Below are 144,179 nucleotides of genomic sequence, written 5' to 3'. Positions count from 1 at the left end.
TTCCACACGTGAAGTCTCTGGACACAGTCTGAGGTGAAGCATGTTGAGGTGGCAATTGTTGCGTTGGTTAGGTTGTGATCGGCGGATGCAATATTATTTGGTTTGGATTGGGAGATGCATACGGGAAAGTGGGCCCTATCAAAGGGTTCCAGGACTGGGGGAAGTAGGGGCTCTATAGTGGAGATGTGAGGTTCCTGCTGTCTTAGGGTTCAAAAAGACAATCGATAGTTAATATTATCATCACATTATTTGTTAATTGGGTTAACTTTGAAAAGTCCCTTTGTTATGGTTTGCTGTACAGTATCCAGTATCTTGTACATAGCTGTGCTATTGGATGCTTCTAATCTACTTGGTTTAGGCTTTTGAGAGAGTCTGCATATCAAATACATAGCCTATATATTAAAAAGATTCAGTTTGTCTTTTGAGAAACTTTGAGACATACAATTGATTTCCCCCCTCTCATATTAATTAACTACTGATTTATATGTCTACATTTTGCTAGGAGTGTACATAAACACCATTCCCACCACCAAAGGACTGTGACCCATCCCTCCCACCCACTCCCACCCCCCACTGGCCCAGGAAGCTGCATGTCTACCCCTCACCACTGGGTTTTTACTTTGGTGCCCTACTTACAATTTGATCAGGTCCTGCTTTTAGTTTCCCTTTCAGATCTTCTTAGTCAGCTTCTGTTGATGAGTGGGATCATCCCATACTCATCTTTATCTTTCTGACTTAGTTCACTTAACATAATTCCTTCTAGCTCTGTCCAAGATGGGTCAGAGAAGGTGGGTTCATTGTTTCTGATAGCTGCATAGTATTCCATTGTGTATATATACCATAGCTTTCTCAGCCACTCATCTGTTGTTGGGCACCTGGGTTGCTTCCAGGTTTTAGCTATTATGCTGCTCTAGGTCACTGATTGTCAGAGAAATGCAAATTAAGACAACACTAAGATACCACCTCACTCCTGTAAGAATGGCATACATCAAAAAGGACAGCAGCAACAAATGCTGGAGAGGATGTGGGGACAGAGGAACCCTTTTACATTGCGGGTGGGAATGTAAATTGGTACAGCTTCTGTGGAGAGCAGTCTGGAAAACTCTCAGAAGACTAGACATGGACCTTCCATATGATCCGGTAATTCCTCTCCTGGGGTTATACCCCAAGGACTCCATAACACCCAACCAAAAAGAGGTGGGTACTCCTATGTTCATAGCAGCACAATTCATAATTATTTACTATTTCTATAACTATCTATAAGGCAGGTCCCAAGGATAAAAGAGTTATTTTTTAACCCAATTGTCATGCCATTCCAGTGCTCCTCTTACTTGATTTCATTGTACTCTTTGTTTATCTTTAGTATTCTTCATGTTTCAGGAGGAGTGGCCTGGATCCAAGAGGAGGCCTTCAAGCCAGTTCTCTTTTGGGAGAAGGTATGTCTGTTCATAGACCATTGCTTCAAAAGAATCACAAATGACTCCGTAATCAGGTGTGAAAATTGTAATCTTTTGTTTCAAAGAAGTGAGGTAGAAGATGTGCAGAAACAGAATCAACATGAGAGGGTAGATAGCACAATGGTTGGGCAAACAGACTCCCATGCCTGTGGCTCCAAAGTCCCAGGTTAAATCCCCTGTACCACCAAAACCCAGAGATAAGCAGTGCTCTGGTTAAAAAAAAAAAAAGAAAGAAAGAAAGAAAAAAAGAAAAAGAAAGAAAGAAAGAAAGAAAGAGAATTAAGGTGCAGCGATAGCTCATGTGATTGTTACATAAGGGCCATAAAGACAAATGGCCTCCATGTGCTTTTCCCTCTCCAATAATCCTAATTATGATCCCACCTGGAACCAAATTCCTATTGCACCACTGAGCTTACCTGTCTATTCTATTGGGCTTGTCTTCCAGTTGTGGTTAAGCTTTCCAAAGTTTCCCCCACAGGGTAAAGTGCTTCACATTGTGCTCTTAAAAAAAATCCTTCCTACTATTTCTTCAATGTTACTTTAAAGTTATTTTCCACTCATAGGGAAGACAGGTGACAAAAAACAAAACAAAACTGTCATAGACTCAGACAGCCCTGGATAACTTGGATTCTAGGCCTACTATCCCCTAACAGTTAGTTTAAATAAACCCCTATTATACTCAATCCATGCTGGACACTATTCTTTCTCTCATTTCCTATGTTGATCATATTCAAATATTAGGTAGGACATGAAGGAGAAGGAGGAGGAGAAGGAGAAGGAGGAGAAGAAGAGGAGGAAGAGGAAGGGCAATCATCACCATCATCACCAGGAGTGGTGAATTTGTCATGCATGCACAGAACCCTGGCAATAACCCTAAGGAAATTTAATTAAAAAAAAAAAACTTGAGTAAGAAAATCAACAGTGTTTACCAAAGAGACATGTTGCCACAACCCCTATTAAGTCAATACAGAAAAAGGACAAAGAAGTTTCAAGTGATAACTTGAATGGTGAGCTAGAAAACTGAATATTAGGAAAAAGAATGAGTAAATTACATGATTACTAAATCCTTGTCTTGTCCTATAGGAAAATGGAAAAAATAAGAGTAAACAAAAAAATTATGTTGTATAAGTGTTTAGCAAATAGATAACTCATGGACCAATTATTTATTTATTTATTTCTTATTTCTAAGCACGTGCATATGCTTGAATAGTTTTTTGAAAATAATTTAATTTATTTTTTTTAAGTTAAGGGTAAAGTAACACAAAGAAATCAATATTATAGAACATGTACACAGAATAACTGACTAACTGAAACTCTTGAAAGATCTACAATATTTTGCAAAGAAAATGGTTGTCCTTCCTTATTTGATGTAAGGAAATATAGGAAGAAAATTAGTTATATTTTTCTTTTTTTAATTTATTTTCCCTTTTGTTGCCCTTGTTGTTTTCATTGTTATTGTAGTTAGTATTGTTGTTGTTGATGTTGTCATCATTGTTAGATAGGACAGAGAGAAATGGAGAGAGGAGGGGAAGACTGAGAAGGGGAGAGAAAGATAGACACCTGCAGACCTGCTTCACCACTTGTGAAGAGACTCCCCTGAAGGTGAGGAGCCGGGGGCTTGAACTAGGATCCTTATGCCAGTCCTTGTGCTTTGTGCCACGTGCGTTTAACCCACTGTGCTAACTGCCCAATTCCCTTCTTTTGTTCTTTAAAAATTAATAAATTAATTTTTAAAATTAATTTTTAAAAGTTAATTTATTTTTATTAGTGATTTACAAAATTGTAAGACAATAGTAGTATAATTCCATACAGTTCCCACCACCAGAGTTCTGTGTACCATCCCCTCCACTGGAAACTGCAGTAATTCTCCCAAGGTCACTTATAAAGACTGAGTCTATAATGATATATATGTATATATATATTCCCATTTTTTCAACATGGGAAAATTTAAATTTCACCATTTATTTTGTACCACTTCTTATGAATGATTATATATCTTTAAAACATTACTCCAATAATTGTCTGTGGTCTTTATCTTTTTACTAATGCTGATATAACCCTCAGTGCATCACCCTGAAGACCAGGAGACAAATCAAACTTATGTTTCCATTTTCGTTTACTAAGTGCCTATTTGTTAAACCCTGAAGAGAAAATACAGTCTCTTATTCCAAAGTAAACCTATGCACTCGTGTGGTAGTTCAGGGGGAATTGTAGTCAGGACTACAAATTAGTTTAAACATAAGTGATGTGGTAATCTAAAATCTTAAAGCTATGTTCTACAGTTAAAAATAGAGAGAAAATGCATGAACTGGAAGATAAAGATAAACTACTCGAAATGTAGCACAGGAGCTCTGTAATATTGAACATATGAGATGGAATATGAATAATGAAGGCAAAATGAACCCCCTAAGGTATGTTTTATAGACTTGCAGAATAAGAAATGAGAGAAAATTGGTCAACAGTAATATCTCAAGAGATAATGTTTGAGAAATTTCCAGTATTGATGAGGGCTTAAATGTTCAGATTTAATAAACACATGGATCTCTAAAAAGATGAACAAAAGAAAATCACTGTGGTAAGATTATAGAGGACCAAATTTTAGATAAGATATGGAGACACAAATTCCAGAGAAGCCTAAACTTTGTTTCTTTGAAAAACAGTAAAGAGGCCACGGGAAGGGTAGGTAACATAATGATGCACTGTTTCTAGTACCTGCAAGTATGCTGTGAAGCAAATACAGAACTTCTCAAATAGAGAGCTAGTTTGCATTCTGTGGGATATCTGGTCAAATCCAGAGACACTTTTTTGGTTGTCATAAACTTAGAGAAGGAGTGGTGAAGGTAAAATAGAAACAAACTATTTGCATCTCCAGGTTCACCTGACCCTGGCCCAAAAGAGCTCCATAGCTGTATTTATGCTAGGGAATATGTTCTAATAATAATAGTAATAGTAATAATAATAATAATAATAATAATGTAGATAGCATGATGGTTAGGCAAAAGACTCATGCCTAAGGCTCCAAAGTCCCAGGTTCAATCTCCTGCATCACCAGAGCTGAGCCCCCATAGGTTTGTGGGTCCCCAAAAGACCTTGCCCTCAACTTGGATCAACAACAGTAGAGAACGGGTTCACACCTGAATGCTACACCTGAGGAAGATGGGTCCTGATATTGGGACAGCTTGGAATGTTCCTACTCATGACCACAGAATGTGAGCTCAAATCTACAGGGATACAAAGGTCACATAGGCTCCTAAGCTGAATGTGGGCCCCAGATCACATCAAATTGATGAGGTTTATAGTCAACAATATTTATACACCTTTCCCATATTTGGGAGCTATTCTCTTCCCTGATCCAGCTTTCTGCTTCTTTTCCCAGCCATGACATCATCTCCCCAGACAATAACTTGGATCCACCTGCATATCAGAATTCAGGCTCAGGAGAAAAAATAAAACAAAACTAGTATAGTCATGGGCCCTTTGGAATATAACTAAAATAGGCCTACTAAGCTATCTGCAAAACGGAGACCCCGCCCAACTGTTCATCTGCAGTATTCCAGCCTTTAGGTTCATGATTAGTCAACGACTTGTTTGGCTTTATACATCAACTCTCTTTTCAGCCATCAGATTCCAGATGCTACCTTGATGCCAACCAGACTTCCCTGGATAGACAACCCCACCAGTGTGTCCTGGAGCTCCACTTCCCCAGAGTCCTTCCCCACTAGTGAAATGAGAGACAGGATGTATTGACTTGTCAACACCCATGTTCAGTGGTGAAGCAATTACAGAAGCCACACCTTCCACTTTCTGCATCCCACAATGACCTTGGGTCCATACTCCCAGAGGGTTAAAGAATAGGAAAGCTATCAGTGGAGGGATGGGATATGGAGTTCTGATGGTGGGAATTGTGTGGGGTCGTACCCCTCTTATCCGATAGTTTTGTCAATGTTTCCTTTTTATAAATAGTAATATTAAAATAAATAAATAATAAAAATAAAAACATTAAAAATAATAATAAATAAAATAAATAAATAATTAAAATAATGACACTAATAGACGCTGCACAGTGTGGAGGCAGGTTTATCCCAAGTTTATTTCCCTCAGTGTCCTCTTTCACTCCACTCCCACAAGGCTTTGAGGATTCCACTTGTCTGCAGGCAAGTTCATTTGTTCATATGCAAATGAGTAATCCTTGTTTTCAGGTGTGGAGGTTGGGGTTTGCAAATGTCTGCATCTAAGCCTGCAGGTGCTTTTAATTCTTTCTCGTTAAGAGTCCATTTCCATTCATTTTCACTGGTGCCTACTTCTTGAGGCATTGCTAGACCAGGCTCTCCTCTTCTCCTATAAGTTACCTATTTATATTGATTTGTATACTATTTATATTGCTTTCCAAGTGGGATTGGAAGCACCAGTTGTCAGGCCAGCAGGCTGGCTCTTCGTATATAAATCAGTTTTCACTGCTTTTCAGGTGCTGAATTTGGAAATGTTAGTTTCCAGGCCTGCAGGCTGATGTGCTTGGTTACAAAAGTGCAAACTTTCTGCAAACACATTATTTTAGATACATTATAAATGCAAAACAAAGAATTCTTTCCAGTATTAAGTACTAATATGTTACGATTGAGAAACCCTGTTCAGGACTAGTGAAATAGTTCATTACCACAGTGCACTACTCTGCCATGTGCAAGATCCAGTCTTAATTTAGGCCCTCACCACATTGATGGAAGCTTCAGGGTTTCTCTCTCACTTTCTCTTTTAATACTCCATTTATGTGTTTGATAATTCTAGTAAAGGTTGTCATAGGGGCAATAACTCTCCTTTAGTTGATATAAGTTTTGCCAGAATATCTCTTAGCCAACTGTATACAGTGTTTCTTCTTAAAATTATCAAGGAGCTAAAAAGTAACAGAGCTGATGCTGGCAGAAGAGATTGAGAGACATCTCTTACTTTTGTGTAGGTTGAGTAGATAGAGTGAGTGAAGTGAAGTAGGTTGTATGAGTAGACAGAGTCTAGGTCTAAGTAGTAAATATTTGATAAGACAGTCTATGATATCTTCTATAGGCTCTTTTACTTGCTTGTTGGGCTTACTAGGTCTAAATCTAAATCTAATCACAGAGGACTATTAAGCGCTTTTATTTTGGGGTATATAGTTGCACCTAACTTATGAATAAATGTATGCATGTATCCAGTCCCCTAGGTCCTAGCCTATATCTTGATCTATAATTCTGTTAGAAAGTGCGCCATCTGAGATGTAACTATGTAGTCCTATGTGTTAGGAAAGGTCTCACTAGATTATCAGAGTTGGAAGTTTGACATCGCAGGCTTGGTGTCTCTGGATACAATCCAAAGCATGGAGGTAGTGGCAGCATGGTGACACTGGTTGCACTGATTTAGTTCATGTCATTAGAGACAGGGTAGGGGATGAAGAGGAGAGGCTTCAAGAAATATAAGGAATGGCCCAGAGGCTCCTGGACTGGGAAAAATATGGATTTTGAGGAGAATGGGGAAGATTCCATGCAGTCTTAAAGTTTAAGAAGGCAATAGATAATTAATTATTATAACTAAGATACCTGGGAGCTTGGTTTTCTTTGAAAATCTTATGCTTATGATTTACCATACCATATTTGAGCTTACCATGATTTATGTCATTTCATGTAATCTACAAATAACTATATATTAGACCCTGATAGGACCAATTGACTCTGGCCTAATGTTGTAGGTAACTTAGTAACCATTTAATGTTTAAAATTTGTAAATTGATATTGAATTTTCCCATTGTATTACTATTAAAATACATTTCACCACATTTAAATCCTTACCATCTAAGTAAAGTTCTAGGGAGTTCATGTAGGTTTTCATTAGCAGTAACTTCCTCTTAGAAGCTGTATCAAAGTAGTTCAAAATTGATCCTCTTAAAAAAATATAAAGGAAACTTAATAGAGAAATATAATTTTAGTCTTGCTTTGATAACAGTAACAATACCTACATGACGTTTTATGTCATGGTTCTCAACAAAGTACTGGTCTTTCCACTAGCTATTTTACTGTAGAGATTATTTCATTAATTCAATTCTGATTAGTTACAGTGGCTGTGTTCTTCACCCTAACATTTTCAGTGAATAATAAGAAAATCATTAAGAAGTTATGACCCATAGGCAAAGGTTCTCATCTGTATTAAAACTAAAAGAAATGAAAAGTGTTGACTCATTGGAAGTGGTCATCAAATATCTATGTTAGTTGTCTAACACTATTTAAAGAGATGTAGAGAAAACTGTGTGTAAGACTCACCAAGTCTTGTAAGGGAAGACAAGTGATATGTCACACACAGACATAATCATTTAAGATGCTAGTAAGTCTAGTGAAGTAAGTATTAGGGAAGAGTTTATGGCTATATGAAAAAGAGGCAGGGGGCAGGTGGTGGGGCACTTGATTAAGTGCACACGTTATGGTGCATAAGAACCTGGGTTCAAGTCCCTGGTCCCCACCTGCAGGGGGGAAGCTTCACAAGGCTGCAGGTATCTCTCTGTTTCTTTCCATCTCTATCTCCATCTCCCCTTCTCAATTTCTCTGTAGCTATACAATAATAAATAAATAAAGACCAACATTTAAAAAAACATTAAAATAAATAAAAGAAAAAGAGGCAGGAAGATAAATAAAATGACACCCATTGATGTTTTAAACTCACAAAATAGCAACACATTGTAATTTCTGGCTCAGTGATTAGGGATCATAAGTCCTTCATGCTTTTCATTCTCTTATCCACTCTCAAGGTGTTCTCTTTGAATTCATGGTTTGAGATGACTAGAGAGTTTAACATGCCATTATTCTCAGGTTCCAAACTTCCAGGTAGGTGAGAGTGAAGACAAGGAAAGATCTCCTCCCTTTAGAAGACTTGCCAGTATTTATTTTTTAAAGCATTTTATTGGTGGTGGTTGTGGTGGAGTTAATGGTTTCTGGCACAGTGGTTGATACATGGGTGTCATTTCTTATCTCCCCATCATAAATGTATGAAAAACACTCATCCACAACTTAGGTCCTTTTTACAATCACGTGGCAGAACCCCAAAATCATTTCTACCCCTTCCTTCCCTTTCTTTTCCTAGAGTCCTTTGCTTTGGTGCAATACACAACTCACTCAGTCAAGGTTTGCTTGTGTTTTCTTTTTCTTTTTTTATATAATATATATTAATATATATATATTCCCTTTTGTTGCCCTTATTGTTTTATCGTTGTTTTGTTTTATTGTTGCTGTTATTAATGTCGTTGTTGTTGGCTAGGACACAGAGAAATGGAGAGAGGAGGGGAAGATGGGGGGGGGGCAGAGAGAAAGATGCCTGCAGACCTGCTTCACTGCCTGTGTAGCGAATCCCCTGCAGGTAGGGAGCTGGGGACTCCAACCAGGATCCTGCTAGTCCTTTGTGCCACAGGTGCTTAACCAGCTGACCTACTGCCTGACTCCCTGTCTTTTCTTTTTCTATCCTTGTTTCTTTTTATATTTGATTTATAGCTGTTTGCAAGATTGTAAGATTACAGGGTATAGTTCTTTACCACACCCATCACCAAAATTCTGTGTACCCATGCTCTCTAGTTATCTCAAATTCAAGTTCCATCCAAGATGACAAAAAGGAAATGACTCTATCATTTTCAACAGCTGAATAGCATTCCACTGTGAATATATATCACAAGTTTCTTAGACATTCATATGATAGGAGACAATATTATTCCATATCACTAGTTTGAACTAAGTAGTATCCAAGAAGATTCTACATGTAGACTTTGTTATCATAATATGTTAAATAAAAAATAATGTTAATTTGAAAAAGAATGGAAGACTAGATATTTGGTAGAAAATCAAGTGTCAACTATACAGGTAGACTACTATCATGCTACTTTAGAATGATTAGTTACATTTGGTTTCTACACAGAGATAATATTTGGATAGCAGCTAAGGAAGAGGAGGAACAGACATCTGATTACCTCAAGGAAAAACTTGTATGATACACAGTGAACAGAGACCCTGATGTGGGTACAATTATGGCTTTCAATAAGAAAAAGAAAAAATGTGAGATGTGAATTGATGACCAGAATTCTGGAAGGAGATTGGTCCAGGTAAGCATAGAAAGTTTTGATCCAGGGGCAGGTGGTGGTGCACCTGGTTAAGCACACATTACTATGCTCATTGACCTGGATCTGAACCTTCAGCCCCCATCTGCAGGAAGAAGGCTTTGAGAGTGGTGAAGCAGGGCTGCAGGTGTCTCTCTTTCCCCTCTCTATTTTCCCTTTCCCTCTTGGTTTCTGGCTGTCTCTATCCAATAAATAAAGATAATTTTTAAAAATTTTAAAAAAGAAGACAGCTTTGATCCAGACAGACAAAAGGAGGACTTCTCTAGGACAATAGTAAATCATTGAAGGTTTTCAGCAGAGAAGTGGTATGCTCAGATTTACACGATTCTAAAATGAATTAAATGCTCTGTGGTGAATGACAAAAAAAAACTTAAGAGTGGATATTTAGCAAAAGTATGTAAGCACATGTACCCCAGTCCTCTGAGTGGAAGGCATGAAAAGAAGAAAAAAGGACCATTAATTGCTACTCTGGACAGGCATCTTTTCATTGCTCCTCTAGATTGGTCACTAACCCATTTTCTGTCCTATCCTTCACTGAGGAGTTTATTATAACCTTCTTTATTTTTACTGTTGTAGTAATTATTATTGTTGTTATTGATGTCATTACTGTTGGATAGGACAGAGAGAAATGGAGAGAAGAGAGGAAGACAGAGAGGGGGTGAGAAAGACAGACATCTGCAGACCTGCTTCACCGCCTGTGAAGTGACTCCCCTCCAAGTGGGGAGCCGGGGGCTCAAATCAGGATCCTTACGCCAGTTCTTGTGCTTTATGCCACGTGCGCTTAACCTGCTGCACTACTGCCCGACTCCCTATATCCTTCTTATATCCAAACTTTATTATATCCAAACTTCTTATCCCACTGAATTGGAATAAGAAGGGTCAGAGAATAGGCAGGACATTATGGAACAAGAGAGTAAATTGGGGACATTCTCGGCCTCTCTTCCTGCTAGGTTGCAATGGGTCAACTGGATACACAATTAACTACTACACCTAGTTCCTGTCTAGAGAGCCTCTATTCTACTGCACCTATTTAATGCTAAGACTTCTATAGTTTCCCACTGTTGTTAGCATCATAATGCTACCCATTACCTCACTTCTGACATTTTAACTTCACTTTTGTAAACAAGAGTCCAGTGGTTATGTATTTCCAATGATGATACAGTTAGAATGTGCTGTTTACCAGCAGGTCACAGTGAAAAGAATGGGTAGGTCCTGTAACACAGTGCAAGGAGACATGAGAAAATTGTAACCATGTGTCAAGAACTGCACTGTAAGCAATATAAATGAAATAGAAAAGATAAAAAAGAAATAGGTACTTCCAAAGTACCAGACACATATTCCGACTTAGTCTTTAAACCGAAGTTGAAGATTAGAAATTATAATCCTTGCTTTAAACATGATAAATATTCATATCTTCAATATATATTAATTCAGAAAACATCAAGGAATTCAGGCACCCAATACTCAAGTTCTCTAACTTTCTTTTGCTTCTGACTATTGATCTGGGCATTTTTTCCCCCTTTCTTTACAATTTAGTGTTCAAACTCTATTCATTATTTTTTCTTCCAGGACTGTTCCCCTACATTACATACACTACATATGTACATTTGAGAAACTTCTCTGTCATTTTTATAGATAGTCTCTGAAAATAAAAGCAGAGAGAGTGTCATTTCTCACCTAGCACAGATATGTAAGAGCTACAAAGAAAATAAAGTCCCATTTTTGTAAGTGACAACCAAAGATAATAGATGCTATCAAACCAGGACTCTGAGAGCAAGTTCTAAATCAAAACAACACAATATGCAATAGAATAAATAAGGAATCAAGATGATCAAGGCTCTTCTCCCTTTGTTTATTCACACTCAGTAGAAGACTCAAGAGTCTGAGAGAATGTGAGCTCCTAGAAATGTACTTCTCATTGTAAAGCAAGGTTGGATATTGACATGTTATTTCACATACCAGGTATCAAGCTGTCCATGTGGTCTCCATGGTAGAATTAACCACATATTATAAAAGACTGTGATGGAGGGTGTGTAGAATTTTAATAACTGTTAAAAAAATATTAAAACCCCTAAGTGAAAGTATTTGTGAGGGTCTAGACTGATAGATGTCATTGACAGAATAGCAGTCAAATGCTGTCTCATTATATCTTAAGAAGCTAGATTTTGCATTTTGATGCCACGATGGTGATAAATTTATTAATTTTTTTCTCTATTGAGGGCTCATATATTACAGTACAGTTATTGACATATGGGTACAATTTCTCTTCAGCTTGTGAAATGTGTCTGAAAAATACTCTCATGCTCATCCTGGGTCCTTTTCCACCATCTTGCACCAGAAAGCCCTTTTCATCCTGAGGAATACAGAGAGCAGGAAAACCACACACAAAAAAAATTATGAATTACTCCAATTTACAACACAGTTTATGACTTGGAGAATATAGCAAGGTTGTGAAAGGTATTTATCCTAGTTTTGGACCAACACATTCCTGGCTTGTGAAATATGGTTATTAGTGAACATATGCTGTTGGTATCCCACTACCAGTATTCATGCATGTGAAATATTGCTTCATCTTCTCAAATCAAATTCAATCTGCTTCTTATTTACATTGAGTCACAATGGAATAACCAGTATCTGTCATTACTGAGGGGTGTTGTTCTTTCATCTTGGTTTTTCTGGGTTCCAAATGACTGATATAATCTGGGAAATTGGATCAAATGAATTTGAGTTGTATATACACATGCAACTATTATTATACTTAAGATAGAATTTTTTTTTAAATCACTCCAAAGAGTTGCCTGATCCACATTTTGAGAGAATTTTATTTTCTGTACTTTTCACTCAAGGCAACCAGTGATCAAGTTTACGCTTAAGGTGGATAAGAGATAAATGATAAAAAAAATCATTTAACACACAGCTATTACATAAAAAAGAATTAGAGCTACCAGTTTCCAGATGCTACTATGATGCCAACCAGACTTCCCTGGGCAGACAACCCCACCAATGTGTCCTGGAGCCTGATTCCTCAGAGCCCTGCCCCACTAGGGAAAGAGAGAGACAGGCTGGGATGTCAGCCTGTCTCTTCCCCATGTTCAGTGGGGAAGCAATTACAGAAGCCAGATCTTTCACCTTCTACACCCCATAATGACCCTGGGTCCATACTCCCAGAGAGATAAAGAATAGGAAAGCTATCAGGGGAGGGGATGGGATACAGAGTTCTGGTGGTGGGAATTGTGTGGAGTTGTACCCCTCTTATCCTATGTTTTTTGTCAGTGTTTTTTTTTAAATATTTATTTATTCCCATTTTGTTGCCCTTGTTTTTTTATTGTTGTGGTTATTATTGTTGTCATCATTGTTGGATAGGACAGAGAGAAATGGAGAGAAGAGGGGAAGACAGAGGGGGGAGAGAAAGATAGACACCTGCTGACCTGCTTCACCACCTGTGAAGCGACTTCCCTGCAGCTGGGGAGCCAGGGCTTGAACCCGGATCCTTACACCGGTCCTGGAGCTTTGAGCCACCTGTGCTTAACCCATTGCACTACAGACCGACTCCCCAGTGTTTTCTTTTTATAAATAAAAATAAAAAAATAGAATTATAAGATTTAGAGAAGATAAAGTTTTGAAAGTAAAAAAATAAAAGTACTATCACTGAGCCTAGAAATTTAATAAGTCTGTTTGACATCAGATAAACACTACCAAAATAGAATTAATGTTTCTGAGAAATGAAAGCATGATTCTGAGGGAAAAAAAATCAATAGTGACCCACAATGACCTTGGGTCCATACTCCCAGAGGGCTAAAGAATAGGAAATTTATCAAGGGAGGGGAGGGGATACAGAATTCTGGTGGTGGGAATTGTGTGGAGTTGTACCCCTGTTATCCCATGATTTTCTCAGTGTTTCCTTTTTATAAATAAATTAAAAAATCAATAGTGTACAATAAGAGATAGGAGATAGGAATGGGAAAACAATGTTTAAAAACACAAGTGATAAAATAAGAAGACCCAGCAGGGATTTCTTTCTTTCTTTCTTTCTTTCTTTCTTTCTTTCTTTCTTTCTTTCTTTCTTTCTTTCTTTCTTTCTTTCTTTCTTTCAGAGTTTATTTATTTATGAGAAAGACAGGAGAAGAAAGAAAGAACCAGACATCACTCTGGCACATGTGCTGCCAGGGATCAAACTCGGGACCTCATACCTAAGAGTCCAAAGCTTTATCACTGCGCCATCTCTTGGACCACCCCAGTAGGGATTTCAAAAACACTAGAAAGAATAGGACAATGGCAATATTCATAAACAGAAATAGTTATTAATTTTCTAAAATTAATACAATATAGAATTCATACATTCCAAAGTTCTACTTAAAGTTCTTCTAGTAGGAAAAAGTAATTACAATTAAATAAAAAGTCTCAACAGCAGTAACAGAGGTCAAAGACTTGGAAGTTGAGAAAAAAATGACTGATGATTCAGCTATCTTAAACTATATGATTTTAAACCCTTACATCTGCAAAATGGCACATAACATTTAACCAAATAGTAGAAAACATTTGGACAACTAATTATTTAATTGTAAAATAAAATCACAACATTTTAATAAGAACTGATCTTTAAAGATTTTTAAATAATTAAATATTTAATGGCAATTTCAGGAGATGAGAAATCAAAGAAGGGAGGGTTGAAGATGTACAGTATTATGCTATCATGTGAAATTGGCTATATTTTACTCCTTGAAAATAAATTGTTATGTACTGTAAAGATGTAAAGAAACTACTCTAATAGTAAAATGATGAATTACAGCTGTAAAGTAAACCAAGGAGAAAAAGAGATAAAGCATCAACTAATCCAAAAAGTAATTTGAAAGAAGAAAGAAGTAAAGGAGGTCAATGAAAGAGAACAATAACAGAATAGATGAAAATCTACTTATATCAATGTGTGGTGGAAATCTAAAATGGCACAATCATTTTGGAAAAGTTTGTTGGGTTTAAAAAAAAAATTAAATCTATCCATACATGCAAATTGCAGTCTTACTTATTTATGTATACTAAGTATAATCCGTCAATTGCAGTCTTACTTATTTATATATACTAAGTAAAAGTGTAGAAACTTGTTCACAAGTATTTCTAGCAGCTTTCTTTGTAATTGTCCCAAATGAGAAACACAAAACTTTTTGAGAGATAAAGAAGTATGTAACCTAATGATAGAGGTATGTCACCGAATGATAGAAGGCTCACTTTAGCAATGAGATTTAATAATCTTTAGTAACTATGCACCAAACAACAATGCTTTAAGTACTGATGTCAAATCTAAATTAAGACAAAACTAGAAAGAGAAATAGACAAGTCTAAACAGACTTGAAAATTTCAGTGTTCTCGCATAACAACGGAACTATTAACAATAACAACAAAAAATACTTTCTTGAAATATTAGACAAATTATTCCAATAGTGTTTGTTATAAATAGGTTTCTTTTTACATTGTGTCCTTACATCAAGACCATATTTTGAATATGCCTTAGTGACAGAAAACCTTAACTTCTTTTTATTTTTAGATGCTTATGCATTACTTTGTTTTAACTGGCTGTTATATCTCTAGTAAAGTTCTTGTTGAAATACCTGCCTTGAGTATGTGGTAAAGCACAAAGTCAAAAAATCCTCCTCTAACAGAAGGTCTATAGTTACTCAGACGTCTATAAGAACTTTAACATACATAATTTAGTCCACAATAATAGAAGGAACATCTTAAGGAATTACCAATAGGAGGATTAAATCTCGACAGCTGCACTTGACATTAGAGTCAGGGAAAGATCTAGTTTCAAGTGGACAGTGTCCAACAATCTTGCATGGACAGGAGCTACTGCCTTTAAACTTTCCTGAAGCAGTGGGATGGTTTTGGGCTGCAAAATGCTCATCATGTTGAAAGGATAGAGAAGGACTAATTTATTTCCCATAGAGCAGGTCTCTCATGAAACTGATAACCACAAGCACTTGAGTTCTGACATTATACTACAAGCATTTTTAAAAAGACAAGCAAGTGAAAATTAACAGACATCACAGATTAGTATCTTGAAGCACCTGTTGGAAGCAATTGTCAGTTTATTCTAGGGTTTTCACAAATGAGTTTCCTAAAGAAATGCTCACAATCCAAAATTATGAAGCTCAAATTAAAATTTAAAAAATAGTAGATATATAAAATATGCATTGGTTAGTCTCCTCAGTACCTAAGATTCTTATACGATATTTTAACCCTAATTATATAGGATTGTTAAATCTTGGTGAAGTGAGACATATCACAAGGTAATGTCTCTTCATCATGTTTTATATCAGATAAAGCTTCTAAAAACTACTGTAAATGACAAAAATTTCACAGTTCATAGTTAAGCTAATATAATCATGATCTATTTATTTTTATTTATAATGTCTTGCTTCATAAAAGTCACTGCAATTTTGTCATAAAATAGTTCTGAATTTACCAAGATATATGTGAACTTTACAATCACAAGACTCAATAATCTCACATGTTGCTCACTATTTTGTAATATCATTTATAGTCTTTGTTTTATAATATCATTTTTAGAAAGGTCTGTGTGTTTTTGTTATTAAGGTGAGATGAACATAATGTCATATCTATCTTGAAAACAAACTTTCATGAAGTTTGAAGTCAGTATTAGCCTGTGCTAATACAGGAATTGAAATGAAAATTTTGATGAGTTCTTTATTCCATTTAGGTATTAGTGATTTTTTAACACAAAATGTGTATTTGTGTGGGTGTCTAGTGACTAATAGTGTCTATTTAATTAATGTTTGTTTTGAAAGGAGTATCTGTTAGTACTTGAGAATAAACAAATGATTAAAGAATGTTAATAATCTGATAGAGGAATTTAATCAGCAATCGAAATCAGACACTTTAGCTTGTCTGATGGTCATTTTCTTTTGAAAGTCCATTTTTACAATGTATTATTTAATTAGAATAATTTATTTTCTGCATGAATCATGAAAGACTGATGTAACTCGGCAATGACCTTGCCTATTTTTTATTAATCACTGGCTACTAGGTGCAAGCTAAATGGATTTAGTATTATTTTATATCTGATTTCTTTTTAAAAATTTTTATTTTATTAGTGATTTATTATTTATAAAATTGTAAGATAATAGATATATAATTCCATACAGTCCCCACCACCAGAATTCTGTGTCCCATGCTCTGCCTTGGAAACTACAGTAGTTTTCCCAAGGTCACTAATATGTGCTGATTCTATAGCTTTCTATCTATATCTATATCTATGTATATGTATGTGTATATTTATATATATATATAATATGGGGAGAAATGTATGTATGTATATACATACATACACATTTCTCCCCATATTTTTCAACAGTCCTGCTTTCACTCCCTTTTAGTTCACCCCTACACCTATTACTACTTCCATGTTATGACTCTTTATTTATTGTTTCCACTATTACAGTCTTTGGGCTAAGTATACTAAAGTCATAACAAAAAGAGGATTATGCAACTCATCAAGAATCTATAAGGAAGAGAAGACTTAGTGTTGATAAGAAGAACTTGTTTTTGTGTTTTGAGAACATCTAGGAAGGGCTCCTCGTATATTCTGGGGGGAATCAAGGGGAAAAGTGTGTGAATTGACATCAAGCTAAAATTCAGAGTAGAAACTAATCAGGTGAAATGGTGGGATGAAGATTCCAGGTAAGTGAATGCCCCAAGGGAGAGAGCATAGTACTTTAAGGGAAAGAAAGTGGCTCTTGTTGGCTTTCATCAAAACATCCTGGACACCCCTTTCAGAAATGCTTGGCAGCTGCTGTTCAAAAAAAATGTTTGTTTTATAACTCTGACAGTGACGAATCACAGTGGAAGCCTTTGATGCCTGGTATTTTTTAGGCATGTTTAAGAATAATTTCTTTCTAGAAGGTTTTGATAACATCAGTAGGAAGAAGTAATTCTGAAGGGTAATTTTTATATTCCCTTTGTGCCATTTCTAGAGTTCATTTGGTCTTCTCTCAGCAAACACTTGTTAAGTTTCTCCTCAGTGCCAGACATTGTGCCAGATACCAAGGCTAACCAGAATGGGCTATGGGCTAGGAAAAGGTCGTTCTGCAGAGACCATTCAGGATTCCCTGTTTTTTGAATCAATTTCTGGACAAATGCTCTTATCTCCAGAAGTCTTTTGAAGCAAGAATGTCTCTAGAAGATGTCTTCTGTCTCTAGAAGTCTTATATCTGTTATATAAAACATACGTTCATTTGTTTACTTACTCATTTAACAAATATTGTTTAGCTACTTATGAAATGGTACAATAACATAGGGCTTATCATCCATGAAAATAAAAATAAATAAAATAAATACTGTAAATTTTTAAAATGCAGTAAAATTAAGTCACTGTATTAACTAATAACAAATATGACAGAGATTGTCATTATAACTCCAGACAGGTCTTGTAGTCTGTTTGAAGAAGGAAGTCTCTTATCTCTGCTTAAGAAGATTCTAGAGGGCTGCCTGGAGGAGGAAATATTTACTTTGTTTTAAGCAAATGGTACGACTGTTTTTTTTTTTTTTTTGTTCCTGAATATTATGAGGAAAAGAACTGAATATTATTCATTTAATTTTGAATGTTAAGAAATAGACAAAATGAAGGAGATGAGTAGTCAAGGAGTGATCTTCCTCGGACAGGAAACTATAAAGACATGGAGATGAGCAGGAGTGTAAAACATCTTGACATGACTGCATCCTGTGTGGTTAAAAAGATGAGGTGGCAGTTATGAAAAGTGGGCAGAAAGAAATGGTAAGATCAATTTACTTCTCAGAACCCTCACACGTATTAAGGACTACCATCAGGGAACTGTCAACTCAAGATTTCTATTTGAAAGTCACTTTGGCTTTTCAAATAACATATTCAAATTCAAAATCCTGACCCCCTCTGTCACAAGCTTGCTACTTGTGCAGATTTCTCTGACTCAGTAAATGACATCACCATATTCCCTGTTTCTTTAGCTGCAAGCATTCTCCTCATCTTTGTTTCCTTAGAGTGAATACTAAATTAGAAAAGTCTGTTAATTCTACACTCAAACTATCCCCAGAATGCACCAATGTTTTTTAATTGCCTGGTGCTAGCAACCATCATTTATTACTATTTTAAAATTTTTTATTTAATTTTTTATTTATAAAAAGGAAACATTGAGTAAACCATAGGATAAGAGGGATACAACTTCACACAATTCCCACCACCAGAACTCTGTATCCCATCCCCTCCCCTGATAGCTTTCCTATTTTTTAACCCTCTGGGAGTATAGACCCAAGATCATTGTGGGATGCAGAAGGTTGAAGGTCTGGCTTCTGTAATTGCTTCCCTGCTGAACATGGGCATTGACAGGTCGATCTATACTCCCAGCCTGTTTTTCTCTTTCCCTAGTGGGGAAGGACTCTGGGGAAGCAGAGCTCTAGGACACATTGGTAGGATTGTCTGTCCAGGAAGTCTGGTCAGCATCATGCTAGCATCTGGAACCTGGTGACTGAAAAGAGAGTTAACATACAAAGCCAAACAAATTGTTTATCAGTCATGGACCAAAAGGCTGGAATAGTGCAGATGAAGAGTTGGGGGACCCTCCATTTTGTAGATAGCTAGTAGGCATATTTTAGTTATATTCCAAAGGGCCTGTGGCTATACTAGTGGTTTTTTTTTTTTTTTTTTTTTTTTTTGTCCTGAGCCTGAAATCTGATATGCAGGTGGATCTTAATTATTGTCTGGGGAGGTGATGTCATGGCTTGGAAAGAGACAGCCAGAGATTGAGAGGGTAGAGGAGATAGGGAGATAGTCACCTACAGTTCTGCTTCACCACTTGTAAAGCTTTCCTCCTGCAGGTGGGGACTGGGTCCTTGTGCATTGTAACATGTGTGCTCAACCAGGTGCGTCATCACCCAGCCTCCATCACTTTTTTTAATTTACTCAATTTATATTATTTTAACGAGAGAGAGAGATACAGAGACAGAGACATAGAAATAGAGGCCAGAGTACTCAGCTCTCGCTTGTGGACATACCGGGGACTAAACCTGAGACCTCGAGCCTCAAGCATGAGAGTCTTTTGCAGAACCATTATGCGATTTCCCCAGTCCACCACCATCATTTCTGGCTAATGACTATAGTTTATTAAGGTATCCTCCCCAACCCTGCCTTGTGTCTTGCTCTATTTTTCTGTTCCTCTCTGTTCTCAAACCAATAGTCAGAGTGATCCTTCTAAATTCATATTCCTCTCACATCATATTGCTTTGCTCAACACTTTGAAAAAGCCTTCCATTTCACTCAAAAGTAGAAACCAATAGAGTACAATGAACAAGCTCTAGAAAAGCTATTCGGGAGTCAGCTCTTCAACTTCACTTTTTATTATGTTATACTAATCACACACTTTCCCCCTACCACATCAGACTCCTTCCTTTGCCTGGAACTCAAGCATCCCTCTTATCCTTGCCAGACCCGTAGCTGTCTCTGTGACTCACTCTCTCAGTTCTTTCTAGTCTTTGCTGAAATGCCACAATCCCAGAAAACTTCCACTGCCCCCACACTTCTTCACCCTCCCCCCACTTAAAACTGCCACTCTTACCTATGCACCTGCTTACTGTCTCTGATTAACTCTTCCTTACAATTTTTTTTTTTTTTTGCCCTCGCAGGTACCTGCCAGCACTACGAATCCACTGCTCCTGGCTGACATTTTTTCCATTTTTTGTTGGATAGGACGGAGAGAAATCGAGAGAGGAGGAAGGGAAGACAGAGAGGGAGAGAGAAAGATAACCACCTGCAGACCTGCTTTACTGCTTTTAAAGTGGTCCTTGAACCAGGATCCTTGAGCCCATCCTTGTGCTTTGCATTATGTGTACTTAACGGAGTGTACCACCTCCTGGCCCCCATACTTTATTCTTTTAACTTTTTTAAATCATCCAGCTCCTTTAGTTCCATGTAAACTGATTTGAGGTAGTTTTTATTTTTTTCTCATTGGTATAGTGTCAGCACTGAAAACATGTTTTGACTCATAATAAACACTCAAATTTTTTTCATAAAAGAGCATCACAGATAGGCTAAGAAACTTGTTCAAGACTCCACAGTCAAGTTTGTGCCCCATGTTCATCTTGGCTGGCTATTTAACAAGAAAGAGACAAAGCTTATAGACCTTAAGCAATCTGGGTCATATATTTGTAGAAATATTTGAGTCTGAATAGGTCAATTAAGGTCAGTGGGGGCCCTCTGGGCCCTGAAAGCACTGACTCCTTTTGTGGGAGTGGCAGGAAGGTGACCCTATAAAAGTGCTTAAGTGGCCTGCAGATTCTGTTATCTTCCACCAACCAGTCTGGTGCTCCTCCTGCCTTTCTTATGCAGTGATGCAGTGACTATGCCTGTCTCCTCTTCCTCTGGGTCAGGATTTCCCTTTGAAGCTTCAATAGTTTGTGCAGGATATGAGGGGCTCTAGGATCTCTTTTATAAGATGGGCCTCACTGGGCTGTAAGAATGCTTTGAAGACTTATCTCTGAAAATGTCCCCTGATGATTCCATGGGGTTTGCCTTTTAAAAGCTTTATGGGAACGGGGGGGGGGGGGGGGGGAATAAAAAACCCATATGATAAAAATTACCTGTTCTGCTTTGACTATTTCTTGATAAATATGTGTGAAATTTAAACCCTCATTTCAACAACAACAACAAAAAAGTTGTCCTCCTTCAACGAAATTCTATGGGAAAAAAGTCAAGTTGAAGAGAAAGGGGATTTATCTACTGTCAGTGCATCTCTGTGCAGGGAGACAGGCTTTGATGTAACTGATAACTTGGTTATATAATAGCCCAAGAATACAGACTCTGCATGTGATGTATTATGCAGCACTTGAGACTCAAAAGTTTGTGTCTCTTAGACTAGAATGAAAGTTCAGCCTGAAAGCCTTTGCTGAAAGAGACTCTTTGTAATAAATCAGGAAGACCTGATTTCACTAGGCACCTCATACACACTTTATGGGGGAAAATGTTAACTCATTAAGCTTAATGGCCTCCAAAGCCTCCCAGAATGCTACAGAAGTTAAATCTTTATCAATGAACCTCACTTCTAAAGGAAGTAAGTATTGAACCTACAAAAGGGAAATTCTTTCAAGTGGAGATTAGAAAGCTGAGGTAATAGGAAAAAGCCAGAACAGAAAGGAAGTCATTTTTTACTGAGAGCAGTTAACAATTCCAGGGATGGCTACTACAGATGGTGTATGTTGAGAAAATCACTTTATGATGGTCATTTGGCAAAACATGAACCTTACAAGGCAAAGATCCCTGAGAAGGGTCAGGAAGAAATGCTACTGAAACTGTGAAGCTTTTAAAGAACATCTGTGGGGAAAATGGCTACAGTGCATGCAAAATCTTCATCTTGAAAGTAGTATGAGTGGACAGAAAAAGCAAAGGAGCACAATATAACAAAATGTGTACAAAGAGCATTTCTTAAATGAGTGCTGTGCTAAGAAAACACTACGTTTCTAGAGCAACAGTCATGAATTCATTACAAAAAATCTAAAACTGCGGGTAGCATTGAGGCCTGATGATACATCACACTTTCTGAACTCCACATTATATGTACTAACTAGAATGTTTAGCTAAGTACCTGACTTACAATAAGAACGCAAAACCACCTTAGCTGTTTTATTATTATAATATAGCTCAAAATTTTTTCCCTTTCTTTCTGTTTTTTTGTTGTTATTTGTTTATTTTGTTGTTACCATCACTGAGACTTTTCTGCTCCAGTGTGACTTTTTTAGATAAACAGCCAGACAGAGGCAGAAAAATGACACAGAACTGAAGCTTCCTCCAGTGTGGTGGGGACCAGGTTTGAACCTGGGTCATCCGTGTGACAAAACAGGAACGATATCCAAGAGCAATTTCTCTGGAGAATAAGCTTTAATTAGGAGATTTGTGTGCATTATTTGGTTTAACTCATTAATAAAAGGTTAAATAGACTGAAAAAATTTAAATTGATGTTGGACTTCAATAAATTAAAAGTTGGATAAATCTAGATATGAATGGAAAGGAACCAGTTCTCTATTTGCCTAAAGATAATGCTTTTTGCCAGACCATCTGAAACCACCAAACTGAAGTAGGCTTTGGACAAATATATGACATGGCTTACACTGAACGACTTTTCTAATAGTTTAGATGTTTGTCTTTCTGATTTATTATGACCAAACACATACCTTCAGTTCTTTGCCCATCTTTTCTTCTGGCATTGAAGCACAATCTTCCATTTGTCATTCAGAGAGATATACTACTTGTCACAGTTTTGTCCAAATTATTTGCAAAGACACTGTAATTTAGTGTGGACGAGTGTTGCAGTTAAAATTATTGCTTGCCTAAGGTTTCATTTTTGGAATCCTGATAAGTCATTTTGAATGTGAGCTGCTTTGAGTATATTTCAATTTATTACTTTTTCTAAGTGAACTAATCTAAATTAAAATCTCACAGAATCAATACCTCATTTTTATCATAGAGCATTCTGATTCTACCTCACATTCATCTCTATCGTTCACAGTGGCTTGGAAATCTTTAACAATGAGGAATTACTTTATATCACATTATGAAAATGACACATCGGTAGCCTGTAGTTTCATATATATATATATGATAATCTTTATCAATGAACCTCACTTCTAAAGGAAGTAAGTATTGAACCTACAAAAGGGAAATTCTTTCAAGTGGAGATTAGAAAGCTGAGGTAATAGGAAAAAGCCTATTATATGAACTATATATATGAACTCAAATTCTACAGTAAAGTTTGTCTTCAAATTTTATTTTTCTACAGACTTTCCTCATAACTTCTTCTCATGAGAATCATCTGACGCTTATGTGTTCACAGTGTACATGATTACAGTCTGAAAACTGTCACGAAAAGCCAATTCATTTGTTTGAGTTTTTATTACAGTAATAGCCACGAGTCTAAAAAAATGGTTAGATATTTTCAGGCTTTCCAAACACTAATAAATTTCCACCCATTGATTCACTGATTTTTTTTTTTTACATTTCCTTTGGGTTTTTTTTTTTTGTTGTTGTTTATTTGCTTGTTTGTTTTTTAGTCTTGAATTGGAGACAATGAAAAGATGTTTAATGCACACGCTATTTTCATAAAATATGTTCATTTCTGGTGACCTAGAGAAGAACAGAAGCAAGGGGAATTTATTCTCATGAAAATGCATTTTTTTAAAGCCTTCAAATTTTTAGATTTATTTAGTCAGGTCTCATCTTTTCCATTACTCTTGTATGTCCCACTTATAGCATTAATCCATAAAAGAATATCCAAAAAGGTCTCATTTATAGGCAGTCACACACTAGCATATCTACATAAGTAGGTGAGGCATGTTGCTTATGTCCAGAATGTCAGTGGTCATTCATATTTCTTTTTTCTCTCAGCTTTCAAAGTTGGGTTCATAGATGTTCAAGAGTAAAAGATCTTCAATGTATGAGTTTCATGAGAGCAGAGACTGTGTTTATCCTACTCACTGCTTGTTTCTAAAACCTGTCACAAAGCAGGATTTCAGAAAATATTTGAAAATGATCTGTTTTCCCCATCACTCTCATGGACTAAGATTCTGAGGAAGATTTTCAATGAGACAGCCTAATACTCTGCATGTATAAACACATAGTTTTAAAGTACCTTGTCATCTTTGGAAAAGTGAAGAAAAAGTCTAAGCAATGCAGTCTAGTAAGAGTATGCAAATATGTGATTTGACAAATCCAACTACTGATGCAGAGATCACAGAAAATGGTGAAAGCTACTTAGTAGATTCTGTGCCAATGTGCACACACATTAGTCATGCCTTTCTCTTTGAGTCTCTAAAAAGTGAGGATGTATGCTTTTTAAATTAAAAATAAAAGGAAGTAACAAACTTCAAGGTAATTATAATAAAGCTGAACATAAAACACACAGATATTCCTTTTTAAAAAAAACAATGAAGTGTGGTTCGGGAGTTGGCACAGTGGATAAAGCATTAGACTCTCAAGCATGAGGTCCCTGGCAGCACATGTACCAGAGTGATGTCTGGTTCTTTCTCTCTCCTCCTATCTTTCTCATAAATAAATAAAATCTTTAAAAAAAAAACACAATGAAAATAGTATTCCAATTATGGTGAATGTCTAATAACATGAGAGAAGAAAAATATGGTGAAGAGACTTTCAAGAGGTTTTGGATAGCCTATAAACAATGAAAAATAGATAAAATGTTTAAAACTTAAGAAAAGCATATAACAGTAAGGAAAATAGTGAAAGGGTGGATATACACACTCCCATGTTCATAGTGGCTTTATTCAGTAGAATGTGAGCCCCAGTATAAACAATGGACTTGGGTTGATGGTGATGTGTCCATGTAGATTCAGCTATTAGAACAAATGCACCACCCTACTAGATGAGACCAGTAATTGGAGAGGCTATGTAAGGGTTAGGAGGTGTGTGAGAAATCTCTGTACCTACTCTTCCATATTGCTGTGAACATAAAACTGCTCCAAAATAGAAAGTCTATTTTTAAAAAAGAAATCAGCATAATGCAAGAGGCATTTGGGGGAATAGCCTAAAGAACATGTGTATGTCTTACATTAAAAAAAAAAAAAAGTGAACCTATATCTAAGGCTGTTGGAGAACTATAGTGGTTATCTATGGGGATGGGGATACAGACCTTTGGAGATGGGAGTGTTGAAAAAAAAGGTTATACTGTAAACCATTACTCAATAAGGCTCTAAAGTTAAACAATAAATAATTAAATAAATAAATAGAAAAAAGGCAGAAAGAAAAATAAAGAGGGAAGAAAGCAAGACCGAGTGATTGACTACAATCTTAACTATGATGTTTGGGTAGAACAGATTAAAGGGGATTATTTCTGGGAGACCTTCAGTAGCAGAGTGAGGTCAGGGTTTGTGGAACAAAAATGAGCTCAAAGTTTTCCAAAATTTATGGAGAATAATGCCAGTATCTGATTCCCAACTACAAAGTAATCATTTAGTCAAATGCTGACTGAAAAATTATGTTCATCAGTGGAAACAGAAGCTGAAAACTAAACAAAGATGAATCTCACTAGTGAACTCAGAAGCAGATGGATTTTGGAGAGTTGTGCCCCCCTAGCAGCAGAACACCAATGAGAAAGGGATAAAAAGCATTGAGAAGAGAATAGTGCAGAGGAGTATGTGCTTTGGTGACACGTACTGTTAACAGCCATTTGAACTGACAGAGAATTTGAGTCCAGTTCAGGAAAACCATCCACTTAATCCCAAGAGCTCCCAAGAGCAATCAGTACTAACCGGATGCCTCTGTGATTAACTTTACACCAGATGAACAAGTATATATTCAGATCCAGAATGGAAGCAGAGTCAAGTAGAGAGCTGGCTTCCCTAGGAATTTAGCAGATTGAGTTTTGTCTGTCCCTAAATTTCAGAATCTCCTATGTTCACTGTTACTAGAAAGAAACCGTAAGATTTCCTATACAAAGAAGAGATGGTCTCATTAATATCTCTATGGAGAAATTTTAGGGGTCTGGGTGGTAGCACACCCAACTAAGAGCACATAGTACTAGGTGGAAGGACCTGTGTAGGGACCCTGGTTCAAGTCCCTGCCCTGCCTAAGCTCACCTCCCCCTCACACTGCAGGAGGGACACTTCACAAGAGCTGAAGCAGGTCTGCAGGTGTCTTTCTCTCTTCCTGTCTATCACCTCCTCCCCTCTCAATTTCTCTCTGTCCTAACTAATAAACTAGGGAGGAAAAACGGGTGGGGGGGGGGCTTCCAGTAGCAGTAGATTCGTAGTGCTAGCACCACGCCCCAGAAATAACAGTGGAGGGGAAAAAATAATAAATTTTAGTGGTATTCAGGAAGTTGATTTGTAAGTTATGTATCAACCAGCGCAAGACAATGCATCCATGTGTATACATCTATCTAGAGAAGATAACCATGAATACTTGCTACAATTAACAATGGTGTTTGAAAATAAACATTTTAAAATAGCCAAAACTTACTAACTACTCAAACACTCACTAGTGAGGGAGCTTGGTTAAATAAAATGGTATTATTAATGCATACATTGGAATAGTGATGAACGTCATTAAAATTACAGTTCTTAGAGAGAGAAAAAAAAACAACAAGAAAATGAATCCCATGTCCAAATAAGCCTGAGAAATAAACCAAGGTACATGGATTTGGTTATTTGATTTCTGAAGTTTTAATATGTAAATGTATCTAGTGATTCTCCTAGAGGGAAAGCAAGTAGGTATGCTTCCCTGTGGATCTCATGTGTGTTTGAGCATGGATGGTTGACACCCCCCCCCCAAGCTCATCTATCAAATTCCTTTTTGGCATGCCAGCCTGTGATCAAGCGAGTCGTGGCCAGAGTAAGTGGGGGAATCCCAACCTTCCTATCAGCCTCTCCGCATCACCACACCCCTCCTCCCTTGGTGGGCTTCGCCTTCCTTAAATTTCTATTTCCTTGTTCTTGCATCACCATCCATACTTTCTCATTGCCTTGCTCTCTTTTCCCTTATAAGGAGATATTGGCATCATTGGCCAGTTTGGCCACTTTGCTGCACAGCTACCCCTTTATAAACTTGTAACTTCTGTCATAAAAGGTCCTGCCCCCCGCCAAGGTACCCTATGGTACCTATCCACAGTAAACTAGAAGACCCCTTAGCGAACTTACTCCTGCCTCTTCTAGCCCATGGTTCCCCACTCTTTGCCTGTCTTCTGGTGGCCAACAGACAAAGCAGGAAATTGGGAGTTGGGCTGACTCATTCCCCTGAGGGGCCCCAACACTTCCCTTAGTTAATGTTATTAATTTCCCTGGAGACTAAAGGTGCCTTTGCACAGAGATTTGAACATTAGAAAACACATGAAGTGATGAAAGTCTGAGAGAAGTCCTTATATTTTAATTTGCTTTGTTTCTTAGTCTTTTTAAAAATTAATTAATTTATTTATTGTGGATAAAGAGAGAAATTGATAGGAAAGGGGGAGATAGAGTGGGACAAAGAGACATCTGCAGTACTGCTTCACCACTCATGAAGCTTTCCCCCTAGAGATGGAGACCAGGAGCTTAAACCCAGGTCCTTGCCCATTATAACATGTGCTCTCAACCCAGTGCTCCACTACCTGGCCTCCTATCTCCTAGTCTTGGTGGAGAGAATGAGCAGCCCTTTCTTCAAAATCAAGGGAAAGCAAACTTTTTGTTTGTCAAATTTCTAGTAGCTCTGGTGTTCAATTCTGGAACATTCAGCCTTTTTTTCTTTTTTTAAGGACATTGTATAGAATTTTTAAAAATAATGGGAAAATATATGTATTCTGTGCTAGAACAACAAATTTTATTTAATCAGCATCCCATCCATCATTGTATAATGTATGCAGTCTCTATAAATGCACAGAAAGTGTGAAAAGTGGAGCTGATGAATTATGGAAACCGTATACCTGTGCATAGTACATTAAACACTTTCTGCTAACCTTTGCTCTCAGTTTCCCAACAGATGTGCTCCAAATAATTCTAGGTAAGCAAAGTTCTTTAATCACCTTTATTATTCAAGAATAGACATCACCACTAGTCAATATACATACAATTAAGAGAGGATCATATTTTTCTGTGTGCAAAGCTCAGCTATATTGTTGCTTATAACACATCTGCTAACCAAGAAGACAAAACTGCCTCCCAAATGAGGCCCTTATTAATGTCACATAAAGTATATCCAATCAAGCTGAATAATTAAAAAGTGATTCATAAGTTCAGTGCTCTCATCATCAATAATATGGATCATGTTTATTACCCAAAAATAAATAAGGGAAACTAAACCAGAAGATTTAACTTTCCAGGAGGCATTTTTTAAAAGGCTTCTATTTACACTTAAGCTCTATGAATAATACATATCTGAATTACATATGAAGAACCAAAAGTTTCAATCCTTTATTTACCATGGTGAGTAAAATCTCCAATGCCCTATTATAAATAACTATATTGCTAGACTTTGGGTTAAACAAGTTTGCCTTGATAATTTAAAATGTTTTTGTCATTACTGTAGCTTTACTGTTTCAGGTCAAATTTTTAAGACAGAAAAACAGAGACAGAGATAGAGACAGATAGGTGGAGAGAATGATACCCCAGCACTGGAGCTTCCTTTAGTACAGGGGCCTGGACTGCATTTGAACTGTCAGATGCATGACAAAAACAAGCAAGCACACTGTCCAAATGAACTATCTGGATCACCTAGTGATTTAAATTTTGGATTTGAAAATTTATTACTAGTTATGTATTTGATGTTTCTCTCACCATTTACTCATATCTAAAGTGAACTTGCAAAAACAAAAAATAATATATACTTGCTATTTACTGAACATTTTCTGTGTGTGCTAGTCACTCAACAAGTCTGAGAAATCTCATTAGAACTTATGAAAATTATTTTGCATGGTAGTTAACAAATGAGGCAACAGAATTTTTGAGAAGTTTAATTGCCTTTACCAGTTTTACTCAGAGAATAAGCTTTAGAGTCTGAATTTGAATATCAGAATATGTCAAATAGATTAGATTCTTCCTTATAAAAATGCTTTGAAGAAAGATAAAAAAGTTTGTCCTTACCCTATGACGCTGCAATTCCTCTCTTGGGGATATATCCTAAGGAACCCAACACACCAATTCAAAAAAAATTGTGTATACCTATGCTCATAGCAGCACAATTTGTAATAGCCAAAACCCCGAAGCAACCCAGGTGTCCAACAACAGATGAGTGGCTGAGCGATACCGAGGAATACTACTCAGTATACCGAGGAATACTACTCAGCTATTAAAAATGGTGATTTCACCATTTTCAGTCCATCTTAGATGGAGCTTGAAGAACTCATGTTAAGTAAGATAAGTCAGAAACAGAAGGATGAATATAGGATGATCTCACTCATAAGCAGAAGTTGAAAAAAAAGATCAGAAGGGAAAACAATAAGCAGAACTTGGACTGGAGCTAGTATATTGCACCAAAGTAAAAGACTCTGGGATGGGGTGTGGGGGGGGCGGTTCAGGTCCTGGAACCTGATGGCAGAGGACCTAGTGGGGGTTGAATTGTTATGTGGAAAACTGATAAATGTTATGCATGTATAAACTATTGTATTTTGTTGGTATGAATGAGTCCCCTTCTGTTTCATTTGGTTTAAATCCCCCTGCTTAACACTATTCTATTTACATAACCACTTCATTCTATTTATATAACCGCTGTTAACAAGTACCTCCCTCCAGGGCATTGGTTCAATCCCCACTGTTTCATGATAATGTTTTTGCTCCACCCCCCCTCCTTGTCACACCCTGATCCTCTCCTTGTCACACTCTGATTGTCACCAGTCACTTTTCTCTCCACCCTCTCTATGTCACACCCTGTTTCCACCCTACTTGGCAAGTATATATAAAGACAGCATTGTGAGTTTTAGAGTACTTTACCTTGAGTTTAGCTTAACTCGGCTTAGATTGTGCTGAGTTCTGCATGAATAAAGAGATACTGCCTACAGCTCAACTATGAGTCCCTGGTCGTCTGTTACCCGCCCGTGAAGCCAGCCCGGTGAAAACAACCTAACCCATCGAAAACAACATATGGCGCCTACAACGTGGGACCAGACCTGTGCAACTCCCAGATAAGTGAAGACTTTGCCTACCTATGCACTATGGTCTTCTCTTCTACTTATGAAGAGGTTTGCCAAAGCCTCTACTGTTTCATCATGAGACAGTTACTCTGTCTCTGGAACATTTTGCTCTGGGCCAAACTTTGTTTCCCTGACCGGGAACTTTGGTTTCTTATGACCGGGATCATAGAGCTTGGGAGATGCATGGAGATTTCTCCTTGGACTTTCTGGATTCCCTCTCCCATGTTTCCTGAGGAAAAGGACTACATTTTGCTCCGGGCCACAGTTTGGTTCTTTATGACCGTGATCATAGACCTTGGGATATGCATGGGGATTTCCCCTGGAACTTTCTGGACTTCTTCTCGAATGTTTCCCATGGAGAAGGACTACTCTAATTTGAAGAACATTCTCCAGTACCCTGGCAGTTCCCAAGTATGGAGACATGTGGTTAGTTCTACTCTCCTGATTGGATTCTTTCTTCAATGGGAAGACGCTTTTAAAAATGGATGCCTGAAGCAATCCAGCAGGAACAGTCAGAAATACCCTAAATGGAATTTCGAGGACCTTTTTGGACTAGGTCGCCCTCCGGGGATTCTTAATCCTACATGGTGAGATCTTGATAATCTGGTTCAAGTTGCGTTTAATAAGAGAATGATTTGAATGACTGAATTTTTGTTTGACATTGACTTAAAAAAAAAAAATGCTGGACGCAGCCATGATTTCTAGAGACATCCAGAAACAATCCAAAAAGTTGTTTTTTCCCTCCTTTGATTTCTCTTTTACGTCTTGACATGAATCTGAAACGTTTAATCCTGAAAACTGTATGAGTTATGGGTGGGGCAGATAGTGCAATGATAATGTTAATTATTCTCATGCCTGAGGCTTTTAACCGTGGTTCTTCTGTTTACCTTTCTACATTTTATTGAGTTTAAACTGTTTAAACAACCTTAAAATCATACTAGAAAGGACTTCCAATTATAATGGAGTTATCAATTATAGTAAACTTCTAATCTGCTACAAGTTTTGTTTGACAAGTAAGTGAATTTCAGCTGTCAAAGTCTTCACATGAAAAAGCATCTACTCAAATAGAATTCCTGGAAATCCATTTGGATCCTGTTCTCTGACATCGCCCCCGGAAACCAATGATGAGACCTGGCACGACCTGAAGAAACAGATTCACAGACTCCAAAGATCACTCTCTACAGAAAAGCAGAATTCAGGTGGCCGACATTCCCCATCGAGACAGACGTACAGCATTTCATCCTCTGACATTTTCTTCTGTGGCCAGCTACTTTGGACTGACACCTCCATCGGACTTACTGGTACACGCTGTTGTGTTTCTCAAAGACTAACTTCAGCCAATTGCCTTGAGACTTTATAGACCATGTTCCCTCGCCTGCAGGCTCTGTCCCAGAGGCAGAAAAATCCCCCTCCTTATTAGGTTATGCCCACAGAGGCATGAAGCGCCCCAAGAGGCAAGAGATGCCCACAGAGGCAGGAAACGCCCTTTGAGGCAAGAGATGCCCCCAGAGGCATGAAGCGTTCCCAGAGGCAAGAAATGCCCTTTCGCCTGCTAGGCCTTGCCCTTTGAGGCAAGAAAAGCTCCCCTTGGCATCATACTGGTTACTGCTGTTCGCCTATTTTGTTTTCCATGTCTTATGCCAGTTCTTTTGAAAACGCCTGTATGATATACGTTTCTGTTCACCCCACAATGGCCATTAGTTAAAAAGAAAGGGGGAATTGTTGGTATGAATGAGACCCCTTCTGTTTCATTTGGTTTAAATCCCCCTGCTTAACACTATTCTATTTACATAACCACTTCATTCTATTTATATAACCGCTGTTAACAAGCACCTCCCTCCAGGGCATTGGTTCAATCCCCACTGTTTCATGATAATGTTTTTGCTCCACCCCCCCTCCTTGTCACACCCTGATCCTCTCCTTGTCACACTCTGATTGTCACCAGTCACTTTTCTCTCCACCCTCTCTATGTCACACCCTGTTTCCACCCTACTTGGCAAGTATATATAAAGACAGCATTGTGAGTTTTAGAGTACTTTACCTTGAGTTTAGCTTAGCTCGGCTTAGATTGTGCTGAGTTCTGCATGAATAAAGAGATACTGCCTACAGCTCAACTATGAGTCCCTGGTCGTCTGTTACCCGCCCGTGAAGCCAGCCCGGTGAAAACAACCTAACCCATCGAAAACAACAGTATTTTACTGTCAACTGTAAACCATTAATCCTCCAATAAAGAAATAAAAAGACATGTCCTACCATCTCCAATGTTTGTATAAGATATTTGCCATATTGTCTTTTCCAGAGATAGTTATAGCAATACATTTATCACATTGCTTGTTCTTTTGACCATGAAAGTTTTATAATCCTCTATTGAGAAATGAGACTTTTTTTTTCCTTGCCTTGAATCTGAACTGACTTGTAACTTCCTAGACAATAGTATGTATGGATATTGACATTGTTGACTTCCTACTCTAGGCTGCAGACTGTAAAATGGCTTTGACTGTCTCACTCTTTTCTTTTTCTGGTAGTTTGATGTCATGCTGTGAGGATACTCAATCAGTCTAGGAGAGTATCCCACATGAATAAAAAACAGGCTCCTTACCAAATAATCTACAATGTTGTCACCTTGGAAGTCAATTCTTCAGTCTTAAATTTAAGCCTGGAGATGACTAAAACCCCAACAGACATCAAACTGCAATCACAGGAAAGAGCCAAAGCCAGAAGCACTTCTCAAGATCACTGCCAAAATTATTAATTTACAGAGAACAGGGCAAGCATATCTAGTTATTTTTATCAGAAGCTACTAAGTTTAGAGATGACTTGTGACATAAAAGACAAAGCAAGAGAGGAGAAAATGGGGGGGGGGGAGTAAAGAGGGCCCTGGGGTCTTGATGTATGGTGATGGAAAAGGTCTTAAATTGAGAGTGAGAGTGAGAGTGTCCTGAAAACACCTACTTAGGGGAGATGAGGCCTGCATCTACATGTCAACAACTGTTCTATAAACCATTAACTTTCTGGTACAACAGGGAAAAAAGTCCAAACAAGATTCAAATTAAAGTGTCTTAAACATTGTACAGACTATGTGAATCACCTATAAACTCAAAGCCTGTTTTATTCGTTCTACTAGGTGTATTATATATAGCCTCTAATAGAAATCATAAGTAAATATGTGGGTCAGCAAAGTAGCTCATTTGGATAGTGTGATGCTTGGACATATATGCACCCCTGGTTCAAGTCCACCCACCACCACACTGAAGGAAGTTTTAGAGCTGTAGTCTCTTGTGTTACATTCTTTTGCATCCCGGTCTCTTCTGTGATCAATATGGTAATGTTATTTGACATCAATTAACTACAAAGAGCTGGGAAAATCATTATTCTGATTATTACTAAAATCTGCTGCACAGTCATAGTCCAAGAAATGACTGGTATAGAGCTTAGTCATAAAACCAAGCATATACAGGTTAAATTTCAATAAGAATTTAATTTTTTATTATCTTTATTTATTTATTGGATAGAGATAGCCAGAGACAGATAGTGAAGGGGGTGATAGAGAGGGAGAGAGACAGAGAGACATACCTGAAGCCCTGCTTTCCCCCTGCAGGGGGCCACGGGAGGCTGGAACTAGGATCCTTGTCTGGTATTATATCTTACCACCTTTCAGCCACCAAATTGCAGGTGCTACCATGATGCCATCTGACCTCCCTGAGCAGACAACCTCACTAGTGTGTCCCGAAGTTTCACCTTCCCAGAGCCCTACCCCACTAGGTAAAGATAGAAACAGGCTGAGATAAGGATCTGACAATGCCCATGTCCAGTGGAGAAGTAATTACAGAAACCAGAACTCCTGTCTTCTGCACCCCATAAAGAATTTTGGTCCATATTCCCAGAGGGGTAAAGAACAGGGAAACTTCCAATGAAGGGGAATTGATACAAAATTCTGGTGGTGGGTATTATATGGAATTGGATCCCTCTTATCCTTCAATCTTGTTAATCATTACTAAAGCACCAGTTTTAAAAAAAGCTATATTCATTTATATTTTAGGGGTGTGCCCCAAGACAGACATGAACAATGGGGTTGTAAACAACACATCACTCCATTTAAGGTTAAACAAAAGAGAGGTTTGTTCATAAAAATCACTGTGAATGTGAGGGGAGAAGTCTAGCTAAGAAAATAGGCAAAAGTCCAAAGTCCATAACTAAGCTACCACAACGGAAGAAATCAGGATCAGTCTGGACTTACACCAACAAACAGAAGAGTGCCATGATGATAGTAATCCAATCAAGAAAGCAAGTTGTTGCAAATCCTTGCTTATACAGTCCCTGCACCCACATTCCATTGTGAGTGTGTTCTGTCTCATTCGTATGCTAATTGTCCCAAATTCTTGTTGGGGTCACAACAAATAGGACCTGAGTGCTGGAAACAGATACAAACCAGCAAGGTAGTAGCCCATGCTGGAGCCCTGTGAGAAAGTACATAAGAGAGGACAGAAGAGACACCGAGGAGATGATCCAGTGGTGCCTATGTGAACTAGGAATACAGGCAAAATAACCCAGAATAAGAGATTTATGAGATTAATTTTAAGAGATTAATCCCTTTGAAGATTTCAGGAAATTGGAGACTAGAAATTTTAGTGTTTTCTGTGGTCTGAAATATTCATGGTAGTCAATTACAGAGTAGCCTAGTAGGTAGTGTGTGTGTATGTGTGTGTTAAAAAGGTGAGCAGATCTCTCCCCATATCTGTTTCTTTTCATGACACTGACCCCATTTCTGCCTCCCAAATTGTCCTATTAATGAGAAAAGATCCCACAGGATTTGAAATGACTTTGTGTTCCATTGCCACTAAAAGTTTTCTATAGAGACATGGTACTGATGATGCAGTGACTGCTATATACAGTAAGATTTTATTGGTTATGATTTATGGCAGCAAGCAAGATTTTGTTGCTATGCTAAGGAAATTGTATACAACATTTAGCAAAGAATTAGTATACCAAGCTGCCCTGTGTAGTTATGATACTTAAAGTTTCACACCGACTCTCATGAATTCTCCTTATCCATCATAGCAAAAGGACCATAAACCCTGTCAGCTATGCATCCTAGCACAGACATCAACTTGGCACTTCTGTTTCCAGAACAAAGCTATGGCTTTTCTCTTGATCAGTTTTCATGAACACAGTAAACAGAAAAAATAGTTATACTTGTGTTTCTTAGTATTTTCTTGAGTGTATATCACTACATTTTCGTATCACGGGGAAAAAAGTTGTAGAGAAAGACCCTTGGTTGGCAGGGGGCGGAGGTGCACCTGGTTAGGTGCACATTTTACCAAACTCCAGGACCTGGCTTCAAGGACCTGGGTTGGAGCCTTCACTCCCCACCTGCAGGGGGTCTGCCTCACAAGTGGTGCAACAGGTCTGCAGATGTCTATCTCCTCCCCTCTCACTTTCTTTCTGTCCTATCTAAAACAAAAAATAGAAAGGAAGAAAAAAATAAGGAAAAAGTAGCCGCCCGGAGCAATGTAATTGTAGTGTCATCACCAACCCCCAGCAATAACCCTGGTAGAAAAAAAAAAAAAAGAAAGAAAGAAAGAAAGAAAGAAAGGAGAATAAAGGGAGAGAAAGATCCCTGGCTACCTACAATCACAATGCCAATTTTTCAATCAGAAATAAAGAATGTTAATGTTAGAAGCAGTAGTTTTAAGGAATGTTAGAAGTAGTTTTAAAAGTTCTCTTTCATACAGTTGTTTGTTGAGTGCTTTTAGTATAAGTTGTTTGTGGTGTGAGGTGGAAAATTCCTTGCCCTTTCCCCCTTGGGAAACAGGACCTAATCAGTAAAGGCCATCAGTTGTTTTGCAGGTTGCTTGAAGGACCCTGCATAGGGCAAACCACATCAGGGCCTTTGCACAGAGTTTGAGGAATGCTGTTTTCCCAGATGGGTGCAGCAGAAGGCGGGATGGTTACAGCAGATGGCGGGAAGATGTGGTGACCCTACCTAGCTAGATTCTATTGGTTGTGTGACTTTGCAATGTTTGAAACTAGCCCGCGCTTTGCTTTGAATGGATCATGCTTTCGTTAAGTTTGAAATGATTGGGTTTTTGTGTTCTCTATAGCCTGTTATTGGATGTAGGTTGATAAGGTGATGTGTTCCCCCTCATGAATGTATTCAGAAATTTTATAAATTGTATGGTTTGAGCCCTGTTCGGGGTCAAGCTTGGTGGACTGCTGCCAGTCACCATCTCGGCCTGGATTGCAATTCGTGAATAAACATCTTTTGCTTCCTTGCAGTGGATGGTGGTTTGATTTCTCTCTTTAACAGTTAAGTGTTCTGTTGACTTAAAGAGCAAGAAGAATTTCGTCAATGTTTGATTAATGATATTAAGATGTTTATAGCCACTAAGCTCTTTCAATCAGATAAAATCTTAATGCAGATTTTATTACTGATGTAGGTTGAACTTGGTCAATTGTTCTGATGCCTTTCAGCTTTTTCTTCATTTCCCTTCATTACAACATTTTGTGTCCTTGTGCAAGTTGCTGAATATCTACCGAAGAGGGAAGATCATAGGATGTAGCATGGAACTGATACAAGAAAAGCAGAAGAGAGTCTGTATGAAACCTTCAGTCCCATCCCTGGAAGAGAGCAAGATAAAAGGACGTAACATGCTGTTGATATAAAGATTGAAAGAAAAAAAAAAAAGGTCTGTGTGAGATCTTCAACATCATGCCTGGGAAGCAGCAATTCCTAATAAATATTCCTGATAAACTTAATTGTTTTATTTTTTAATATTTATTTGTTTATTTATTTTCCCTTTTGTTGCCCTTGTTTTTTATTGTTGTAGTTATTATTGCTGTTGTTGTTGTTGTCATTGTTGTTGGATAGGACAGAGAGAAATGGAGAGAGGAGGGGAAGACAGAGAGGGGGAGAGTTAGACACCTGCAGACCTGCTTCACCACTTGTGAAGTGACTCCCCTGCAGGTGGGGAGCCGGGGGGTTCAAACCGGGATCCTTAATGCGCTTTGCGCCATGTGCGCTTAACCCATTTGCGCTACCACCTGACTCCCAACTTCAGTGTTTTTTATTATCCATGGAGGTGGTATTCCCTCTCCAGGAGTACTGTTCTGTCTCTCAGTCTCAACTTCTGCCTCTTCTTCTTATCTTAGACAACTGTTTTAATTTGTTCTCTCACCTCGCCCCTCTTATACTCTTACCCTGTCTTTTCTTTGCCTCTTCTTTAAGTTTCTCTTTCCTCTCTCCCATTCCTGTTTCTTGTTTGTTTTCTGACAGGTACAATTCCTTAGCTACATGCTTGGTTCTATTCAACTATACCCAGAGACTTTCCATGTTCTCTTTCTCATTCTGAAGAGTCCATTTACTATTATTATTATTTTCATTTATGGAATTATCCTTGCACTGTAGCAGTTTATAAGTTTCTGGTGTGTATCACTTAAATCAACCTGTGCATCTCTATTTTTTAAAATATTTTATTTATTTATTTATGAGAGGGATAGGAGAAAGAGAAAGAACAAGACATCACTCTGGTACATGTGCTGCCAGAGATTGAACTCGGGACCTCATAGCTTGAGAGTCCAACACTTTAGCCACTGTGCCACCTCCTGTACCACTACGCATCTCCATTTTTTCTGATTTAGGCCCATCCAGTCCCCTCTTCACTAACTGGTGATACAGTTAAAAGTTTGTTGTTATTTTATTTAGTTTGTGTGTCTGTTTGCTGTTGCCATGTGCCATAAATAAGTGAAATCATGAAATGTTTGTCTTTGTTTGTCTGACTTATTTCACTAAGTATAATATCGTTGGTCTATTCATATTGTTTCAGATGACAAAATTTTCTTTTTCTTCTTTTAATTTTTTTATTTTATTTATTTATTGGATAGAACAGACAGAAATTAAGAAGAAGGGGTAGACGGAGAAGAAGAGAAGGGGATCGGGTGGTGGCACACTGGTTGAAGTGCACATAGTATGAAGCACAAAGACCCAAGCAAGGATCCCAGTTCAAGGCCCTGGCTCCCAACCTGCAGGGGGGTTGCTTCACAAGTGGTAAAAGAGGTCTGCAGGTGTCTGTCTTTCTCTCTCCCTATTTTCCCCCTCCCCTCTCATTTTCTCTCTGTTCCATCAAAAAAAAAAAATTGAGAAAATGACCACCAGGAGCAGTAGATTCATAGTGAAGATACCAAGCCCCAGCAATAACCCTGGAAGTTAGAGAGAGAGAGAGAGAGAGAGAAAGAGGGATCTGCAGCACTGTTTCACCACTTGTAAAGCTTTCCCCCTGCAGGTGAGGGCTGGGGGCTTAAACCCAGGTCCTTGCACATTGTAACATGTGCACTCAACCAAGTGCAATACCACCCAACCCCCAAATGTCCTCTTTCTTTATAGCTGAATAGTATTCTATCATGCATATAAACCATAACTTCTGAATGGATTCATCTGTGGATAGGATACGTAAGTTATTTTCAGTTCTCGACAGTGTATATGATGTTATGGCAAACACAGGAAGGCCACCTATCTCTTTGACTTAGTGTTTTTCTATTTTTCAGGTAAATACCCAGAAGTGTGATAACAGGATCATAGGAAATTCTGCTTTGAAGATTCTAGCGTTTTAGTAGAGGGATTGAAGATCAACTGATGCTTGCAGTGTTTTCTTTATTTCATATTAGAGGGGTAATAGTTACTTCAGGGGTAGTGTTGGGTAACTATGAGGGCCAGGTGACAAGACACTGAACCCCAGTCAACAATCCATAAAGACCCTCTATGACACATGACCAGGCAGTTAAATGCTGCCTGGATGCTCGATCTGGACAGGAGGGCAGTAAAATAATTGTGCCAGCATTTAATTTCAATTTCCTCTGAATAACTCAGAGGGAATTTTGTGATTTGCAACATTGTAAATTTTGTCAACATGTGAGGAACTAAAACACTGTTTATTCAGTGCACTTTGGCTAATCATACCCTGGCTGTCTCTCTGATTGCTGATTTATTTTGCTTATACTTAAAAAGAAAGAAATGTATTACAGAGAAGGCACTAGCCTGGTGATCTCTGAAACCAAAACAAAGACTGAATTACTGAGTGTAATTGGGTTTGGAGCTACCATATGCTAATCCCAGGAAAAGTAAATCTATGGACACTAAAGGAGTTGAGTTCTCAGGTCTAGCTAAGATCAGAAATAGACCTTCAATAGGACAGAGTGAAATTGAGAGGGGAGGAGGAGAGGGCGGAGAAGACAGAGACACACCTGCAGATGTGCTTCACCACTTGTAAGGTGTTCCCCACTTCAGGTGGGGAGCCTGGGGCTCAAACCTGGAATCCCAGTGTAGGTCTTTTTTCTTCATTCTTTGTGCACTTAATCTGTTGCACTGCTGCCCAACCCCTTTCCAAGGCCATTCTATAAATTTATACCCTAACTTACTTTGTTAGAGTGTAAAACAATATTTATTATTAAGTTACATACCTAACTTAATTACACCCTATCTCAAAGAACTTCCGAAGCCTGAAATAATTTTAGTGATTCTGGAACAGAAGTGAGCATTTTTGTAATATTTCCATCCAGACCAAAGAGGTGTGTGTGGGGGGGCTTCTCAGTATATGCATTTAACCTAGTGTGCTACTGCCTGCCTCCCCTGGGGAAACTTCTCAGTGTCTATTGTACTATATCAATAATGTAGGCTTGTAATAAATAACAACTTTTTAAAAAAATATTTATTTAATTTATTTATTCCCTTTTGTTGCCCTTGTTGTTTTATTGTTGTAGTTATTATTGTTGTCATTGTTGGATAGGACAGAGAGAAATGGAGAGATGAGAGGAAGACAGAGAGAAAGATAGACACCTGCAGGCCTGCTTCACCGCCTGTGAAGGGACTCCCCTACAGGTGGGGAGCCAGGGCTCGAACTGGGATCCTTGCGCCGTGCGCTTTGCACCATGTGTGCTTAGCCCGCTGCACTACAGCCCGACTCCCAATAAATAAAAACTTTATGTAACTTCCTTAGTAAAAATGGTTTGGAATCTGACTCCCTGCATTTAAATTTGGACTCTGCCACTTGCTTATTGTACGTTCTTTGGCTCTGACCTGGTTTTCTATAAAATGAATATGAATCATGATGGTAGCAATATGAGAGAGTGATTGTGAAGACTAAATGAGGCAATCTGTGAATGTGCTTACCTGCTGTTACACCTAGTGCACTTAATTAATTTCAGGGAATAAATTGTTCTAGGAGAGACCTCCGTAACTGGCTTCACCTCACTGAATGTTATCTGCACTAGATATCTACTACTCAGGTTTTTTGTTATTCTGGGTTACAGTAATGAATAAAATTCTCAGGGAGAAAGCAGGCAGTCTAATAGACTGTATAAACTATACAGCCTACAGTATAGAGATATTCATAACCATTAGCAGCTATTGAGTCCTTAATACTATGTTAACTATTACAAGGATTCCTTTAATAGTTTCAGAAATGTAAGCATAAGTTGTTACCACTGCTCATTATTCAGTGAAATTAAGGTTTAGAATTATGAAGACTGAGAAGCTGTGCTTTACAACATTTTAATATACTGAATACTAAAAAATATATATCTCCCAAGGGCTAATGGTGCTAAATCTATTTTTTATAATTTTTATTTTTAAAAAGAAAACACTGACAAAAACTATGGGATACTAGGGATACAACTCCACACAGTTACCACCACCAGAACTCCATATCCAGCCCCCTCCCCTGATAGCTTTCCTATTCTTTATCCCTCTGGGAGCATGGACCAAGGGACATTATGGGGGTGCAGAAGGTGGAAGGTTTGGCTTCTGTAATTGCTTCCCCGCTGAACATTGGTATTGGCAGGTCGATCCATACTTCCAGCCTGTCTCTCTCTTTCCCTGGTAGGGCAGGGCTCTGGGGAAGCTAAATCTATTTTAAGAAGTTATAAAGCGGAGGTAACATCAACCTGGGCCTTGATAAAGGAGAATTTTGAGATTAAAAAAAAAAAAAAAAAAAAAAAGAACAAGATGGTAGAGGAAGCCTCTAAACCATGCAAGGGTAGTCCTAACATGATAAGAATTTGGGCGTGAGGGAAGGATGACAGAAGTGGGCCAGTGCACTGGAAATGGCTTGTGACTTAGTAGTAAGGAGCTTGGAAACTGCTCATGTGTTCAAAAAAAGGTTTTAAAATATATAATATTATTAAAAAATATACAAAAACAAAGCTTTTTGCCAATATCAAGCCTAAGACAGAGCCCAGTGCAAAAAAAAAAAAAAAATCAAGAAAACAATAGCAACAAAGTTTAGACCTCTGATGTGGCGAGAAGGTGAATACACTATATTGAATCCAACACCTGTATTTGTGGAACTATTTGGCAGTTTACTAATTCCCCCAGAAGATTATTGGTTTTTATTTATTTTTTTTCTACTAGAGCACTGCTAAACTCTGGCTTAGAGTGGTAGTGAGAATTAAACCTGGGAGTTCTGAGACTGAAACTTATGTATAAGTTGCTTTTGCATAACCATTGTCTCCTTAGCCCCTGGTTGTGGGTTTTGTTAGTGCTCAGTCTTTTAATTCCATAACTAAATATAGATACTCTCTAAATATATATTACTTAAAATTTGGGAGGACTAGAGGCTTAGAATAAGCTTAAGACACAGCATTCTGGTTCAATAAATCAATATAAGCAGACTTTTGAGCAGGGCATGGAATAAGTAGTAAGAAAGAAAGATGTATTGAAGAAAGAAAGTCTTATGTCAAATATTCAGAAGCAGAAGAGCACACAATGCATTTCAGTGTGTATGGCCAGTCTAATTCTCAGCCCCTTTGTTGTTGTCATTTTGGTTAGTGATTCCAGGCCATGTATAACTGTCATATCCATCCTAGATTACCCAGAATCATCAGCCTTGACCCCAACCCAGTAGATGCAAGTAGCATTTATATTTTCCCCACTTTTGAAAAACTAAAGAGGTCTCCAGACATTGCCAAATATCTTCTGCTTTCCCATTTAGAATCACTTCTGGGAGTTTCTTAAGTGAAGAGAACAAACACCAGGGCAGAAAAGCAAGACCGGGGATGGGATTCAAAAGATATTTGTATTCTGAGCAAAATAAAAGATTGAAGCTGAGCCCAGTGGAAAATTCCTAGGGGATTTAAGTAGAGAAATACCACTGATATGGTTTTGTGTTGCAAGAAAATCACTTGGTAGCTGTGGTTTGCAAGGTCATGTTTGTCTCAGTCCTCCAGGCAAGAAAAGGTAACTTGAAATGCAACCATGTAGGATAACAGGAGGGTAGTTGTGAGCTATTTAAGAGGCTAAGCCAACAGAATTTTATTCCGAAAAAAGAGATGGTATCAGCCTAAATAAGTTGAAAAGAACCCTTTCAAGAATGAAGCAAAAGAGCATTTGCTGGAAGTGAAACGGTTAAGTCACCAGAGAAGGATACTAATCAAATGAACAAGCATGAAGTGAAAATGCCAACTCCAGCAAAGAGACACTGCCAAAGCCAGCACAAACAAACAGTGGAAAATGCAGGCAGCATTAGGGAGATGCTCCTGGAAATGGAGTCTAACTACATTAAAAGATTCAGACAGAGGGAAACAGATGGTCGCCGCAATGTCCTCAGTCACTTGACAAGCTAGATAAATAATTGTTGCCAGGGAAGAAATAATAAAAGCGGGATTTTGCCAGCATGAACTGCTGCCATGGCTTTTGGTTCAGAGTGTGTTTCTGGTGAGGAAAAAGAAAATAAATATGGAGTGATGGAGGGAAATCAATTAGCCCCTCACAGATGGACCTTCAACATCCCAGAGACTGTTATTGTCACTTTAATGAAAGGTTAAGTAAGGTGGAAAGAGAAATAACACAGTGAGGGCTGTATCCAGGGCTTTGTGAGATAACCCCACAGCAGCAGAAGTGACTAAAGAGATCTTGGAACAACTGGGAAGGATGGGACTAGGAACAAGCAGCCAGGACTGAGTCTGGGAGTTCAAGCCAAGCTCCCTCGAGGGTGTGGAAAGTCAGGTTTTTCAGGACCCTAAGGCAGTTCTGGGTCCCTCAAGTTCCTTGGACACCACAGTATGTATGTGAGGTTTGGGTGGAGGGAAGAGAGGAATGAATTATACAAAACAGCCTGTTTCCTTGCCATGAAACATCATTTCCATAGGTTTACATTACAAAGACTTACTTATATTTTAAAATAAATATTCTACACAACAGACTGGAACAGAGAACAGTGTATGTACAGAGAAGAGAATAAGGCATACTTCAATGAAAGAGTTACATACGGTATTTAAGCTAGATGCAGAATTTATATAATGTTCAATAAATTCATATGGAGAGAAGGAAATGAGGAAAGAGAAGTGAGGTACTGAAGGAAAATAGAAAATATGAGGAAGGGAAGAAGGAGGAGGGGGAGGAGTGAATGACCTTGGGTTCATACTCCCAGAGGGTTAAAGAATAGGAAAGCTATCAGGGGAGGGGATGGCATACAGAGTTCTGGTGGTGGGAATTGTGTGGAGTTGTACCCCTCTTATCCTATGGTTTTGTCAATGTTTCCTTTTTATAAATAAATTAAAATTAAAAAAGAAAGAAAATTAAAAGAAATAAATTGAAAGAAAAGCATCATTATCTTTTTTCTTCACCAGAAAGAAATATTTCTCAAGCCAGAACCTGGGGTACCAATATAAATTTTGGTTAATGACTCTCTTGTCATTCATAATTGAAATGCTATTGACATTTCTTCGCCATCTGAAGATGAGTTTAACTTATTTTAATCTTTTCTGAATTTGTTATCAATAATATACATGAAGCCACAGAATGCTTAAATGAGACTTCAAAAGCACTTGGCATAAATAAGCTACATGCATGTTTATAGCTCTTTATGTGGTCTTAGTTGATCATAACAACAGCCTTATGAGAGAGATAGAGGAGGTTTTATTAGCTTGATTTTTTTTTCAATACGTATGACAATATAGATTTCCAAAGCCCTTTGTGTCTTCTAAGTTTTCCCAACTAGTTATTGAAGATTAGGGTTAAATATTTTGCCTTTTGATTCTGTCTAGTGCTTCTTTCACTGCAGTGTGGTGTTTGCTAAAAAGACACGGGTTTAAATAAAATCACCCACCAGGTTCCACATGCTACCACTATGCCAACCAGACTTCCCTGGGCAGATGACCCCATGAATGTGTCCTGGAGCCCTACTTCCCCAGAGGCCTGCCTCACTAGGGAAAGAAAGAGACAGGCTGGGACTATGGATCGACCTGTCAATGCCCATGTTCAGTGGGGAAGCAATTACAGAAGCCAGACCTTCCACCTTCTGTACCCCATGTCCCTTGGTCCATACTCTCAAAGGAATAAAAAATAGGAAAGCTATCAGGGGATGGGATGGGATAGAGTTCTGGTGGTGGGAATTGTGTGGAGTTGTGCCCCAGTCCCCACCTGCAGGAGGAAAACTTTGCAAGTGGTGGAGCAGGTCTGAATTTTAGAAAAAAATCCTAGATCATTCAAGGGAAAGTCAGCTTAAGGAACAGATAGATGTTTTGAGCAAACTTGAGCGAGAACTTTCTGTTTTCTTGGCTAGGAGAAAAAACCCAAATCATATTGCTAGGGAGAAGGAGGGAGAGGGAACGTAGCCAAAAGGGATACCCACATTTCTTTTGCACATTTATACCATGTGATGTAAGTAAGCACAGGTCATAGATGAAGATCTAGGTGTGCTGGTCACCCAGGCTCCATTGGAGACAGCACTGCACATCACCAATAGGTAAAACTCAGCTGAGGCAGCACCTGAAGTTAGGGGTGGTGACGACTGAATAGCAACTTCTTCTATGCTATAGTCTCTATCCTTTAATAGTCATTAGCATGTTGTTCTTTGATAACCCCAAAATAAATGTGTCCACTCAGGGGCCAGTTGGTGGAGCATTCAGTTGAGTACACATTATTATGAGCAAGGATCCAGGTTCAAGACCCTAGTTCCCACCCACAGTGGGGAGGGGGATAAGCTTCAGGAGCAGTGAAGCAGTGCTGTAGGTGTCTCTTTCATTCTTGTTCGCTATCTTCTCTTTCCCCCTCTCCCATCCAAGCACTGACCAGGCCTGACCCGGCTTAGCTTCTGAGATCAGAAGAGATCAGAAGTGTTTAGAGTGCTATGACTGTTGATCTTTGAGAGGCTTCCCTCTCAATTTCTCTCTGTCTTATCAAATAAAAGAAAAACAAGATGACTAACGAGAGTGGTAAGTTTGTCATACAGGCAACTAATCCCAGTGATAATCCTGGTAGTAGTTAAAAATAAATAAGTAAATAAATAAATAAATAGAATGTGTCCATTCTGGAACTCAAGGCTTTGCATGAAGTCTATATACTTCCTGCTTAATAGATAGGCTCTCTCCATTGCAGCCAACGTGGCAACCAGAAGCACCGCCTACTTAATTCTTTCTTAGTGTATTTGGTTAATTCACCTACAGCGTAAATGGCTTTCCATTACAGGCTGGCATGTGAAGCTATAAAACTCAAAACATGTTTTGATCAGTCTTTCCTTAGATAGTTTTTTCTTTTTTTGTTTTAGTTTTAGTTTTTTATTATCTTTATTTATTGGCTAGAGACAGCCAAAAATCAATAGGGAAGGGGGTAATAGAGAGGGAGCCCCTGGATTTGAGCCCCCAGTTCCCTCCTGCAGACCTGCTTCACCACTTGCAAAGTTTTCCTCCTGCAGGTGGGGACTGGGGGCTCAAACCCAGGTCCTTGTGTGTTGTAATGTGTGCTCAACCAGGTGATCCACCACCCAGCCCATATATATATATATATGTATGTATGTATAGATAGATAGATAGATAGATAGATAGATAGACAGATTTTTAAAGTGTTGACACCAAAGACAGACTGCCTCAGGATGTGCCTAAGTAGGAAATTGAGAGAAAGAAGACCCAAGAGTGATTATTTTTTTACTTAATAATCAATCTCTCCCAATTAATCTCTGGTAGTATGAGAGGCATGAGAAGTCCTATAGTTTTATAATCTCAAGCTAGGACTGCTAAATCTATTTATAATGCAGTGAATGAAACCTGAAAGTGTCTTTCTTTTTTCTTTGTGAAAACTTTGTTCTATTTTCTACTCTTTTATTGTTCCCTTTCTATAAGAGACTATAAACATTACTGGAATATTCCAAAATTATTCCTTACTAGTAGTATTATCAGTGAATAGTAACTGTTCATTGAAATAACCACATTCTATATGCCCTGGAAGGTACCTAATTAAAGTTTGTCTTTTACTAGTCTTTTTCATGTCAATCTACAGTCTTGGATGGCAGAGGAAATACATTTCCTTCCCAACATAACTAAAAAAGTGCTAAGAACTGCATTTTCTCTTTTTATTTGAGTCTTAATTGGGAATACTTCCCACCTAGTAGGATATACCCCATTTTAGTGTTGTATTTGGAAAAATAGGTGTGATACAATTACTCAGATATTGAGTCGTTTGTCTTCTAGGCATTTCTAGAAGATTAATTTGACACTGGAGTCCAAGATATATATATGTTTGGCAAGATGTCAAGTCTTGGGGTACTTTTGTTGTTCTGAGGTCTATTACTATATTGGGCTTTAGAAATAATCATTACTTCAATGTCTTGTTGTTTAAAATCTAATTTAAAAAATAATTTTTATGTGTATCCCATTCTTTGGTGCCCTAAAGTGACTGGGTTAGAATATATATATATGTGACATATTTCAAAGTCCAAGGAAAGACTGTCAAAAGAGGAAAGATCAATTGCATGAAGACTGTTTCCTTGTATTGTTCAGTTTCTTTCCTTTAAGCCTTACCTCATGACATCTCAACAGCAGGTCAGAACTCTCATCTCAACAGGCTTTGTAAAGGATTCATAGGTGTTTGTTGACCCAGTGAAAATTGGCTTCCAATAAAAGTGAGTGTAGGAGAAATCAGATGGAGAAGATTGTGTAAAACCTCCAACTTTTTTCATGGGCTTTGAAGGCAAATTGCTACCAGAGACTTCTCAAGATCTAACTGTTTTCTGCCCATGTATCCATGGGCTGTAATCATAACTCCACTTGTAAATTGCATGCTTGTCATTTATCTTGAATTGTACTTTCCTCTTTATTGCCTACTTGTTCAAGCCAGAACGAGAACATTATCCTCATTTTCCATTCTCTTCTTCAACCTACACATAAATTCAACCACAAATTTCCATATCTCAGTGGTTCTCAAATTTAAGCATGTATGAAAAATCACCCAGTGGACTTATAAAAACACTGATTATTGGACCTCCAGTACAATGGGGTAAATACCCAAGAATTTTCACTTATAACAAATCCTCAGGTGATGTTTGTCAATTTGGAGGTGATACTGTGAAAACCACATCTCTTGATTGATTCTGGAGTATCTTTCACATTTATTCGCTTCTGTGTATTTCTCTGCTGACTATTTTAATCCAGGTCACCATATATCAACACCATTATGGCAGTGATCTCCTTTAAATGACAACTCTGATGATTTCCCTTCATGGGGTTATTTTGTTATCTCTATGTTTTAAAATAATGTACTTTAACTTGATGTTTCTTTATACATTGTGTCTTACCATCATCTTGAATGATGTTAAAGTAACACCATAGCAAGTGAAAACTGCTCTCTCCAGGATTTTACTCCTTCATGAAACCCAATTCTATTCGCTATTAGAAATTAACCATCCTTTTGATTAGCACTGATATTCAGTGTATATATAATATGAGAAATCTATATACAGCTTAGCCATTTATGATATAACTTTGATTCCTCAATAATTTTCTGCTTTCCCTATAGTTAATAGTGTTTATTATTATTTGATTCACTCCTTATACACTTGTCATAATTCAACCTCAAATATGTTTTCAAATTTAAAATTTCTTTTAAGATATCGAGGTACATTAATAATACTATTATGGGAGTCGGGCAGTCACGCAGCCAGTTAAGTGAGCACAAGGACCAGCGGAGTAAGGATGCCGGTTTGAGCACCACCACCCCCCACCTCCTGGGGAGTCACTTCACAAGCGGTGAAACAGGTCTGCAGGTGTCTTTCCTCCTCTCTAGCTTCCCCTCCTCTTCCCATTTTTCTCTGTCCTATCCAACAATGACAACCCCAATAACAACAAGAATAATAACTACAACAACAATGAAAAACAACCAAGGCAACAAAAGGGAAAATAAATAAATATAAAAAATTTGAAAAATAACACTATTATATTTTTCTGAGGAACTTTATCTAAGAACTTACTGATTTTTTCTGATCTGGATCATTTGTATTCTGTTGTTTGTTTGTTTGTTTGTTTGTTTTTCCAGAGTACTCCTCAGCTATGACTTATAGTGGTGCTGGGGATTGAACTGGAGCATTTGGCGCCCCAGGCATGAAAGCCTTTTAACATAACCATTATGTTTTTCTCTCCAGCACTGGTCCATTTGCATTTTGTACAACTGTCACTCTGGCTTTTATCCAGTCATCTTCTTAATCTGTTTATTTCTTCCCTTACGCTTAATCTTCTGTTTTCTTTGTCTGGTTTATTATTTTTTAATGATTTGCTTTGTTTATTAATATGAGAGTAGGAGGAGAGAGAGAGAGAGAGAGAGAGAGAACCAGAGTTCTTTGCCACATGTGATGCAGAGCATCAAACTCAAACATCATATATTTAAATCTAACACACTAGCTATCGCACCACCTCCTGGGTCCCTGGGTATGTTCTTTCTTTCTGATTGCCTCTATAGCTTCTTAAAATCATATTCTCAGGAGTCGGGCGGTGGCGCAGTGGGTTAAGCGCACGCGCAGTGGGTTAAGCGCACGTGGCACAAAGCCCAAGGACCAGTGCAAAGATCCCAGTTCGAGCCCCCGGGTCCCCACCTGCAGGGGAGTCCCTTCACAGGTGGTGAAGCAGGTCTGCAGGTGTCTATCTTTCTCTCCCCCTCTCTGTCTTCCCCTCCTCTCTCCATTTCTCTCTGTCCTATCCAACAACAATGACATCAATAACAACAATAACTACAACAACAAGGGCAACAAAAGGGAAAATAAATAAACAAACAAATGAAAAATTAAAAAAAAAGAATATATTCTCCAGTAGTGTTCAGAGCATTTTTAAAAGGAAAATAAATATGATATTATTGAGGTCATTTTATTTAGTTTTGATCAACTTTGTTTTTGAAGAGATCAGTTTCTCCAAATTTTGCAATGTACTGGAAAAATGGTATTTACAATAAGGCATTGTTTTTGTTTCTACTGCATTTCAAGTTAGGTTATTCTAATTACTCAAACTGCTATTGAAATCTACTGTATTTTCTGTATAAATATTGTGTAATATGTATTAACTTTTTATTCCAATAAACAAATTTTCTCTTGTTAATCCCTTAGTATGTCTTTCCTAATGTTGTGATAAATACTATATTAGTGGTTATGCAAAGAAACTGTCATGCCTGAGGCTCCAAAGTCCCAGGTTCAATCCCTGCACCACCATAAACCAGAGCTGAACAGTACTCTGGTAAAGGAAAAAAAAAAAGTGAGTATTCAATAAATATACCCTATCAATAGGGTTTATAGTTAAAGCTATTTATACACCTTTCCCATATTTTGGAGCTACTCTCTGCCTTGATCCAGCTTTCTAGTCCTATTCCCAACTGTGACACCATCTTCCCAGACAATACCTTTAGCCCACTTATATGTTAGCTGTTGGGCTCCGGCAAAAATTATTAAAGTCATGGGCCCCTTAGAATATACCTAAAATAGACCTCCTAGCTTCTTCCAACATGAAAACCTCAAATCTCATCTGTTCTATCCTTACCTTTACGTTCCTGATTATTAAACAATTTGCACTGCTTTATAACTTAATGCTTATCAGTTACCTAGTTGCAGATGCTACCATGATGCCAACCTGACTTCCCTGGAGAGATGACCTCACCAATGAGTCCTGAAACTTCATCTCCCCAGAGCCCTGCCCCACTAGGGAAAGACAGAAACAGGCTGGGGGTATGAATTGGCCCGTCAATACCCATGTCCAGAAAAGAAGCAATTACAGAAGCCAGAACTTCCACGTTCTGCAACCCATAAGATCTTTTGTCCATATTCAAGGAGGGATAAAGAATAGAGAAACTTCCAATGAAGGGGATGAGACATGGAACTCTGGTAGTGGGGTTGTATGGAATTGTACTCCTCTTACCCCTCAATCTTGTCAATCATTATAAACTAACTCACTAATAAAAAATACTATATTAGATATTCCTACCAAAATTATAGAATGAAATAGGATACTATGTCACTATGTGTGCTTAACTGGCTGTGCTACTGCCTGACTCCCAGGATACTACGTCAAACATATTTATACACTTAGCATACTATACAACGTGTAGTAAACTTCCATGAAAATTTGATTGTGATTAATATTATAATTAATATTTTGAATATTTGCTATGGAAATGAGAAAGCCTTTTCAAATACTTCACTGACTGAGCTATTTCTGGGAGGCACGATTGTGTATTCTGGTGCAACAATGTACTTTACTGGTGTGCAGGGAGCTTGATTATGTGCCTTAATGTTCAACCCTTTATTGGGAAGTTGGAATATCAGCACTGTGGGATATTGATTGATTCGCTCAATCAACATCATCCTCAAAGCTGACTCTAAAAATATCTGACAACTTCTTGTTGAGGCAATCAATCAGCATTTGAAAGTAGGAGGAGTTCATGCAGAGTGATCATTTTCGCTGAATTATTAGTTCATATAGGGAGGATGTTATATGATAACCCCATATGGAGATTCCTTCCTGCTACTTGCTGAGTTCTGAAAATACCTCTTCTAGATTTACTCCAAGAGGATTTTTGAAATGATTGACTTGTTTATTTTCTTAATTAAGAGACACAAGAGCACTCATCAGCTCTATCATATGTGGGTACATATGGCATTGGTCCTGGGACATTGGGGATCTCACACATGCAAGCTCGGTGCACTTTTTTTTTTCGTTTGTTTCATTCTGTGGACTTGGAAGTATTTATTCAACCTTCAATATGTGTGTGTGTGTGTGTGTGTGTGTGTGTGTGTATTGCTTTTCAAAATCAGTTTTTTGGAGGAAACAGTAATTTACAAGAGAGTTGTCAAAACAAGTATAGTTTTGTTTTTTTTACTCCCCTATGATAGGTGTTCATGCACCACTCCCATCAAACCAAAAAAATGAATGTTAACCTTTATAAAAATAAACCCTAGAGAAGCCATATTAGGCAACAGTTCTGGTATAGAGAATGGTCTTTTCAAATCATTAGGTAGTGACAACACAAATCAAATGCCCATATTTTCCAGCCCTCCGTGAACAACACATATATTTAAATCAGCGTTGGGAAACTAATATGGTTAATTATCTTTCTTCTCCTTTTGACTTGACTAAATGACTATGTTTAATGAAGTTAACAAGGAAGTGAAAGGAAACTACCAGATGATTTAGCTTATGTGTAGCACTTACAGAACCGAGGTACATGAATTTGCAAAGAAAAAAAAAAGTAAGCAAACTGTCTCTAAGACTTTTCAAGAAAATGGTAGTTATTACTGGGAGGTGGGGAAATGGGGTTCAGAATTTTGGTGATGGCTAAAGTGTGGAATTATACATATACATTATATGTAATATTTATTACTGATTTAATATTGATTACACATTTATAAGATAATAGGGGTGTAATTCTACACATTTTCCACCACCAGAATTTTATGTCCTCCTTCTCTCCATTAGAAACTGCATTAGTTTTCCCAGGATCACAGATATGAGTTGAATATATATAAATATATCCAATTTTCTTTTTTTAAATTTTTTAATATTTTATTCCCTTTTATTGCCCTTATTGTTTTATTGTTGTAGTTATTATTGTTGTTGTCATCATTGTTTGATAGGACAGAAAGAAATGGAGAAAGGAGGGGAAGACAGAGAAGGGGAGAGAAAGACAGACACCTGCAGACCTGCTTCACCGCTTGTGAAGCGACTCCCTTGCAGGTGAGGAGCCAGGGCTTGAACCGGGATCCGTATGCTGGTCCTTCCTCTTTGAGCCATCTGCGCTTAACCCACTGCACTACAGCCCGACTCCCTATATCCAATTTTCTATGGTCCTGCCTTCTCTTCCTTTCTAAGTCACCCCTATACTTTGAGTGCCTTTCCTTTTTTTTTTTTTTTAATTTCTTTATTGAGGGATTCATGGTTTACAGTCAACAGGAAAAATACAATAGTTTGTACACATGTAACATTTCTCAGTTTTCCACATTTCCATTCAACTCCCACTAGGTCCTCCTCCACCATCATGTTCCAGGATCTGAACACTCCCCATCCCGCCCCACCCAGAGTCTTTTACTTTGGTGCAATACACTAGCTCCAGTCCAAGTTCTGCTTAGTGTTTTCCCTTCTGATCTTGTTTTTCAACTTCCATCCAGGTAAGATCATCCCATAGTCATCATTCTATTTCTGACTTATTTCACTGAACATGATTCCTTTAAGCTCCATCCAAGATGAGGTGAAGAAGGTTAATTCTCCATTTTAAATAGCTGAGTAGTATTCCATGTGTTTATATACCACAACTTTCTCAGCCCCTCATCTGTTATTGGACACCAGAGTTGCTTCTGGGTTTTGGCTATTACAAATTATGCTGCTATGAAACATAGGTATACATAGGTCTTTCTGGATGAGTGTAGTGGGTTCCTTAAGATAGATCTCCAGGAGAGGAATTGCAGGGTCATAGGGTAAGTCTATTTCTAGCCTTCTGAGAGTTCTCCAGACTGAGCTCCACAGGGGTCGGACAAATTAACATTCCCACCAGCAGTGCTGGAAAGTTCCTTTGCCCTCACAACTTCTCCAGCATTTGTTGTTGCTATCCTTTCTCATGTATGACATTCTCACAATAGTTAAGTGGTGTCTCATTATTGTCTTTATTTGAAGTTTTCTGACCATCAATGACTTGGAGCATTTTTTCACATGTCTGTTGACCTCTTGGATATCTTCTTTGGTAAATATTCTGTTCATAACTTTGCCCCATTTTTAGATGGGGTCATTTGGTGTTTTTTTTTTTTTTTTTTTTACATTTAAAAAATTTTTTTTCACATTTTTTTCTTTTTTTAAACTTTTCTTCTTTTTTTTTACTTATAAAAAGGAAGCATTGACAAAGCCATAGATAAGAGGGGTACAACTCCACACAATTCCCACCATCAGAACTCCGTATCCCATCCCCTCCCCTATAGCTTTCCTATTCTTTAACCCTCTGGGAGTATGGACCCAAGGTCATTGTGGGATGCAGAAGGTTTAAGGTCTGGCTTCTGTAATTGCTTCCCTGCTGAACATGGGTGTTGACAGTTCAGTGTTGATGAATTTGGTGAGTTCTTTGTATATTTTAGTTATTAGCCTTTTGTCTGATGTATAGCATCTAAAGATATTCTCCCACTATGTAAGGAGTTTCTTTGTTTGGATGGTGTTTTTTTTTTTTGTTTGTTTGTTTGTTTTGCTGTATAGAAGGTTTTCAATTTGATGTAGTCCCATATGTTTATTTTTTATCTTGTCTTCCTTGCAATTGGATTTGTAGCATTAAAGATGTCTTTAATATTTAAATGGAAAAGAGTGCTGCCAATATTTCCTTGTAAGTATTTGATAGTTTCTGGTCTAACATCCAAGTCTTTTATTCATTTGGAGTATACTTTTATATGTGGTGATAAGTAGTGGTTCAGTTTCATTCTTCTCTGTGTTTCAACCCAATTTTTCCAACACCATTTGTTGAAGAGACTCCTTTCTTCGTTTAATAGTTTGGGACCATTTGTCAAAATCTAGTGGTCTATAGCTTATTTCTGGGCTCTCAGTTGTTTTTCACTGGTAAGTGTGTCTATTGTTGTTTCAGTACCATGTATTTTTTACTACAGTGGCCCTATAATATAGTTTGAGAATTGTGATGCCTCCACATGCCTCCAGTTTTGTTCTTTTTTTCTCAAGATTGCTTTGGAAATTCTGTTTTCTGCTTCCAGTTAAACATTTATAGCTTTTGTCTTATTCTCTTTAAAGAACTGGGTGGGAACTTGATGAGGATTGCATTAAATTAGTCTATGGCTTTGGGTAAGATATTCATTTTGATGATGTTAATTCTTCCATGAACATGGAATATCTCCACTTTTTTGTATCTTTCTTTATTTCCTTAAACAGTGACGCATAGGTATTTCACTCTTATTGTTGCTAGAGTGCATGGTACTAATTTCTGGACTTCTTCTTCTGACTTAGTGTTTGTATAAAAGAGTGCCACTGACTTTTGTATGTTAATTTTGTAGACTTACACCTTACTATATTATAAAATAATTTCCAGGAGATTCCTGATGGATTTTTTTAGGTTTTTCTATTTATACTACCAAATCATCTACAAACAGTAATGATTTGATCTCTTGTCTTCCAATCTGTATCACTTTAATTCTTGGTTCTTGCCTGATTACTATGGCAAGAATTTCCAACACTACGTTAATTAGTAACGGTGATAGTAGTCAGTCCTTTCTAGTACCTGATCTATGTGGGATGCTTCCAGTTTATCATCACCGAGTATGCTATTCACTATAGGTTTGTTGTATATGGACTCCACTATGTTAAATAATATTATGTATATTCCCATTTTTGTAGTGTTTTGATCATGAAAGGATACTGGATTTTGTCAAAGGCTTTCTCTGAATATATTCAGATAATCATGTGTTGTTTTATTTTTTCTGTATTGATGTGGTGGATTACATTTATTGATTTACATACATTAAACTAGCCTTGAATTACTGAGCTAAATTTCACTTAGTCATGATGTACAATCTTTTTAATATACTGCTGTAACTGGATAGGTAGAATTTTGTTCAATATTTTAGCAGCTATGTTTATCAGAGATAATGGGTCTTTAGTTTTCTTTTTTCTTGTTATATCCTTGTCTGCTTTTGGTATCAGGGTGATGTTAGCTTCATAGAAGGTGGAAGGGAGTATTTCTGTGTCGTCAATGTTTTGGAAAAGCTTAAAAAGAACAGCTATTAACTCTTCCTTGAATGTTCTGTAAAGTTCGTTTGTAAAACCATCTGGTCTAGGACTTGTATTGTTTAATTGTTTCAATTTCTTTGTCTGTGATTGTCCTGTTCTTGTTTCCTAGTTCCTCTTGGTTCAATTCTGGAAAATTGTTTATTTCTAGAAACTTTTCCACTTCTTCCTGGTTCTCTAACTTGGCAGAATCATATCATCCTTGTTTGATACTTTGTATTTCTGTGATGATTGCTGTGGTATCTCCTCTTTAATTTACAGTCCTATTCATTTGAGTCTTCAGTCTTTTTTATTATTTATTTATTTTTGTAAGTCTAGCCAAAGGTTTGTCAATTTTGTTACCCTTTCAAAGAACCAACATTTAGCTTTATTAATCTTCTGTATGGTTCTCTTATTTTCGATAGTATTTATTTCTGCCCCAATTTTAGCTATTTTAATTCTTTTGATTGTTTTAAGGCTCCTTTGTTCTTCATCTTCTAAGTTCTTAAGGTATGTAGACAGGTTGTTTATTTGCAAATTTTCTTGTTTCTTGTGTGCCTGTATGGTTATGAATTTCCTTCCTAGTACCGTCCCAAATATTTTGATAGCACATGTAATCTCATAATTTTGTAAACCACTATTAAATTACCAATAACATAAGAAAAAATAAAACATATCAATGGCTTACCAAAACAGGATGGCCACAAATAGAGACAAAAGGAGACCAAATTTGTTTGATAGGCATTCCAGTCTCTACCTCTAGAAAACAAGAGACTCAGACACAAGCATATGTGCACAGGCCAGTGCCCCTACCATGCCTTTCATATTTTCACTGTACTGCCAAATTCCTACTCACTGGTCAAATTCAATGTTTTCACATGATTTGAGGTCTTTACCTAAATGGGACAATTGTAGAACTTAAATCATTAAATAAAAAGGGCTTTATGGGCAGAGGATTCACTCAGAAACCTTGAACTAGACTTCAAACAGTGCTCTTCCTTTTTATATTTCTTTCATCTCTGTCATTCACTTGGTCTTACTTTCTTTCACAGTACACAGACTTGTTTATATAGCAGAAGGCATTGTCAACCCAACTTAATAAGGTGGGAGAAAAAGGATATATCACTTTGATTTCAGAATAAAATGATCCCAAGGAAAATTATTATTGCCCTCAATGTTCTTTTTCATCATTCTAGAATATAATAACAAATGTGCCTCTCTTGTACTCTTTCAGACCACACTTTGCCCTTTTTAACTGCAAGGAAAGAATTTAAAGTATTTTTCCTTCATGTGCAAGATTTTCAGATTTCCACTACTTGTAGTACTGAAGTAAAAGATACAATCTTTCCTGCATCTAGGCCTTTTTCACACTGTGACATACCCTTTTTCCAACAGTTAAGGAGTGAGACTTTAAGGACTTCTTAAACTGAGGTATTGCCTCTTTCTTCTATGGTCTTTATTTAAAAACTACACATTGAAAATATTTTTACTTCATATACTTTTATTGTTTTGTTCTTTTTACTGATCTTATAATACCTTATTTTTCAAATATTTATTTATTTTCCTTTTTTTACTATCTTTGTAATTATTGTTGTTATTGATGTCATCGTTGTTAGATAGGACAGAGAGAAAGGGAAGACAGAGAGGGACAGAGGAAGGAAGAGAGACACCTACACAACTGCTTCACCACTTGTGAAGCGACCCCACCTACAGGTGGGAAGCCGGGGGCTTGAACCTGGATCCTTTACACTAGTCCTTGTGCTTTGCACCACGTGCCCTTAACTCGCTGCACCACTGCCCGACGACTCTGGATACCTTGTTATAATAACATGTCTTTCTTTTCTAATACATTTTCTGCTAAGCTCTAGAAGTTTATCCTCATTGTCTAATATAAGGTTTGGTACACAATTGCTGTCCAATTTGGTGTTTACGGAAACAAATTATAGCACTGATCCTCTTGTGTTACAGAAGTAGGTTTATATAACTTACTTCCACACTAAAATTTGATCTCCTTGAATGTGGAAAGTTCACTGTTCTATTTTCAGAGTGCAGCATCATGCTTAGTATATAGTAAAGAATAAATGGTAAGAATAAATAAATCTGTGGATGAATACATGGGAAACATTTTCAACATCTCTACTGAAGCCTTGTTAGCAAGAATTAGCTGATACTATGATGTTACATGAGTTTCTTGTTTATTTTTTAGATTTCTTTCCTTATAAGTAATCACGTAACTGGTTGGGTACAAAAAAGTGAGTCAGAGCTGCTTAACTTTCATGGACAGAATTGATTGCTGAATACCAGGCAAATGTTGAGGCTGATGGCTACACTCTAGTTCTGCTCAGTGTTTGTCAAATAAACACTCAAATCAACTTCTTTTCGTTTGACCACTTTAACTCTAAAAGTCAAGGATCTACTACTCTGTATTCCTAGACAACTACAAAGGAACATCCATCACTAAAAGATCCTTTCATATAAATTCTCATGGAGCACAAGCATCCAGCTAATGATCTGATTTTTACAGTTAAGTTCATTGTGGGAACTAGACATTACAGCCTGCATATGGCTTAAGATAGATGATAAGGAAGGGAGGGAATGACTATGGCTCATCATTGTGAAGAATAACAAAGTCAGATCATGATAACCACTACCAAGGAGACAAGTCATTTCTGTCTCTCTAGCATGCATTATCATTAGTCATCATCACCACAATGTCAGACTGACACAACCTGAGGAATTATTAATCTCTCAAAACTCTAGGCACAGGAGAGTTATACCTTAACTATTTATTTCTGCTATGCAGTAGCCAAGAACAATTTCTCAGGTATTTGTTTGTAGGGATTCTATTCCACACTGGGAAGTCGGAAAGCAGACATACTAACATATTGCCTTATGGCCTTGGTGTGTCTTATTTGGGAGAAAAAAAAAAAGCCACAGTCTAATTAGAAGTAACTTTGGTGTCAGAGCTGAGAATAGGCCTAGAAAGTTGGATTAAGGCAGAGAATAGATCCCAAATATGAGGAAAGCATATATCTATCTATCTATCTATCTATCTATCTATCTATCTATCTATCTATCTATCTATCTATCTGCCATTAACTGTAAACCCCATTGATCTGACCTAGGTCCCACATATATTCATATCTAGAACAGGAGTCTGTGTAACTTCTGACTCCCTTTCAGTATGAACTCATACTCCTGGTCATAGTTAGGAACATTCTAGGCTGCATTCATTTCAGGACCAGTCTTTCTTGAGTGGCAGGGCAGATGACCCAGCATCTCTTAGGAAAGCAGGGCAGTCTTTAACTCTAACACTATCTTCCCAGACAATGCTTTTAATCCACCTGCATATTACCTAGTAGGTTAAGGCAAAAATCATTAAAGTCATGGGCTTTTTGGAACGTTCCTAAAATTGACTTCTTAGCTTCTTCCCATATGGAGACCTCCTAGTTTCATCTGCTGTATTCCTACCTTTGGGTTCCTGTTTACTAAACAATTTGTCCTGCTTTATATCTTACCACCTTTCAGCCACCAACTTGCAAATACTACCATAAGGCCATTCTGAATTCCCTGGGCAGACAACCTCACCAATATGTCCCAGAATCTCCCTTTCCCAGAGTCCTACTCCACTAGGGAAAGATAGAAAGAGGCTGAGAGTATAGACCAACCTATCAATGTCTATGTCCAGTGGAGAAGGAATTACAGAAGCCAGGCCTTCAACTTTCTGAACCCCATAGAGAATTTTGGTCTGTACTCCCAGAGGGATAAATAATAGGGAAGCTTCTAATGGAGGGAATATGATATGGAATGCTGGTGGTGGGAACTAAATGGAATTATACCCTGTTATCTTGTTAATCATTATTAAATCACTAATAAAAAATTTAAAAAATTCTGATTGCATAATAGAATGCAGTTTTTCTAATTAAGTTTTTTATTAAGCATTCTAACCCTTACCAAAATTCCTGATCTTTAATTTGTTAGTCTTCTGTAAAATCTTCTGTTATCATTATCTTTATCATTTATTTATTTTGTCTTGGGAGGTGATGCAGTGGATAAAACATTGTATTCTCTTAATTTTTTTTAAACAAGCACTACTCAGCCCTGGTTTATGGTGGTATAGGGGATTGAACCTGGAACTTTGATGCCTCAGGCATACAAATCTGTTTGCATAACCATAATGCTATTTTCCCCCCACCCAAAACCTTTTGGTTTTTAAATTCACTCTTTAACCAATACATGCAAAAGCAAAGAGGTATTTCAAGAACAACGTGCTATGCTACAATGATTTTCAACTCCAAAATTAGAGTCACACAGATAGAAATATTATATAAACTTGTATGTTACAGAACTTTGGTGGTGGATGTGGTAAGCTCTGTAACCTTATATTCTTGAAAACTATTAATAAATAATAAATAGGATAGAGACCTAATTTTACTACTATAGAATTCTATTAATAAGCATTGAGTTAATATGACTATTAGGAAATTTGACTACACTATATACTAGTGCTATCAAACTTACTTCATTGTCTATTACATAGTAGATACTTAAAAAGTATTTGTTGACATAGATAGACCTAGAGGGCATGATGTAAATTTGTCAGACTAAGAAAGACAAATATCTTATTATTTCACTCATTATACAGTTTGTAGAAATAATAAGCCAACTGTTTAGCTAAATAAAATAATAAAAGGGAATTGAATTATGAATTATTACCTTATAGTTACAGCAAGGAGAAAAAGAAAACCAGGGGCCTTGGAGGTAGTATAAATTAAGACAGGAGGGATGCACATGTTGAATGTTGATTTTTTTTGTTGTTATTTATTTAACCAGAGCACTACTCAGCTCTGACATATGGTGTTATGTGGATTGAACCCTGGACTTTGGAGGAGCCTAAGGCATGAGAGTCTCTTTGCATAACCATTATACTATCTACACCTGCCCTGAATGTTGTTGTTTTATGGGTTGTCTTTCTTTTTCTTTCTTTCTTTCTTTTTTTTTTTTTTTTTGCATTTGCTGGGCTTCATTACCCTGAGATGATTTTTTTTTTTCCCCAGGTGAAGAGAAACAGAGACAGGGAGACTGAGAAAAAGTAGGACTGATGCAACAGAACCAAAACTTTCTCCAGAGCAGTGGAAGCTGGGCTCATATGCATGACAAAGGAAATACATAATATTATATTTCAGTGATGCTTTAATAGACTAAACATTTAAAATACTTACAAAACAAACAAATTGAAAACAGCAGGCATATCAGTATATGATTGATCATACATATAGGGAATTGAGTAATCTCCTAAGAAATATAAGAGAGGAGAGCAGATAGTATATCCAACCTCAACTGTTTGCTATTCTCCAAATGTATTTGGCTACTCAACCTCCAATATATTTCTTCACTTTTTTACCTTGTCTTGAATGTCCTTTACTTTACCCATTATATAAGCTCATGCAACTCTAACCAAATCTCACCCCTTCTTAATCCTTTCCAATGACCCTAAGTTAGTCATTCCCCACTAGGCGCCATGTTGTCAGTTGTAAATTCTTGTCAGTGCTGATTCCTCTAACCTAACTGCATTATTATTTCTGCATTCAAAACTTCACCTTCCTCATTCAGGGCCTCAGATGTGCCTGATTCAGCTTTATTTTTCCAGTGATTAGTAAAGTAAGGATTGAATTAAAATTTATTTAAAGAGTTTCCCAAAGTCCTTGGAGATAGCCTAGAACTAGAGCTCTGGAATTGGATGTCTGAGTTCCCATAGCCCCAGGGTTCAATCCTTGGCACTGCTATGTACCAGAGCTCAGCAGTGTGCTGCTCTGTTTCCTCTCGTGAATTATAGATATATATTTTAAATATTTATTTATTTATTGGATAAAGACAGCCAGAAATCTAAAGGGAAGGAGCATATAGAGAGTGAGAGAGACACAGAGAGACAGCTTCAGCTCTGCTTCACCACTCACAAAGCTTTTCCTCTGCAGGCAGAGATTGAAGGCTTGAATCTGGGTCCTTGTGCATTGTAACATGTGCACTCAACCAGGTGTGCCACCATCTGGCCCCTAAATTTTTTTTAAATTTTTTTAATTTATAAAATGGAAATATTGACAAGACTATAAGATAAGAAGTTTTCTTTTTGTTTTGTTTTTTTAAATACAATAAGTATTTCTGTATACACACCGTCAAGATGAAGTTCGAATTTACTTACTGGAATAGTGGAGTTTTAACCCAAGTCTAAATTATTCAAATTTTTATTGCATGTATGTGGCAGCCTCCGAAATCCTTCCAGAGTCTAAAACTGAACCTATAACCTCAGTGCCACATCATTTCCACCATGTTCTGAGCTATATCTTGCGTCTCTGGGAATACACTGGAATGAGAAGTGAAAGTTCCTAAGGAGGCTCACCAAATTTGACATCTATCTACAATTGTCTGGGAAGAGATTGGTCCAGAGAAGCAGAAAAAGCAAGAAGAAACAGAAATAAAATGCCATTCATATAGCTTTCACTGGTCATTAATGTGCCAGGAAAGGATTTCTAGGCTATTTCATCAAATCCTTTATTGCTAGGAAAAGAAGGTGAAGACACAGTGAAATACTACTCAGCTATTAAAAATAGTGAATTCACTTTCTTTACTCCATCTTAGATGGAGCTTGAAGATATCATGTTAAGTATCTCACGTCAGAAAGAAAAGGGTGAATATGGGATGACTTCATTCATAGACATAAATTGACAACCAAGATCAGAAGGGAAAACAGTAAACAGAACTTGGACTGGAGTTGGTCTATTGCACCAAAGTAAAAGATTCTGGGGTGGGAGGGAAAGTTCATGTCCTGGACCATGATGGCAGAGAAGGGTCTAGTGGGAGCTGTATTGTTATGTGGAAATGTTATACATGTACAAAGTATTGCATTTTACTGTCGACTATAAATCACTGATCCCCAATAAAGAAATTTTAAGTGGTCCGGGAGGTGGTGCAGTGGTGAAGCTTTGGACTCTCAAGCATGAGGTCCTGGGTTTGATCCCCAGCAACACATGTGCCAGAGTGATGTCTGGTTCTTTCTCTCTCCTCCTATATTTCTCATAAATAAATAAAATCTTAAAAAAAAACATTTTTAAAAAAAGAAATTTTAAAAGGTGAAGACACATTCACCATTATGAAACTAGATTATAGACTTTATGAGAGAAATTCAATTTTTTCTTTCTACCACATGTGAACATATGACAAATACTTAATGAACAAAAGAATATGAAACCAAAGCAATCCTGTTGCTAGACCGATGGATGTTTTCAACACTGCTCACGAAGCTGTGGGATCTCACACTTCAGTTGGGTTTATTTTTACTTCAGAGTCCTCAGGGGTGTTGTGGAAATACGAAACAGAATTTCTTGGAAGGAATAATTCTTGAGCTGAGATACCATTCCTTACTAGTCTGTGTGGTGAGAGTCCCAGGAAGTCTCTTAAATACTTCAGATCCCCAGGCAGAAGTACTTCAATGTCTTTTCAAATGTAAAAAAGCCTTCCTCTCCCACAATTTTCTGCCTGGTTCTTCCTCCAGGGTGACTCCTTGAACTGCACAGCATCTCAACTGCACCTTTGTTTGATCTTGCACACACTGAACTACAATTCTTGGGTCTTGGACTAAAGACAACTTCCAGCACTTACATAAAGGCTACTTTGAGCACTCTGCCAAGGACTTGGATGAGACTTTACATTTTTTTTCAAAGAAACAAATACATTTCATTTCTACTGTGAAAAGGAAGGCCAGGTTTCTTTTATGCCCCCTACCTTTTCTTTTTCTGTCTTCAACTGAACTGAAGCTAATTATAGACAGGAGACTTAAGAAAGCAGACACCAGGATCATATCCTTACGTTAGAAAGAAATCTAGGGCAGGGCTGTCTTCTAGAAATGCAAATTAAAACAATAGCCTCTATCTGTGTGTCAGAGCGAACAAAGCATGGCCTCAAGAGGAAAATTAGTTCACAGACGTACAATTGGTAGAAAGATATTCTTTCATCTCTAGCAATACAAATTGATTTTCTGAGCTTTTGTACATGGCCCCCAAATGCTTCCAATGTTAAGTCCCTGAAGCATCACCCCCCCCCCCCCAAAAAAAAAAGGGAGATGAAGAAGAAGGAAGAGAAGGAAGAGGAGGAGGCGTTATTATAGTGGTACCATGATTTCAACTTTCTTTGGCCTTGAAAATAATTTGTGTCTGTTTCCTACCAGTGGTATTGTTACGGAAATATCCACGGAACAACTCTTGAGTGTTACAGCTCCAGTGTGCAGCAGATGCAAACGGTGAGACTGGGGCTGAAACCACATGGAGGGCAGGGAGATACTTTATTACATTAAGGAGTTACAGGCCATTCCTACCAGACCTGAACAGTTTGTCCCACAGCACACAGCTTTTATCAGTTTCAAACTGGGCATGGCACAAGCTGATTGGTTAGACACAATGTCCATCAAGGAGCTGACAATAAAGGTGAGAGTAGGTTGGCTACCATCAGAGCCTGCCACTGGGATGCTGGAATGTATAAGTGGGCTTCTACCAGGAGCCTATGGATTTTTCATTTCAGCATAAATCAATTCTAGCACCACAATTATTATCTTGCTACTTCCTGGATGTGTATGAATAGACTCTATTATTAGTTTTTAATAACTAAAAAAAAAGTGCTCTCGGATTCCTGGATTTCTCTGGAAGCTGAGGAGTAGAGTATTGTTTATGTCTCAAGGTTGAGAAATAAATGTCATCTCACTATTAGAAGTGACATAAAAGATATTTTATTGGCTGTCTCCCATGTGGACACCATGAAGCTCTAGTGAAATGTCTCCTGCATATATGGATAATCTCTCCATCTCCAGTCTCTCTAATGTCTTGCATGGGATCGCTCTCAATTATATATATTGGGTATGTGTGCATACAAGTATGTCAAGTATAAATGTTTTATGGGTTATACATAAATATAAACATCTTTAAGGCAAAATTAGATGATCTCAAATTCTAATGATTATGTCAGTTTCTATGTTCACTCTGCAAATCCTGACCTTGCCCTAAGGATGTAGATAAGGATTTAAGGATTTCAGATAAGATAGGCTTTGTGTTGCCCTAAAGGTACTTACCTGCATATGACCAAAACATTCCTGGAGGATGGGGACAGAACAATGATCACAGAGAATTGCCTACATGTTTTGTAGAATGGATATGTTAGTAATTAAGAAAAATGGTTCATCAGAGAAGTAATAGGCATTATAACCAGAGCTTTCTAACACATTTTAACCCATGTTCAAATCTAAGAATACAGTAAATAGCCTTTATGTAAAATACAATTTGTATACAAATTCGTCTAGGTCAGCGAACCTTGGGATTCCCACAAAAATATGACAGGCCTAGACCTTTAACAGATCCCTCTCTCCACTATCACTGGTCATCTCTATCAGGAACATCATAAACTCTCTTGTAAACCTCTACAGGACCTTGCCCTCTGTAGAATTAACAGTGGTAGAAATTGCCCCACTCTCTGGAGGGATGCTGGGTCAATATACTCTGCCACTCAAGGAAGACCGGCCCTGAACTGAGTACAATGTAGAATGTTCTTAGCTCTAAACATGTAATGTGAACTCAGACAGACAGGATGCAGACGTTACACAGGCTCCTGTGTTTAATACAAATGGACATGGGCCTTAGGTTGGACCAATGGAGCTTACAGTTAACCGTACTTATATACTTTTCCTATATTTGGGAGCTACTTTCTGTCCTGATTCAGCTTTCTAGTCCTATTCCCAGCTCTGACACCATCTTTCTGGACAATACTCTTAGCTCACCTGCATGTTAGATGTCAGATGCCGGGCCCAGGCAAAAAATCAGTAAGGTCACAGACCCATCAGAATATACCTGAAATAGACTTCTTGACTTCTTCCGTCATGAACACTCCAAATCTCATCTGCTATATTCTTACCTATGAGTTCCTGATTATTAAACGTTTTTTACTGTTTTATATCTTAATGCTTATCAGCCACCTAGTTTCAGATGCTTTCATGAAGCCAACTTGACTTCTCTGGTTGTCTGACCTCACCAGAGTCTCCTGGAACCTCACCTCCCCAGAGCCCTGCCCCACTAGGTTAAGATAGAAACAGGTTGGGGGTATGGATTGACCTATCAACACTCATGTCCAGCAGAGAAGCAATTATAGAAGCCAGACCTTCTACCTTCTGCATCCCACAAGATTTTTTGTCCATATTCCTAGAGGGATAAGGAATAGGGAACCTTCTAGTGGAAGGGATTGGATAGAGAACTCTAGTGGTGGGAATTGCATGGAATCAGATCCCTCCTTATCCCACAATCTTGTCAATCATTACTAAATCAGTAATAAAACAAAATAAAATAAGAATTCATCTAGAGAAATCACATGTTACTTCTGTTCTGGAAACTCATCTCTCCAGAGCCCTACCCAACTACGGAAAGATAAAGACAGGCTGAAGGTATGGATCAACTGGGCAATGCCCATTTCAAGTGGAGAAACGATTATGGAAGCCAGAACTCTCTCCTGTACCCTCCAAAGAATTTTGGTCTGTACACCCAGAGTGGGGGAATATTAGGGGAATGTGACCAGAGGGCTCTGAATTCCAATTCCACCAGAACTCAGAACATTTGTCACCAGGAATCTTTGTTTAAATCTACAATTGAAAGGGAAAAGAATCTAGAAAACATCAGAGGAAATCAGGCAGACATTGTTTATCTTGTCTGAGAGAGAAGTAAAAGAAAGGACACTTGGAAGTAGTAATAGCCATAGATATGACTTAGAAAGGAAGTGAAGGCAGGGCTGTAGAAGTGAATAAAAATGAAGATATATATATATTCAACCCTATCTATGACCTTGGGAGAACTATGAGAGATTTTGCTGGAGGGGATGAGGGCATAGAACTCCTGCGGTAGAAATGATATTGATTACACTTTTATTATCTTATAATTTTGTATATCACTAGTAAATCGCTAATGAAAGAGAACAGATAAGAAATCTGTTGCCTTCTTTTTACTTGCTGACATCCAGAGATTTCATTTTTCATTCAAGGTCATCCTACCTTCACAAAACTTGTCTACATTTTTTCTAGATCTGTCATTACATTTCAAATATTATAACTTTTAAAATAAGTGATTGCTTTTCATGTATATTGTATGGCCAACTCGCTAATAACTTACAAATATTTCCATGTTTGTAAATTTGCATATATTATTTTACAAAGTTATAAAAATACTAGAAATGTAATGAGGGGACTGGGTTATTACACACCAGACTGAGCACACACATTACAATGCTCAAAGATACAGGTTCAAGTCCCTGGTCCCCACTTGCAAGGGGGGAGTTTCACAAGTAGTGGAACAGTGCTACAGACATCTCTCTTTTTCTTGCTATTTCTTTCTCCCATCTTAATTTCTCTCTGTCCTATCAAATAAGTAAATAAGTTTTAAAAAGAAATTTTATTTTGTTTTAAAAAATATTTTATCTTCTATTTTAACGAACGAGAAATACCAGAGCACTTCTCAGCTCTGATTTATAGTGGTGCTGGGGATTGAACCTAGGGCCTAAGAGTCTCAGGCATGAGATTCTTTTGCAGAATCTTTATGGTGTGGTCCCAGTCCCAAGTAGAATTTTTTTTAAAAAAAAGAAATGAGACTGTGAAATATTTGATGTCATAGCCAATAGGAATTCATAATCATTTGATACTATGATGATTCTCTGAAGTGAAAATGAGATGGTAGTGAGGAGTTCTAATATAAGTGAGAGTGAATAAAATAAGAGTTAAGCTTTTAATAATTAAGAGAGGTGAAAATTTGAGTTGAAAGGAAAGTCAAACTCAACTACAAAATCAAAAGTAGAATTAGATAATTAGATGATTTGCGGTGAAATAGCCCACAGCCACTTTGGGGAGGGGGACAAAACCCTGCTAAGCGGATATACTTAAGAAAAAATTTTATTTTGGATTTCTTGTGAGAAAGCATCTTTCACTTTAAGTATTTGCATACCAAAAAGACAGAGAAAAGCCAGTGTTTACTTCTTATTTATTTCAGTTATTCTCATTTTCATTTGAAGTTTACTTCTCTTCTATCACTGCTGCTGAATCCTCAGAAGAAAAACCATTATTCCACACTTCCTTAGCTGCCTTTGTTGCTCTGTGTTTACAAGAAGGAGAATGCTCTTGGCAAAATCTGATGCAGCTGGCTGTTTGTTTTCCTGGAGAACCCAAAGGTGAATGTAAATAATTTACAATGGCTTTTATGATCTATCTGTCTGTTTCTGGGTGACAAAATTAAAGAAATAAAGCTCATATTGAAAAGAGAAAGAAGCATAAAAGATTGAAGGAATACATAAAATGTGATTTGGCTTAACAAGTATTTATTGTATATTCACTGTGCAAGGAAACAAACAAGCAGAAAAGAACTAAAAGCTGGTGCTCACTGAATGCTACATGGCTGTGTATATTCAAATTCTGAAAAGACACAATGCAATGAATGTGATTGTCATTCTGTAGAGGAGCAAATGGACAGATTTAGAGAGCTGAGGAACATTGCTCGCATTTTCCAATCTAGAAAATGACAAAGTTGAGTCTCACCTGCCCTGGCCTGCTTCTGAAAAGTCTCAATGGTCACATGCATGATTACTCAGTTAAGGGTTCATTGGATTCTCACTGTTTGTTGACGTGGTATGAGGGAAGGCTGTTAAAAGTCAGAATTGATCCATAGGCTACTTAAAAGTGTTTTTATTAATGCAGGGATTAGAAGAAAATAGTACATGACTTAAACAGGAAGACAACCTTGTCTCAGATCTAATTACTGAAGGAAAAAAAAAAACAAAAACAAAGTGAAGAATCCAAACTGTGTAATGGAGGTTTCTCAGGGTTGACAAGAAACCCTTTTTACACACTTCTTTTTTTTTTTTGCCTCCAAGGTTATCACTGGGTCTCAGTACCTGCACTATGAATCCACTGCTCCTGTGGCCATATTTTATTTTTCGGATAGGACAGAGATAAATAGAGAGGGGAGGGTAAGATAGAGAGGAAGAGAGACAGAGAGACACCTGCAGACCTGCTTTGCCACTTGTGAAGCAATGCCCCTGTAGGTGGGGAGCCGGGGGGCTCGAACCTGGATCCTTAAGCCCAACCTTGCACTTTCTACTATGTGTGCTTAACCAGATGTGCCACTGCCTGGTCCTCTACTGGTTCACTATTTAAATAACATTTACATATAATATATTTAAATTCAAATGAGAATGGTTTACATTGTAGATCACAATATATAATTTACAGCATATTTAAATCATATATATGTTATACATAATTTGATAGAAATATAAAAACAACTTTACACTTAAATCTATATTAGACTCATAGCAATTACATATTTGTTATTGTTCATCAAAACAGTGCTCAGATCTGGCTTCTGTAGGTCTGAAAGTCGTTTATATAAAGAGTATGCTATCTCGCAGTCCTCATGTATTTGTCATACATGTTTATGATATTTTAATACATACGGTACATGTATTATATGCATTTCTTTTGCAAGCTTGACTGACTGACTTTCATCAGTCAAGGAAAGAACCAAACTGAGACTTTGGAGATGTGAGATGCCACACTTTGTGTCTAGTCCTTTGATTCTCAGGGTTTCATGCACTTGATGTATATTAAATATTTCTAGAATCTCTTCCAGCTTTAAAAATGGTTTAAGGGAGTCGGGCTGTAGTGCAGTGGGTTAAGCGCAGGTGGCGCAAAGCACAAGGACCGGAGTAAGGATCCCGGTTCAAGCCCCGGCTCCCCACCTGCAGGAGAGTTGCTTCACAAGCGGTGAAGCAGGTCTACAGGTGTCTTTCTCTTCCCCTCTTTGTCTTCCCCTCCTCTCTCTGTTTCTCTCTGTCCTATCCAACAACAACAACAACAATAATAACTACAACAATAAAACAACAAGGGCAACAAAAGGGAATAAATAAATAAATAAATAATTTTAAAAAATGGTTTAACTTGGATTTGAAAACTCAGTTATCATACTCTGACAATTGAAGATTGTGTCCTCCATGTTGGTGTTAAGGGCATATAGGTTCACATCATCCTTCTTTGCTTTTATGCCTGCCATGACATCAAAACTGGGAGTTCTCTGACATTAGAGATGGTGTGTTATCAGTTATGATTCTAGCAATGATCCTACAATGAACATCCAATGGCTAAATACAGGTTCTTTTCATACATCACTACTTTAAATGGTTCCACACCACTTTTAGTGGAAAATATCATTACAAATATGCTCTGTTTCTCATTAGACCAAACATTTACCTACAGCTTGATGAAAATAAACAATTCTTATCAAAGGAGGTTTAGGTTGAAATCCCTTGTCGGAATGTTGCTTGGAAGGCTTCATAATTACTATATATTTATCCTTTCCGCAAGAAATCTCAATTTACAAACAAAGCTATTACTTCATAATTTGGAATGAGGCACCAAGAGTTCAGCAACTTATTAAAGGTTAATAAATTATTCACCAACTGGGACTTGAGCTCCAGAATCATAACTTTCTATATAAACCCAAAAGAGCAAGTGAAGGAAATAGTATTCACAGATTCTGTGTACCCTGTCTACTTAGCATAATCAGTTTACCTGTGTCAATTTCATTACCATTCATAAAAAGAGATGCTTCCTCATGGGAAAAGAAAAGCTTCCCCATTCTTTTTTTTTTTTTTTTTTTTTCATCTTCAAGGAGGATAATTCACCATTCAAATCTATTCTGAAAGGGGCACAGAATTTATTTCAGCAGGCTTTGAGAAATAGCCCTTCTGGCATTTGATTAGGGTTGAAAAGTGTCCTAGGTTAGGTGTCATCTGTTCCCCAACCATTCACTCTGGCTGGCATCTTCATCAGAACCCTGTTTGAAAAATCCCTTTATCTTCTTTTGACCCTGCTAGGCTGATACCCTAGGAGAATACACTAATCCTCCTCAGCCTGTCTGGAGAGATTTAGCTCTCAGTCAAAGAGTTTTCAAAGAGAAAATTTTCAACAGTTTTAGAAGGGAAATGTATTGTTTTCTGCTAAGAAAGAATAAAGGGTAGGGGGGAAGTTTGTTTTTAGGAAATACATGTAGAAATTTCAGGAAACTGAGGAACACCCATGTATGGTTGTTTTTATCATTTCAGTATTTCAATGACAATCATTAATTTACATAAATTTAAATAAGGCTACCTGAACATTCCCAAAGATTTTTAATTGTGGGATAACCAGCACCAAAGAAATGTTCTTTTGTTACTTTTCAGTACAAAACTAACTCAGATTAAGAACATGGTGCCTAAGGAAAGTCCTAAGGGAATATGCCTCTGTGAGTGAAAACAAGAACTGTTTAAAATTAGAATAACTACTGGTAAGAGAGAATAAATTTTCTTGGGTGTAATTTAAAATTTGACTCAGACTCTATTTCACCATCATTTAAATTACTCCTCTTGCAAGCTTATATATGTATTAATTTTCTCTTCTTTCCTTCCTCTCTCTTTTTGCTTCTTTTTTTCCCTTTTCTCTTTCTTCCTCCCTTCCTTCCTTCCTTCCTTCCTTCCTTCTTTCTTTTTTTTTTTTTTTTTGATAGAAACAGAGAATGAAATGCACCACAGCACTGAAGCTTCCTTCCCTGCTGTGGGGACCAAGCTCAAGCCTCAGTTGTGTGTAGGGCAAAGCAGCAAGCTATCCAAGTGAGCTACTGAGCCACTTGACCAACCCAATACAACCTTGTACTTTCCAACCGCACAAATTTGTGCCTATGAAAATAGTATCAAAAGAAGCAAATTGTATCCTAGAAATAATTCTCACCCTGTAATCACAATTGATCCCAGTACCAACTTTACTACTTGTTGCTAATTAGGTAGATGTACAGATGTTTCCGAACGTCTCCGAAACTCTCAGATTCTGCTTTTGAAAGAGTGAGAGCAAAATAGTTCCTTTGAAGGACTATTGTGTGAATAAGATAACATATTCACAAAATCAAGCTTGGTTGATTTTTTTTTTTTAAAGGTCTATTTTCTTAATATCTATTTATTCCCTTTTGTTACCCTTGTTGTTTTATTGTTGTAGTTATTATTGTTGTCGTCATTGTTGGATAGGACAGAAAGAAATGGAGAGAAGAAGGGAAGACAGAGAGGGGGAGAGGAAGATAGACACCTGCAGACCTGCTTCACCGCCTGCAAAGCGACTCCCCTGCAGGTGGAGAGCCAGGGGCTCGAACCAGGATTCTTACTCTGGTCCTTGCGCTTTGCGCCATGTGCGCTTAACCTGCTGCGCTACCAACAGACTCCCGCTTGGTTGAATTATTAGAAGTTACTTTCTGTTTTAAAGCCAGATCTTGTCCCAGATTTTCTAAACATCAAAATAATTGAAATTAATTTGTGAATATTTTTGTCTCTTTCTCCATTGGTTAGACATGTCATATATCTCCCATTATGTTTCTATAATAATTTTTATTGTGACCATTGGTCAATTAAAAATGATACTTTTATTATTAAATTAAATTTTTATTGTGACTATTGGTCAATTAAAAATGATACTTTTATTATTAAATTATGAAAGACTTATTATTTTCCCTTGGGAAAGGAAATGCCAAATGATAATTACTGGAAAGCTGTCACTTTCTCTTAATTCCAAATTTATTGCTAATTTACAGATATCCGGCTCACTGTTATATAGATCAAAAGCTAGATACACTTATGAATTTGGGGATTAATATGATGGGATTCAGTAAATTATATTTTTCTCACTTAAAAAGATTGCTTGATTAGTTATCCATGAGTTATGTGACTTGGAAGAAAATACCCAAGTTCTCTTAGAGTCTAGTTCCTCAACAACAAAATAAAAAGGCATTATTACAAGGCTTGAAGCTAGTAATAATAGTCAAGCTAATTGAAAGGACTAGTTAAGTGTTAATGAGGAACATGGTCCAGCTGGATTAATTGTTAATTAACATTGATAGTGAACAACAAATAAATATATTCCAATAGGTTATCCAAACAACAACTTCCATTTTTTTGTGATCTAGCCGGTTTCCTCATCCTAGGATTTTCTTTTTCTTTATTCCTTACTACTCCTCCTTCTCTTCCTCCTTTTCTTTTTTACCCTCAGCTCTGGCTGATGGTGGCTGGGGACTGAACCTGAAACTTTGGAGCCTCAGAGTCTTTCTGCATAACCATTATGCTATCTACCCCACCCAGAATTCATTTGAGAGAGACATTCTCTGTAGTAACTGACTTCAGTAGATTCCCATTCACAGCACTCAATTTGTCTAGTACTATTGGAGTTTTGAGAGAATTAATACCATGGCTTTTCTCAACAGTGGAGATCATCAGACATACTGTATCTATCCTAAAGCATAATGAAGAAGGTGATGAAGAGACTCTCTCTAAAAGGACAACTTAGACCATCAAATACATTTTATTGTTTTCAAATAGGAAACTACACTTTCTAGATATTGATGATTACTCAGAATTTTACTTGGACTTGAGAAACTTACCAGTGAATGCACATACAACTAATTTATCTTGTTCCCCTGTTTTTGTTACTTATTCATTTATTTAAAACTATTTATTTATTTATTCCCTTTTGTTGTCCTTGTTTTATTGTTGTAGTTATTGTTGTTGTTATTGATGTCGTTGTTGCATAGGACAGAGAGAAATGGAGAGAGGAGGGGAAGACAGAGAGAGAGAGAGAGAAAGACACCTGCGGACCTGCTTCACTGCTTGTGAAGAGACGCCCCTGCAGGTGGGGAGCTGGGGGCTCCAACCAGGATCTTTGTGCAGATCCTTGCGCTTTGTGCCATGTAACCCCCTGCACTACCGCCCAGCGCCATTTTTGTTTTTTAATGAAAGTGTCTGAAGTATACTTTTACATGAGAAAACACACACACACACACACACACACACACACACGTTTGAACACATAATTGCATTGTTTCCTCTGCCAGGGAAAGGAAAGAACATATATATGTATATATTGTCTTTACTTATCTATTGGCTAGATACAGCTAGAAATTGAGAGGGAAGGCGGTGGTAGAGAGGAAGAGAGACAGACACCTGCAGCACTACTTCACTACTTGAAAAGCTTTCCCCCTACAGGTAGAGACTGGGGGCTCAAACCCAGGTCCTTGCTCATTGTAACATGTGCTCAACCAGGTTTACCACCACCCAGTCCCTAGAACTTGTTTTCTTTGTTGGCTTTATCGCTCTAAGCGATAATGTATTTTAAGTGTTTATTTAGTAAATGCTTGGTTTTTGTAATTAATTTAGAACCTTCGAAACTTTGCAATAATTTTTTTCTATATGTGTGTAATTAATTACTCATATTGAATAAAGAGTGAATAAAGAGCTTACAGGAAGTAAAATGCATCACTCCATTCAAACTCTATAATTTTAAGCAAATCATCAATTTGGAACAGCTGTCTTAACTAGACAACATGTAATATGACTTCTGAAAGTAATCCGTTCAGTAAGACGAGATAGGAGAACACACTTAAAGGATGTTTATCACTGGCAAATAAGCAAGTGTCTAAGAAACTAATACAGTACAGTATAGCTACAATAACTTTATTATTAGATGCTAAAGAACATCAAGGAAGATTTATATCTTTGTTTAATATCACCCTGAGACAGTCTCGAATTCAACTGCAGGGTTGTTTTAGAGTAAACCAAAAGTTCAAGAGGAGAATGTCTTTCAACAGATTTAGATGTAGATGTAGAGTAGGTTTAATCATCTTCTGCTCTTTCTAGAATGATTGCTAACATGGCTTAAGAAGCAGAATGTATGCTGATTTCATCCTCAGAGGGGCAACAGTATGCTAAAAGCTCATTATGAACAAAAGCATTTGCATGCAGCCTATTTCACATTCAGCGGTTAAGCACAGACTCCTGGCAACATGGAATCTGAGAGCATTTAGAATGTAAAGCACAGCATGGCTTCTAATGTAATAAAAAGAATTCTTAGAGCCACAAGGCTGTTAGCATTAATGAGCTATTCTCAAACAGCAAACTTAATACCAAACTTAAATAAATTCATATTTTGCATATGTATATGAATGAGTAGCTTCTGAGTGAAAAACAGTGGATCTTCTGTACACTTTGGGATTATGTAAAATGTCTTTGTTTTCTGATCATAGTCCAGTACACTCATTCCTTTTTCACATCCTAATTTCTAGGCAGGCAGAATTATCCCAGTTTTCTAAATTCTGAACTCACCTTACTTTAAAAAAATTTTTTTAAATATTTTTTTATTTTCCCTTTAGTTACCCTTGTTTTTTTATCGCTGTAGTAATTATTGTTGTTGTTATTGATGTCATCATTGTTAGATAGACAGAGATAAATGGAAAGAGGAGGGGAAGACAGAGGGGGGGGAGAGAAAGAGACACCTGCAGACCTGTTTCACTGCCTGTGAAGCGACTCCCCTACAGGTGGGGAGCTGGAGGCTTGAACCCGGATCCTTACTGCACTACCACCCGATTCCCACTCGCCTTATTTCTATGTTGAGTCATTGATAACTCTTGCTGTAAACTGTTATTTCCACTCATTATGCATGCATAAGTCCTAATTATTCTTTAAGAGCTAATTCAAATGTTATCTCTTTCAGAAAAACTCCCTTTCTCTTCCCAAATGGAAGTAGCATGTCCTTCTTTTAACTCTGTAGTTTTTATATGTGCTTAATGACAGCACTTTCTATTTCACACTATGACTATGTACTTATTATGGTTCTTATTTCTCATACCAGTTCCTCCAAGGTATATCTGACTTCTAATGCAACATTGTATCTCACACAGTACTACAGTCTTTCATCCTTAATAAATTTCATCTAATATTAATTAAAATAACTTAACATTTCAATCACTGAAATTACTAGGTACAATATCTATATATGATATTAAAAGTTTTTGTTTTTTGTTCATTTATGGATAGAGACAGAGAGAAATTGAAAAGGGGAGGTTGAAAAGGATAGAGAGTGACACCTGTAGCCCTACTTCCCAACTAATGATGCATCCTTCTCTGCAGGTAGAGACTGGGGGTTTGATGATGGATACTTGTTCCTAGTAACATGTGCATTCAAATCACTGAGCCACTGCTCAACTCCATTATGATTTTTCTTTTTAATTAATGTACTTTACAGACATGTATTAAGTGATTACTGCATGCTAACACCCTCCTAGATACTGAGAGGACAGAGATAAACAAGATTACTCATTTTCTACTGAACAAATAAGCAGGACAGGATGTATAGTTGTAAGTAGAAAATCACAAATTTAATCAAAATTATGTGATCATTAATGGTCTGATAAAAGGTACTACTTAAGCTACAATACAAGTGAAAAAATGGGACCAACCACCAATGAAAAGATCAGAGGAGCAATCTAACATTCTGAGAAGGCAGGTGGGTAAAATTGTATGGCGATGAAATTTGGCATATGTGTCAGTTAGCATTTGAAAATAAAAGTTGAAATTGTTCCAGATATTTTCAACAGAAAGTGTTTTAGGGGAATTAGAGGCTTTAGAAACCTTTGAATGTTTTTGGGATCAAAAATCGGGATAGCTCCATGCAACATTTGGAAAAATCACACATAGAGGAATGAATCAAAGGAAATTGCCAGCTAAATATGTAATTCTCAGATGGCTGTCCAAAAGTAAATATAAGTGACATTGCAACAGGTTTGCATGATGCAGGAAATGATTCAAAAGTCAGGAGTCAATTGAGATTGCAGGGGGGACAGTATCAAATTTCAGTTATATTGTTCATTCTAAGTCTACAGGAAAATGATGTCCTTCAGTGTGGTGGAGGGATTGAATTTTGATGAAAATGGTGACATCTCAGTCTTAGCAAGAAAAGGGGGGAAATAAAGCTTGTTAAGCACATATAAAGGTGACATATTAGCTTTTAAAGTATGATGGGAAAATTTTCCTCTCTAGCTTATTTTATCTATTATTTCAGTATATAATAACATGAAGTCACAATATAATCTTGAAAAAAGATTCAGAGATTTGAAGTGAGAAAAGAAACTAAACAGTCATGCTAAGGATAGAAAAGTTAGAGAAGTGGTCAGACAACCTTAATTTGACCTGGGACTTCACTTCCCCAGAGTCCTACCCTGCAAGGGAAAGATAGTAACAGGCTGGGGATATAGATTGACCTGCCAATGCCTAAATTCAGTGGAGAACTAATTATAGAAGCCAGACCTCCCACCTTCTGCACCCCCCAAAAAACTTTGATCTATACTCCCAGTGGGGGAGAAGTGATAGGAGGAGGAGGGTAAGAAGGCTCTGAACTCCAGCCCTATCAGGTCCCAGAGAGAGAGGAGGAAAAGGGAAGAGATATTTGGATATAGTAGTACAGCTATGTGTGGCTTGTAGGGGAAGAGAAGATTGGACCTGGAAGGAAAAAGGGACAATTATGTACAAATGTAGACAGATAGTTGTAGAGATGACAGAATCCCCATGTCTCATGTCTACAACCTTGGGAGAACCCCCCGGTGGTTTCTAATGGAGGAACTTAGAAATTATAACTCTAGTCTTGGGAATAGTATGGAATTTTTCCCTTCTTGACATGTAACTTTGTAAATCCATATTGATTCACTAATAAAAAAAAAGAAAAGCTAGAGAAGTGATGGGAGCCTACACACCAATGTTGAATTATTTGAAGTCATGCTTCAAAGATTCATTTTGAAATGAAAGTAATCACCAGCAAGCTTATTTATATTTTCACCACAAATGTTCAGCTCCTGGAATACAGGTAAAATTAGGTTGATAGTTTGACTTCATTAGATTTGCGGTTTCCAAGTCACAACAAAGTAGAGAGAAAGCAATAAGATATAAAGAAGGTATGAAGTAGGCCAGCCACATAGTCCACATGTAGAGAGTGCTGCTTTGTCAGGTGTGTGACCCAGATTTGATCCTGGCACCTACCACAATGAAGGGAGTGTAGGTGCTGTGGTCTCTTTCACTTCCACTCTCTCCGCTTTTACACACACACACACACACACACACACACACACACACACACACACACACACACACACACACACACACTGTGAAGAGTTTGCAAAATCATGATGAACAATAGAAGCCAGAAATAAGAGATGGGAGATAATGTCAAGGTTGATAGAAAAGAAAAAACAAAAATGCCTGAGGATAAGAGCATTTCTCCAGATAACTAACTATAGGGAGAAGAGAAATTGTACCTATGTCAACAACTATACGGCTACCCACTTTTAAAAAGGCCAATGTGCATGAATTAGAGACTTGCAAAAGAATGAAAGTGGCCGCATACTTGTCTAAATCAAGTGGCTCAGAAAGTGGATCAGAGGTGAGGAAGGAGACAGTGTGTGCCCCTGAACAAGTTCCAGGTTGCAAATATTTTACCACACAGGGTCTCAGTACTACTACTGTAATAGCAGTTTTCCATAGTCATCATAATTATACTCACAGTTACAAGTTCACAGGTTTGTGATGAATCAGTCCTCTAGGTACTCAGAATTTTCAGATGGGAATACTGAGATTCCAAGTGGGTGGTGTGTGCAAAAACCACAGTCAACTCATATTTATTTTACAGAAGATGTGACTTCATGTCATCAGATTCTAAACATTTGTCTGTGCTCTTTTGGTGGGATCCTACTGCCTAGATCACTTTCTAACCTTAGTTTTCTTTACTGTTCTACACACACTCTTGGCACTGGGTATTCTGGTGTCCATGCTGTCGCAACAAATCTAATGTTTGTACGTTCCCCCAGCCTTTTACTGTAAGTCCCCACTCTTGTTTAGAGACTCAAATACCACCTATCTTCTGTCTTCATTGACCTCTCTCTCCTTTCAATTTTGACAGCAGTCCTAATATTAGCTCCTATCATATTTAGTTAATAGATGTTAATCATTCCTACCAAAACAAATCATGAATTGCTTTAGGGAAAGCACCTATTAAGCTATATATATATATATATCCAGTCTCTTTGGAAACACACAAATTCATTATAAGCAACAACAAATGCTGTCCATTTGACTGTTGTGTTTACTATCTCCATGAGAATAAAAAGAATTTGTTTAAAGAGTATAAAGAGTTCCAGATTGTTTAGGGTCTTTCTATATCCTTACACTGAGGTTAAGTAATCCTAACTCTTTCTTGCTTGTGACACAAACTTTCTGTGTTTTCCTATATTAGTATTTCCTATTTATCTAATTAACAGAATAAAGATTTAAAGGAATTATAAGTCAACAAAATATATGAAAGTCAGTATGAGGTAAAGTAGATAAGATAGGATTGATAGAAATTTGGTTCTGGGGAGCCAGGTGATGACACACCAGGCTAAGTACACATAGTATGAGGGACTTGGTACAAGGATTGTGGTTCCAGCTCCCCACCTGCAGGAGGGTCACTTCACAGGCAGTGAAGGAGGCCTGTAAATGTCTACTTTTCTCTCACATTATCTCCCCATCCTCTTTCAATTTCTCTCTGTCCTCTCCAACAACAACAAACAAAAAAAAAAAAAGGAAAAAAATGGCCACCAGGAGCAGTGGATTGGCAGTGAAGGCACTGAGCCTCAGCAATAACCCTGGCGGCAAAAGAAAAAAAAAAAGAGAGAGAGAGAATTAGTTCTGACATCTAGTTTTAAATGCTTTTACAGACAAATAGTAACTCTTTACATTAACATGTGGACTTGAAATAAACTAAGAGTGTCCTGTGTAATGACAATTGAGTCTTGGTTCTAGAGGGGAAACGCAAAAGAAATTGGGTCACAATAAGCAGAGGGCACTTTATTTTACACTTTAAGCAGATGTTGGAATCATAATGGTGGTGATTATTCAAAGGACGGTGATAATAACGACTCTGATGACAGGAACTGAATACTCAGTACACACAGAATAGTTTATATAGAATTATTTTTGTCATTGGTTTCACAGACTAAAAACTGAAATTCAATTTCAAAATAAACTAGTAAACAAAGCTTGCAAGTTTAAATAAAGCTAGTAAGTTTAAAATTATGGCCATTTTGAATTGGTAAGTTATGTTTTTAGTGATATTGGATGCTATTAGATGGAAGGAACATGGAATATTTTGTTCAGCTAATCACTCCCTTAAGCTTAAGGATCCAGTCTGAGGACACCTCATGAGTGGTAAAGCATGTCTGCAGGTTCTCTTTCCCTCTCTTATCTCCCCCTCCCTTCTCATTTTCTCTCTGTCCTGTCAAATAAAAATAGAAAAAAAAAAGCCAGGTGGGAATAGAGACCATCCCGATTATGCAATGAGACTGTCTTGGCTTGACTTGTCTGAGGCTCTAAAGTTCCAGGTTCAATACCCCACACCATTATAATCCAGAGCTGAGTAGTGCTCTGGTAAAAAAAAAAAAAATCACTGGAGCTGTGATTCATAATGCTAACACTGAGCCCCAACAATAACCCTGGTGGCAAAAAACAAGCAAACATAGTACTCACACAGACCAGGGTAGATGTTATAGAGCCAAATATTAACAGTGTTGTCTTGAAAAAATTACTTATTTATTTAAGTCTCAACTCTTTATCTGTAAAGTTGGATAACATAACATTATCTTTCATTATTAATGGGGTCACATGAGCAAACATCTGTGTAGGTCAAGAAATCTTTCTTCCTCTAGCTTAGTGAGGGGAATGGATTCCATTTGATATAAGATACGTAGTACATACCTTGCAGGTAAGTAGTGTTTAACAAATATAAGACAGTGCATGTATTGATAGATAATGAATGACCAGCATGAGTTAATGATAACATGATTTTTTAAAAGAAGGTATCAAATTGATGAGATATTTATTCACTAACAACCTACCTGCCTCTAGTACCACATTTTTCAGATCTAGTGATTGATGCATGCCGTACTTCTGGTGGGGAGGCCTCTTTTCTGGTGCAGACTCCTGGCATGCCCACCCTGTTGTGCACCAGATGTGGGGGTCTAGGAGAATGTCACCCGAGGCAGCAGGGGCTGAGTCTTTATGGGACTCACTCTGTGTCTGTTGCTCATGATATGACAAGAGATGACCAGGAGACAAAGCTAGTAGCAATGGTCTGTTTATTGATGAGAGAGTCAAGGCTTTTTAGGGGTTGCAGAGGGAGGTAGCTTATTCATACCATATATGGTTAAAACAGAAAAGGGATGGAGAGAGGTAATGGGTTGGGAAAACTATCAGGTGAGTGATCTAAGGAATGAGGAAGTTAGGCTTTGATGTGCATGAGTGTAGGGGTCCTTACCTGTCAGGAGGGTGAGGTTTGGTTATAGTTTTATTCAGAAGGGCAAGAACAAAGAAGTGAGAAAAGGGGCTTCTGATAACATCTGTGTAAGCAGGAGAGCCATTTTGGGAATGAGGAAGTAGGGTTATCAATGGCTAGCAGACAAAGAGGTGTCCTGAGGGCGGAGAGAAGATGGGTCAGGTATGATAACTTTTGGTAGCTTTTGAATAAGCAGACTATTTGGTTTAAAGGCAAGGAAGTAAGATATTGTATTGGGAATGCAGAGTCTCCGTGAGGCAGAGAGTCTGACAGGATAAGTTGAATCTGAAGGCTGTTCTCTCCCATGCTCAATCTCTGGTAGAGAGAGGCTCACCAGAAGACCATGTTCTTCAGGTAACCATCTTTCAATGGGAGGTTCCACCACACTCAACCATATCCTCACAGTCTCCCTACAGATGCAGTTGAGCAGCATCCTCTAACTAGATTTGGCTAGAAAGCTATGAGCCAAAGAGATGTGTGTGAATTCTGGCCATAGGCATTTAAGAACCAGCAACATGGAATGATTTTCTTGTCAGAAGTTATCCTGCTTAAATTGACATAAAGCACTAACACTGAGACAAAAGAATACCAGGATATTCTGGCACAAGGATGTTGTTGTGTGCCAGCCGCGGAGAAGACAGAGAGGGGGTCCGGAGTGAAGAGGAAACACAAATCTTTATTTGTGCTGGCACCTCAGAGTTGGGTGCTAGAGAGGCAGGTTGGGCCACGTGGAGGTAGTGAAAATGGCTGCCTCACGCAGTAAACTTTCCTGCATCTGAACACCAGAGTGAAGCACTGGCAAGAGAGCGAGGTACGGAAGAAGAAGGGCTTTTATAGGAGTAGCTTTCACGAGAATGGGAAGGGGGAGAAGTAACCATAGCACTCCAGGATAGGATAATAACTCTCGTGAGAATGGGAGGGGGGAGGAGTAACCAAAGCACTCCAAATATCGCGGGAATATAGACAATGCCCTGAGGGGACAACATGGCTGAACAGGCACTCTGAGAATGTCCCAACTCTTGCGGGAACTGGCAGTAGCCTGAGGGGACAACATGGCAGATGTGACTGCATCTGCACAATTTCCCAGCATTGCCCCCTTTACTTTTATCTAATGCCCAGGGCAACAGTGTGTAAAGTCTATGAACTACTCAGGGTCAGTCTATGAAAAACCAGCAACGTGAAGGGAAGGAAGCTGCTGTAAAATTGTCTAAAGTGTCCAAAGGGTATACCAGCAAGTCCGATAGAAGTCTCAGTCCAAAGCAGGCAAATAAGGGGAGAAATGGCAGGGGATGAAATGCTGCATGAGGAAGGTCAGCCTCTGGAATTCTGCTTTTCTGTAGATTGTGAGCTGGAACCACCAAAACATGACAGGCAAAGCAGAAACAGGAAAGGCAGACAGACAGTAAAAAAGTTCTGTCCTTGGAGTCTGTGAATCAGGTTCTTCAGATCGCGTAAGGTGACATCTAGGTTTTCGGGGGGGTGTGCCACTGTAGTCGTGCCATCTAGTGGGTGATGTCAGGGTGTGCAGGGGTCCAGATGTTTTTTTCAGGGATTCCTGTGGAAGAAACACAAACAATCTGCTTCTTGTGGTTAGCAGGGCATCTGATTTGAATGCTTTATAGAAAAAGAGGTTTGGTGCCTTAGCCAACTGAGTATTGGGGGGTGTATCTTTTCTATTCATTTATTATTATATAGTCATGAGGAAAAAGAACTTATCTTTTAACAAAGATTCTAAGGTGTAGGGAAGCGGGAACCATCTTATCCTTTATTATTATTTTTTTTGGTATCTTGCCTTTTGTTGCCCTAGTTGTTTTATTGTTGTAATTATATTGTTGTTATTGCTGACATTGTGGTTGTTGGATAGAACAGAGAGAAATGGAGAGAGGAGGGGAAGACAGGGGGAGAGAAAGACACCTGTAGACCTGCTTCACCACCCGTAAAGTGATTCCCCTGCAGGTGAGGAGCTGGGGGCTCAAACTGGGAATCACTAGCCAGCCCTCTACATGGTGGATGTTCTGAAGGAGGGGGGCAAATCCTCTACAGCAACTCAATATTCTGCCATGTCCAGCCTATGATAGTGAGTTTGTATAGGTTTCATCTTTATGGCATCAATCTGTTGCCGCAAAAAGGCCATGAGCTTGTTAAGAATTATAGGAACGTGGTCTAGGAGGAATCACAGTGGATAAGGCATTAGACTCTCAAGCGTGAGGTCCCAAATTCGATCCCTGGCAGCACATGTACCAAAAGATATCTGGCTCTTGCTCTTTCTCCTCTCTTTCTCATTAATAAATAAATTAAAATGTTGGAAAAAAAGAATTATAAGACCTATTGTGAGCAGAAGAAGTAAAACAAGCTAGGGTCCCATAACTAAGGGTAGACAGGTAAGGAAGGGGGAATGTATACATTGGTATGAAGATGTGGGATCATATCTTAAGTCTAAGGGAAGCAGTCAGTGGATGTGATGTCCAGGGGAACAGCCATTTGTCTTTGGGGGTAGTAAAGGATGTCCGTGGCATGGGTGATGTTATAAAAGGAAACATCTTTAAATTGTTGGCTGACAAAGGCAGGCCTATGGTGGCAAGACAAGATACACCAGTTAAGCGTACAAGAATATGTGAATGTTGTTAATTCACATAGGTTGTATATGGAGGAACTTCTTACAGTTTAATACCTTACCACATGAACAAATGATTCCTCATATGAAGGCTTGATAGCTTTAATCACTTACTTGTGAAAAAAAAAAAACTTGTAATAAGTTAGAGGTTTACTTTAATTGACTTTGGACTATAAGCAGACTCAGGTTACTTAGAGAGTTAACGCATGTTAGTGACAATGGTTTTAACATTTAGAGTACTCTGAGCAGATGGGTCATATAAAAATTTTTGGTCATTCAACACACTCACTCACAAAACACAACTGGCCAGTCATAACATAAGACATTCAGGGAGGGGTAGGAGAGAGGTCTCTGTGAGCCAACTTTTGTAGGGTCTGCCATGTCATATTATGGATCCTGGGATGTATCCTGTGGCTAGTCCTCTTGTATTTCTTGTTCATCAGGGATAACAGTGTCATCATGAGGGTATTTTCGGACATGGCAGCCAGGAACCCAGACAGGTTTAGTATGTGGGAAAATGCATGCAAAACCTCTTCCCATGGTCAATAGAGGGTCAGGCCCTTTCCAAATTTTATCAAGTGGGTCTTTCCATTTGACCTTAATGGATGGGAGAGTAGATGGTGTTTGCCAGTGAAGAATAATAGGAGGTAAGTCCGAGTTATTGTAAATATTAAAGAGATTTAACGTAGTTAAGGCTTTTGCTAGCTGGATATTAGGGGGGTACATTCCTCCTTTATCTTTATTTAATTGAGCCTTAAGGGTTTGATGGGCCCTCTCGACAATGCCTTGTCCCTGTGGATTATAGGGAATGTCTGTGGTATGAGTAATGTTCCAGAGGGAACAAAAATCTTTAAATTGTTTGCTGGTAAACGCTGGTCCATGGTCAGTTTTCACTTGAAGAGGTAAGCCCATCACAGCAAAACAGGAGAGCATATGGCTTATAAGCTTTTTGGAGCTTTCCCTGTCTGAGCTGTTGCCCACATAAATTTAGAAAAGGTATCAATTGAGACAAACACATATTTTTGTTTGCCAAAGTTTGGTATGTGGGTGACATCAATTTGCCAAATAGCATTAGCTTTTAAGCCTTGGGGGTTAACACCAAGAGTCTGAATAGCAGGTGTTTTTATGAGACTTGCACAGGACGAGCATGTAGCTAGGATATGTTTTAATTGTGGTAAAGGAACATCAGGAAATCGAGCTCAAAGGCCTTTAAGATTAACATGGGTTAGAGAACGGAAATCAGCAGGATCAGAGACAGAGACTAGGAGAGCTCCTGTGGAGGCAAGATGGTCAGCTGCAGCATTCCCTTCAGACAGGGAACCAGGAAGAGGGCTGTGGGAATGAAAGTGCTGAATATATAGTGGTTGGGTTCGAGAAGAGAGCATAGAGGTGATTTGAATCAAGAGAGGGGAAAGTGGGTTGTCATCAATTTTCACATAAGAACGAGCAAGCCATGGAAGTAAGTTAACAGTATACACACTGTCAGAAAAAAGGTTGAAGGATTCTGGTACAGCTTTTAATGCAAGGAAAACAGCATAAAGTTCTTTGTACTGAGGGGAATTCTCAGGAAGCTCAGTAAAGAGAGGTTTAGGGGGTTGTTTGTCCGGGTAATATATGAGGGCAGCAGCTACCTTTTTTCCACCATCAGTGAAGACTGTAGGAGCAGAAGGAATGGGATCTCGAGAGAAAAGTTTAGGTGCTAGTAGAGGCAAAAGAGGTAAAGAAGCTATCAATTTATTAGAAGTAAAATGGTTATCTATTTGTCCTGGAAACCCCATGAAGCTTATGGCAAAGCGGGAATGATGGTGTATGAGCCACTCTGTATCTGTGAGAGAAAAGGGCAGAATAATTAAATCCGGTTCTTTCCCTAAGACCTGCACATACCTATTTCTCACTTGACGAACCATGAATGCTAACGAGTCTATCTAAGTGAGGAGTCTTGGAGCTCCTCCTACTGGTGTGTGAAGCCACTCAAGAACCCCATGGTCTTGCCACAATGCCCCTACAACTGTGGGGGTGGAGTTGAAGATTAGAAGGTTTACTGGAGAGGAGGGGGAGAATCGAACAAGGTGCATGTCCTGGAGGGCCTGGTTAACCCTTTCCAGTGCCGAGGAGCCCTCAGGAGTTAACTTACGTTTTGAGGATGGCTGTTTGTTTCCTTTCAACAGGTCAAACAGCTTGTAGGCAGATAGAGATACTGCCTAAGCCAATTTAAATTTCCTAGAAAACTTTGTAAAGAAGCAAGAGTAAGGTTAGAAGAAAAGGTGACATTAGGTTTTATGGGACGAATTTGCGTTAAAGAAATCTCTGAACCTAAAAAAGATATTGGAGGAATTAGCTGTATCTTCTCAGGAGCCACATTAAGGCCGATTTTCTTTAATCAGGAATGAGAAAATCATGTAAGGCATAGAGATCTGTATCTGATTTTCCCCATATTAATACATCATCCATGTAATGAAAAACATTAAGGCCCTTATGGATATATGGAAAAAGGGCAGATTTAACAGCCTCTTGACAAATTGTAGGACTATTGGCCATGTCCTGGGGCAGCACCACCCATTAAAATCTGTCATCAGGGCTGGAATTATTAATAGAAGGAACAGAGAAGGCAAAACGTTTACAATCTTGCGGATGAAAGGGAATAGAGAAAAAACAATCTTGTATATCAATAGCTATGATTGGAATTCCCATGGGAATTGCAGAAGCAAGAGGCAAACCCCTTTGGGGGGAGCCCAAGACCTGCATGGTTTTATTTACCACACGGCGATCTTGAAGGAGGCGTCATTTTCCTGAGCGCTTTTTAATAACAAAGACAGGAGTATTCCATGGGCTTCGAGAATGACGAATGTGTCCCAAGAACAACTGCTCTTGTACGAGCTCTTTTAAAATTTCTAGTTTATCCCTAGGTAAAGGCCACTGTTCCACCCAGACAGGCTCATTAGAAAGCCAGCTTAAGCAGGGTGTTTGGCTATGAACAGCGGCATTTGGTATTGGGGGTGCTGATTAGATCTAGTCTCGCAGGAGTGGGTGTTATGCTCTGCAGAGGCATCTGTGGATATCCTAACATCAAGACATTCTAGAAGATCCCTGCCCAATAGGTTGGTGCTAATATCAGCTACCAATGGGTGGAAGTGTCCAGTAGAACCTCCCAGGTCTTCCCACATGAGCGAATCTCGTGTGAGAAAGGATTGGGTCACCCCTCCAATGACATGTATACGAGGTCCTGGAAGGAGTTCCCAATTTTGGGGAACCTCTGCTTGCCTTAAAATTGTCTTTTCTGCCCCCGTGTCAATCAAAAATTTAAAAGGAATATTGTCAATCTTTACTGTTATAGTAGGGTGACCACGTTCTAAAACAGGGGTGGTCCACAAAATCTCAGGCCCCAAATTTGTACCATTCAGGGGCGTGCCATCTTTCTGAAATTGGACCAACAATATCTCTTCCAGTGAAACCCTTTACGGCATCTGGGACACACCGTATGTGGCTTCTGGCTCCCTAACTGAAAGCGGAGTTGCCCTGACTGGAGGCGGGGTTGCCCTGACTGGAGGTGTGGTAGCTCTAACTGGAAGCGGGGTTGCCCTGACTGGAGGCATGGTAGCAGCTTATCAGGACATTGGTTACGCCAATGTCCTTGGCGACCACACTGAAAGCAGGCCCCGTTTTGATTACGTGGGGTAACTGCATAAACCTGTGTCATAGTGGGTGCCCCATAATTGCCTTATGTAAGTTTCTGTGTCGCTAAAATCCAATTATCTGGGTGTAGGTGTTTAAGACTAAAGCATGCCTGACGGAATTGTGGTATCGTGCCATCCCAGACAATAGAACGCAGGAGGAAAGGGAGGATTTCAGGATTATAAACCTTTCTCTCTAAGGTTTGCCTCACTGTTGAGATGAAATTTGCTAAGGTTTCATCAGTGTTTTGGTGAAGAGAGTTGATAGGGACTGAGGAATCTACATTGGTTGAGTTCACCCTTTCCCATGCTTGTGTTGCGCAGATGCGTACCTGTTCAAAATAACCAGTTGGAAACTTAGCTTCTGCCTGCTGAGTTCCAGATTCAAACACTCCTGCTCCAAACAAAGCATCAAAATTCCATTCTACCTGTTTATTACTATTTTCCTGCGATTGTCTAGAGCATTCATCACGGAAGCATGCCTTCCATTGTAGGTAGAGGGGGTTTGGGAGTGCAGCACAAACCAGGTCTTTCCAGTCCTGGGGGAGTGTTAAGGTGCTGGTAAAAACTCCTTAAAATGGACTTGGTCCATGGTGCATATAATCCGTCCTCCTTCACGGCTTGGCTGAGTTCCCTAAGTATTTTGTAGGAGTATGGATGCCACACCTGAGGATTTTGTCTAGTTGGGCCACATTTACCAGGAAGGTGTGGATTTGGTTCCATGACACTGGGAAGAGATCTACGGAAGTGAAAGGTGCTGTAGTGGCAGGGAAAACTGAATACTTATCTATGGGGATGGAACTCTTGGGGTGGACTGCACATGGTTTAAAGTCCTTAAATGCTGAAAAAATATCCTTTAACTCTCATATCTCAGCCACAAGTTTTCTTAATGATGACGTATCAGCAGGGGGCGGGGTGAGAGAGCCGGAAGCCTCAGAGGAAGCAGGGGGCGGGGCCAGAGAAGCAGAAGCCTCAGGAGAAGCTGAACCCCGGGCGGCAGGGGGCGGGGTCAGAGGAGGAGCTTCCAAACATGTGTACGTGTCTGTGGGAATGGAATTTTTGGGTGTAGCCGCTAATCGCTTAGGGCATCTAAGTCTTAAGCACATGTGCTTTAACTCTCGTATCTCAGCCTCAAGGTCACTTATCCTTATGGTAGACCACGTTGTACATATCTTGTAAGTGGCAATTATAGCTATGAGAACCCATGGTGTAGCGAATATTAAAGTGTCTCTGAGAGCGAGAACCTGTCCCAGGAGAGAAGGAAATAATGTCTGGGACACCTCCTCATAAAACGAAAAAAATCCCATGGTGTGGGGAAACGCAGGGCCACAGAGTCAGGCGGCTGCCACTTACCTGTGTCTGGGTGGCTTTTCTGGACCTCAGGTCGGGAGTGAGTGCGGGACACGTCGGGCTTCAGATGTTGTTGTGCGCGGGCCGCGGAGAAGAGAGAGAGGGGGTCCGGAGTGAAGAGGAAACACAAATCTTTATTTGCACTGGCACCTCAGAGTTGGTTGCTAGAGAGGCAGGTTTGGTCACGTGGAGGTAGCAGAAATGGCTGCCTCATGCAGTAACCTTTCCTGCGTCTGAACACTGAAGTGGAGCACTGGCAAGAGAGCAAGGTGTGGAAGAAGAAGGGCTTTTATAGGAGTAGCTTTCGCGAGAATGGGAAGGGGGAGGAGTAACCATAGCACTCCAGGATAGGATAATAACTCTCGTGAGAATTGGAGGGGGGAGGAGTAACCAAAGCATTCCAAATATCACGGGGATACAGACAATGCCCTGAGGGGACAACATGGCTGAACAGGCACTCCGAGAATGTCCCAACTCTCGCGGGAACTAGCAGTAGCCTGAGGGGACAACATGGAAGATATGACTGCATCGGCACAATTTCCCAGCACAAGAACACAACTAAAAGAAATGTTATGAGAGTCATATTTATGGGTACTAGAATATTTTATTAAAGACTGTTTTCTTTCAGGCTTCAGAATTTCAGATATTAAGAGATATCAGAGGTCATCTAATATGGCTTCTTCTTACTGATGAGAATGTTTTCAGTTCATAGAAGTTAGCTGAGCTTCTTATGCCACCACAAAAACTCAAGAGCAAAACTTATCTTAAATACCCTGTCATCCCTCAATTTATAGTTTCTCTAATATTACATTCAGGCGGTTTTCCCCACCATTATGACTGTTTAATGAAACCTTTTTGCTCTGAAAGAATTAATGTATCATCCACAGTGTTCTAAAGAAAACTAATCTGGATAAAAGCCATCAGAGTATTTGATAATTCTTTAGTCTGCTCATCCAGAAAATGGAAGTTATCCAGGGAACATCTGAGTAAAATACTTACAGAGTAAAATAATGAATACTAGTTACCCACTTGAGAATTTACATAAATCTTTAGAGGATTGGCAACAATCAAGTCAGCAGTTTTCCCAGGAGAATAATGGGATCATGACTTAATTCTTTTCATTTATTTTTATTTTTATTTTTGAAGTTCTACCACTAGGTATATCTGAATGAATCAGCAGAAAGTGAATCTTGTTAAAGAACTGGTCTGTGAAATGCAGTGTTTATCACATAGTGATTACTTATCTATTTGGAGCAATTTCCAAAGTTTTCTGCAGTGTTCAACTTTTTCTCTTTCCTTTTATTTTCACTGATTCCTCAAAAATAGTTCTAAGGTCCCTAAGTTCTGAGAAATTTTTACTACTCTTATTAAAAAAAAACTTTATGAATGACAGTCAATTCTGTTCTTTTTTCACATCTTGGCTTTTCAGAAAATTTGGATTAATTTAGATCTTTAGAATAGAAAATGTCTTGTGTACAGGATAAAACACAGAAAAAAATATTAATAATGGGCTGTGGTTACAAATGCTCTCTTCATAGCTGTAGATGATAGAACCATTCCACTAACTAATAAGATTATGTTCTCTCAAGGGAGTAGGGAGCAAGCATCCTAAATATATTTAAATTTTTGTAATTTGTTTCAGTTTTCTTGTATACATTGCTTGTATGGGTTATCGTGAGTTTTATCAATAAAGAAATGCTAATTAAGTGGAAAGAGAAAAATTAGCATTGATATTTCAGTCATTAACTGTCAAGTTCCAAACCACATTACAGTAAATTCAACTTGAGATGGTTATGTTAAGCAAAGTCAGAAAGAAAAAGATAAGTACCAGATGATTTCACTTACATGTAGAATATAGACAAAGAAAATTATATAACAAAGCAAACCAACTCTAGATGCTGATAGGAAAAATAGCAATTATCAGAGAGGAGAAAATAAGGATAGGGACCAGGCAGTGGTGCACCAGTGTAAGCACTCACATGTGTACTAGGACCCAGGTTCAAGCCCCTGGTCCCCACCTGTAGGAAGGAAGCTTCATGAATGGTGAGGCAGGGCTACAAGTATCTCTGTCTCTTTCTGTCTCCCCTCAATTTCTCTCTGTCTCTATCCAGTAGTAAATAAATAAATAAATGGAAAACAAAGATCAAGATCAATAAGTAGAAGGGGTTGATTGGATGTTGGTGGAGGAAAATTTGATATTGAGTGTGCTGTAGTATGTATTTTATTGTATGAAGCTATACTCCTAAAACATACAGAACTGCAAGTCAATTTTGCTCAAGTAAAAATTAATTTTTATCCCTGAGCTTTCCTAATCACTAAAGTCTTCATATCTTCTGAGCTTTTATTTATTTATTTATTTATTTTCCCTTTTGTTGCCCTTGTTGTTTTCATTGTTGTTGTAGTTATTATTGTTGTTATTACTGATGTCATCATTGTTGGACAGGACAGAGAGAAATGGAGAGAGGAGGGGAAGACAGAGAGGGGGAGAGAAAGATAGACACCTGCAGATCTGCTTCACCGCCTGTGAAGCAACTCCCGTTCAGATGGGGAGCCGGGGCTGGAACCCAGATCCTCACGCTGGGCCTTGTGCTTTGCGCCACGTCACTTAACCCACTGTGCTGTTGTCCGACTCCCCCTTCTGAGCTTTTTATTGAGACATCCACTATCTCTAATATAAATAAAAGCATACAGCTATGTTCTTGTGAAATTCTACTTCCTGTCAAACTTTGGAATATACGTTAAATAGTTTTGAATATCTCAACATTTTATTTGATTTCATTTGACATTAAGGAGTTTTTTATAGGCTTAATGATTCTTGTATGTTGCCTTCTCTGGGTTGTCTTTCCTAATTTATTTTTTTCTTACCTCTGCTGTTTATGAGGGCTTTCCTTTCTCATTGATTTATAGGTTTTCTTTCAGATCTTCTTATCTCTTATGTATTAAGGATATGATGAAATCTTTGTCCAGACATTTGCCTACTAAGTTGATAAATAACTGTTTTGACTATGCAAAAATATGATAAAATATATAAAATGTCAGTCTTTTTATGGATCCTGGGTCTGGTTTATAGTTATAAGTCTTTCCCCATTCCAAGATTTAAAATAATCTCTTAAATTGTCTTCCACGGTTTTCCCATGTCTCTTTGATTCCAAATGTATGTATCTAGTGATGTTACTGCAATACAAATTATAAACACGTATCAGTAATGAACGCAAAATCCAGTCAGCTGCTCTTGTTCATATTCTGCCTTGTACATATTCTGCATTTACTTGTTGCTGATTACATTTTGGAAAAGCAGTAATAGTTCAGACATTATACATTTGTTGTTAGTACTAATAAATTCACTTGCATGAAGTTCTTAAGATAGTGTTTTATAAGTATTAGCTTTTTATATGATTCCATCTTGACTTCACTGAGCAGATAACCTCACCAATGTGTCCTGGAACCTCACCTTTCCAGAGCTCTACTCAACTAGGGAAAGATAGAAGCAGGCTGGGGGTATGGATCGACCTGACAATGCCCATGTCCAGCAAAAAAGCAATTACAGAAGCTAGACCTTCTACCTGCACCCCATAAATAATTTTGGTTCACATCCTCAGAGGGAGAGAAAAATTATGGAAAGTTGAACAGAGGGCTCTGAATTCCAATTCCATCAGGACCCAGAGAAAGAAGAGGAAAAAGAAGAAGAAGAAGAAGAAGAAGAAGAAGAAGAAGGAGAAGGAGAAGGAGAAGGAGAAGGAGAAGGAGAAGGAGAAGGAGAAGGAGAAGGAGAAGGAGAAGGAGAAGGAGAAGGAGAAGGAGAAGGATATTTGGAAGTTGTAATAAATGTAGATGTGACTTAAAAAGGAAGAAAACGTAGGACCATAGGAAAGAAAATGGGCAAATGCATATAAATATATATAGATAGTTATAGAAATAATAGCCATAGTTTCTTCACAGGTGGTGAAGCAGGTCTGCGGGTGTCTATCTTTCTCTCCCCATCTCTGTCTTCCCCTCTTCTCTCCATTTCTCTCTGTCCTATTTAACAAAGACATAAATAACTACAACAACAATGAAAAAAAAAACACAATAAGGGCAACAAAAGGGAAAATAAATAAATATTAAAAAAAGAAATAATAGCCAGCCCAAATTTGTGACTTTGGAAGAACTATTGCAGTTTCCAACAGAGGGCATGTGGATTCAGAACTCTGGTGTGGGAAAAGTGTGAAATTATACCCCTGTTGTCTTATAATTTTGTAAATCAGTATTGAATCACAAATAAAAAATATTGCCTTTATAAAGGTATTGACCATCATTTTTTATTGTGAACCCAGACTGAGCACAATTCCTGGCATATACTTCACACTCAGCAAATAGAAAGTTAATTCATTCATCTAAATTATGTTTTACCCATTCATCTTTTGCTAAATAAGATTCTTTATTACTTAATCTGTGTGACATAGTCCCTTGACTATTTCAGCTATTATTAACATAAATAGTTGTTTTGATTCTCCATGGTCTTGAGGTTCTTAGGTGCAGCATAGGAAATAGCTTCAGTTGAATTTGAAGAAGTGTTTGTGATGTTGAGATGTGGTCTTTTTTCATACTCCATCATGGTCAAGGCACTGAACATTTGTTAGCCTGATACTATAAATAAGGACCTTGCTTTTTTTTTTTTTTTTCCTTCTTCTCTTTCTCAAGTCTTCTTGATGTATTCTCACCTTGCAGCCTCTACCTAGTAGGGATGACTTGCGTGATTATTGGAAAGAACTCCTCATTCTTCAGTACCAATATTTCAAAAGTTGAACTAGGAGACATGGGAAGATTTTTTTTAATGTAAATTTTTTAACATTGATTTATTTATTTTCCCTTTTGTTGCCTTTGTTGTTTTATTGTTGTTGTAGTTATTATTGTTGTTATTGATGTCATTGTTGTTAGATAGAACAGAGGAAAAGGGGTATTAATATTGTTGACTGTAAACCCAATTGATTCGATGTGATCTGGGGCCCATAATTAGCTTAGGAGCCTATGTGACCTCTTGAACATAAGTCCTTGCACATTATGTCATTATGACCCAAGGACCCCCTCCACTTCCTTCCTTCCTCCTCTTTTCCTCAAGTACTTTGCTTTGCAGCAATACACCACAGCCTATACAAGTTTCATTTTGTGTTTTCCCTTTCTGTCCCCCTTTCTTAAGAACCACCTATGAGTGAGATCATCTGGTATTTGTTTTTCTCTTTTTTGCCTTATCTCACTTATCCAGGCTAAGGCAAAGGAGATGACCTCATCACTTGTATCAGCTGGCTACTGACAATTTCTAACTTGAATGCCAAAAGTTTAACACTGCTTTTTTTTCTTTTTTCTTTTTCACTTCTTTTCTGTGTTAACAGCTTTATGTTAGCTTAATGGATAGATACTCCAATTCCACTAAGGAAAGGCACCAAGAAAAAAAAGCACATTAACATTTTCCAGGGGACCAGAAAGTATAGCAGCTGGTTAAGCGCAAGAACCATTGAAGGGATCCAGGTTCCAGACCCCTGGCTCCCCACCTACGGGGGAGGGGGATCGCTTCACAGGCAGTGAAGCAGGTCTGCAGATGTCTATTCCTCCTCTCTGTCTTCCTCCTCTCAGAATAGAGACCCCCAAATCTCATCTGCTATATTCTTGCCTTTATGTTCCTGATTATTAAACATTTTTTTCAGCTTTGTATCTTAATGTTTTTCACCAATCAAGTTGCAGATGCTACCATGACACCAACTTGACTTCCCTGGGCAGATAATCTCACCAATGTGTCTTGGAACCCCACCTCCCCAGAGGCATGCTCCTGGAACAGAGACAGGCTGGAAGTATGGATCCACCTACCAGTGCCCATGTCCAGTGGAGAAGCAATTACAGAAGTCAATCCTCCCACCTTCTGTACCTCATAATGATCCTGAGTCCATACTCTGAGAAGGATAAGTAATAGGGAAGCTCCCAATGGAGGGGATGGGATACAGAACTATGGTGGTGGAAACTGTATGAAATTGTACCTCTCTGATCTCACAATCTTGTTGATCATTATTAAATCAAGTAAAAAAAATGGGGGGAAAAAGGATATCTCTATTCTACTTTAGTGACATGAGGAAAAAGCACATGCTAACTTGTTTAAAACACTGTTTATCTGCACCCTATACAAACAGCCAAAAAAAAAAAAAACATTCTAATGTGGTAAGTCCTTCCTACAGCCTCTATAATGAAGGAAAAAGATTGAAAAGGCGAAATAGATGAGAGAGAGAGAGAGAGAGAGAACAATTTAGGGAGATTAAACTCAATGACTCTAAGTTTTAATAAGAAGCAAGAAGTAACGCTTGATGAGATGGAGTATAGTAGTTTGGTGTTGTATGCTCTACATTGGGTTGTTCTAGCTATCCCCCTGCTAAGAAAATTGGTTCAGTCCTGCTAGTTTCACGGGCCTGCTTGGCCCCGCCCCAAGGAACCCCGAGAGGGTTCCAGAGTTCCAGAGTTTGCGAGTGCTTGGCGCCGTTGCGGGGGAAAGAGGCAGAAGAGTTCTGTTTGGTGATTAGTTTGGGTTAGTTTATGAATCGTTGTTCCTGAATAAAGAAATACAGCTTCCCTGCCCAGCCATATGTCTCTGGTCGTCTCTGTTACCCACCCATGAAGCTAGCCCGGCCAGCTGGAGCCTCCGAATTTTAACAACAAATGGCGCCCACATGGACCTGACCTGCCCATCTCTCAGATAAGTGAAGACAATTTGGCTACCTATGTACTATGGCCTTCTCTTCTGCTTGTGAAGAGATCTCCAAAGGCCTCTGCTCTTTCTTCACGAGACTGTTTTGCTGTTTCTGGAACATTTATCTCTTGACCACTCTGTGGTTTCCACTCGCTTGGCCGAACTCAGAACAGCCAGCTGGAGGAGCCAGCGGGCGGGAGGTGAGGCGTGGAGCTGCTGTTTCCACCTGGTTAAACAGCCAGCCGGCCGGCTGCACCCAGACAACCCCGCGCACTGCGCCCGCAGCCCCGCAGCCCCGCAGCCCCGCAGCCCGCAGGAGGCCGACGCCAGCACACAAGAGGCCAATGCCAACACGCTGGAGCCCGATGCCACCACGCAGGAGCCCAATGCCAGCACGCAGGCCAGCCCACATGAGCCGGCTCTCCACCGCGTGGTGCAGGGCACTGGACGCGTGATCCCTCCACGCTGCTCGGCCACTGCGAACAGGGCAGCAGACATGGCAGGGCCATGGGGCAGGGCCGCGGTGGCCTATCATGGCCGCCACCCCTGGGCACCTTGGCTTGCGTCTTCTACAAGGCTGGCCCGCCCGCCCTCGTGCTATGAATTTTGGAACGATCCCGGACCTCCCGGACCCCCGGGCTCCCTGCCAAAACTGGGCACACAAGATCTCCAGCTGCTGGTCCTGTCTGAAGGCACATAAGCTGGAGTACGCAGAGATTTGTAGAGATCGCAACCTGCAATTCCTAGAAGTGAAGCTGCCCAAGAGACCACCACTGGACAATGCACCCCCCCAACAACTAAGACAGTACATATCTAAATTCATGTTTAAAATGACATGTCTTCATAACAAAGGTTTCTCTCCTTATGCATTAATGACCATGTTTATGTGTATGTTTAAAGTTTGGTAAACAGTAACTTTAAGGCTAAATTCTTACTAGTCAAAGTTTAATAAAAAAGGTTTTCAACGTAATTCTCATAAAGATAAAATTAACTTACATTTAAAGTCTGAGATAAAAATTAGTTAACAATCAATATATTTTAACTAAGTTGGTTTAAAGACCTGCGCACACCTAGGGTGTGTCTCCATCTTGAATGGGTATAACAAAAGGTTAAATTGACTTGTTGATATGTAAAACTCTCGATTACCTTCTCTATTAGAAATGGTAGATCACACAATGGCTATGCTAATTATTCTCATGCCTGAGGTTTCCTTTCCTGCGCACACCTAGGGTGTGTCTCCATCTTGAATGGGTGTAACAAAAGGTTAAAAAGATGTTGTTGATATGTAAAAGTCTCAAATTCCTTCTCTATTAGAAATTTTAGATTGTGCTGTGGTTATGCTAATAACAAGTTTTGTTTCATAGTAAGTAAATTACAGCCAGCTGCCTTTGGGACTCTAGGCCGTTCCCCACCCCCATGCAAATGCCTGTCAAGGCAAGTACGCCCCCCAGAGGCAAGAAATGTTTTTTTTTTAAGCTGATAAAGTTTTGCCCACAGAGGCAAGAAATGGCCCCCTCAGGCCTTCCCTTGGCAGCACACTGGTTCTTGTTACTTGCTTACATGTTTCTCCATGTTTGTGCCAGTTTCTTTTTAAAAAAATGCCTGTATGATATATGTTTCTGTTCACCCCACACCCCTGATACTGTGGTCATTTAGTTAAAAAGAAAAGGGGAAATTGTTGTATGCTCTACATTGGGTTGTTCTAGCTCTCCCCCTGCTAAGAAAATTGGTTCAGTCCTGCTAGTTTCACGGGCCCACTTGGCCCCGCCCCAAGGAACCCCGAGAGGGTTCCAGAGTTCCAGAGTTCGAGAGTGCTTGGCGCCGTCGCGGGGGAAAGAGGCAGCAGAGTTCTGTTTGGTGATAAGTTTGGGTTAGTTTATGAATCGTTGTTCCTGAATAAAGAAATACAGCTTCCCTGCCCAGCCGTATGTCTCTGGTCATCTCTGTTACCCGCCCGTGAAGCTAGCCCGGCCAGCTAGAGCCACCAAATTTTAACAACAGTTTGGAGTAGAAAGACTTTTAATCACTTTAATGGTGTGCTAAAAGGACACTTTATTAAACACTTTATTAGCGATTGATCTAATGTGCCTTACTACTTTGTGCTATAACCTGTCTCTGAAAAGAAGACTGGCTAGCATGTCTCCCTTTCAGAACATTTGTTTTTTGTAGTGTGTAGCCTAATTCCATTCTGGAAGCTCTTCATAAACTGTTGCAGTTTTTCAACGGTAGTAATAATCTGCAAGTTGGTTCAACCTGATGTAAGTAATCCCTTTTATTTATTTATTTTTTTAGCTTTAAAAAGAGCTGCTGGGACATTACTTGAAAACAAACAAACACTTCATAGTGGATCCTGAGACAGGAAACAAGTGAAACATTGGGCATAAACATTAACAACTGCCTCAAATACCTTCTTCTCCACTAGTTTAGAAGAAAGTGGTTGACATAAATCAGATGATTATTGCAAAAAAGTTTAAGATTTGCTTTTTTTCTTTCTTTATTTGTTTTGTCTTTTTGGGGTATTCAGTTTTCTTGAGTCATTTTCCAGAATAATCAATAACCACAGATTGTTATCACACTTCTTGGCTTTTGTCCCTAAGTTCACTGTATCTTGATTTATGCTCAAGTATAAATCAAGTAGCTGTGAGATGAATTTTTGTTTTTATTAGGACTGACTTTAACTATGGTATCCCATGGTATTTTACTTTCCTAGCCAGTATTCACGTTCTAGGGAATACCCTTTTTAAACAAAATGTTTTTATTTTCCAAATACTTTGTACTTATTAAACCTGATATTTTTACCTAGTTTTAACTTATGATGTGTTGAAATAATATTCAAAAAGAAACTGTTGCAAAATCTTCCCATAGTTATCAAGTAGGGGGATTGCACACACAAACATAATGTGTATATACATCTGCTGAAATTAAAAATTGTAAACATAAACATTACTAGGTCCATATTTTTAAACTTTTTCAATGTTACATAGTCACACATATGTTCTTATAGTCTTCTGTGAGCTACCAGAAAGCAGGGATGTTTACTCATTCATTTTTGTGACTTTGATATCAAGCAAGTACAAGTTAAGTCACATAGTAAATCCTCCATGTGTGTTGGGTGGATGATTAAGTAAACAGTTGAATAAATAGATACCTAATACACAATTCCTTCAATATATATCTCTTGCCCAACTTCCATGTGCAATGTATATTACCTTCTGGAGATGAACTCAAAAATATACATTTACAAATACAAACATGTTTGTAAGTTTGCATATATATCCAAAAGGCATAGACTATGCACTACTCTCAAACACAAGTATAAATACTTTCCACATCATGTCACTAGAGCACTAGTATGAGCACATATCAAATGCAAGGATATAGTAGGAAGCTAATGAAACTCAAATACTCAAGAGTTTGGGACAAGTAAAATAACTCAGTAGTAGAAGGCTCACTTTGCCTTTGTGAGACGCTGGGTTTCATCCCCAGAACTGTATAGAGGGAATTTGGACTGAGTTTGTTCCCCACATATTAAAAGGTTTATTACACATAATCCTAGCAAAGAACTGAGGAGAAAGCATGATTCTCAGAAATTTTAAACTTTATTCAGGAAAACTGAGAACACCCATATGTTGGAGTACACATGGGCCAAGAGAGAGGAAAAGGAGAAGTAGAGAGGGAGAAAGAAAGATAAACAGCTGCAGACCACTATTCATGAAAGACTCCCCCCCTTCTGCAAGATTCTCAGTGTTTCTTACATAAGTAACAACACTCAAGTAGCTCTCCTCTCCGAGATGATGCGTACAGCAAGATTTTATCATCAGATTTCTCAAAGGTAGTTCATTTCCTTACCTTTCTTCATTTAACCCAGCACTGTAACACTCAATAAATTTATTTGATCACAACAAATTGATCAACACTAAGTAACTTTTCCTTTTTTAAAAAATGTATTTATAAAATAAAAATAGAAAATATTGACAAAACTGTAGGATAAAAGGGGTAAAAAATTCCACACATTTCTCACCACCAGTGTTCCATATCCCATCCCTATTCTTTATCCCTCTGGGAGTATGAACCCATGATCATTATGAGGTTCAGAAGATGGAAGGTCTAGTTTCTGTAATTGCTTCTCCACTGGACATGGATGTTGGCAGGTCAATCCATACTCCCAGCCTGTTTCTGTTTTCCCGTAGTAGGGCAGGGCTCTAGAGAGAAGGGGTTATAGGGTACATTGGTGAGGTCATCTGCCTGGGGAATTCAGGTTGTTTTCATAGTAGCATCTGTAACTTGGTGTCTGAAAAAGCATTAAGATATAAAAAAAATTGTTTAATAATCTGGAACCTAAAGGCACAGATATAGCAGATAAGATTTGAGGTCTCCATTTTGGAAAAAAGTTAGTACATCTATTTTATGTATATTCCAGAGGGCCCATGACTCTACTAATTTATTCTGATAGCTAACATTCAGGTGGTCCAAAGGTATTACCTGGGGAGATGGTTTCAGGGTTGGAAATAGGACTAGAAAGCTGTATCAGGGAAGAGAGTAGATCCCAAATCTGGGAAAATTATATAAATACCTTTAACTGTAAAGCCCACTGATTTGATCTGTTTAAACAAATTAATAATAGGAAGCTTTAGTAGATTTAACAATTAAGTGAAATAAGAAGTGAAGGACAATTGAGGTAGCTTCACCTCTATGTTTAATATAGATGGAAACAGGAAATAAACTTGCAAAAACAATGGTAACAAAACTGTCTCCAAGACTTTGTGAGAACTATGGTGGTTTGGAGCAGAGGGTGGTGCAAGATATGTATGAATGGAAGGTGTAGTGACTTACACACACCACATATGGATGTGAAATTATACCCCCGAGAGCTTGCAATATTTATAAAATACTGTTAACTTTTGAATATTAAAAACATGTTTAAATAGGAAGTCACTCTTAAGCCAAATACTTTCTTTACTATGAATAAATAGAGCTCAGAATGATGCTTGTTTTAACCATAGTAGTAGAGACAACATATAAGAAGCTACACATTTCTTCTAAAGATCAATTTGATAAAAGTTCCCAGTCATGAAGCAGGTATTCCCTTAGGGCAGATTCTCTTATAAATTCCAATGCTATATGAAAATTCTGTGAGTGAAACTCTTTCTGGTTATACTTATTCAACTATCCAAACTTAATTAAACCTTCAATCACCTTCCTTGGAACTGAGATGATGAGATGAGATTCGATAATTTGTCATCTCTGGAATCTCCTTTCATTTCCCCCTTTGCTCCCAGATAGATGTATCATCAGTAATTTTTCCTCCAACCTTTTAGGGGAATTGCTATTTGTAGAGGACATATTGCATTCTTACTGGCAGTGCCACTATTTCACAGTTTATTTCCTTCAGAATTCTCAGATGAATACCAGGGAATACAAGTGATTTACTGTATTTGAGTTCCTCAAAGTTCCTCAAGAACTGAATCCTCAGAGACCCAAATACACTTGAATTTCTCATCAAGAGTATTGTGCTACAAAAATGTAAAGATTTCAGCTTCTACCCACCATGTTAGAATATTCCCAAGCAAGCTGGTGCTTTTTTTTTTTTACCCTAACATGTGATCACTTTTATATTTAACCATAGTTTACATAAATAAAATCTTGGAAAATTATACTTTCATTTTATTTCACAAGATATTTTATACCACATTCTGACTTTAGGCTCTCGCAGTGTTGAGATGCTACTTTGGAAACCTGTGAAGAAAACTCCTCTATTTGAGGAGTTTAACCCTAACCCTAACAGGATACCCCCAGAGTTTTTTCACTATTGGAAATCATTCTTTGTTCAGGTGGATAATGAAGTAAGCATGTGTTTTTGCTGTTTATGTCTACTCAGCTTCAGTTTACATGTCTGGAAATAGCACCTCAAAAAGACAGGTTCTTCCACTTTGCTGCTTTTGGTTTATGTAACTCAGATGGAGGTGATCTTATGGCCTGGCCTCAGGAGCTAGAATGATCTGAGTGGTCCAATCCAAGCACTGTATTATTCTTGACAGGAATTGATTTAGGGATGGGCGCATCACCCACACTAGACTGAAACTCTCAATTTAGATTCATCGTTGAATAAACTTTCTATTAGGCCCCAGACCGATCATTTTGTAAGGTTATATTTCTTTGTCCTTAAATATATATATATAAGGTCATAGTAATCATTCAACTCTGGCTGTTGGTGGTGCTGGGTGTCAAATGCATGCAAATTCTGTCTTTCACTGCTGAGATACTACACTGGTCCCCCTAAAATAAATCCTTTTCTGCCACCAGGGTTATCACTGGGGCTTGGTGCCTGGACTAGTTATCTACAGCTTAAGGAGGCTGTATTTTTCTTTTTCTTTCTACTTTTTAAAAAAAATTTTTAAAAATATTTATTCATTTTCCCTTTTGCTGCCCTTGTTTTTTTATTGTTCTTGTAATTATTGTTGTTATTGATGTCATCGTTGTTAGATAGGACAGAGAGAAATGGAGAGAGGAGGAGAGAAAGATAGACACCTGCAGACCTGCTTCACCGCCTATGAAGCAACTCCCCTGCAGGTGGGGAGCCAGGGGCTCGAACTGGGATCCTTATTCCGGTCCTTGGGTTTTGCGCCACCTGCACTTAACCCGATGGGCTACCGCCGGACTCCCTACTTTTTTTTTTTTTTATAAGACAGAGAAATTGAGAGGGGTGGAGGAGATAGAGAGGGATAGAGAAAGAGAGACACCTATAGACTGCTTCTCTGCTCATGAAGCATCCCCCCTGTACTTGGGAACAGGGGCTGGAACCCTGATTCTTGCACATGTTAATATGTGTGTAACCAGTGTGTCACTGCTAGCCCCCCCACCAATAATTTTATTTGTACTAATAATTAAATTAAATATCCTGCCATGATCTACAAAGCAGTAAGATCTAATTCTTACCATATACTCTATTTTCTGTGAGATTATTCCATCATTTTCTTGATCTTTCTTCCCATTTTCTTCATTCTATAACTCAGATAGGTTATGTTGTGTCTCATCATAGGGATCCAATGCACGATACTGGAAGAAGATCTGGTGGGAATGCTGTGCAGACACTTATCACAGAAAGATAAAAATTGCATTTTGTGACAACTGGCTTGTAAATCACTACTGTGCCAGTAAAATGATTTAAAAAATGTGCATTTGATATTTTTCATACTGATAATGCTTTTTATTTTTCCCTTTCAACTATCACCTGGCTGTTTTTTCCTCCTAACATTCAATGTCTTCAGTCAAACATCCCTTATAAAAATAATACTTCCGGGGATTCCGGCCGTAGCGCAAAGAGTCAAGTTCACGTGGTGCAAAGCATAAGGACCTGCGTAAGGATCCCGATTGAAGCCCCTGGCTCCCCACCTGCAGGGGGTTCCCTCCACAGGTGGTGAAGCAGGTCTGCAGGTGTCTACCTTTCTCTCCCCTCTCTGTCTTCTCCTCCTCTTTCCATTTCTCTCTGTCCTATCCAACAACGACGACATCAACAAGAATAGCCACAACAATAAAAACAGCAAGGGCAACAAAAAGGAAATAAATGTATAAATATTAAAAAAAAAAAAAACTTCTGGGATGATAAACCACAGTAGCCTTCGTAGTTACTTTCTACCATATTATTCTATTCCATTCTCCATATTTACTGCTGAGGTCCACATTATTTTCTGTATTCACTTCTTTTTGTTTCCTATCATATCACCAAAGTGGAAGTTCTTTGAGGTCAATTAACTATCCCATATACATATCTCTTACACATATCTCTTAATTTTTTTATCTTTACTTATTTACTGGATAGAAACAGCTAGAGATTGAGAGGAAGAAGGAGAGAGGCAGAGAGACACCTGCAGCATTGCTTCACCACTAGTGAAGCTTTTCCCCTGCAGATGAGGAGCAGGGGCTTGAACCCAGGTCCTGTGCATTGTAACATGTGCGTTCAACCAGGTGCACTACCACCTGGCCCCTCATTATACATATCTCCTATTCAATATGTATCAGATTCTCACTAGCTAAGTATATACTAACCAAAGAATGTTTTTACTGGACTCACTAAGGTGGCAGGATATGTATGTGCTGAGAGCACTATGTTATTCAACCAACGAGGATAACATGGGAAAGGAGAGATGAGAAATGGAGAAAAACATTCCCAATAATATAGTCAATACCAGGTATCCTTGGATGTTGTTTCTGCAAGCCAATACATTCTTCTTTATGCTTAATTCAGTTTGGGTTAACTTAGGTTTTTGTTACTTATACCTGGCTGAGAAGTATAAAAATAAACTTGGAAAGATCAAGATACCATGCTTCCATAAACATTGTATTCTAAAACAGTACTGATTTCTTGTTACCCCTCACAACCCTCTGGTTTTCTGTGGTTAGTTATAAAAAATTTACAGTCAACAATATTTATACCCCTTTCCCATATTAGGGAGCTATTCTCTTCCCTGATCCAGCTTTCTGGTCCTTTTTTCCAGCCATGACAGCATCTCCCCAGACAATAACTTGGATCCACCTGCATATCAGATTTCACGCTTAGGGGGAAAAAGGAAAAAAAAAAAACTACTATAGCCACAGGCCCTTTGGAATATAATGAAAATATGTCTACTAGCTATCCACAAAATGGAGGACCCCCCCCCCCCAACTCTTCATCTGCACTATTCCAGCCTTTAAGTTTATGATTGGTCAACAACTTGTTTGGCTTTGTATGTTAACTCTCTTTTCAACCACCAGATTCCAGATGCTACCATGATGCCAACTTCCCTGGGCAGACGACTCTACCAATGTGTCCTGGAGCCCTGCTTCCCCAGAGCCCTGTCCCACTAGGGAAAGAGAGAGACAGGCTGGGAGTATGGATTGACTGTCAATGCCCATGTTCAGAGGGGAAGCAATTACAGAAGCCAGACCTTCCACCTTCTGCATCCCACAATGACCTTGGGTCCATATACTCCCAGAGGGTTAAAGAATAGGAAAGTTATTAGGGGAAGGGATGGAATTCAGAGTTCTGGTAGTGGGAACTGTATGGAGTTGTACTCCTCTTATTATATGGTTTAGTCAATGTTACATTTTTATAAATAAAAAATTTAAAAAAGAGATAAAGATGACTAGGGAGGAATCCAGCTGACCTGAGACTGATACATACTAGGCTTCCCCATTTCTGCCTACACCAAGGCCACAGATAAGAAGCACGTGTAGCAACTATATGAAAGATTGCCTTAGTCTGTTTCTTGCTTTTGTAATAATGAAATAAGTCCATCTGGTCTGTTCCATCCTCCCCTTTTGTGGCAGGGGGGAGAGGGGGCTGCAATGTAATGAGAATAAAACTGTGTGCTTTCCCAAGGTTCGAGAAGAACTTCCCAGAGTGATCCGGAGTCACCTATACACAAGTATAATAAACTCCTCTCTTTCCCCAAGAACCAGCTCTAGCCTTGTGCTTTGGGGGATCATTTCTGCAATACCTGGAGAAGAGAATCTATTTATAGAAGTCATAGAATTATCTTCCTTCCTCAAAACCTCACTTTTAGCCAGAGATGTTTCCAGATACAAAAGACCAATTTGAGTGTTACATGACCCACCACCTCAAAATTGAGGAATTAAAGTTAAATAACATTATATTTGGATATATATATATAAATAAAATTCTTGAGCAATATACTGGTCTCAGCAGGGAGTGCTCTCTGTACTGGGTTATAAAAGCCTTGTGGCCTCACTCAGTTGGTACAGGTTTGGGGGTGGGTTTCTTGATTCTGATGGACTTGCCCTTTGTGGAAGACAGACTAATGGCCTTAAAAAGGTATTTATGCTCTAATCCTCAAAACCTGCTACTGTAAGTGTATTCATAAATGATACAAGGGAATTCACAGATATGACTAAATTAAGGATCTTGAGATGGGAAGAATGTTCTCAACTAGGCAGGTGGGATTAATCTAATTACGAGTATTTTTACAAAAAAGCCCCAGGAGGGTAAGATCAGAGAAGAAACAATGACAAAGTAATGATTAGAGTGACTTGGAAAGGAGCAATCAGTCAAAGAATGCAGTGGACTTTTGGAAGCTAGAAAAGACAAAGAGATGAGTTCTCCTTTAGAACTATCAGTGAGAACTTAACTGGCTACGGAAGAAGGGCAAACGCTAGAAGAAGAACTTAACTTAATCCTGTGTACTACTGTAGATTGCTGACCTTGAGGATCTTAAAACAGCACATTTGTGTTAAGTCACTGAATGTGTGCTAATTTGTTGCAGCCACAATAGGAAACTAACCCAGCACCCTTCCTCTAGTAGGTTGTGCCAGGTCTCCAGAAGTATTCCCAGAGTTCAGCCCCATTGCACAAGCATCCCTTAAGTTTTTCTTAGTGCAAAGTACTATTTCCAAAAGGATCTTATTTAGACAGATCCAGAGTAAAAATGAAAAGAATTTTGATTTCACCAACTTGACAAGACTTTTGCAAAATCTGTATGTGCTACTAAACAAGGCATCATTAACATTATGTTGCATGTGAGTATTGTGTGCTTTAACAATTTTAACTCTGATTCATTCTCTAAACTTGATAATCTGTTCTTTGTTTTTCATCTGTCAAATACTTCATGATGTCCATCCTAATCACAAACCTATCACAGCTAAATTTCAGGTAATTATGAACTTTTTGAAAGCTGCCTATGCTTCTTTCTGTCATTTTTTCATTCTAGCACTACCTTTTCCTTTATTTATTTATTTATTATTATTTTTTTAACAGGAACAAGGGTTAATATTTATGGTATAGTTGCTGACATGAGGCAAAGGAGTAAAATTTCTCATCTCACCATGTTTTGCATAGATATCTGCAAAACAATCTCATTTCCTATTTCAGTCTTTTTTTCCCACCTTGCACTATTTTAAATGGATTTCTCAGATTGCTGAACCATTGGAATATCAGGATTTTATTGAATCTATAATGTTTTCAAGTCCTTATTTCCCTTGGAGGAAGTTAGTTTACCTTTTTATGTGGCAAATAATTCCTGTGACTCAAACCTGAGATAATCATTTGGAAGAAATGCAATTCTAACTGTCAAGGCCAAACAATTGTTACTAAGCAGTCTTCCTATGCGTTTTAACTTAGAGAAGAGCACTGGTGCTATTTTAAAAGGCAGGAGGAAAATTCTCTTGGTACTCTTCAAATTTACATTTTGCCTCATTTCTTAAGTTAGGAATAAACTACATTAGAACTCTCACATTATTAACAGAATGTGTGGGTAAACTTAAAATTTGAATTTAAGTGCATTCAAAACCAAATATTTCTGCAGAATTTGCAGTTAGATCAAAGGAAAATGCCAATGAGAAGAAAAAGTGAATAGATTTTTTTTTTTTCACTGAAAAACTCACTGAAATCGAATCCATATGTTTTGTCACATTTTATTTTTAAAACTTGTATTGGTCCAAACATAGAGCTGTGAGTTTCTTGAATAATTTGTTGTCTGCATAAATTGTGTAAGTTTTAAAAAATAAGTTTATTGTCAGTTAAAATTTCATTTGGTTTTTTTGGGGGGACACCAGCTAGTGGTACACTTGGTTGGGCATATATACATTACCATGCTCAAGGACCCTGGTCCCCACCTGCATCGGGAAAGGTTCATGATGAAGTAGTGCTATAGGTATCTTGCTCTCTCTTCCCTTTCAATTTCTGTGTTTCTATAAAATAAAATTAAAAGTTCTCTTTTTTAAAATTTTCATGTGGTTTTTGTCAAAATCAAAGGAATGACTTGTCTAATCTAATTATGTCACGATGTTTGCATGACCAACAGAAGAACTTAGATGGGTATGATGTTGGTTTAAGTTCATTACAACAAGGGTCCGTTTTCTTAGGCTTCTAATTACATGAATTATTTTAACTCTTATTTTTACTTTATTTTTTTAAATTTCTTAACAACTACATTCCTTTGTGGTACTGTGTAGCTTGGCAGCTGTCACAAAAGACCCTCCTGAATACAGGATTTGAGTAAAGAAAATTAGATTCTCGGGATCGGGCAATAGCACAGTGGGTTAAGAACACATGGTGCGAAGCACAAAGACCAGCTAATGGATCCTGGTTCAAGCCCTCAGCTCCCCACCTGTGGGGGCAGGGGTGTCACTTCACAATCGGTGAAGCAGGTCTGCAGGTATCTATCTCCCCCTCTCTGTCTTCCTCTCCTCTCTCAATTTCTTTCTGTCTTTTCCAACAACAACAGTAGTGGCAACAATAACAAGAAGAGCAACAAAATGGGAAAAATGATCTACAAGAGTAATGGGAAAAAAAAAAGAGTAATGGATTCATAGTGCAGGTACTGAACCCCAGTGATAACTGAGAAAGGAAGAAAGTAAGAAAGAGAGACAGAGAGAGAAGAAGAAGAAGAAGAAGAAGAAGAAGAAGAAGAAGGAGAAGGAGAAGGAGAAGGAGAAGGAGAAGGAGAAGGAGAAGGAGAAAAAAAGAAAGAAAGAGAGAAAGAAAGAAAGAAAAAGAAAGAGAGAAAGAAAACAAGATTCTCAAGACTTGGATGTCATGGTGATCCTGATAAAACAGATCTGACCCTTAATGACATTCCTTTACCATCTAGAGTTTTTGTGCCTGGGTCTCCTAGCTCCAGCATCAACAAATCCTACCCATGCTTCTTCTCTCGTCCTCATCTTTCTAACCTTCTTTTGAATATGTCCGTGTTATCAGTTAAGCCACACTGTAGTAAATGATTTACAAATGTGTGTCATGTTACTACCCTCTCTTTGTAATCAGCTATCTATTTGAAAAGGACAATCCCTCTTTACCTCTGGTTTTTAGACAGCTGCCTTAATTGCATTGGGGACAAACTTGAACCTGGGCCATGCATATAGCAGAGAAGTGCACTACCCAAGTGAGCTATTTGCCAGCCTGCCTCTTTACCACTAAATCCTGCTCAGTAGGACTCTCTCCAAGCAATTGTATTGTCAATGTTGACTAAGGAGGGCAGGTGCTGATGCACCTGGTTAAGTGCATGTTACCATGCACAGGGACCCAGGTTCAAGCCTCCAGTCCCCACCTGCAGGGGGAAAACTTCACAAGCTGTGAAGCAGTGTTGCAGGTGTCTCTCTGTCTCTCTCCTTCCCTATCCCCTTTCTTAATTTCTCTATATCCTATCAAATTAAATAAAGTTAAAAAAAAGAAAATTAGTGATAGGACTAGAGTATCACTATTTAACCCTATCAATAATAATATGACACTTTTTGGGGGGGTTCAATAGATTTACTATCTCAAGTTCCCTAACTGCCTAGACTGTAGCCCTAAGCACAAATATTAGCTTTTGCTAATATTTATCTTAGATTTTCAAAATACTCAAACTCTTATATTGTCCATAGATCTCTAAAAATGTATCTGAAAATATAGCTCTGCAAACACCTAAATCAACTATAGCTTTAGGTCAGACAGGTCAAGACCTTTTGACCTTGTAAGCATTTAAAATACAAAGAGGTTCAGATACCACTAGAAGGTTCAAAGCATAGTGAAGTATATTAATATAGATACTAACCCCCCCTCAACTAACCTGGCTATAATAATTGATTATTGATATTTGAACTCTCTCAAAGACTATAAGAAAACCCTTGCATTATCTTTAAGACCCGCATTTCTCCTAGTCCTTTAGGACATGCCCATACTTCTTGAAATTCCTTCTCTATGATTCCTTACTGCCATACCAACTCTATCAACTTCAACCAAATTGCTACTGGTATTGCCATCCCACATTATGCTGCTATTGAAATCCTACTCTGGACTGTGACCAGAGATACCAGCCTGAGAAGTCAACCTCGAAACTCTTCAAATCTGGTCATGCCACCCTCCAGACACCAAATTACAGATACTACCATGACACCATCCTGACTTCTCTGGGCAGACAACCTCACCAATGCGTCCTGGACCCTCACATCTCCAGAACTCTGGTCCACTAGGGAAAGATAGAAACAGGCTGGGGATATGGATCGACCTGTCAACATCCATGCTCAATGGAGAAGCAGCTACAGAAGCCAGAACTCCTACCTTCTGCTCCCCATAAGCAACCTTGATCCATATACCCAGCGGGGGAGAAGTGACAGGATGAAGATAAGAGGACTATGCATGTGCCTTGGAGCTCTACTTCCCCAGAGCCCTTCCCCACTAGGGAAAGAGAGAGACAGGCTGGGAGTATGGATTGACCAGTCAATGCCCATGTTCAGAAAGGAAGCAATTACAGAAGCCAGACCTTCAATCTTCTGCATCCCACAATGATCTTGGGTCCATACTCCCAGAGGGTTAAAGAATAGGAAAGCTATCAGAGGAGGCGATGGGATATGGAGTTCTGGTGGTGGGAATTGTGTGAAGTTGTACCCCTTTTATTCTATGGTTTTTTTATTCTAAAGTTTCCCTTTTATAAATAAATAAATAAATAAAAAGAGGACTCGGCACTCCAGCTCCATCAGCACCTAGAGAGAGAAGGAAAAGGAAAGGGACATATGGAGGTAGCTACAATGTTATGAGTGGCTCAGAGGGGAAGAGAGGATTGAATTAGAAAAAGAAGGAACAACTATGTATAAATGTGGATAGATAGTTGTAGAGAAGATGGTTGGCCCATGTCTACAACTTTAGGGGAACTGTGGTAGATTGCAGTGGGGAGAGTGAAGATTCAGAACTCTGGTGGTGGGAATGGTGAGGATTCAAACCCCTGTCAACATGTAATTCTGTAATATAAAAATTAAAAATAAATAAAAAAGAAAAATTAAAACAACAAAAAAATTCTTACTAAGGACATAAAGGCCTGTCTAGCTGGATCAGGGAGTCAACTTTCTCAAAACCTGTATCTACAAACAGAAAGGGTCAATGTTATACATGTTTTTGCAGTAGGGTCTCCTAGATATTAGGAGTGCTCTCAGCAATGAATTAAATTCACAGTTTACAAAACCTACTTATACAACTGTCTTTTTGTACAGCTAACTTGTTTTCTTTGCAATATTATGAGAATGTCAAGAGAAAAGGTGGTGAGATGAGTCATAGGCAATATTTTTTTCTATTCTTTTTATTAAATTTCTTAATAGTAGTAGTGAAAGTAAGTTCCAAACTGTATAAAAGTACTTTGGGGAGTTTACAGTTACATTTTACTTGCTTCTTTTCTAAGAGAAATAAAAAAAAATATTATCTTTTATTTACTTGGTATTTTATTGAGACAGAGAAATTGAGATAGAAGAGAGATAAAAAGAGAGACTAAGTGAAAGAGAGAAAGAGAGAGGCTTATAGCACTGGATCACAATTCCTGAAATAGTCCCCCTTCAGGTGGGGGCCAGGGGCTTGAACTTGGGTTTTTACACATTGTAATATTTGTACTCAACTGGATGCACCACTGGCCAACCTAATTTCTTTCAAAATATATCACATTGTGAGTGTGAGTATGTGTATGTGTGTGTGTGTGTTTGTGTGTGTATGTACGTAAAGTCATCAATGACTGTGGTTGCTAACTCTTCCCCAAGCAGTTTTCAGTCTGGATTAATTGACAGGGCTTGTATAAACACAATTTTGAAAAATAATACCAAGTGTAGTCCGTATCCAAAATGTGTAATGAAATCAATAAATATAACAGGAACAATTATCAAATAGCATAATAAAAATCCTCTAAAATTTCTTAAAGATGGGAAAGCTTCACCTTTGTCCTGCTGATGTTTCATATAAGAAATGGTGTATAGCTGTTCCTAATAGATGATCTATGAACATCATCTACATGAGTGAATTGATGAATGAGTATTAATAATTAGAATCTCATGTTATTCAGGCCCTAAGAAAATCCTTCACACTTCACCATATTTCAGTATTAACTTTCTACTTAGAACTACATTAATATGGCAACCTAGTCTCTGAGGTTATCCCTGATAGAGGGTAAAGGGGTTATTATTAAGTCTAAAGTTCTCTCACCACACATAAATAGTAAATCTCCAAATATCTTTTCTGGCCATCCTAATAACTCTGTAAGCATTTATCTTTATACCTTTGCCACTACCTCTTTGTGACTATCAGAGAAAACATCTTAACTTGCTTCTCTCTCCTCGACCTGTACTCTATTCTCTAATTATCACCAACATGACAAAGCAGAAAAGAACAAGGGATTGTTTTTCATGCCTTCTTACTTATACTGTGAACTCCAGGAAGCTCCTTGGTATAACTTACAAGTTATGGTGCTGGCTTAGCCATTATCATTAGCCCATTCCATAGTTCACTTAGACACCTTCCTGTCTCCCATGCTAATTGGATGAGATTCTTTTTTGTTTTTTAATTTTTTTATTGAGGGATTAATAGTTTACAGTCAACATAAAATATAATAGTTTGTACATGCATAACATTTCTTAGTTTTCAACATAACAATACAACCCCCAAGAAAGTACTCCTCTGCCATCAGGTTCCAGGACCTGAGTCCTCCCACTCCCACTCCCACTCACCCCAGAGTCTTTTACTTTGGTGCAATATACCAGCTCCAGTCCAAGTTCTCTTTCTCTCTTCTGATCTTGTTTTTCAACTTCTATCTATGAGTAAGATCATCCCATATTCATCTTTCTCTTTCTGTAACGTGTGCGCTTAACCGGGTGCGTCACCACCTGGCCCCCTTTCTCTTTCTGACTTATCTTAATTAACATGATTCCTTCAAGTTCCATGCAAGATGGACTGAAAATGGTAAAATCACCATTTTTAATAGCTGAGTAGTATTCCATTGTGTATATATACCACAATTTGCTTAGCCACTCATCTGTTTTTGGGCACCTGAGTTGTTTCCAGGTTTTGGCTATTATAAATTGTGCTGCTGTGAACATAGGTATACACAAATCTTTTTGGATGTATGTGTTAGGTTCCTTAGGATATATTCCCAGGAGAGGAATTACAGGGTCATAGAGTAGGTCCACTTGTAGCCTTCTGAGAGTTCTTCAGATTGCTCTCCACAGGGGTTGGACCAATTAACATTCCCACCAGCAGTTGAGGAGGATATCTTTGTCCCCATAACCTCTCCAGCATTTGCTGCTGTTACCTTTTGTGATGTATGACATTCTCACAGGAATGAAGTGATATCTCATTCTAGTCTTTATTTGCATTTCTCTTACAATCAGTGACTTGGAGCATTTTTTCATATGTCTATTGGCCTTTTGAATCTCTTCTTTGGTGATTATTCTGTTCATATCCTCTCTCCATTTTGGATGGGGTCATTTGTTTTCTTGCTGTTGAGTTTGGCAAGTTCTTTATATATTTTGGTTATTAAACTCTTATCTGACGTATGGCATGTAAAGATCTTCTCCCACTCTGTGGGAGTTCTCTTTGTTTGGGTGGTGGTTTCTTTTGCTGTGCAGAAGCTTTTTAATTTGATGTAGTCCCACTGGTTTATTTTTATTTTAGTTATCTTTGTATCTGGAGTCTTATCATTGAAAATGCATTTAAAATTTAAGTGGAGATGAGGGAGATAACATAATGGCTGTGTAAAGAGACTCTCATGCCTGAGGCTCCTAAGACCCAGGTTCAATCCCCTGCACAACTATAAGCCAGAGCTAAGTAGTACTTAAAAAAAAAATTAGATGGACAAGAGTTCAGCCAGTTCTAAGTACTTGATAGTTTCTGGCCTAATATCCAAGTACTTGATTCACTTGGAATTTACTTTTGTGTTTGGTGAAATATAGTGGTTCACTTTTATTCTTCTGCACATTTCAACATTTTTTTTCTGACACCATTTGTTGAAGAGACTCCCCTTTCCCCGTTTAAAAGTCTGGGCACCTTTGTCAAAGACTAGATGTCCATAGGTGTGGGGGTTTATTTCTGGGCTCTCAATTCTATTCCACTGGTCAATGTGTCTATTTATGTTCCAGTACCAAGCAGTTTTGATTACAATGGCCCTATAATACAATTTGAGATCTGGGACTGTAATACCTCCAGTTCTGTCCTTTCTTCTCAAGATTGTTTTGGCAATTCTAGGTCTTTTCTGGTTCCAGATAAACTTTGTAGCTTTTGTCCTATTGTAAAAAAAAAAAAAAAAAAAGTGAAAAAAAGGTGGTTAGGATCTTGATGGGGATAACATTAACTTTGTATATGGCTCTGGGTAGTATATTCATTTTAATTCTTTTAACAAGGTATTCTTATTTATTGTTTAGAATTGACTCTGGAATATCCCTCCCCTGACTTTTCCTGGCTTACTCTTAATTGTCCTTGAGATCTGCACTCCCACTGGAAAGCTTGCTTATGATACCAAAATGTCCTGCATTTCCCTTATGGGAGCAACTATCACCTGTCTTAATTGCCTGTTTAATTGCCTATGTGTCTTTCATAATTCATCCACAGAAATGTTGCATAGCCTGAATATCTTATTTCTGGTTAGTGTCTGCTTCATGGTTGAAAGTAAATACTAAATTACAAGCTCTGGAAACACTCAACATTTTCCCTCCATAGAAATAAATTATATTATATCTAGACACAGAGAAAACCCTACCAAACTATAGCAAGTAGAAACAGTCTACTTTTTAAGTCATTATACATTTTGTTGTTTTATTTAAGAAAAGAGAAAATGAATGAACACACAGTAGTCAAGACGGGTTATATATGATAGGTATCCTTGATGACCGATTGACTTATTGCTAAGAGAAGGTAAGAGTCCTAATCCCAGGCTTATTTAGTATCTTCTAATGGACACCAGGAACACAGTGCTACAGACAGTTAAGCTTTTCAGGCTACTTCAAACTAATGCTGCACTGTCATTTTACAGATCTACTTGCTAGAGTTCAGAGGACAGTCTGAAATCTACCCATCCTGGCAGAGAACCTGATGATCTATTGGAGAATAGCACCCAAGATTGCAATTAGAGAAGAGAAGGAAGAAGCAGGGGTCAGTGGATCAGTCAATAATCAGATCATCTCCTTCCCCACCCCCAGCAGCTAACAACCACAGGGATCATGGCTGCCTGTCATTTCCATTTTAGGCAGTGCACTTCTGCCATCTAGTGTTCATCTGATGCTTTCCAAAATGCCTCTGCAGAAGTGGATTTTGTGTGCTGAAAATCCAGTACAAGCAAAACCAAACCAAGAAGCCAGACTTAAATAGTAATCAAGTACAATAAAAATCCAAAAGAAGACACACAGTCTTATACCCCATTCCCCATTCATTTGTGAGCCTTTAAGAAATGATTCTTTATATCTGTGAAAGACAAGGTTTGAGGACTTGTGTCAGTCAAACTGAAAATCCTATTTGAAACTAGAATTTACTTCCCAGGGAAATAAGAAGTGGCTTCATTTTATTATGGGTTGAATATTTTTCTTTGCACTTCTACCAACTGACTTTAAACATGTTGCAAACATTGTCCAGAAAATATATTTATTCAGCAGTGAGCTGGAGAATTTCAAAACTGAAAGAAAAAAAAAAAGCTGAGAATGCCTCTGCTACTCTCAGCATATAAGTGCCAAAATAGCCAGAGATGACTCTGCTGAGATTTAACAAGGAAAACATATCAGGGAGCAGGTTTGACAATGGATGAAAATGATGCTCGCTTCTGAGTCCCTGAGGGCAGTTCCTCTCTTACTGTTTTCTTTTTATGCTGCCCGTAAGGTAATTTACTTAAATATTAATCACCTCTGTTTGCTTTAGGGTGGTGAATTGGGACGGACCCAGCTGTATGGGAGAGCATCAGCCAGCACAAGATACAGATCTCACCTGTGCACACTTTATGTCTAAGAAAATTGATCCTGAATTGATTCTGAAGACAACAGAGAAACTGTCAACCTAGCCCTGCAGAAGAGACAGTTGTTCTCACCACCAGCTGGAGACTATCAAAACTGCTGAGCAGAAAATAAGACTTGTGTCTATATAAACTTGCACCATGCATCCACAAAATAATTAATACCTAGATCATGGAACAGTATAAGGATAAATAAACTAGTGAAAGAGACTGTATCTTATTTTTAAAAATGTGTTCTTCCCCTTCATATCCCAATTATATCATGGCTCCTTATATTGTAATGTGACCTTCAACTGAAACATGCTAACACCTGACTCACGTTCACAAACCCCACCTTATCATCTGCCTCACAAGATTCATGTCTCCTCTCCATTGTTGAAAAAGGTCTTCTGATTTTTTAAGTAAATGTGTAAAGGGGTGAGCATTTTCTGAAAGAAAAAAAACAATGTTTAGTAAATCAAGTTAAAATATATAGGTTTCTGGAAAAAAGTTAATAGCTAATCAGGCATTTAAGATGACACAAGAACAATCAATTCCCTTCCTCAGTGAAATATTTAAATGAACTCATTTAGAACACAGGCACAGTCTTCTATCATAAGGAACTACCTTTAAGTTGGCAACTACCTGAGGCTTCTATTTAGTACAGGAACCGCCCTTACAGAGTAAGCTAAATGTTTCTTTCTCCTCTGACTGTGTGAAGTAGGGATATTCAACTGCTGCACAGATTATGTACTTTATTTTTCTAAACAACAACAACAACAACAAAGATAATTGATGCATACCTAGGGACATCTAAGCTTTGATAAGGGGGCCCGAAGTATTAAATGGAAGAAGGAGGCTCTCTTCAATAAATGGCGCTGAGAAAACTGGCTTGAAACATACAGAAGAATGAAACTGAACCACTTTATCTCACCAGAAACAAAATTCAACTCCAAATAGATCAAGGACCTGGATGTTAGATCAGAAACTATCAAATGCTTAGAGGAAACATTGGTGGAATATTTTCCCACCTAAACTTCAAGGACATCTTTGATGATACAAACCCAACTGCAAGGAAGACTAAAACAAAAACAAATCAATGGGACTACATCAAATTGAAAAGCATCTGCACAGCCAAAGAAACCACCACACAAACAAAGAGACCCCTCACAGAATGGGTGATCTTCACATGCCATACATCAGACAAGAGACTAATCACCAAAATATACAAAGAGCTCAGCAAACTTAGCAACAAAAAAGCAAATAACTCCATCCAAAAATGGACAGAAGATATGAACAGAACATTCACTACAGAAGAGATTCAAAAGGCTAACAAACAAAGGAAAAATTGCTCCAGGTCACTGATTGTCAGTGAAATGCAAATAAAGACAACATTGAGATACCAACTCACCCCTGTGAGAATGGCATACATCAAAAAGAACAGCAGCAACAAATGCTGGAGAGGCTGTGGGGACAAAGGAACTCTTCTGCACTGCTGGTAGGAATGTAAATTGGTCCAGCCTCTGTGGAGGACAGTCTGGAGAACTCTCACAAGGCTAGACATGGACCTTGCATATGGCCCAGTAATTCCTCTTGTAGGGATATACTCCAAGGACTCCATAACACCCAACTAGGAAGATATGTGTACATGTATGTTCATAGCAGCACAGTTCATAATAGCTAAAACCTGGAATCATAACAAGTGCCCAACAACAGATGAATGGCTGAGAAAACTGTGGCATATATATATATATACAATGGAATACTGCACAGCTATTAAGAACAATGAACCCACCTTCTCTGACCCATCTTGGATGGAGCTAGAAGGAATTATGTTAAGCGAGCTAAGTCAGAAAAACAAAGATGGATATGGGATGATTCCACTCATAAAGAGAAGTTGAGAAAGAAGAACAGAAAGGGAAACTCAAAGAGGATTTGACTGAATCTGGAAGTATGGCACCAAAGAAAAATCTCTGGGTTGATGGCGAGGGCGGAAGTTCGGCTTCACTGGAGGGTGGTGAGGTTGGGATGGGACACAGTCTTTTTGGTGGTGGGAATGGTGGTCATGTAGACTCCTATTAATTTGTAGTCATATAAATCACTAATTAATATGAGAAGGGAAAATTGACTGAATGTCTCAAACTTTTTTTTTCATGTTTCTTTTTTTATTTTTTATTATTTTTATTTATTTATTTATTTTATTTAAGAAAGGATAAATTAACGAAACCATAGGGTAGGAGGGGTACAACTCCACACAATTCCCACCACCCAATATCCATATCCCATCCCCTCCCCCAATAGCTTTCCCATTCTCTATCCCTCTGGGAGCATGGACCCAGGGTCTTTGTGGGTTGCAGAAGGTAGAAGGTCTGGCTTCTGTAATTGCTTCCCCGCTGAACATGGGCGTTGACTGGTCGGTCCATACTCCCAGTCTGCCTCTCTCTTTCCCTAGTAGGGTGGGTCTCTGGGGAAGCGGAGCTCCAGGTCACCTTGGTGGGGTCTTCAGTCCAGGGAAGCCTGACCTGCATCCTGATGACATGTGGAACCTGGTGACTGAAAAGAGAGTTAACATACAAAGCCAAACAAATTGTTGAGCAATCATGGACCCAAAGCTTGGAATAGTGGAGAGGAAGTGTTAGGGAGGTACTCACTGCAAACTCTAGTGTACTTCTGTGTTGGGAACATGTGTAAGCCTGATAGAGCTTAGGGAGAACCACCCCCATCTTTGGATGGAGGTCTGAGAAGATAACCTCTTGGTAAGTCTCTCTCAACCGAGGTGAGCATAAGGGGAGAAACTCAGACTTGGTTCTTTCCTTCTTGACTCTCAGGCCCACAGAAACCCCAGTACTTCCCTCCATTAACTGCAGGCCACATGGCCACAGATTCACTTATTCAAAATCACCTTCTGATCACAGAAGAACACACCTTATCACACACTTCATCACACACCTCAAACCCCAGACAAGAGAAATTCCAAACTATATGGCTTTTGATATTCATCTTCTCTCTGTTTCACCCTACGGGTTTAACCCCTATGCTTCTCTCAGATACCTTTGGATAATTAAGTTGCTTGTGTCATGGAGAATAACTGTCTTGTATCTCATCAATTCCTGTCATACCAGCCCCCTACCTTAGGGGCATGCTGACTGTTAAGGGACCTGTAATTTCTGTCATATTTCAACAATAATTAACTTCATTGCTTTTCTATTTAACTCATGTCCACTTTGCTAATAAACGGACTCTAGGATTCTGGGATTCTAGGACTCAGATTCTAGGCACACTAAGAGTCCCCTGGTGTCCTTTACTTCGTGTCACCCATGTCGTGAGCAAGAAAGAACCAGCCCGTTACCTTTCCCCTTGAGACCACCCCGCCGGAGAGGGAGAGAGATACCCCAAAACTTCTGCTTTCAGGTATATATTTTGCAGTAGTTTATGGATACGTGTGAACACATGCTCTCTCTCATAGAACCTGGTATATATCTAGGTTTGGGGACTTTGTTAGAAAGTCTCAAACTTTTTAATGCACAGACCATAGGCTGAGTCTTTGATATAGAACAGAAGCAACCTGTGACACAGCTATATACAAATAATGTCAAAGGATATACATTATGATGATGTTGTGTATGATACAGAAAATCCTAACAAAGAGATTTTTCAAAGTTAATCCAATTGCCAAATATTATGATTACAGCAATAACTATCTATTGACTTCTTAAACCCTAAGACAGGAAGAACTTCCTACTCCCTCTATAGAGCTTATATCTCCCCCAGTCCTGAAACCCCTAGGGTGAGGCTCACTTTCCTACGTGCTTCTTTCAATTCATACCAAAGGATTTTACATCCGCCGATCCCAACCTAATCAATGCAATGAGTACTACCTCAGCATGCTTCACTTCAGACTGTGTCCAGAGATGTCAGACATGGAATGTCAACCCTTCAGCCTCATTACTCAGGTGAGACCTTTCCTTTCATAGGATTCGCTATATAAAAACAGAAAGAGCAGGGCCAGCTGGTGGCCCATTGGGTTAAGTGCACATAATACAAAGTGTAAGGACTTGTGCAAGGATCTAGGTTCAAGCCTCCGGCTCCCTACCTGCAGCGGGGGTGGCTTCACAAGCAATGAAGCAAGTCTGCAGGTGTCCATCTTTCTCTCTCCCTCACTACCGCCCCCTTCTCTCAGTTTCTCTCGGTCCTATCCATAAAAATTTAAATACTTTTAAAAAAAGAAGAAAAAAGAAAAAAAAAGCCACAGGAGCTGTGGATTTGTAGTGAAAGCATTGAACCCCCAGCGATAACCCTGGAGGCAAAAAAAAAAAAGAAAGCAAGATGACCAGGAACAATATAGTTATGAAGGGACTGAACCTCAGCAATAACCCTGGTAGCAAAAGAAAATACATTACAGTTCTATTCAAATGATACTGTCAATTGATAGGCTCAGGTATGACGTCTGAATTGCTTTTGCAGCAATTGGAATGACTGTTAAAAATCAGTTATTTTCTTTCTTCTGAGTCTGACCGGCCTTTCCACCCTTCCCCTAACATCCTTAAGGTTTATTTTAGAGTGTTAATCTCTTCCCTCAGATCACACATAGTGATTAGCAGTAGCTAGCATAGTAAAACAGTTGTTGGTTTGAATCCCAGTTCTACTATTAGCCGGCATTCTCTGAGTCTTCTTTCTTTATTAGTAAATTAAAAAATAGAAGTTAAGTTATGAAATGCAGTTTTATGTCCAGTGGAGAAGAAATTACAGAAGCCAGATCTTCCAACCCCCAAAAAGAATTTTGGTCCGGGAGTCGGGCGGTAGCTTAGTGGGTTAAGCACAGGTGGTGCAAAGCGCAAGTACTGGCATAAGGATCCCGGCTCAAGCCCCTGGCTCCTCACCTTCAGGGAGTTGCTTCACAGGTGGTGAAGCAGGTCTGCAGGTGTCTCTCTTTCTCTTCCCATCTCTGTCTATCCCTCCTCTCTCCATTTCTCTCTTTCTTATCCAATAATGACAACAGCAATAACAACAACAATAATAACTACAACAATAAAACAACAAGGGCAACAAAAGGCAATAAATAAATAAATACTAAAAATAGTATTAGAATTAAAAAATTTTTTTTGGTCCATACTCCCAGAGGGAGAGAAATGGCAGGGGGAAGACGACCAGAGGGCTCTGAACTCCAACTCCATCAAGACCCAGAGAGAAAAGAAGGAAAATGGAAGGACACTTGGAAGTAATAATAGGTGTAAGTGCGACTCGGAAAACAAGAGATGGGAGCCATAGGAAAAAAAAGGCAAATATATACAAATATAGACAGATAGTTGTAGAAATAATAGTTAACTTGTATCTACAACCTTAAGAGAACTCCTATAGCTTACAATGGAGGAACTGGGGATTCAGAACTCTGGTGGTGGGAACAATGTGGAATTATATTGCCATTATCTTATAATTTTGTAAATCAAGTCAGAAACCAGCTAATACATAATATCAACAACATCGCTTACCAAGTAAGTCTCAACTGTGATGAACCTGGAAAGCAACAGATAAAGTTGATTCTTGATCAAAAATTTCTAACTAACTGAAGGACAAATTGTTAAGTTTACAGAAGCAAGAAAGACACAACAAGACAGTCTCAAAACCAATGTATCTGTCAGGATCTTTGTCAGCTGTGTAGAGAGCTATATAAGTGGACAGATATATAAAATTTCTACACTAAATGGGTAAAAACAAATATCCAGAGTATCTAAAGAAGCAAGAACATGTTAGAGTAGTAGAGAGAACAACGAGTTTGAAATAAAACTACGAAGGTAAGAACCTGTTTTGGGGAGAACTTACTATGTGACTTTGATGTATCATCTACTTCTTTGATTTTCTGTTCTTCACTATCTGATGAGAATCATGTATTTTGTCCTGAGTGTCACGCAAGTAGTAGCAATTATCACCCAATGCCTATTGTGTGCCAAACACCTTGTGCTAGATATCCTATTAACCCTTCTCAACTCTGTAAGGAATTACTAAAATTTCCAGTTTCATAAATTGGGAAACTGAGACTCAGAAAACAAACAAACAAAAATGAAACTAAATAAAAGAACAAACAAAACCAGGAAATCCAAGGCCACAAAATGAAAAAAGCAAAACATATTTGAATGTTGTCAGTTTAAGTTTTTAGAACTTACTTGCTTCCAAAATGGACTGGAACCTTGTTTTAAACGGTTTATCTCAAATATCTTTCAAAGAAGCTTTCAGGATCATAGTGCTCAGGAAGATTACAAAAAACATGTCTTGGTTCAGTGGGAGATAGTACTGAGATTAACTAATTTCAGCTAAAGGCAGACAGGTAAGACACTGAAGGCCAAGGTAACTTGATTTGTATCCCTGAAAGAAAAATGAATTTCTATCTTCTATATTTCATTATGCTCTCATGAAACCTTTCTTAGCTGTGAAGAGGGAAACCAAGGATAATCCGTTGAATCAAGAATTACCTGATAGGGGCCAGGTGGTAGTGCAGCCAATTAAGTGTACATAGTGTGAAGCACAAGGACCATTCAAGGATCCTGATTAGAGCCCCTGGCTTCTCACTTGCAGGGGGGTCGCTTTGCAAGCAGTGAAACAGGTATGCAGGTGTCTTTCTCTCTCCCTCTCTGTCCAACAATAACAACAACAACAATAACAGCAACAACAATGGAAAAATGGCTGCCAGGAATAGTAGATTCATAGTGCAGGCACCAAACCCCAGCAATAACCCTGGGTATTGTCAGTATTTCCATCTTATAAGTAAAAATTATATATATATATATATATATGTATATATATACATATACATATACATATACATATATATATATATATATATATATATATGTCTTGTTGCAAAACTCCTAATTTCACTACCCCTTCTCAACTAACTATAAAGAATCTATTTATTTCTGAGTCTTCCTAATGATCAATGATTCCTAATGATTAGTTGAAATAGTCCTAGCTGCCAGCTCACAACACTAATAACAGGACAATCATTAGCATGCTGAGTAGGTAGTTCAATAGTTTGAGATCTTTGTTCAGAAATCGGATTGACTTCATCAAAGTGAAGAATTAATAGGGAGAATCTTAGAGCATCACATGTAAGGCTTGAGTTGATGAGCCACAAGAATGATTACTGTTAAGCTTCTTCAGGAAATGGGACTGATTCAGGATATTAATCTCAAATTTTTACAACTCCTCTCTCTGTGTAAATGTTTTACCATGTCATCTGGTAGGAAACATACTGATCAAGAACCTTATTCAGTAAAGAAAGAGAGCTTGCATCTCTCTGTTTTCAAATATTAAAATATCAGGAATGGAATCCTGACCCATTTCTGGGTCTGCTACTCATCTTTAGGGAGAAAAGTAGAGTAGAATCAAGTCTGGGAGCTGGGAGACAGTGTAGTGATTATGCAAAGAGATTTTCATGCCAGAGGTTTCCAGGTCTCAAGTTCATTCCCCTACACCACCGTAAGTCAGAGCTCCTGAGCTTGATCATCTAGTTATCACTCAAATAAATAAATCTTTTAAAAAAGCAGAATTATGTCTAATATGTACATTCCTACTGAAGTCTGAGCAAAAAAAGTTAGTTCCCAGAAACTGTGTGTGTGTGTGTGTGTGTGTGTGTGTGTATGTTTGTGGTACTTTTAAAATGAGAAAACAGAAAAAAAAAAAGAGAAAAAAAAAGTATGTGGTACTTTTAAAATGAGAAAAGAGAAGTTGAAGAAAAAAACGAAATTACATACACATATTTATTAAGAGTGATACTTTCTTCTCAGAAAGCCAACCAAGCTTGACAAGAAATTTTGCCATAATTTTTTTTTTTGTTTTTCCTTACTAAGAATGAAAGGAAAAGCAACACAGATGCTTTAATGACTTTAATTCTGAAGGTGAAGGAGAGCCTTGTTTGTACATGAACATTTCAATTATCCATTAATTGTATCAGGAAATAGAAGAGACATATTTGATTATCTCAATAACCTATTGAATAAAAAATATTTTTGCTTCATTAGCAAAAAATGAATATAGACAATGATGGGTGATTGTAAGTAATATTTCCTTTTTCTGGTTATAATCATTATATTTAATAAGGAAGGAGCAGGTTTAATAAAGGGTGCATCTGGTTCCAAATGACTAATCGATTTTTATAGAATCCACATGCTGGCAATTTCTTAAGGAAACTAGACGCGATGTGAATCACAACTCCCTGCACACACTCTCCACCCCTCTCCAACAGCTTTGCTTTTGCTAATCTACTTCATCTACTATCTTGAGGCATTTTACTATTATTATTATTTTTTTTTACAAAGATGTATCCTTTGTCTTACACTTGAATTAATACTGTAGGTAATTAGCTTTGGGGGCTGAGGTCTCTTTCATCTATATGCAAGCCAACTAGAGGATTTTCCTTTGCTGCTCTAAATGTGAAATTTTTGTCTTCATTTCCTCTTTGAAGCTTCTCCATAGTTACTCTAATTAGGATGTCAAATTGTATCATTCTGTAGGGAGCTGAACTTTTTGAGATTGTTCCAGGAAAGTCTTGAATTACGAGGCAATTTTTCTTTGCAATGTCATTTCCACTTTCTCTGCTCAGGAGATAAACCAATCTTATGCATTAACCTAAGGAGTGATGCTCTGACAAGCTGGAGGTACAGCAAATCCAGATGAACATATGAACATATAAGTTCATATGAACATATGAACTTATTTACTGCATTCTCTACAGAGACTGGCAAATGGATATTAAATACCTGGCATGTTTTCTGTCACTACCACCTATTCTCTCCTCCACAGTTGATATCACTAATCACTTTTGGCGTTTTCCTGCTGAGCCCACATGTAGATGCAGACTGCTACAGACAGGAACCACAAATTCCTTAGTTTGCACACAAGGTACAATCTACTTGAAATCCCTGGTCAAGTACACCACAAATGTTTAATAAATATGTGAAGGCATGAGCAAATGGAGACATTTCTAGAGAATAAGGGAATTCACTGTTACTCTCCTCCCCAATCTTTAAAGTGCATAGTTAAATTTTTCTCTCTGAAGGACACATATAGTTGAGGGAGAATGCAAGGTACAGGGAGTCCTGGGGAGCATGGCCACTTTGTTTTCACTGGGTTGGCACACATGGAACTGAGATGTATCTTGGTGGAGGGTCTTTTTCACTGTACTATATGAAGGGGGAGGAGTTTGCTTCATCAGGCCACTGAAAAGTGGATCCTGGTTTTTTGTAGGAAGGGTGTCAAAGAAGGGGGCTTGTATGGAAAAAGGGTCTTTTGGACTCGTTCCAGAGACCCTTGGTAACCTGTCCCCTGAGCTTTAACTCTAACTGCACTTTGTACATAACTTGCCTCGGGACACTAATAAAGGATAAATTTAGAAACTGCACACCTGTCCCAACTGTTCTCTTGAAATTCTTTTCAAGCAAAAACCACATCAGAGCCCAGAAGGGAATCTTACTTCTAAAACGATTATGGGAGATGTTGCCACATTTATCAACATGATGAGCAAGGCTCTTCGGCATCTTGGATGTGGAGAACAGTGATTATTTCCAGTTGTTTGATACAGTCCTTCGTTGTGAGGCACCATTCACTAGCTGCTGCTTTGGGATTGACTATACTAGGATACAACACCACAAGGAGCTACAGTAGAGCTCAAGCAAATAAATGTCAAACCTTACAGGACACATAAACAAGTTTTTTTTTTTCTTTCAAGTTGGGGACTCTTAAAACTACTTGGAAGAAATGTTGGAGTAGTGTACAGGACTTCCTGCTGAGCATTTGAGAACATGAGATGAAGCACTGTTCTACAGTCACTATGAAACCATGGTCCCCAAAGGACAGGACTACTTGATTGTGTCAAGAGGAACTAGGTGAAGTGACTTAACATTGATAAATTAGGTTAGGCACAGCACAGAAACTCTTTTTATGAAAACTGTTCAAGTTGCTGTAAATGAGTATTTAAAAACTGAATTTGTGGGTTTAGTTTACCTGAGAGGGCACTTGCTTTGCCATGTGGATGACCCCTCTCCCACTATACCACATGAAAGTACCACAGCACTGATGGAAATGTGGGAGCATTTTCATCAGTTCTATCTCTCTCCATCTCCCTCTCCCTCTCCCTCTCCCTCTCCCTCTCCCTCTCCCTCTCCCTCTCCCTCTCCCTCTCCCTCTCCCTCTCCCTCTCCCTCTCCCTCTCCCACTCCCTTTCCCTCTCCCTCTCTCCTTTCTTTCCCATCAAAAAATGATAGGACCCCAGCTGACTGAAACAATCAATAAAACCTAAAGTTTATTTTCCTAATTTTAAAAAGTACATTTATTTATTTATTGGATAGAGACAGCCAGAAATCAAGAGGGAAGGAGTTCATAGAGAGGGAGAAAGAGAGAAACCTGCAAAATTGCTTCACTCACAAAGCTTTCCCCCTCCAAGTGGGGACCAGGGACTCAAACCTGTGTAAACCCATAGTTGTTTTTTTTTTTTTTTTTTTTGTAAAATTATGTCATTTTAGACTCTTTAGACCATTTTAGACCAGGCCACCCCATCACCTAGGGCCCTAGTCAGGGAGCCCTGCGATTCCCACACAGACATGATAGGCCTAGACCTCTAATAAATCCCTTTCATCACTGTCACCGGTCATCTCCATCAAGAACAACATAATGGACCCCTTTGTGGGCCCCTATAGGACCTTGCTCTCAATGGTAGGGAATGCTCCATTCTCCGAAGCGAGGATAGACAACATACTCCATATACTACCTGAGGAAGATAGATCCTGAAATTAGTGCAGCCTGGAATGTTCCTAGCCATGACCACAGAATGCAAACTCAGATTTACAGGGATGCAGAGGTTACATAGGCTCCTGTGCAGAATATGGGCTGCAGATCAAATTGATGGGGTTTACAGTTAACAATATTTATATACTTTCCCCATATTTGGGAGTTACTCTCTTCCCTGATCCAGCTTTCTAGTCCTTTTTCCAATTATGAAAACATCTCCCCTGAAGCTAACCTGGGTCCACTTGCATATTAGATGTCAGGCTCAGACAAAAACTAGTAAAGTCACGGGCTCCTTAGAATATACCTAAAATAGACCTATTAGCTTTTACCAAAACGAAGACCATAATCTACATCTGAAATATTCTTGCCTTTAGGTTCATGATTAGTCAACAATTTCTTCTGTTTTATATCTTAACTCTTTTTCAGCCACCAGGTTTCAGATGCTACCTTGATACCAATCTGACTTCACTGGGCAGACAGCCGACCTCACCATGTGTCCTGGAGCCCCACCTCCCTAGATCCCTGCCCCACTAGGGAAAGCAAGAGACAGACTGGGAATATGGATCGACCTGCCAATGCCCATGTTCAACAGAGAAGCAGTTACAGAAGCCAGACCTTCCACTTTCTGCACCCCACAATGATCCTGGGTCCATACTCCCAGAGGGATAAAGAATAGGGAAGCTATCAAAAGAAGGGATGGGATACGAAGTTCTGGGGGGTGGAGATTATATGGAAATGTACCCTTCTTATCCTATAGTCTTGACAATATTTCCATTTAATAACTAAAATTTTTTTAAGTATGTCATTTTAATGGCCAAAGAGGAAAAAATGTATTTTCAGAGATTCAATGATAAGTAGAAACTCACAACTTGCCCCACCTTCAAGGCAAACAAGAACTCTTAAGATATGTGACAAGGAAGAAATGCACAGAAAACCTATCAGTATTTGGAAGCTAGATAACCTAGTGACCTCAAAGTGTTATCCTATTTATCCCTTAACCCGCTTCCTGTTCAAGAAATAAAGACAACAGAAGTTTCCAGACCCTCCCTGCCACACATAGGAAGAAAAGGACAGAAGGGCAGATCTTAGTGTGAATATTCATCATATTCCAGACTTCAATGAGACCTTTCTCTGAGTCACTGAGATAGTGTTTGATTTTTACAGTATACCAGGCAGCTGGACCACATTTGATTTTTATAGGGGAGAGGGGGGTGGGCAAAGCCAAATTCCTATATTCCTTTAGCTTCTTCAACATGGGGCAAATTATCAAGCATGCTGTAGATTAATAAGATAAAATATAAAGAGAATTTTATCAACAATGTATGTATCTCTTGTCCACATGGGAGAATCCCATGGGTCCTGAGAAAACTCATTACATTTTCGTAAGCACCTACCTGAGAATGTTTCTTTTCTTTTCTTTTTTAATTTAATTTATTTATAAAATAAAATAGAAAATATTGACAAAACTATAAGATAAGATGGGTAAAATTCCACACATTTCCCATAAACAGAGTTCCATAACCCATTCCCTCTACCGGAAGCTTTCCTATTTTTATCTCTCTGGGAGCATGGACCCAGGATCATTATGCAGTGCAGGAGGGGGAAGGTCTGGATTCTGTAATTGCTACTGAGACGGTTTCTAACACAGGAGATTTGGTGAAGAAGAAAGGAGGGACAGAAAACCATAGTAGTACAAGTTCTGCCTTCTCCAGGTAGAAGCAGTGGGGGTCTGTTTAGAACAGGGCAGCATCATGTCATGGTTCTGCTTCCAGCTGGTTCATGAGATCTGGTCCAGGTGATTCTGGAAGATAGATGCTCTACTCTCTTTATATACCGGCTGATATAATATATACTTTATATACTATGCTGATATAATCAGTCTTTCTTAGCTTTGAGTCAAGGACTCCAACCTGAATTCTATATCAGGTGCCTCTCCTATGAAAGTAATCATCTAGCCAAAGATATTGTGGTGTGTGTGTGTGTGTGTGTGTGTGTGTGTGTGTGTGTGAATTTTTTGCTATGCTACAAGTTGCAGGTATTTTGAAGACTCTTGACTACTTCAAGAACTTTGAACATAAAGCATTGCAGTGAAGTACATGTCAAAAAATATTTCAAAACACAGAAATCATTTTCTTTCCACAGCAGCTTGATTGTCAAAATGAAATCATTTAATACTGGATGACTACCAACATTTGACTTACTACAAAGGGAATTTTAAAGAATTCAGCCTCAGTCCTCCAGGGGCATGTATAAATGGAAAATACCTGTACACATTATAACAGGCAAATAAAAACCTCAAAGTAGACCGTGGGTTGTTAGTACAACATTTCTATCACACAGAGGTCATTTTGCTAAGAGGAATGCAACCTGCTTTTCAACACATGAATACAGCATCCAATTTCCTTTACAAAGAATGATTCAAGATGACAAGAGCCATGTCTATATGACTGTAGGGGAGTCAAAGCTGTCTAGAACATTTGATTAATTCAGTTTGTTCCTATTTCCTTAGGGAAATTTCAGGGATCAGAATTAGTAATTTTGTAGGACTGAATTGTTTTCAAGCAGTAAATGTGGATTGAAAGAGCTTTCTGATATTTCTACACTTGTTTTTGAGACAAAGACTTACCTGAATGGTCATGCACAACAGAAGAAGAGACAAATAATGTTATTTTTTTTAAAAAAAGATTTATGCGTTTATTAATGAGACAGAGAGAGATAACCAAGCATCACTATGCCATATGGGATGCCAGGGATCAAACAGGGCTTCATGGTTGCCAGTCTGGTGGTTTAGTCACAGAACCACCTCCCAGGCCACCAAAATACTACTTTAAGCCTCCCTCCCATTTTTTCATCACCTCTCTACCTCCTCACTGACCCCAAATAAGCAAGTAAGATCATCAAGGTTCAGGGAGCTCACCCCATTGAGTGCACACATTGCTATGGGTAAGGACCTAGATTCAAGCACCCAATCCTCACCTGCAAAAGAGGAGGGAAGCTTCATGAGTGGTGAGCAGTGTTGTCTCTCTTCTTCCCTTCCCCCTCTCTTTTATTTTTCCTCTTTCTGCCTCCTCTCCCAATTTCTCTCTATCCTATAAGATATAAGGACAGTAAATGAATAAGTAAAATGTGATAATTAAGATTTGGTTAGTGCCAGGCTAGCCTGAGGGTGCTTCTTCTCAGGCACGTGCTCTCTGGGTTGGAGAGAACTCCACCGGAGCCAACCTAGGCTGCTGCTCAGGAAAGGGATCAGGAACTAGCGGGGGGGTGGGAGGGGAGAGATACACTCTGGGACTCGCAGAGTGGGAACACACAATACCCTGCTGTGTTTATTGATCTGCCTTTAAATATCTTCTGAGACAGAAGTGGTAGGGTGGAAAAGGAAGTACGTAGGATAAGGGGGCAGAGTGGAAAAAGATCACGAACCAGTGAGGATTAAACCAATGGGGATTAAACCAATGTGAATTAAACTAGGGCGGGTCTCAAACTAAACAATGATTATGTAAATAGACCACAGCGTTAAGCAATGCAGGGGAACCTGGCATGATGGCAAGGATAGAAATATTATTTAGTAATATTTTAAAACTAATTATTTAATAAAATTAAAAGATTACAGGGTAATAGCTCCACACTACCATCAAAGCGCTGTGACCCCCGCCCCCACCAAGCCCACTCCACCCCACTTTCCCCATGCTCACAACTATAGTTCTCATGAAGCCATGGAGACAGTTTGGTCACTCTTTTTTTCCTCACAAAATTTTCACTTCTGACAGAGTTCTAGGCAATGTTCATATAGTTGCATGAGAGAACACAACTGGAACACCACACTCTGAATCAGTTATTTCACTGGGCTTGCAAAAGGCTGACCTTCTGATGATAGAGGACCTAGTGGGGTTGTATTGTTATATGGAAAACTGGGAAATGTTGTGCATGTACAAACTATTGTATTTACTGTCAAATGTAAAACATTAATTCCCCAATAACGAAATTTTTTTTAAAAAAGGCTAACCTTCTAACTTTATCCCTTTGTTTATGTTTATCTGTGGAAATTATTCTGTACAGAGGAATAGAAGCTCTATGGCACTTCTGCTATGCAAAATAAACCAGAAAGACAATTTAGTTGTCTAATTCTCTTCCTTTGATGACTGAGTTTCAGAGCAGTGATTGACACTTAGTTCTCTTCCCTGGTGCTCAGTGGTTTTCTTTTCCTTCAAGTCACCAATTATGCAGATATTTTCACTCCATGGGACAGAGCTGTCAGTAGTGTTATACAAGTGAACATCTGTCTGATCTTCTAGTAGGAAAGAATTTTCTCTTTTATCATCTCTCTCTTCCTCCTTTTTTTTTTTTTTCCCTCTTCCCATTACCTTCTCTAACTAGATTAGAAAATGCAAGTAGATCTCCTGTTTTCTTAAACAATTAGCTTAGGGGTTTATTTTTAGCTCTGCCGAAGTGTTCTGTTTTTTCTTGAATCTACTTTTATCTTTTAATTGCCATTTAATTACTCTTCTTCTTGTTTTAGTCAGATACACAATTAATCCAGTTTTTTTTTCCTTGAGTTTAACATTTACCATTAGGGATTATTGTTTACTGTGGCGGTCTCCCAAAAGATACTTATGATTCTGTTTCCATTAATTTTATTATGCAGAAATTCTTCATTTACTTTCCTTCAGCTAATAGTGAATTACTTTAAGAAATTACCAGAAGTTTACAAAAACAATTTTATACACTCTCTACATCCTTTGTGCTATAGTTCTAAAATTATATTACAGAAATATATTTTATAATCTGTGTAATACAACCATAAATTATTGTTTTAATCAACCAGTTATCATTTAGTGTAATTATGACAAAACAAACATACACACATATATGCAGTTTCTTAATTAAAAAATATCTTTATTTATTATTTTATACAGACAGAGAGAAATTGAGAAAGGAAGCAGAGAAAGAGAGAGAGAGAGGGAAAGAGACAGAGAGATACCTGCAGCCCTGCTTCATCATTTGTGAAGCCTTCCTCCTGCAGGTGGAGACCAGGGACTTGATCCTGGGTCTTTGTGCCCTATAATGTGTATGTTTAACCAGGTATGCAACCACCTGGCCCCCATTTCCTTATTCTCATACCCATCTATATCAATTTGGATGCTCTTCTTTCCTTTAAATATATCTACATTACCATTTAGTATCATTTGACTTCAGTCTGAAGAATGCCATTATTTCTTTTAGTGAAGGTCTTATGCTGGTAAATAGCACCACTTATTTGTTTATATGAATATATCTATTTAGCTTTCAAGGTTGAAAGGTAGTTTGATATGTAAAATCCTTGATTAACAATCTTTTCTCTCAACACTGGCTCTATCAATCTGAAGTCTTCTGATGTTCTTTGTTTTTGATGAGACGTCATTTACCAATTACACTGTTGCTCCTCTGTAATAATAATTTTCCCTTATTACTATAGAAATAGTTTTTAATCTTTTGCGTTCAGCAGTTTGACTGTGAAATAAAGTATAATCTTCTTTCTGTTGTAACTGCTTGTATTTTTATGAATGTATCAGATACATAAATTTAGAAAAGTCTAGAGAAGTTTAGAGTTATTAACTCTTCAAACTTTTCTCTGCCCTTTTCTCTCTATTCTTAATACTTGATATAGCTTTGCAAGTTTTTTTTTAACAAAATATTATTTTTCTTTTAGTGATAGAGATACAAAGAGAAAGACACAGAGAGAAGAGACAAGAGCATTACTCACCTCTGGTTTATGATGGTTCTGGGGGTTGAATCTGCAACCTCAGAGCCTCAGGCATGGAAGTTATTTGAATAACCATTATGCTATCTCCCAGGCTCTCTGCCTTGCAGGCATATGAAACCCTATTCTCTTCTATTTTTGTCCTCTCATTTCCTCAAATCATATAATTTCTCTTTAATTTTTTTATTTATTGGATATAGAGATACATAGAGAGGGAATGCAGAGAAAGAGAGAGAGAAAGAGAAAGAGAGACCTGCACTGCTGTTTCACTGCTTGTGAAGCTCTGTACCCCACGTTTCCCTGGCAGGTGGGGACCCAGGAGTTGAACCCAGGTCTTTGCACATACTAACACATAAACTCAACTAGGTGTGCCACTACCAGCCCCTAATTTCTATAAGTAATCCTCAAATTTATTGGCTTTTCTTCCTGATATCTCCAAACATTCTTGAGTCTACCTAGAGTATTTTTCATTATATTTACTTTACCTTTCAGATGTAGATTGTCCATCTGTTTCAGAGTTTTATTATTATTTTTTTTCACAGCTCCACAGCTATCACTGGTTGAGGACTCCTATTCACCACATTTGAATGGACTACATTTGTTCATGTAATCAGAAAATAATAGTTCTCCATCAGAGATTTATAGGGTTGTACAGTAATAATCCTTAAGGACACAGAAGCAAATTTTAAGGGGATGCATTGAAATAGCAGACTCTGTTACAGTGATTTTGTCAATGTCACAAACAGAAGTTAAAAAATACACTAATGATTCTAGATCAAATAGTTGATGAATACTTCAAACACTTGAAATCTGGTTCTGTAGTATGCACACCATTTAACCATGACATTGTGCCTTACCAGTGAACAGAAAGAAATAATGGGCAAAAGAATGATTAAAGCAAAGAAGGGAAGTCTGATTGATGCACAATGGGGCTCAGCACATATGGAGTTTTTGCACGTAGAATGAATGCCGCATGCCTAACTCTAACCCTATTCTATTTATCTATCCATATGCTACTTCAAATAGATTTACCTCTTCTGGCACACTATCAAATGCCCCAAATTAGATAGAAAACTAAATTAACGGGGCTAAGTGGTTGCGCACATGGTTGAACGTCCATGTCACGACGCACAAGGACCCAGGTTCAAGTCCCCAGTCCCCACCTGCAAAGGGAAAGCTTTGCAAGGGGTGAAGCAGGGCTACATTTGTATCTCTCTGTCTCTCTCCCTCTCTATCACCCCCTTCCCTCTTGATTTCTGACTGTCTGTATCCAAGAAATATATTTTTAAACAGAAGAAAACAAAATCATAGTCTATAGAAATAAAGATAAAAGCGTGTTTAATTGAATTATTTATTAGCAAATACTCACCTCCCCTTCCCAAAGGTTTGAGTATATTTTTCTTGCTCATTGACATAAATTCATATCATTTGATTAAGTCAAAGGAATATGAGTAAAAGTGAGAATGGGCCTTTTCCAAGTAGAAACTTTCAAAAGCACAATAATTTTTTATCCATACCTGTTGTTCTCCTGCATTTTGTGATGGGAAGCACATACCTAGGTGTCTTCTGTCCCCTGATTCTGGCTCCTAGAAGGAAAGGCACTCTAGAGTTGACTTGAATTTAACTTTTTTTTTTATTTATTTTTTTAATTTTTTATTTAAGAAAGGATTAATGAACAAAAACATAAGGTAGGAGGGGTACAACTCCACACAATTCCCACCACCCATAACCCACCCCATCCCATGATAGCTTTCCCATTCTCTATCCCTCTGGGAGCATGGACCCAGGGTCGTTGAGGGTTGCAGAAGGTAGAAGGTCTGGCTTCTGTAACTGCTTCCCCGCTGAACATGGGCATTGACTGGTCAGTCCATACTCCCAGTCTGCCTCTCTCTTTCCCTAGTAAGGTGTGTCTCTGGGGAAGCTGAGCTCCAGGACACATTGGTGGGGTCTTCAATCCAGGGAAGCCTGGCCAGCATCCTGGTGGCATCTGGAACCTGGTGATTGAAAAGAGAGTTAACATACGAAGTCAAACAATTTGTTGAGCAGTCATGGATCCCAAGCTTGGAATAGTGGAGAGGAAGTGTTAGGGAGGTACTCACTGCAAACTCTAGTGTACTACTGCTTTCAGGTATATATTTTGCAGTAGTTTATGGATATGTGTGCACATAAGCTCTCTCTCACAGAAACTGGTGTATATCTAGGTTATGGGACTTTGTTAGAAAGTGAACTACCTGAGATGAAATTAGAGTGTACTATAAAAAGAAAGGTCTCACCCGAGTAATGAAGCTGAAGGGTTGTCATTCCACACGTGAAGTCTCTGGACACAGTCTGAGGTGGAGCATGTTGAGGTGGCAATCGTTGCGTTGGTTAGGTTGTGATCGGCGGATGCAATATTATTTGGTTGGGATTGGGAGATGCATACGGGAAAGTGGGCCCTATCCAAGGGTTCCAGGACTGGGGGAAGTAGGGGCTCTATAGTGGAGATGTGAGGTTCCTGCTGTAATTTGATCAGGTCCTGCTTTTAGTTTCCCTTTCAGATCTTCTTAATCAACTTCTGTTGATGAGTGGGATCATCCCATAACCTGATGTCTCGCTGTGCCCAGGTGACCTGCATGCCTTTAAGTGAGGAATTTATTTATATATTTGTGAGTTAGAAATATTCATGAACACTTGCTGTGTTTGTTGTTACAAAATACTGAGGCTTGGGAAATTATTTTTTATGCAATTTATCAAAATTATTTACAAACACTACAGGTGTATAGGATTTGAAGTTCCATTGTGGCTTTAATGGCTAGTTTCTCAAGGCTTATAGAGCTCCTTAGCCTCACCACTTATGGCCCATTTGAGTAATGAAGTACATCTGGGAACAGAAGCTTTGTTGATTTCAGTTCATGGGTTCAGTACCACAGGAAGACTCAAGACAGGTAGAAAGAAACATCATGGCTCAAGATGCAGATAGTCACACTGTCATATAAATAGATGCATTGTTAACTGCACAGTAACAGGGTAATTTTTCTTGATTATCATATTCTAGTTGGAATAAAATTAACTTTCTAATAATTAGCCACAAGTTTCTAATGTGTTTATCTTTAACATATGCTTTTGGTTCTGCCAAGTTGAAAACCTCAAATCCATCAACCAATAAATTGTTCCTTGGGTCTCACTTCAGGGACCAATTAAAAGTATCAACATGTTTTCTTCCATCTTACTGGGAATTTTACCTCCAGCTGTTGGGATGTAGGCTTCTAAAAGTATGAAGTGTGATTACCCAGAGATGAGACACTTGAGACAATTGGAGGAAAACAGATTCTGCTGAAAGCTAGTTTATGCAAGCTTTAGTGGTTCTGCCCTCTCTACTTTATTAGGAGGGCACATGCTTTATAGGACATATGGTAAATAATACAGCTGGTATTGCAGCAGGAAAAGTGCCGCTCCCAGACCTGGAGGGAGAGCTCCTGGCAGGAAATCTAAGGGCTGGTAATTTATCACTTACACAGGCATAGCTTCTCTTGAGGGGTTCCTTTTACATCTCCTGTTCTGTGAAACTTTCCACTCAAGACTTGGATAAATGTATTCCAGATGCTATCAATCATGTTGCTACCTACTAACAGGAATCAAGGAAAAAATAATTGAATTAATTAGCAAGTCAAAAAGGAAAGGAAGAAGGATTGTACACGAAAGGAAAAAAAATAATAAAAGGAGAAAAAACCTTGATGTTAGCTAATCTTGTACGGGGTCAAGGTCATTCATGAAAAACGGGACTGATAGCACTCAAAGAAAACTGAGATTTGGTCAACAGCATGGTTGATCCATCAAACAGACTTGTATCCTAGCATACAGGTTGGAATCTCAACTCTGTCTCAATTATTTGCTTACTGGGTTTCTATGGGCCTTAATGTTTTTTAATACTGAAAACAAGTAAAATAATGCAACTTACATAATACTGTTCCTTTAAAATTTATTAGTGATTTAATATTTATTTAAAAAATTACAAGATAACAGGGGTCCTACTCTGCACCATTCCCACCACCAGAGTTCTGAATCCTCAATTTCTCCATTGTAAGTTATAGCAGTTCTCTTAAGGCTGTAGATGTAAGTTAACTATGCATTTATATTTGTATATATTTGCCTTTTTCTTTTCCTATGGTCCCATCTTCTCTTTCTTTCCAAGTCACACATATAGCTATTACTATTTCCAAGTGTCCCTCCAAGAAGAGTGTTGCTCTTCTCTCTCTGGTTCCTGATGGAGTTAGATTTTGGAACCCTCTGGTCATCTTCCGCCTATCAGTTCTCCCCCACTGGGAGTATGGATCAAAATTATTTTGCAGTTCAGCATAATAGTGTATCTCAGTGACTTGGATACAGAGCATGTAAAGCATTTTGCAAAATGCCTCATGTTGCCAGGTACTAAAAAATAGTCCTCTTCTTATCTGTGGCCAGTTGAACGGCTTCTTTTCTTCCTCTCATCCTGAAGCCATACCACTGCCACAAACACATCTTGGATAGAGCATACTTTCTTTTTTCTTTTTTAAATTTTATTAGTGATTTAATTGACAAGATTGTGGGATAAGAGGGGTACAATTCCACACAACTCTTACTACCAGAGTTTCACATCCCCCCAACCCCCATTGGAAGCTTCCCTGTTCTTTATCCCTCTTGAAGTATGGACCAAAGATCTTTATGGGGTGAAGAAGGTGGGAAGTCTGGCTTCTTCACTAGTCATAAGCATTGGCAAGTTGATCCCTCTTTGTCCTGATTTCTTAAATTCCATCTATAAGTGAGATACTTTAGTATTTGCTCTTCTCTTTTTTGGTTTACTTCACTTATCATCTTAGAGATATATCATTTCATGTTCCCTCTCAGAATGTTAATTGTATCTCTGCCCAGCACTTATTGATACTTAGTATGAGACTGATACTAGGTATGAGACTCAAAGTGTATAAAGCTTAAATTGACCAAAGGAAATTATACTATATAATATTTACATATTTACTATATAATATTTACAAATTATACTATATTACTATATAATAAATTATACTATATATTTACAAATTATACTATATATTGTAAAATTATACTATACTATATAATTATACTATATAATATTTACAAATTATACTATATAATATTTATAAATTATACTATATAATATTTACAAATTATACTATATATATTTACAAAGTAACTTTGTTATGGTGAGGCCTGTTTATTATTATTATTATTACTTTTACTTGAAATGTTCTAGTCTTCTAGTTGGGAAAAAATAGATTTAATCAGTATCCCTTTTCCCTCCAGAGCTGTGTTTAAGTTAGTAAGATTTTTCATAGGATATGAAGAGGAGGTGTAAAGGTTTGGGTGGACAGTCTAAACATCATTGTTCCTGGTTGTCTTTCTCTTTTGAAGTGTTTTGTGATGTAAGCAAGGAGTCATGATTTGTCTTACTCTTGGCTAATTTCCTTGGAAGCCTGTGATTATACGCAATGGAAGGAAATTGGGAGTTGCTCTAAGCAAGCAAGAAATGTTCAGAGAATTAAGCACCTACTGAAAGAATTTCAAAAATACATCAATAGTATTACAATAATAGTGGGAGACTTCAATACCCCACTCTCACACTTAGACAGATAAACAAAGCAGAGAACCAATAAAGATACAAGAGAAGTGAATGAAGAGATTGCCAGACTAGACCTCTTGGACATTTTCAGAGTCCTTCACCCCAAAAAACTGGAATGCACCTTCTTTTCAAATCCACATAACACATACTCAAGGATAGACCACATGTTAGGCCCTCAATAAATTCAAGAGCATCAAAATCATCCCAACTATCTTCTCAGACCACAGTGGAGTAAAGCTAACATTTAACAACAAACAGACAATTATTAAAAGTCACAGAATTTGGAAACTAAACAACATACTCCTTAAGAACCACTGGGTCAGAGACTCACTCAAGCAGGAAATTCAAATGTTCCTGGAAACTAATGAAAGTGAAGACACAACCTATCAAAATATTTGGGACACAGCTAAAGCAGTACTGAGAGGGAAACTTATAGCCATACAATCACATATTAAACACCAAGAAGAAGCTCAAATGAACGACCTTACTGCACACCTCAAGGACTTAGAGGAAGAGGAACAAAGGAACCCTAAAGCAACCAGAAGGACAGAAATTACTAAAGTTACAGCAGAAATAAACAACATCAAAAATAAAAGAACCATACAAAAGATCAATGAAGCCAAATGTTGGTTCTTTGAAAGATTAAACAAAATTGACAAACCCCTAGCCAGACTCACCAAACAAAAAAGAGAGAAGACTCAAATTAATAGAATTCTAAACGATGGAGGAGATATCACAACTAACACCACAGAAATCCAGAGAATCCTGCAAAACTTCTATAAAGAACTATACGCCACCAAGCTAGAGAATCTGGAAGAAATGGAACAATTCCTAGAAGCATATGCCCTTCCAAAACTGAACCAAGAAGAACTACAAAATCTAAATGCACCAATCACAGACAAAGAAATTGAAACCGTTATTAAGAATCTCCCCAACAACAAAAGTTCTGGACCAGATGGCTTCACAAATGAATTCTACAAAACTTTCAGGAAACAGTTAGTACCCATACTTCTTAAGCTTTTCCATAAGATTAAAGAAACAGGAATACTCCCTTCTACCTTCTATGAAGCCAACATCACCCTGATACCAAAAGCTGATAGAGACAGAACAAAAAAGGAAAACTACAGACCAATATCTGTGATGAACATAGATGCAAAACTATTAAACAAGATCTTGGCTAACCGGATACAGCAACATATCAAAAAGATTGTTCATTATGACCAAGTGGGATTCATCCCAGGAATGCAAGACTGGTTCAACATCCGTAAGTCAATCAATGTCATTCACCACATCAATAAAAGCAAAGCCAAAAACCACATGATTATCTCAATAGATGCAGAGAAAACCTTTGACAAAATCCAACACCCATGCATGCTCAAAACTCTACAAAAAATGGGAATAGATGGGAAATTCCTCAAGATAGTGGAGTCTATATATAGCAGACCTACAGCCAACATCATACTCAATGGACAGAAGCTGAAAGCATTTCCCCTCAGATTGGGGACTAGACAGGGCTGTCCACTGTCACCGTTATTCTTCAACATAGTATTGGAAGTTCTTGCCATAGCAATCAGGCAAGAGAAAGAAATCAAAGGAATACAGATTGGAAGGGAAGAAGTCAAGCTCTCACTATTTGCAGATGATATGATAGTATACATAGAAAAACCTAAAGAATCCATCAGAAAATTACTGAAAGTTGTCAGGAAATATAGCAAGGTATCAGGCTACAAAAATCAATGTACAAAAATCAGTGGCATTTCTTTATGCAAACACTACATCTGAAGAAGAAGACATCCAGAAATCACTCCCATTTACTGTTTCAGCAAAATCAATCAAATACCTAGGAATAATGTTGACCAAAGAGGTGAAAGACTTGTATGCTGAAAACTATGAGTCGCTACTCAAGGAAATAGAAACTGATACCAAGAAGTGGAAAGATATCCCATGCTCATGGACTGGAAGAATAAATATCATCCAAATGAATATTCTCCCCAGAGCCATATACAAATTTAATGCAATACCCATCAAAGTTCCACCAGGCTTCTTTAAGAGAATAGAACAAATACTATAATCATTTATCTGGAACATGAAAACACTTAGAATTGCCAAAACCGTCTTGAGGAAAAGAAACAGAAATGGAGGCATCACACTCCCAGGCCTTAAACTATATTATAAAGCCATCATCATCAAAACAGCATGGTACTGGAATAAAAATAGGCACACAGACCAGTGGAACAGAATTGAAAGCCCAGAAATAAATCCCCACACCTACAGACATCTAGTCTTTGATAAGGCGGCCCAAAGCATTAAATGGAAGAAGGAGGCTCTCTTCAATAAATGGTGCTGGGAAAACTGGGTTGTAACATGCAGAAGAATGAAACTGAACCACTTTATCTCACCAGAAACAAAAATCAACTCCAAATGGATCAAAGACCTGGATGTCAGACCAGAAACAGTTAAATACTTAGAGGAAAACATTGGTAAAACACCTTCCCACCTACACCTCAAGGACATCTTTGATGAATCAAACCCAATTGCAAGGAAGACTAAAGCAGAAACAAACCAATGGGACTACATTAAATTGAAAAGCTTCTGCACATCCAAAGAAACTATTAAACAAAGAGACCCCTCACAGAATGGGAGAAGATCTGCACATGCCATACATCAGACAAGAAACTAATTACCAAAATAGATAAAGAGCTCAGCAAACGTAGCACCAAAAAAGCAAATGACCCCATTGAAAAATGGGCAGAGGATATGAACAAAACATTCACTACAGAGGAGATCCAAAAAGCTAACAAACATATGAAGAACTGCTCTAGGTCACTGATTGTCAGAGAAATGCAAATTAAGACAACACTAAGATACCACCTCACTCCTGTAAGAATGGCATACATCAAAAAGGACAGCAGCAACAAATGCTGGAGAGGTTGTGGGGACAGAGGAACCCTTTTACATTGCTGGTGGGAATGTAAATTGGTACAGCCTCTGTGGAGAGCAGTCTGGAAAACTCTCAGAAGGCTAGACATGGACCTTCCATATGATCCCGTAATTCCTCTCCTGGGGTTATACCCCAAGGACTCCATAACACCCAACCAAAAAGAGGTGTGTACTCCTATGTTCATAGCAGCACAATCCATAATAGCTAAAACCTGGAAGCAACCCAGGTGCCCAACAACAGGTGAGTGGCTGAGAAAGCTGTGGTATTTATACACAATGGAATACTATGCAGCTATCAAGAACAATGAACCCACCTTCTCTGACCCATCTTGGACAGAGCTAGAAGGAATTATGTTAAGTGAGCTAAGTCAGAAAGATAAAGATGAGTATGGGATGATCCCACTCATCAACAGAAATTGACTAAGAAGATCTGAAAGGGAAACTAAAAGCAGGATGTGACTAAATTGTAAGTAGGGCACCAAAGTAAAAACCCAGTGGTAAGGGGTAGACATGCAGCTTCCTGGGCCAGTGGGGGAACGGAGTGGGTGGGAGGGATGGGTAATAGTCTTTTGGTGGTGGGAATGGTGTTTATGTACACTCCTAGCAAAATGTAGACATATAAATCACTAGTTAATTAATTTGAGAGGGGTAAAATTAATTGTATGTCTCAAAGTTTTTCAAAACACAAACTGAATCTTTTTAATATATAGGCTGTGTATTTGATATGCAGACTCTCTCAAAAGCCTAGACCAAGTAGATCAGAAGCATCCAATAGCACAGCTATATACAAGATACTGGGTACTGTACAGCAAACCCTAACAAACGGACTTTTCAAAGTTAACCCAATTACCAAATAATGTGATGATAACATTAACTATTGATTGTCTTTTGGAACCCTAAAACAGCAGGAACCTCACATCTCCACTATAGAGCCTCTACTTCCCCCAGTCCTAGAACCCTTGGATAGGACCCACTTTCCCATATGCCTCTCCCAATCCATATCAAATAATATTGCATCTTCCGATCACAACCTAACCAACGCAACGATTGCCTCCTCAACATGCTTCACTTCAGACTGTGTCCAGAGACTTCACATGTGGAATGACAACCCTTCAGCTTCATTACTCGGGTGAGACCTTTCCTTTCATAGTATACTCTAATTCCATCTCAGGTGGTTCACTTTCTAACAAAGTCCCAAAATCTAGATATACACCAGTTTCCCTGAGAGAGAGCATATCTTCACACGTATCTATAAACTACTGCAAAATATATACCTGAAAGCAGAAGTACACTAGAGTTTGCAGTGAGTACCTCCCTAACACTTCCTCTCCACTATTCCAAGCTTTGGGGCCATGATTGCTCAACAATTTGTTTGGCTTCGTATGTTAACTCTCTTTTCAATCACCAGGTTCCAGATGCCATCAGGATGCTGGCCAGGCTTCCCTGGATTGAAGACCCCACCAATGTGTCCTGGAGCTCAGCTTCCCCAGAGACATACCCTACTAGGGAAAGAGAGAGGCAGACTGGGAGTATGGACTGACCAGTCAATGCCTATGTTCAGCGGGGAAGCAATTACAGAAGCCAGACCTTCTACGTTCTGCAACCCACAATGACCCTGTTCCATGCTCCCAGAGGGATGGAAAATGGGAAAGCTATCAGGGGAGGGGATGGGATATGGATTGGGTGGTGGGAATTGTGTGGAATTGTACCCCTCCTACCCTATGGTTTTGTTAATTATTCCTTTCTTAAATTAAAAAAAAAAAAGAAATGATCAGAGAAATCTATATATTTTGGGGGCAAAAGTGAAGGTTTATTGCTCTGGTTCTAGACAGGCCTGTCTAGAAGTAAGTGGATATCTCTACTCTACAGTCTTATTCTGTCTCTGGTCTCTCACAGAGAAGAGGGCCTGTAACTTTTTGCAAACAGCTTTCTCTAGGTCCTTCTGTCTCTGGGACAAGATACATTATCCCTTTCCTCAGGAGACTAATATTCAGCTACTCCAAATGTTTTCCTAGTTTTCCTCATTTTCAACTGTGAAAACATTTCTAGTATCAGACTTGAAAACTTTGATGTTTTATTTTCCATTATCTGAGAGACATAGACTTTTGAAACTAAACATGTTCGGAGAAAACTTTGCTTTCCCTCTTTTAACTGTAAATCACAGCCGTAAAACACTGAATCTTCACAGCTCTAACTGCTATCTTAATAAGTTAGAGTCAAGGGTGAAATAGGCTATTCCAAGAAAAAAAGAAGCTATGAGCTTATATCTATATTATAAAACTACTTTCTTTCACAACTGTAGATATTAATAGAATGCAAGATATAATGTGTTCAAATTATTTTATGTATGTGTCATACATTTTTCACATATATTCTACTACTTAATTAGAGGAGATTTGGAATATATAAGTAAGTTGATAAACTGGGATTTCTGTATAGAATCGTGGTTCTAGTTGTGTTTGGTTTATTATTTGCTTAGGATTTTTTTTTTTCATTTTGCATGTTCACTCAGTGATCCAACTGTGCTTATGCCTAGATTAACCAGAGAAGTTGCCAGCTGTGATTTGCAGATGTGTTCCAGTTCTACAATGCCAGAAAGAAAATCAATTATGCATACTAAGGTCACAGCTATAAAGTATGACCACACTGACATTTTATAGCAAATAGTGTCCATCTTAATACTGAGCCAGCAGCAGATTGAGTCTGTTTATTTGATAATGGCCAAAATAACCAGGTGTGAAACTATCATTTTAGCTATATTTGCAATCAAATTGTACCAGGCAATGGTCCAAGAAATGGGCTGAAAATCCGTCCAAACTGAGTAAGGGTGATTTCACACCACAAAATCTGAACAAAAATGCAAATGATTTATAGCACTGAGAGTTCAAATAGAATAGAACCTCCTAGAAAGAGCAAATACTGAAGTAGCAAGCTTGTTTCCACAAATTTACCTCAGTTTGCAAATGGGGAGTCAGACAAGATGGGATGCTCATATAAAGAAGCATTTTCTGAGAGCCACAGTCCAAACTCATTTATTCCTCAAAACATAAATATTTGTGAAGCAGTTTTAAACTTTTATATTTGTCCATAATTAACTGTGTTGCTTTAAAAACTAAAACAAACAAAAAACAAAACAAAACAAAAAACTAAAACAAACAAACAAAAACTCTGGTAAAAGAACTTACATGGTGAATACTCTGCTTTATCAGGTGAGTGACCTAGATTTGAGGTTGGCTTCCAGCACACCGAAGAAGCTTTAGTTCTATGGTTTCTTTTTTTCTCTCCTTCTGCTTCTTTGTCTTGCTCTGTCTGAAAAATCAGTTGCTCAAGTCAGAAGCCCAGTAGATAACTCTCACCCCCCCAAAATTATTTCTAAAATATTAACAGAAAAACGCATGAATGAATAATTTTATGACACTAGACAACAGATAGTATAAGAGAATAATCAGTGAGAGGAGAAAAAAAATATGAACTTTATGATTTCCTATCTTACTGGGTGGAGGGAGTTTCCAGGTTGTTTACAAGGAGGAGAATCCAAAGAGTAGCCAGAAGTCTCCCTGAAGTGATTAAGACAGAGATGAGGGAGTCGGGCTGTAGCGCAGCGGGTTAAGCGCAGGTGGCGCAAAGCACAAGGATCGGCATAAAGATCCTGGTTCGAACCCCGGCTCCCCACCTGCATGGGAGTCACTTCACAGGCGGTGAAGCAGCTCTGCAGGTGTCTATCTTTCTCTCTGTCTTCCCCTCCTCTCTCCATTTCTCTCTGTCCTATCCAACAATGACAACAACAATAATAACTACAACAATAAAACAACAAGGGCAACAAAAGGGAATAAATAAATAAAATAAATATTAAAAAAAAAAGACAGAGATGAGAATTTGGGCAGCCCAAGGTATATCAGACTTACAGAGAAAATGAGTTACTGTGATATTATTTTACAGAGAGGAGAGTTTCTGTACAGGAAGTGAGTTTTGGGATCCTGAATATGGCACTTTGAGGGTATTCTGGTACTTCATAGTGCATACATATTAGAAAACTATATGAGGCCAGAGAAAGAATCAGTAGGAAGAAATGGAAGGAAGCACCTTGGGGCTCCAAGAAGAGAAAGTTTATGACAGGGAGTTAGAGCTGGAAAACCCTATAATATACAGGTCATCAAGTAGAATATTCTGAGGGAAATATCAGTACAAGGACAAAATTAGTCCTTCACTAAAGGACTGCTCTTGTTATTATTATTTTTTTGTTATCCAATTGCTATTCAAAAGGTCAATGAATCAACAGAAGATTGGTGCAAGACAGAGATTCTGTACAGAATGAGAGAAGATTTTTAAATGCCATATATTAGACAAATGGGCTAGTAGCTAAACTATGTTTAAAAATAACCAAACACAGCAAAAATAAGTAAGTAAATAATCCCATTGAAAAATGAGGGGAGGACATGGGCAGAATCTTTACCAAAGAAGAGATCCAAAAGGTCAGCTGACATATGGAAAAAAAATACTCATTAAATAATAGTTCCTCCTAGTTTATCATTTCCTAAGACCAGGAAGCATGGCAAAAGGCAGGTTCCCACAATGATAATAAATACTTTTAAAAAATTTTTCTTATGC

This window comes from Erinaceus europaeus, chromosome 1, assembly GCF_950295315.1.
Source record: "Erinaceus europaeus chromosome 1, mEriEur2.1, whole genome shotgun sequence".
In the NCBI taxonomy this organism is placed as follows: domain Eukaryota; kingdom Metazoa; phylum Chordata; class Mammalia; order Eulipotyphla; family Erinaceidae; genus Erinaceus; species Erinaceus europaeus.
This window is presented reverse-complemented; position numbering follows the sequence as displayed.